Source organism: Biomphalaria glabrata, chromosome 17 (genome assembly GCF_947242115.1).
Source record: "Biomphalaria glabrata chromosome 17, xgBioGlab47.1, whole genome shotgun sequence".
Taxonomy (NCBI): domain Eukaryota; kingdom Metazoa; phylum Mollusca; class Gastropoda; family Planorbidae; genus Biomphalaria; species Biomphalaria glabrata.
This window is the reverse complement of record NC_074727.1, coordinates 26,395,089-26,539,267: the sequence shown is the minus strand read 5'-3', so window position 1 is coordinate 26,539,267 and position 144,179 is coordinate 26,395,089. Positions and strand designations below refer to the sequence as shown.

Here is a 144,179-nt window from a genome sequence, read left to right as displayed (position 1 = left end):
AATATATTTCTTAAACAAAGCTTATCTGAGGGGAAGAACTCCCTTATTCGATATCAAACTAATCAATTACTGATAATTCACTAATTAGCAAATTTTTTAATTAATTTATCTTTGTTATGTATAATGAATAATAGAAGTTTTAATTCAAGTTTCAACTTAATCCGAGATCGGGTGTAGAGAAAATTCTACAATTATTGAAGGGGACAAAACTCGACATATTTAAAAATACTGAAGATTTAATTTCCTTTTTTTTTTGCTATCAAACAAAATAATACTGATCCGTTTGAATTGATTAATTTGTTTTTTTTTAGCGACCCCCGAAAGGGGAAAAGACGCTATTAGTTTTGTGTGACCTGTCTGTCCGTCCGTCCCGTTTATATATCAGAAACTAGAAGAGAAAATGAAAATCGGACATCATTATATTTTAGATCATTCAAAGTTCTGATGCAACGGCTACTTTTTTATTTTCCAAAAATGAACAATCTAATTTTTTTAAAATTATTTATGCAAGCATATTTTTCAAAAAAAAAAATACACCACTTTTGAAAGAAAAACTTCAGAGGAGGTAAGTCTTTTAAAAAGGTCATAGACTTTTTCATTAATAAATCAAGCTTCATTCATAGATTCGCGCATTGGTAAAAAAATTTGCATCTAAGGTCACAATGGAAAAAAATTATCAATGGATAAAATAAATTCTTCCATTTATTAACTAAACTCAAAGATTCAAAAGTTGTTTTTAAAAATAATTTTAATACGAACGTCGTTTTTGTTGAAAATAAAAAAAAAACGAACTACTTTTATAGCGCGTAGTTTTGACATATCTTCATATCTATTTTGACAACAATCTAAATTAGACTCAATATAGGCCAGATGTAGATCTAGATTTAGATTTAAACATATAAAACAATTTGAACAAAATTTACATCTATAATTTATTAAGGAAATAGTTTATCTTCTTACAGTTTAGGGGTGCAGATTTATTTATTATGTCATTGGCCTCCTTCAGTCGTAGAACGACTCAGAGCACACTTCCTCATGTGGCTGTGGAGTCCTATTTTGGAGAGAAACTCCCGTCCACAGATAGCGCAGGTTAAGGTGGCTTTTGCTTCGGTGGTAGAGGAGCTGGCCATTTTTCGGATTGTGCGTTTTTCTTCCTGATCTGAGACCCATGTACTTTCACTGTTCATAGCTTTCTTGGGCACTGTCTCTCTCCATCTGTTGCGGTCTAGAGCTATGTCTTCACAATTATCAGTATTGATGTTCACTGATTTGAGGTCACGTTTTATTACATCTATGTAACGGAGGTGGGGGCGACCAGTTTTTTTTCTTGTGCCAGTCGCGAGTTGACCATAGAGGATTACTTTCGGGATGCGCTTGTCCTCCATCCAGCAAACATGTCCAAGACAGTGCAAACGGCGTTGTCTGAGGGCTGTAAAGATGCTGGGAATACCTGATCGCGCAAGGATCTCAGTATTGCACACTTTTTCTTTCCATGTGACATTCAAGATCCTACGGAGACATCTCAAATGGAATGAGTTCAGTTTTCTCTCTTGCTTTGCGTAGGTAGTCCATGATTCACTGCCATACAGCAGTGTACTCATAACGCATGCCTTGCAGACTTCCATTTTGGTCACCGTAGTTAGCTTATGGTTTTCCCAAACTCTTGGTCTGAGTCTAGCAAATGTCGAGGCAGCCTTCCCTATGCGTTTTTTCATCTCCTCTTCTAGAGACAGGTCATCTGTAATTGTGGATCCCAGATAGCAGAATTCGTTTACGGCGTCCAGCTTGTTATCGTCTATGAGGATGGAGGGTGGTGCTGTAGCAGGTGGTCCCATAACATTAGTTTTCTTCGTGCTAATAGTCAAGCCATATTCTTTACAGGCCTGAGAGAAGCGGGACATAAGTAACTGAAGTTCCTCTTGCGTGTGTGCCACTACCGCTGCGTCATCCGCGAATAGCATATAGGCCTATCTTACGAGGGTGGCTCTGATTTTAGTTTTGGCCCTCAGTCTGGCAATATTTAGGAGTTTGCCATCAAATCTGCAATGGAGATAGATGCCTTCAGTGGATTTGTCAAACGCGTTGTGGATTAGCAGTGAAAATAATATTCTAAAGAGGGTTGGGGCCAGGACACATCCTTGTTTAATACCGCTGTTTATACTGAAACTTTCAGAGCTGGCACCGTTGAATTGCACTGTACCCATCATATTTTGGTGGAAAGATATGATTACATTTAGTAGCTTGGGTGAACGCAATATACAAAGGCATCCTTTGTTCTTTGCACTTTTCCTGGAGTTGGAGGATGGAGAAAATCATGTCAATCGTGGATCTCACTGAGCGAAAGCCGCATTGTGATTCTGGATAGACCCGATCAGCGAGTTTTTGTAGCATGGGAAGTATCACTCGAGCAAAGACTTTGACTACAATACTTAGGAGGGAGATTCCCCCGTAATTGTTGCAGTCGCTTCTGTCACCTTTGTTCTTACACAGTGTAATGATTTTAGCATCCCGCAGGTCTTGTGGCACAGCACCTTCTTGCCAACATTTGCAAAGCAGTTCGTGTAGAGGTTGGATTAGAGTAGTTTTGCATTGTTTTAGAAGATCTGGGGGGATACCATCGCATCCGGGTGCTTTGCGGGCAGCAATGTTGTCTATGGCTTTGTTGAGCTCTGAAAGGGTGGATAGGAGGATAGGACAAAATCTGAAAAGCAGGCACAAAGCCAATGTACCAGTCAACATGAAGAAAAAAAAGAGGAGCTCCACTCTTAAACTGGGCACATGGAATGTGCGTACTCTACAAACTGGACTTAATGAAAACTTACCATACATAGAAGATGTCAGAAAATCTGCAATAATAAACGATGAACTGTCCAGGCTCAAAGTAGACATTGCCGCCCTTCAGGAAACTCGTTTAGCTGACTCTGGTTCAATCAAAGAAAAAAACTACTCCTTCTTCTGGCAAGGCAAAGCCGAAAGTGAAGTAAGGGAACATGGCGTTGGTTTTGCAGTTAAGAACACACTACGGAACACAGTAGAGCTGAAGTGCAATGGTTCAGAAAGACTACTATCACTACGCCTGTACACATCTATTGGACATGTGACTTTGATATGTGCCTACGCTCCTACTCTGAGCTCCACACCAGAGGCCAAAGATATGTTTTATGACAACCTTTCGTCTGCTCTTAGCGAGATCCCAAATACGGAACAATATTATCATCCTCGGTGACTTCAATGTACGCGTTGGATCTCACAACTCTGCATGGGACAGCTGTATTGGGCGTTTTGGTATCGGAAAAGTAAATGAAAATGGACCAAGGCTCCTCGAGGTTTGCTCACTACACTCCCTCTGCGTCACTAATACCTATTTCAAGACTAAACCACAGCACAGAGTATCTTTGCGGCACCTTCGCTCCAAACACTGGCACCAACTAGACCTAATCATGGTAAGACAAAAGTGCTTAAAATTTGTCAAGCTTACCAGGTCCTATCACAGTGCAGACTGCGACACAGATCACTCCTTGGTATGTTGTAAGATCAATCTTCTCCCCCAAAAAAATCCACAATACCAAGCAGATTGGAAGACCCCAATCTGATGTAAGCAAGATGTGTCACCCTGATCTCCACTTACAGTTTGCGAAATCTTTTGAACGCGAGTATAAAAATATCTCTGAAAATACAGCAACAGAAAAATGGGAACACCTCAAGTTCACCATACAAAAGACTTCCCTGGAAATCTTTGGAAGAAAAATTACAAAACAAAATGATTGGTTCGACTCTAAAGCAGTTATCTTAGCACCTGTCATCAGAGCAAAGAGAGATGCACTCGCTACTTACAAGGCAAAACCTACCAACGCAACCTGCTAAACCTGAAGAAGCTAGAGCCAATGCACAGAGGACAGCAAGGATCTGTGCCAATGAATACTGGGTAGAGCTCAGTGAGAATATTCAGCTCGCAGCCCAAGTGGGCAACATAAGAGGGATGTACGAAGGAATCAAAAAGGCTCTCGGACCCTCCCAAAACAGGTCAGCACCTCCGAAATCAACCACTGGGGAAATTATCACAGACAAATGCACGGATGGGTTGAACATTACTCTGAGCTCTACGCCACAACAAGCTCAGTCTCTGACTCAGCCCTTAATTAAGGCCATAATACAATTACCCACAATGAACGAGCTAGACGAAATACCCATTTCTTATGTAAACAGTAGTGAATGTGATGCAAACAGCATAGTGCATTATTATCCAGTAGTAGGCCTACTTGATCTTAATCTAATCCTGATCATAATATTGGCCTAAGTCTAGGTCTAGTAATTTTAAGAATTAAAGTCATACGAATTCTATTCTAGATCCTGATTATATATCTAGATTCTAGGTCTAGTCTTGATTCTAGATATAGCCTGGATTCTAGGTCTAGACCTAACTCTTGGAATAGAATACTGATTCAAATGTTCGAGATCTAGACCTAGTCTAGATTCTAGGTCTAGACCTAGTTTAGATTCTAAGGTTTAGGCCTAGATATGTCTTCTACTAGTGGGTAATAGTGCACTATGCTGTTCGCATGGGAAACCGGTTATTTGTGCGGGCAATTTTTTAAAATTTCCTAGCCCGTCTACTCCAATAATTCTAACATTTGACGTATCTGGGAGAAGAAGTGTCACTAAGGGGATACGAAGGGTGCGGTCGCACAGGGTGAAACCATTTTGGGGATAACAATCGATCAAAACAAGACTATGGCTTAAATATTCTTGATCCATTGGTGACAATTCTCGTAGATAGATTGAAACATTTGGTAATTCTTGCTATTGAGCGTGATCTATGTACGAAACAGAATTATTATGATATACTGTATGACTTCATTACACACGAGGCTCGTAAAGTAGTTCTGTAGTAAAGAATGAATAAATGCAAAGACGAATTTATTTTGTTTTTCTGAAAGCATTTTCTGATAGTGAAAGAAGAAACTGGCTCTAAATCAGCACCAATAACAGTCAACTCTTGCTGTACTACCTCAAGACACGGTCTTAGATCCACGACTTTTTCTAATTGACATAAATAATTTACAAATTGCATTAGTCAGATTATATGCAGAACAATTAAAACAACACAAGATAGAGAACATTTTACAATGATAATTAGATGAATTACAGAAATGGAAATTTCACATAGAATTAATTTTCATGATATTTGTTTTGAAATAATTATAAGAAAAATGCAAAGAGCAGCACCTAAACCTATACACAGCCTTTAAGGATCACACCAAGGCTTTAGACACAGTCAATCGCGATAGCTTATGGAGATTTTTGACCAGGCCCGGATGCCCACCTAGGGCATTCTCAAGCAACTTCATGTTGAACAAAATTGCCAGATAAGACAAATGTTAATGTTAATGTTGAACCCAAACCCACCCACCCCTGACTACGCCAATGGTCTCTACGCTGAGGTCACATTAATCACACAGTGGGGGCTCCTTTCTCTTTAGCACAAAGGAGTGCGGGATGTAGGTGTGGTCAATTTTAAGTCTGGACATGGTCGTGCTTCCACGCAGTGTCAGTCCCTTAAATGTGGACCGCCGCCTGACATCCGCAACAACCAGTCTTTGCTTGTAGTGGGTCTCAGCCTTCAACCGATCCTGCCACTCTCGGTAGAGGTTATACTCTGTCTCAGGTATGAACAGGAACTTGGGTTCCTGACATCGCTTGATTTAGGGCTCTCTTTGCTTCTCTGTCTGCCGTTTCGTTTCCTCATGGCAGGAGTTCCAGATGAAGTTACATACCTATGGTCAGCTGTTATTTTGTCTAAAAGCTTTAGGCTTTTATGTACCAATGGAATATCAGTCTTCATCCGCCCCAAAGCTTGCAATGCCGGCCCTAAAGATCCATCGGTGAGTCTACTGTAGATAGCTTTGTTCCGAAAAGAGCAGGAACATGCGACCTTTCCATCCATCTTGGATCCGTCAGTGTAAATATCCGTAGCTCTCCTGCAGTTCCCTAAAGTGGACTCGTAGTACGCTTGGGCCTGTATTTTCGTTTTTAAGATTAAGAAGGGATAAATTTAATTTGTGTTTTTCCATCAACTAAGGAGGGTTCTGTAGGATTTATATTTTAGAAATTTGGTCAATGGGTGGGGTTAAATTTTGGATGGGTTCTCTATAGGAAGGCCCAACGGCAGTAGAACGTTAGACCTTCGATTGTATAATTCTACATCGGAAGAGTTAAATATGGAGTCGAAAGCAGGGGTTGGATTTTAGCTTGACTATGTACTGCATTCAGGGCCGATCCTACAGATTGCCGGGCCTATGAAAACGGATTGCGCGGGGCCTAGTCTGGATAGGGATAAGGATACTAAGTGAAATTTAAGTGTTTTTTTTTTTTTGTTTGAAAATAAATACGTCTTTGCATTTTGTTTCATACTTTACTCAAATTAAATTACGAACCATCTACAATAAGCCGATAAACATTCAGATCTGCCTTTTAGATTTACTATCGACTAGCTAAATATCGATTTTGATTTTCTTAAGAGATCGGGATATATTTAGATCTATATGTACATGCCAGTGACTATAACAGTAAATAAAGTATTTCTTGTTTTGGTTAAAATTCGGCTTATTATTTTTATTAAATGAAAGCTGACATTGCCGTTTTTTTAATCGCGATTTGCGTTTTCCATCTTGATTGGCACCCCAAAATGACAATTTTGTCTATTTTTTTAGGACATTTTTATGAGATTTCAGGATATTTTAATAATTTCAGGAGATTTTCAGGAGCTCCTGGAAAATCAGGAGGCAGCGGAAACCCTGTTAAGTTAAAATGGTTTAATTTAATAATTTACAGCTAGTGTTAGCGCGGTGCCAATAAAAGTGCGGGGCCCACTGCGGCCGCATAGTCTGCAGTGCCTTTAGGCCGGCCCTGACTGCATTGCAAGCTTTTTCATTCTGATGTATATGCTGAGTTATCGCCACGTGGAGACTTGGGATTGGTGTAAGACAGCAGCAGAGTGCAGCATTTCGTATGGGCTCCAGTTATCTTAGTTACGATTTCCTAGCTGCTCCATGATGTATTCATAGTCTAACTTGGATCGAATCAAGTCACCCATACCCGAAGCATTACCAGACGTAGGGATGGTGACGGATGGGTCACGAGGACAAAGGCTGCACAGCCAAGAGTTACAAACTGTGTTTGTTATTGATAATTATTGTATAATTATAGTTATAGTTAATTTATAGTTTAATTCTACAATGGCTTGTACGAGATGAGATTGTTGTCAACAGGTCCACGTGATTGTATGTAAGGGTAGATGAGATGTGTGAATTTTTAATTAGTTGTGTACTGGGCTCTAGGTGAGCAAGAAGTGTACGAGAAACTGAGAGAGAGAGAGAGAGAGAGAGAGAGAGAGAGAGATGGTAACTGTAGACTATAGTTAGCTGAGAGTTGTTTAGTGGGAAAGCCTTTTCCTATGGTAGATAGTCCATGGCAGATAGTCCATGGTAGATAGTCCATGGTAGATAGTCCATGGCAGATGTATTTTCTGTGAGTTGTGTAAATAGTTTAATTAACCTATTTATTACTGTATATAAATAAGTGACGAGCCTCTTTGGAGAGCGTCTCATTACTTGATTAGTAAGGTTAAGATGTTCTGTCGTCAAAAGATTGAACTGGAGCTTGAAGTCGCTTCCCAGTGACAACGACAACAACACCACAACCAGCCTGGGCAACCATCATATCTATGCGGTTTGTGGCAACTTGGGGTTCATCCGGCATGAACTGGTGGCTGCATCCGACGTGACAATTGTGCGTTGTGTCAGGATGAACTTGTGTCTGCTTCCGACATGAACTGCGGACTCGTCCTTGTTGAGATTGGAACTAGTTTGAAATGAACTGGTTGTTGCGACCGGTGTGATGATTGTGGAGTGCATGAGATTCAACCTTCGCGCCATCACTGGAGTCTACATTCGTCATGAACTTTGTGCTGTCCGATCTGTTCTATTGTGACGTCTGGCGGCACCCATCAACTGTGGGCTCTTCCTTCATAACCTAGCCACTGTGGTCTAAGCTTTTGTTGACCAGGTGAGGCAGTCACTGGTCGCATCGTCTGCTGTTTGCTGTTGCCCTTCCTAACATGTCCACGTCAATCAGGTTTGGTTACAGCTGTAGACTGGGAAAGTAGCATATTAGGTTACAGCTGTAGACTGAGAAAGTAGCATATTAGGTTACAGCTGTAGACTGAGAAAGTAGCATATTGGGTTACAGCTGTAGACTGGGAAAGTTGCCGGCATTGCTGTTAACTTAATAACAAACTGGTTACAAACTAATAGCCTATTATTGATAAAGAGATATATTACACATTACGGCATGTCATCTCTACCGGATATGTACAATATGTCAGACGAGCGATTTTAGATAATCTTTTAGCATTGATATATCGTGTTTGTACTTCGATGTCTCAGCACGGCTTTCAACAGAGCTATTGGCATTTTCATTTATACGGAACTAGAATAAGGAAATAGATCTACATAAAATAAACCTCTGATTTAACACTCTTAAGATCTATATCTACTAGATCTAGATATATAATATAAATTTAGATGTAATTTAGATTAGATTTATGCACACAAAAAAAAAGAAATCCTAAATCGATAGACTGAATGCAAAATTAAATTTAAAAATAGTAGAATAGTTTCAGTATATTATAGCATTGCAATATTAATCTAGACATTTGGAAATCAAAAGTCTAGAAATTGAAATTCTATATCTTGATCTAGTCTATATCAGTCTAAACTAGACCTTGAAATTCTAGATTTAGACTCTACAGTGATTTTAATTAGAATATAAATCCAGATCTAGTTTAAAAAATCTAGATATACTGTAAAAAAATCTAGATCTAGTTTAAAAAATCTAGATCTAGTTTAAAAAATCTAGATTAGATCTAAATCTAGCTATCATTTGCCTGTCCAATCACAGCGTGATTTTAACTGCGCGTGCAAGGTTTGTGCGACACATGAATAGAAATTTTAAAATGTCTGTTAACAGGGCATCACAGCTATAGCAAACGAATGTATGAAAAATGCTTTAGAAAAACAAATTTGAATGTTAATTTGATTAAAATATGAAATGAATGGACTATAATTAGTATGTTCATGTGTTAAAGTATAAAACTATCTTTGCGAAGAGAAGTTATATCATCTTAGAGTTGAATTTAGACCTAGGAATAGAAAGATGTATTGTCTAATGAAAGAATGTACGTCAGGAATTCTAAATTCGCAAATATAAGGAACGAATTTATCAAAAAAATGCTTTTGAAACACAAATTTATACGTTAATTTATTAAATAATGAAATAAATGGACTCTATTTTGTATTTTCATGTGTCAAGTAAAAAACTATCTGCGCAAAGTGTAGTTCTTAAAATCTAGATCCTTTCGATCTTTTCTCATGTCAACATGGTAAACATGGCCTAGATTTATAAGATACTATGCTTTCATAGAGTTGGTAAACGTTTTTTTTTTTGTTGAGGGTCTTAAGTTTATTTTAGGGCTACACAGTAGTATTAGTTAGTACACAAGGAAATTTCTGGCAAGTTTTATCAAGATTGGTCAAACGGTTTTGATTTCTATGCGAGACATGCATACATACATATATGCATATATACATACATACATACATACATACATACATACATACATACATACATACATAAATACATACATAAATACATACATACGCCTAACTTTCTACTTTATAGTAAATATAGTCACCCAATGAAACATTCTCAGACCCAAGGATCACAGTAAACGGACTGTCCCTTAACGTGGTAGACCACTCACATATCTAGATAGTATAGTGTCAAATGACGCCTCACTTTCAAGGGGCTAGTAGTGCTTTTGGACGCCTTCAGGCGAGAGTCTGGAAGAACAAATCGCTCCGCCTGCCTACAAAAATCAATGTCTACCAGGTGGTGGTTCTCTCAAACCTTCTATATGGCTCTGAGACATGGACACTATATAAAAACAACTAAGACTTCTTGAGCGCTTTCACCAAAGATGCTTGCGCTCCATCATGGACATACGGTGGCAGGACCGCACTACAAACTGCGATGTCCTTGCGAACGCCGGTATGGACAGTATAGAGGGACCTCTTATGGTCCGACAGCTACGCTGGGCAGGGCACGTATCCCGTATGGGAGACGAACGTATGCCAAAGGCATTCTTTTTTGGTGAGCTAAAAGGTGGTCGACGAACAGAGGCTCCCCACAGAAACGCTTCAAAGACCAGCTTAGGCGTCAACTTTCCTTGGCTGACATAGAAGAGAGCACCTGGCTTCATGCGGCGTCGGAACGAGACAGCTGGAGGTCACTCAAGAAGGCCGCGGGATACACATTTGAGACCAAAAGAAAATCTGCTGTCGAGGACAAACGCAGACGACGAAAAGAAAATCTAAATCGACCACATGCGGACAATGGTTTTGCTTGCCCTGGATGTGGCAAAATATACAGGTCATAGCTGGGGCTGCGCAGCCACGGGAAATACTGTATTCCTCACTAATCTTCGGACTCGACAAAGTGCATTCTTAGCCTTTATAAACAAACAGAAATGTTTTCTTTTAATTTTAGCAGCTAGTTGACCAGAAAAAAATATCTTTAACTAATATTTATAATTGTTTTAAATATTTTTTGTACATTTTATAAATATATTTGACGCAGTGATATTGAAAATACACACATAATTGTTCTTCTTGAACATATTGCAACATTGTCTCCCTTACATTTACGTAGGGCCTAATTGTTTTAGAATGGGTGTATTTTTATTAAAAAATCGGTTGCATAATTAATTTTATAAACTAAACGGTTTGCTTTTAGAAAACCAAAAGTAGCCGTCGCACCTAAACTTTTCAAGCCGCATCGCATGGGGAAATAATATTTTTCATTTTTCTTCTAGTTTTCGAGATCTGAGTGTGACAGACGGACATTTTGCACAAACCTAATAGCAGCTTTTCCCCTTACTGGTCCGCTAAAAAAAAAACAAGGCTATAAAAGACAGTTTGTGTGGAAACACAAACTCAAAATGGGCCCCGAAAGTGGTCCGCTCAAGCTGGTAAAAAAGGCAGGTTTTCAGAAAGTATCAGAAACTATAAACTATCAACAACTACAACCCTACCTCCGTTGATACAAAAAGAAGAGACAAGCTCGTGTCGAAAGTGTTGCAGATACTATTGCACTGTTAGTTCGACTAACGATTTGATACTTGATTCCACAGGATAGTAATGTTATTATTTTTACATTGTTAATATTCATATGTATTCAATAAACTGATAGGAAGATTGGCCTCCCTGGGAGCGCTTTCCTGCACACAACTCCCCGTTCAGAAGTTGCTTGGGAAGGCGATTGTCTGGTGTGCGGACTACATGTCCCGCCCTTCGAAGTTGGGAACTTTTTACTGTCGCATTGATACTGTTGGACAGCTTTAAGATTTCTGTGTCTGGTATGTGGTCGGACCAACGGACCTTATGGACACTCCTCAGACAGCGTAGGTGGAAGGAGTTTAGCTTTTTGGTGTGGTGGGAATATAGGGAATATACAAGCGCTACAAAGACACTCTCAAGAGCTCCTTCAAGGAAAGCGATATCGACATTCACAGCTGTGAAGCACTAGCTCTCGATCGCTCCTCATGGCGTGAAGAGTATCAAGATTTGAAGCAAGAAGAGTGGCCAGGGCGAAAGAGCGCCAAACCAACAAAAAGTTGAGAGAAGAACTGCAACTGATCTAACCCACCCTTGCCACGTATGCGGACGGCTTTTTAAAGCGAGGATTGGACTTAACAGCCATCTTCGAGTCCATAAGAAATGAGAAATGTGCTCATCTTCGACCACGAAAGAGGATATATATATATATATAGTTATGAAGATATAGTTAAATCCTATGTGTCAATTAAGTATCACATTACGAATGCATAGATTAGAAACAGGATTAATACAGCACTGTCAAAAAACGTAAACTCAAACTCTATGGCCGCGTCACAAGGTCCTCAGGACTCGCAAAGACCTTCCTTCAGGGAACAGTACCAGGAAGAAGATGAAGAGGAAGACAGATAAAACGATGGGAAAAGAATGGGCAGGCAAGTCAGTGAATAAAATTCTATTGAAAGCAAAGGGCAGAGGGGAATGGAAAAAGACTGTTGACAGATCTTGTGTGGTGCCCAAACGGTCCAACAGACTAAAGGATTTGTGAAGATGAAGTTAAATGTGATGGTATTGAATGATTATTAAATTGATCGAATTGTTTTTTTTAAAGGCCAGACTCTCATTCAAAGCCTCAAAAAATACAATTTTCCCCTAAAACAACAACTTTCCCCTTGAGTTACTTGTCCGACTCGTAGAGTGTGATAAGAACAACTACTTAGTCAGTTTAGTTTCTAGTATTCGATTCCCCTTTTATGAACATTTTATATTCATTTCTTTTTTTTTTTTTTAAAGTATTTTTCAAAAAATCTAAAACCGTTTGCAAAAATTTGTTAAAAATATGGTATGTATCCTGCGTGTCTTTTACTATTAATAGTGAGTAGTTGTAAAAATGATAAAATGTTGAATTTTTATGAAAAAACTGCTTGCATATTTGATTTTAAAAAAAAGTTTTTCGCTTTAAAAAATAACAAGTTGCCGTTACATCAGAACTTGAAAGGTCTAAAGTATCATGATGTCGCATTTTTAATATATTTTTTAGTTTAAGAAATCTATCAACAAAAACTATTGGAAAAACTATTTCTAATTATTGTTAGTCTATATCTATTACATATTTAATTATACGGCTGATCCAAACTAATGGTACAATAGCATTTGAGATAAGCTTTGTAGGGCTTTATATTTTGATTGTTATTTTTCTCTTGGTATCGATCGATTCCTATCTTCTCTTCTTCCTTTTTCTGCCATAGTATATGACCTCAACTTTCTTTTTCTCTTTCTGCTTTAGTATATTAACTCTTTTTTTTTTTTTCTGTCGCAGTATTTTACCTCAACGTTCTTTCTTCTTCTGTTTTAATCTCTTCAGACGTCATTCCTCTCTTTGTGTTCCCCAGTTTGATTCTGGCCTCTCTCTTCAATCTGTCTCCATGATTTATTTTCATTTCTTTCACTTTGTCTCAATCTTGACTTCATCTCTTAACATTTCCCAATCTCAATATATATGAATACTACGAAACGAAACCGTCTTTCTCTCATTCTCTCTTAAGTTTACACCAGTCTTCTTCTCTTAGTCTAACTAAACACACCAGTCTTCTTCTCTTCTAAGTCTTAACAAGTCTAACTCAACACACCAGTCTTTCTTCTCTAACTCAATACACCAGACTTCTTTTCTAAGTCTTCTTCTCTAACTCAACACACCAGTCTTCTTCTCTAACTCAATACACGAGTCTTCTTCTCTAAGTCTTAACTCAACACACCAGTCTTCTTCTCTAAGTCTAACTCAACACACCAGTCTTCTTCTCTAAGTCTTAACTCAACACACCAATCTTCTTCTCTAAGTCTTAACTCAACACACCGATCTTCTTCTCTAAGTCTTAACTCAACACACCAATCTTCTTCTCTAAGTCTAAACTCAACACACCAGTCTTCTTCTCTAAGTGTTAACTCAACACACTCTTTCTTTTTCTTTTCTCTTAAACTCTCTTTATTTCTTTATTGAGCTATTTTTTCAGTCCATCACACTTGCGCACTGCCTCAACCTCCCCCTCTCGCTAACTTACTGTCAGATAGCGCGTGCTTGTCGTCTGATTTCATTTATTTCCGTTCTTCTTAGCTGTTCATTTCCGGTCAACAATCGAAGAGAAAAACTGGAAACAAAGTCAGAATCATGTCACAGTGACCAACTGGATGGCAATTAGCTGATACAATTAGATATCAAAACTAGCTGTTTGTGACGACCAGCGTCTATTGCGTGTATCACGGTGTATGTATGGCTTGTTTTGTGTCTAGGGGATAATTGTATGAGTGCGCGATGTTATTGGTCACCATAGGTAGCAGACCCACAACAAACAGACATATACAAGTATTTGTAACATTTATAATATTTACACAAATAGAAAAGATAAATGGGGGAGAATATTGGACCATCATTCTTCTGTATGATGTGTCCATTTTTTCTTCAGTTGATGTCGTAGCTGGCTGTGCTCCTTGGTGGGTGGATTGCAGCGGGAGATAGCACTCTAGAAGGTAGAGGGTTGCCGTTCAATTGATACTTACAAATAATGTAGATCAATGAAATCAGATCAAGCGTGTACGAAGGGAGCGTTGAGACTATAGTGAGGAGGGGGGATAACCCAATGGAATGAAAGCTAACTAGTATAAAAACGTAGAGAGTGCCGTTCATGGGGCGCAACTCTTGCATAAACAAAAATGGACAAGGGAAAATAATGCTGAAGTTTAACTAATACCAGATTATTTTCTAAGCGAAGAAAGATAAAGGCGATCAGCCGAGATAAGAGAAATTGATTATATCATATTTTTACGAATCTCACTATCCAGGCTCTCGTTTGCACCATACACCACCAACTTAAAGAACTTGACAACTCAGGGCTCCAAAGTAACGTAACACTTTAAAAGTTGAATAAATAACAGCCAATACTGTACAATTGGCAACACGTACACTGTACAAATATCTCTCCGATAACACCGTTCCGCCGTATCAACTCTTGCACTGGCCTCTCCGTCTCGTTCCGGGCTTGCACTGGGTTCAACAGTTCAGGACTGACTTCACACACTAGGCTCGTTGTGTCGGCTCGTTGTGTCGCAGACCAAGATCAAGACGCCAGTCGTCTCAACTGTACTTGACAGTACTCCGCACTGAACCGTCGTAATGCTCCGTACAGAACCACACCGCTGAACTGTGCTGTAGTCGACCGGACCTAAGTGAACCGGGCTCTGAACCCCTGCCGTGAACCGTCTTGACTGCGACACCTCCGCTCTTATATAGGGTCCCTTCTGGCCTTCTCGAACCGGACAGAACGCCGCTCGACGTTTCTAGGTGGTCAGATGACTACAACTCTCGTGACGCTCCTGAGCTCTGTTCACGACGTCGATCCTTCCCGGACCGCCGTCGATCCTTCCCGAACCGCCGTGTTGACACTCGTCTCGGCTAGCGTCAGCAATAAGTAAACAGCTACCATTAGCGTCCAGGCAGAAAACAATACTTTTTTTCTCTTGAACAAGTGCACCTTTGCGCCACTATATCAACAAAGCCTGAGAACGAGTTTAAATTCAGGTCGTTCACCTTTTTTTACATAAAATATTAAAAAAAAAAACGATCAACCAGATACTCCGTTCTTCCCCCACCCCCTTTTTCGAACTTGTCCAGACAAGTAGCGTATTGAGAACGCTAAAAGCATGAAATTGCGCTAAACAAAAAGAATTGGTAAAAATATTTCTAATCGCACGGATTTATTATTATTAAACTATATCTATTACGGTAAAAATATTTCTAATCGCACGGATTTATTATTATTAAACTATATCTATTACAAATGTAATTACATAGTCGGTAATTGCTAACACATTTAAAAACAAGATTACAAAGAGAGTTTGTGTTACACAAACTCACAGGCGGCCCCCGTCGAAGTCGGATCCCTGTCGGATCTGCATATTCGCAAATAATATTCAAGAGGTGATTTAATTTTGATGTAAAATGTTTTACACGTTTCGGATGTTCCTTCAGAGTTGAAGATAATTACTTCCTAGTCCAAACCTCCCGCAGGACGACGGGGGATGGGAGCGGGCAGGGTTTGAACCCTGGGCCATCCATAAATCTGAACGACAGTCCAGCGCGCAAACCGCACGACCAGGCAGCCATCCGATGGTCAAAAGTAATAATGTTTCAAAGATTCATTTGCCGTAAATTTAAATTTAAATTTAATAAAAAAATAGTAGATTAGTTTTAGTATATTAAAACATTACAATATTGATCAAAACGTTTGGAAATGAAAATCTACACTTTTTTTTTACACTTTAAGTTTAGAAATTGAAATTCTACATCTTAATCTAGTCTATTTTAGTCTAAACTAGATCTAGAAATTCTAGATCTAGACTCTAAAATAATTTTAATTACAATATAAATCCAGATCTAGATATACTGTAATAAAAATCTAGATCTAGTTTAAAAAATCTAGATTAGATCTAAATCAAGATATCATTCCTTTTTTAAACGCGAGTCACATAACGAGGCTTAATAAACATTACTATACCGAGTTCTTTTTTCATTTCATTTGAAGAATTAATTCCATGTAACGTCAGAGGGAAAAAAAAACACTACGTCACACGGCCTAGCTAGACTAAAAATCGCCTTCATCTATAAGAGCCATTTATCGAGTGTTCATAGACTTTGGTGCACCGAGTGCGTTCTTTAAGCATTTCATTTAAAGAATTCATTCCATATGACGTCAAAGGAAAAAAAAACACTACGTCACAAGGCCTAGCTAGACTAAAAATCACCTTTATCAACACGAGCCATTTCTCGAGTGTTCATAGACATTGGTGCACCGAGTGCGTTCTTTTAGCATTTCATTTAAAGAATTCATTCCATGTGACGTCAAAGGAAAAAAAAAACACTACGTCACACGGCTTAGTTAGACTAAAATATGTTTTCATTAATACAAGCAATTTTTTCGAGGGTTAATAGACATTGGTGCACCGAGTGCGTTCTTTTAACATTACATATAAAGAGTCCATTCATATGACGTCAAAGAAAAAAAATTCCATTACCTCACAATAGGCTAGTAGCCTACCGGTACCATAAAAAAAAATATCTTTATTTACACGAGATATTTAACGAGGGTTCATAGACATTGGTGCACTGAGTTCTAATAGATATTATTTAAAAAGGATCAAAGCCGCATTGTTTTTGCGTTTTGTCTGTCAGTCGGTCTGTCCGTTATCTTGATATAAAAAAAACAACTAAAAGTTATTAAAAATTGATTAACCTTTATTTTACGTTTCAAAACATCGCAATAATTTTTAGGTATGAACACAATTGAAAAGTTTATATAATAGATTGTTCCGGATGTTTGTATAAATAGTAAAAGAAAAAGAGAATTTCAGATAAATGTAATACCGTTAATTAAATTTTTTGATAAAAATTAGATGTACTACAGCCACGTGGAGAGATTTTCATACCTTACTTTGGTGTTTGGATTCTGTTTTCCTTAAAAATCGGAACATAATATTAACGATAATTAGATTTTTTAATGTTTTAGGTAGAAAGTTAAATGTACTGTAAGAGAGTAGTGAGTTAAAATATTTTTCATAAAAATCCGTAAAAACATTATTTCGTAAATGAGAAGATTATTTGTTTATTAATTAGAAGAGGGAGTTCAAACAATTATTTGGCGTTAGTAGATTTTTAAATAAATTCGGAAATTTCTGGCGACGATTTGTAAGAAACAAAATCCGGAACTTTCTTTATCGATTACAAAACTTCTATGTTATGTTTTACAAGAAAATTAAATGTCTAAAAAGTAATTTTCAGTAATCAATTCTAGTAAATTACTTTTTTTAAAAACCTTATGCGATTTCAAACAATCATTATGCATAATTCATGTTTTATAAAACAATATCCGGAACATTTTTACACTTAATGAAATATAAGTCAGTATAGAGATTATGATTTAGCATTAATATGCTATTTACATAAAAAACGGAACAACATATTATTGATAATGTGTTTTTGCAACATTTAAGCATGGAAATTGAATGTAATATAAGTTAGAAGAGCAAACAAACATTTGTTGGCGTGGATTAGTTTTGCACAAAAAAATCCGGAACAATCAATTTTAGATACTTAAAACTATTGAGATGGTATGGGAGGAACATTAAAGGGTAAATCAGATTTTCAATAGCTTTTAGAGTTCTAGTTTTTTAAATCTAATCGTGACGGACAGACCGACCAACAGACAAAACGCACAAAAATAAGCTTCTTTTATTCGGATGGGGGCACTAAACAAAAAATAAATAAAATCTGATTTTTAAAAAAAGTTTAAGGAATTGGTTTAGCACCTGATCATGTTGCGACGTTACGCTACTGCACGAAAATCGCTGCATAAAAAGTCCATTTAAAAAAATGTGCGTGATATTTACATACAAAGTGCATTATTAGCCTTTATAAACAAACAGAAATGTTTTCTTTTAATTTTAGCAGCTAGTTGACCAGAAAAAACGTCTTTAACTATTATTTGTATTTGTTGTAAACATTTCCTGTACATTTTAAAAATATATTTGACTTAGTGATACTGAAAATACACAAAAATTGTCCATCTTTGTTAGCATATTGTAACATTGCCTCCCTTACATTTACGTAATTGTTTTAGAATTGGTGTATTTTTATGAAAAAATCGCTTGCATAATTAATTTTATAAATTAAACGGTTTGCTTTTAGAAAACCAAAAGTAGCCGTTGCACCTAAACTTTTCAAGCCGGATTTAATGATGAAATAATATTTTTCATATCTCTTCTAGTTTTCGAGATCTGAGTGTGACAGACGGACAGACGGACAGACGGACAGACGGACATTTTGCACAAACCTAATAGCGGCTTTTTCCCCTTACGGGGGCCGCTAAAAATAATGACCACCATCTCATGAACCCAACTCTAGCGGTGGAGTCCCTAGCAACGCTTCAAAAAGGCGGCAGCACACAGGATGTGGGATGGTTGGGTCTGTTGCAGAGTTGCCCGCTCTATTCTTTTATCTGCTTTCGTGAAATCTATTATCAACCCTCAACTTAATAATTAGTCATACATTTTGTTTTAGTCATAACTTAGTGCACACAAACATTCAGGTAGCTCTTTCCTAGTTTACAGGGAAAGATTACAAAGAGAATTTGTGCTATCACACAAACGTTGAATTCGGTCATGGTCAAGGAATATTCAAGCTTATTTTAACTGTTTAAAGTAATATTATTTCAAAAAAATCATTTGGTGTTATTTTTCACTTAAAAGCAAACAGGTCCATACGTTTTCAATAATAAATAATACATCTTCTGGAATAAGTATTAGAAATAGAGCTCCCTTGAAAGTAGAGCTGAGTTAACTGATCAATTAAAAACAACAAGAAACCTCTCAGGTAGGCTACCTCTCCCAAACAATGCCCCGACTTAAGATATATTGAAGTACAGCGCACTGAGCATGCATAAGAATGAAAGTTGCGATATACAAATGGATTGAAACAAATATTCAATCATAGCTCATAGTAAGCGCACTTACCAATTCGATCTCACAACTCACTTTATAATTGGTAATTTCTATTTTGTATTTTCACAAAACCAAATGTTCCAATTCTCTACATTGTTTTATTCAAGCAAAAGTTTGACATTTTGTCAAAGTATCTAACTAGTAACTACATTACTAGATTATTTAATGTCGTTTTCAGTTTATATTATTAGATCTAGCCCTATTAGATCTAGCCCTATTAGATCTAGCCCTATGTTTGTTCTACATAGTTCGCCCACTTTTATGTTATACGGATATATGCAAACGCGACATGAAGCTCTTCAAAATCACAACTAGCATCTGGGAAAAAGTAGCACTGCATAGATCCACATGGAGAGAGAGAGAGTATAAAGGAAGGGTCACGGATTGCAGATGTCATACACTACAGAAGCAGAAAGAAGGGTGATAATGCAACGGCGCCTGGTGATCACATATGCCCAACCTGAGATCGCAGCTGTGAATCAAGGATTGGCCTCTTTAGTCACACAAGAAGTGGCAAGGGAAAAGATCGTCTCTCGAGACGTAAAATGCCACAGATTTCTAAATCTAATAAAGATTTAGAGATATTTAGATCTAGAAATAAATGTCCATATTTATTTATAAGTAGATCTATATCACCTAGACTAGCTCTTTCTGATGTTTAGATCTAGACTCTGTTTTAGAGCCAGCAATGTTACCAGTGTGGCCCAATAGATCTATCCAAATCTATGTCTAAATTAAATATGATTGGTAACATATAAATTGCTAAGACGTTTCTATTTATATTTACAGGCCTGTCTGCAACTGACCTACGAATTTGCATGAAATTTCCTTCACAGGTTTTATTTACCGCCTGGACGCTTGCTAAGAACCAGTTTTGACAGATTCGCAAGCTGACGACTGCTAATCGCGAAAAACCTCATCAAACCTTTTTATTTGGCCAAAGTCTACATATAAAGCATTTTAAAAATGTGTTAAGTTAGTAAAGTCTTGCTCCCGGTCCAGGAAGGTTGGATAGTTGCTTCCTGGACTGGTGTTTGTTTATTAATATTTATTGTGCATTATTTGAGCTATATTGGATATTAAAATATCATTGTTATATTCTATGAGATCTGGTGTTCGAGTCGATGTGTATTGAAGTATAATTGTTCTAAGTTATAATATTTATGAATTGAAGAATTTAAGAATCAAGTAATATTTGTTCGTATAAGTGAAACCCCTAGTGAGCCAAGTTAAGAAACACAAGAACAAGAGCCACGAGCCTAGATATAATTAGACCTCGGACTTAGTTTTGTATTCCTTACGTCATTTCCACTTGATTTTAGACGCGGTCTCAATAAAAAACAAAACCAGTCCTGAAAGGATAGATATATTAGAGTCTTTTTTCTTTTAGTCGATACAGAGAAATAGAGAGAGCAAGGTATGGTACTATGGAACACTGTAAACAAAAAAAGAAGACATTTAGATCTAGAATAGAATGCGTAGGTCTTACTTGACACGTTTAATCTTAAACTTAATAGACCAATATGGTTAGGATTAGAAGACCTAGTCCAATCTAGTGCCTAGAGGTAAGAGTGTACATCATGGGCGTAGCCGGGGGGGGGGGGGGTTCCTTGGGGTTCAACCCCCCCCCCCGAAATGAAATCCCCCCTGCAGGGGGGGGGGAACGGAATTAAGTGACAGATTTTTGCTTTCATTTTGTTTATTTTAGGTGAGAGTTTAATACTAAATCATCACTTACCACAGCACAGCCAAGGGGGTTTTGAGTTTAAAACCCCCTACCAGGGGCTTTGAGTTTAAAACCCCCTAGAGGGGGTTTTGAGTTTTAAACACCCTACCAGAGGTTTTTGCAGTTAAACCCCCCTCTTATATAAAACAAAACCAAAAAGAAAATGAAAATGCAAACAACAACCCCCAAATTCCAACAGCACATTTAAGGAAGATTTTGATTTTAAAACCCCATCCAAAATTTACGATAAACCCCCTATTCAATATAAAAAAAGCAAATTACACATTCAAAATTCTATGAGCGTAGCCAAAGGGGTTTTGGGTTTAAACCCACCCCCTCTAGTTGGGGTTTGAAGCTAAAAAGTACCTCTTCAATATAAAAAAAGCAAATTACACACTATAAAATCTATGAGCGTAGCCAAAGGGGTTTTGAGTTGATGGCTTTTTCTTTAAAGTTTAAAACCCCTCCAGATGGTTTGAGTTTAAAATTCCCCTACAAAGCGTTTAGAGTTGAAAACCTCTCTCTTCAATATTATTTTAAAGCAAACTACAGTCACCAAATTCTATGATCGTAGCTAAATGGGGTTTTGAATTAAAAAAACAACCAAAAAACTTTAAAGATTTTTTAGTTTAAAACCCCTCAACAGATGATTTGACGAAAAAACTTTCCTTTTCGATATAAAATCTAAAGCGAAATACAGGCATGTAATTCCAAGAGCGTAGTCAAGAAAGGTTACAAATTTCTACCAGTGGCTTGGGCTCCATTAATAGGCCTAAAGTGTGAATAGTCTTCTGCCGAAATTGAAAAACACTAAATGTGGCTCAACAAAATGGCTAAGACAGATTTTAGAAGTCAGTCATAGAGATCGGGTCTAAATCAAAGAAATCATATGCCGAACTGAGAGTCGAATCCTTAGTAAGGTTGTGACAGAGCGTCGCATAAGGTTTTGCGGGACATGTTCTCCGACAAAATGAATTACGCAAAATAAGAGTTGCGGAAACAGCTTGCCGGAAAATGCGCCGAACGGCGCGAGAGGATCTAAGTCAGTAAGAATAGCACATTAGGTTTTTGAAATAAAACTTTTTAATAGCAAGATAATGCACTGTAAATACCTCAGAATATGCATTTTGTTGGCTTTCAATACCAGAAATAGTGCTAGGCGGAGGGGCTTCGCCCCGCGCTGGGGGAGCGCTGCGAGCTCCCCCAGACCCCATTGCTGGCAAGGGCGGGGAGTCTACAATAAACAATAAACTTCCAAAAGGTTCAGAATGTAATAAAGATTAATTATGTACACACACACACATATATAATTTTTTTCCGCGGGGGGGTTTTGGAAAAACAAATCCTGGCTACGCCCATGGTGTACATTATGCTGCTCGCGTCCGATCCGATTCTTAATGTGATACTAACGTAAACTTAATAAATAAAGTTGCACCCCTAAGCTGATAGAAGATAAGCTATTGCCTAATAATTCATAGATATACATTTTGTTCAAATTACCAGACGTAGACGGCGAAAAGAAAATCTAAACCGACCACCGGCGGACAATGGCTATGCATGCGCTAGGTGTAGCCACGGGAAATATGGCATTCTTCATTAATCTTCGGACTCGAACACAATCCTAATTATTATTATTATTATTATTATTATGTTAGAAACGAACGACTAGTCATTCTCTGGCGCTGCCAGGGTCGAGTTTTGCCAAAGAGAAACAAAATTCATCGTTGTCCCTTTAACAGTTTCCACTGAGGAATTTTCTGGTGATGTGGCAGGTCTGCAGCAGTACCGCCCTCTGACAGGCAACGAGGATGTTCCTAGGAATGTTGAAGGCCTTGAAGGTGTCTGTGAGGTCAGTTTTTATTATCCCCTCGGTTGATATAACAATGGGGTATATTGTTATTTTGGACAATTTTCATAGACGCTTAATCTCCAAGCCTAGGTTCCCATATTTTCTTTGTTTTTCTATCTCAGTTTTTCTTAAATTACGAGACAGTGGTACAGCGATGTCGATAATGGTAGCGGTTTCTTTTCTTTTATCAATGAACAGAAGATCCAGGCGATTGAAATCTACCGTTTTGTCGGTCAGAATAGGCCTATCCCAGTACAGCAGATGTTCAGTAGACTCAGAACCTCTTGTGGCGAGTATTTATAATAAGGAGGAGTGTCCTTACCGATCAAATTGTGCATATCAAAGCCAAGTGTTGGTGTATTAACTTTGCAACTTGGTTATGGCGACCTAGGTAGGCTGATTCTGATAGGGCTAATTCTGATAGGGCTGGACATCCTGCCATAATGTGTTCAATCAACTCGCCCACATTTCCACATTTTCGGCATTTGTCGACAACATTGAGTTTCAGGATATGCTTCTCGTAATTTTTTGTCCTGAATACTCTGTCCTGTATTGCTGTAACAAAGCCTTCTGTTTCAGGCTAGAGATGACCTGCTTTGAGCAATGTTAAGGAAGCAGCCTTGTCGATGTTGTCCCCATGTAATGAAGCCGTAAATTTTCCGTGGAGTGTTTTTTCTTCCCATTGGCGAATCTCATGCCCTACGTCGTCCAAACCGACATTGACATCAGCATTGTGTAGGTTCAGAGGGGTTGCTTCGGAATCATATTTGCGTAGAAAGGAAACTAATTGATTGCTGGAGGCGAGCAGTTTTGATCGTATTCTTAAAACTTGCGTCTTACACAATTTGAAGATTTAGTAATTTTCTAGTGAGTCTATCAATGCCATGTAGGTCGGTGTCAGTCCATTTGATCACACCGAACGTGTAAAGGAGCACTGGGATGGCCCAGCTGTTTATTGCAGTGATGAGATTATTGCCAGACAGTTTGGTGTTGAGGATTTTATTAACTCTTTGCTTATATTTTCTAAGAAAGTCCTTTTTTAAAATTTCTTATGGTTTATCTTGGCATTCTGTTTTTTTTTCAAGATATTTATCAAATAGCATTTTTTAATTATTGCAGACCTTCTGTCTACAACATTCTGCTCTGTGAGGTTTAGATTAGGATATAGTTTGTTGAATTCCTGGAAGAATTTTTGCCTATAACCTGGGAGAGGTTTATCATCACAATTGTTTACACGGAGGAACGATTTGATAATGTCTATATTCATTTCTCTCATACCTTTGATCCTTTTGGCTCCTTTTGTTCTACCACCAACAGCGCCTCTCAATTGTGTGGGTGTGACAAGTCAAAATCTCGCTGTCAGAGTCACTCAATTTTATCACAGCATTAATTATTATTATTTATTATTTATTTATTTTATTTTAATTATTTCCCCGTCCCAACCCCAATTTCTCCACCCGCCCCCACCTTTTCCTCTCCAGGCTAGACTTAGTTGACCACATTGGAGATAGCTAGGCCACGTCTTTCATTTATCTTCCCTTGACCGGGGTAAAGATACACACAGTCTCTTTGATCGTACCGGCCGGATGTCTGACGGGCGCAGTTGACACCACCTTGTGTTGATTGCAAGTCACTCTTGCCCACGTCTCTCTTTGATCTAGGAGACCACGCGGACCAACACGCCCATTGACCTTTCCAATGTGCGACTCCCATCTCAAGTCTAATTCACCCACGTGTAAGATAATTGTTAGCCTAGGACATTTCCTGTGTCCACCCACATTTCCCAGGCCTATATATAAGGTAAATTAAATCAACCAGACTCGCTTATTTCTCTATCGCTGTCAATCGAGTCTGGACTACTTCATACATTCTTACTCCTAGAGGAATACCTGGTGGTAAGCCGAACTTAATCACAAGTTCCGTCTTAGTTACTTTGTGCATATTTCTCCCTGGAGACTATTATGTGTATTTTATTATTTCATTTATATTTAATTAGTGCATTGTGTATTTCTCACTGGCGTAAGTAAAGAACATAAACATGTCCTATGTATGTATTTATGAATTGCATTAATCTATTAATGCTACGTTGCTCAATTGATCTTTGATTCAACCATGTATATATTTGTACATCTTATTTTATTTTCTTTATCTCGGCTGACAACCGTGATAATTTTACTAGCGCACTGATACTGCGTTTAGAGAAGATATGTGAATTATCTCCCCTTTACTCATTTTACTCTAACGAGAGTTGCGCCCCTTGAATGGACACCCTCTCCATTCAAGGGCGCTCCATTGTTCTCGGCCGACGGTTGTGTGTAAACAAACCGTCATGGTCGCTGACCATCGCCCATTCCCCCCCCCCTCTTTTCTCTTCCAACTTGTGTTGTTTATTCGAGATTAATATTTACGGCTGGCGTATGCCACTGAGAAGAGTGTGTCGCCCGATCCTTTCTCTGGTTGCATAAGAACTGCCCCAATGCCGGAGCCGCTGGCGTCAGTCCTGAGCACAAAGGTTTAAGAGAGATCCGGTAGTTTCAGCACAGGGGTGGACGTGAGGCACTTCTTAAGCGTTTGAAAGGCTACCTCGCAGTCTTCAATCCAGATTACCTTGTCGGGCTGACTTTTTTTTGTTAGATTCGACAACGGAGCCGCCACGGAGTTGAACTTCGGTATGAATTTCTGATGGTACCTACACATTCACAGGAACGATCTAACCCCCATCTTGTTGATGGGACGAAGGGCCTCAAGCAGCTTCGCCACTTTCTCTTCATCGGGTAGGAGCCGGTTGAGTTGAATGGCCCAGGAACCTAAGCCGATCAAATCCAATGAGACACTTGGTGGGCCTGGCCGTCAGCCCGGTCTCTCTAAGCCTGCTCAAGAGCGACGAGATGATCTTCACGTGTTCTGCCCAGTCTTCCGTGGCTATCAGAATATCATCGATGAAATTCTGGATGCCCGGATTGCTGATCGGGGCCAACAGTTTCCTCATCATTCTGGTGAAGACACTGGAAGAGTTGTTGAGTCCGAATGGGACAGTCTGAAACTCGTAATGGCCTTGGGGGGGGGGGGTGCTGAAGGCTAGCATGGGGCGGCACTCAGGGTCCACCTCAATTTGGTAGTACCCCCGGCTCAGGTCAAACTTACTAAAGTACCGGGCGTTACCCAACTTTGCAAATATGGTTGAGGGGTCTGGGAGGGGCTCGGCTTGGAATTCAGCCACCGCATTTAGTCGCCTGAAATCTATGCACATTCTGTGACCACCATCCTGTTTGCGGACTAGTACCAGTGGTGCGTTATAAGGCGATAAAGATGGCGCGATGATTCCAGCTTTTAATAGCTCCTCCACCTCCTGCCGGACTATTTCAGCCTTGGCATGTGGCAGGGGATAGGCTTTGGCTCTTATCGGTTCGTCGTTGAGGAGCTTCATCGAGAACCGTTCCAGCGTGGTCCACCCAGGTTTGTCCGAGAGGACATCTTGGAATTCGGCCATCAAGGACTCGACCTCCGCCTTACGGCTGTTCTCCATTTGTGGGCAAATGTTTACGTCCCGATATGTCTCTCTAGGAAGGAGAGAATACTCGACCAGCTCCCTAGGCTCTTCCACCTCTTCGGCCACGGAAATCACCATCAAGCTCTGTGCGGAGTTTGGCGAGGGCCTTTCCACGTAGAGCTTGAGGAGATTGACATGGTACATCTTCTCCTTGCGCCTTGTTTGGATTACGTAGTTGGTGGATGAGACCTTCTTAGTCACCTCGAAAGGACCTTGCCAGCAGAGTTGGAGTTTGTTGGCGCTCCTAGGCAACAACAGGAGCACCTTATCTCCGACTTGGAGAGCTTGCTCCCTGGCCCTCTTGTTATAAAACCGTTCCTGCCTTCTACGGGCCTTAAGGAGATTGTCCCGAGCTATAGACCTCATCTCTTGTAATCTCCCTTGAAGATCTTGGACGTATTTGGACACAGTTTTGACTTCCTCTTCGACATGTTCCTTGGTCCATGTTTGCTTTAGGATTTCCAAGGGTCCTCGAGGATGAGACCCAAAAATGATTTGGTAGGGGGAGTACCCTAGGCTGGCCTGGGGCACTTCACGGTACAGCACAGCCGGGAGATAATCGTCCCACTCCTCTGGCTTGCCTTCAGTGAGGCGACGGAGCATGGTTACCAGGGTGTGGTTGAACCGCTCGACCAGCCCGTTCGCCTGCGGATGATAGACCGATGTGCGCAATTGTTTTGAGTTGAAAAGGGCGTAGGCCTTTTTCATCAGTTTCCCGGAGAACTGAGACCTGTTGTCGGTGAGAATTACCTCTGGAAACTCGTGAAGATGGTGAACAAAGCATCTGCCACATGTTTAGCATCGATGCTGGGCAGTGGGGCCGCTTCTGGCCATCGCGAGGCTTGACAGATGACGCAGAGGATGTACGCGTTCCTCCTTTTTGTGCGGGGCAAGGGACCTAGTAGGTCGACCGACACCCGTTTAAAAGGGGTATCAATTAAAGGAGTCTTCCCTAACGGAACCGGAAGCACTCTATGTCGCGGGGAAGTCTTCTGACATTGGGGGCATGAGGACACGTATCGCTTAACGGCCATCTGCATGCCAGGCCAGTAGTAGTGAACCTCGATTCTGCTAAGAGTAGCGTCCTGACCCAGGTGGGCGCTTAGGGATGAGGCGTGGCCCGTACTAATGACCTGCTCTCGGAATCGCACAGGAACCACTAGTTGGTTGGATGCGTCCGGATCGTTGCCTCGTCGGTAGAGGAGCCCTTCTTTGATGAAGAAGGTGCCTCGTTCAGTTGACTGTCCTCGTCTTTCCTGGATTTTGAAACACTTGCGGGGCGAAGGGTCTTGTCGTTGGGCACTTCTCATCTCCCCGGGCGTGGGGTTGATTTCGGCGGGGAAGCCCTCTTGGTCCTTAGCCTGAGCCCTCGTTATCACAGGAGCAGAGACACTCGGGTAGGGGGCGTGCCTAAGTAAACGTGACGACACCCTAGAATGAGGTCATAGGCTGGAGCTTCCATCACAACGGCCTCAATGCGATTCCTAACATATCTTGATTCGACATCAATTTTAGCCTTTCGGAACGCCTTCGGGGGGCTTTCCAGGTCCGCCATCTGGAGATATTCAATTTTGTCAAGGAAGTCGCCAGGGCGCACCAATGAGGCCTTCACTACGGCTTCCACCTGGCAACCTGTGTCGTTGAGACAGGTAACCATCTGTCCATTGACCAGAACTTGTTCAACATTAGCAGGAGGTGACAGCTGATCAGAGCTGTGGGTTATTGCAGCTAAGGTGTTAGGCTAAGAGTTGGGCACCTCCTGCCCACAGATAGAGTTTACTGGTCGCGAGGGTTTAATCAGGGACCTGCAGTCCTTGGTTTCATGGCCGCATAGGCCATGAACGCGACAAGACAATTTGTTTTGTCGGGGCGGGATGGATAGATGGTTGCCCTGGTTGCGTGGCTGGGGTTGGGGAGCTTTCTGGTTTTTGGGCGGAGGTGCGTGTTTGCTGGATCCGAGGGAAGGCTTGTCAGCTTGTTTGTCTGGCGCCGGAGGTTTCACCTTGAGGTCAGAACGGGCGGTTGAGTACCTATCAGCAGCGGATGCTATGTCGTGAGGCGCGGTGGCTTGTTGTTCCCTTACATAGACTTTGACCTCTGGGGGCATGCACTCCAACAGTTGCTCCGAGAGCACCAGGCTCGCTAGGCCGTCGAATGTCTCCGGCAGTTGGCTAAGGGCGTGCCACTTAGTAAGGTATTTGTCCAGCCGGTCGCACAGGTTTACGTAGGTCTCTCTGCGTTCGAGGCGTGCCCCTCTGAACTTTTTGTGGTAGGCCTCGGCGGTCAGCTCGAACTGGACGAGTAGCGCCTGTTAGAGGGCTACGTAGTATTCTCGCTGGCCGGAGAGAAGTTTGGAGTACACTTCGTAGGCTTTGCCTCGGAGGCATTGGGATAGCCGGAAGCACCATTTCTCCTCTGGCAGACCATAAAAGCGTGCTACTTCCTCAAAGCGGACAAGATAAACTTCGATGTTCTTTGTCTTGTCGTCGAAGTGCTCCATTGGCATGTGGGATAGACCGTTCAAGGAACTTTGAATGGATGCTGGGCTAGCCGGGCGAGACTCGGAAGAAGCCTGGCGGGCGGCCTCGTTCTCTTTGTCCGCGGCTATCTTTTCTCTCGCCGTTATTTGTTGCTCCTTTTCTCTTTCTCGCTCGGTGATTTCTTTAGCAAAAGCTATTTCAGCTTCCTTTCTTTCTCTTTCTTTGGCAATAGCTATTTCAGCTTCCTTTCTTTCCTTCTCTCTAGCAATAGCTATTTCCGCTTCCTTTCTTGCTTCCCTTTCCTTCAATGCTGTTTCAGTTTCCCTTCTCTCCCTTTCCATAGCTATTTCATGCTCCCTTGCTAATCTTCTTTCTTCCTTTTCGTCTTCCTTTCTTCTTTCTTCCCTTTTGTCTTCCTTTCTTTTAAGCGCCTCAAGTTGTGCTCTCTCACTTTCTTTCCATTCTGCCTCATCGTCAAATATGGAGGCTGCGGTATCTTTCCATTCAGCTATTTTCTGCTTCATGTCAGAGTCCGCTTTCGAGCGTGTGGCGCTGGCCATAATGATGAGGGGTGGGTGATGAGGGGGATAAAGCAGAATGTAGAGTAAGAGGTGGAGACGAGGAAGGAGCTGCTGAAAGCAATTACTAAGAAGTTATAGGGAAGAGTGCAAAAGGAATGTGGTGTCTGCCTACGTTAATCACAAAGTTCCTGCAATGAAATATTACAAATAAAATGCAATAATAATCATAAATGAAAATTATGACAGAAGTGACACTCTTCACAATGCGAAGTGATGATACTTATAAATATTTTTAGAAGAGAAAATTATATATGGAATTTGGTTATTGCTGCCGGTTCGTGCCTGCTGTAAGAATGGATTAGATAGTCCCGAACAGGGCCCACATTTATGTGACAGGTTGGGGAAAGTGACGTGTGTTTGGCGCGTTTAATGTCTAGGGGATGATTATTTTTGAAACTATCACGCACCAAAGAACCTGTCTTTATAAAGGTAAGTAATTTGGTGGTTTAAGTTGGGCTACAAAGAACCTGTCTTTATAAAGGTAAGTAATTTGGTGGTTTAAGTTGGGCTACAAAGAACCTGTCTTTATAAAGGTAAGTAATTTGATGGTTTAAGTTGGGCTACAAAGAACCTGTCTTTATAAAGGTAAGTAATTTGGTGGTTTAAGTTAGTCTACAAAGTTCCTGTCTTTATAAAGGTAAGTAATTTGGTGGTTTAAGTTGAGCTAAAACGGTCCTGTTTTTTATTAAGGTCATTTGGTGGATGCTGGAGTCGCCACTAAGAGTTCAACTCGTTCAGTGTGTGTGAATGTAGCGCTCTGAGGACTAAGTTGGCAGGAGATTGTTAGTTACTTAACACCTAGATCTAGATGTGCCCTCTACAATAGTTGCCCATGTGTAGCACCATCCCTAGATCTAGATGTGCCCTCTACAATAGTTGCCCATGTGTAGCACCATCCCTGTACAATGAATGTACAAACGTGTCTGTTTGTCACTGTGTGTGTGAGTTGGTCGGTCATTAACTGGAACAGTTTCTCTCCAAGTTAATCTGCTAGTTATGTGCTACTGCTTTTAATTGTTTTGTTATTTTGTCAGCCCCCCCCCCCCTACGCTGACAAGGAATCAAAGAACACCATTTCTGAGTGAGTACCTAAGAGGAAAGAGAAACACGTTTGACTGTTCCAGAGATTTCGTGATAGAGGAGTGAATACAAGAATGACTAGGGCCTAATACACAGTGGCTAAGTAGATAGCGCGTTAGTGGTGGAGTGACCATGTTCTATTCTTTAACTACGTCAGGCTAATGTTTCATGCCCTAGACGCCAGGATCTTTAAAACAGACCAGTTGATGATCTAAACTATACGAACACATAGATCTATCTACTCACTATACAGTTAGATTGCACTTTACCTTTAACAGCTTGAAAATTAGTACAATATACACACACACACACACATTAGTTTGTAGTCTCTGGTAAATGCTGATCAACTTTCAATCACTAATGAGTGACAGAGTTTTAAACAATAAGGTGAAAAAAAAGGAAAAATATAACATAGGTATGCTATGAAGTTTTGCAAAATGTTCAGTACATAGTTGTCATGTAGGTACGTTATCAGGCTACGGCCGGATATTTAATTTTTAAAATCCGGCCTTATCTGGCTCCTGCCGGATAAAAAAAAAACGCTGTCTGGTGAATCCCATATATATATATATATATATATATATATATATATATATATATATATATGTGTGTGTGTGTGTGTATGTGTGTATGTGTGTGTGTATTTTGTATGTGTGTATGTAAGTATGTGTGTGTGCACTTCATATTTTAACCTTATGCAGTTTTATCATAAGCATACATATGACATGACCCATTTGGCGCATAGGAGATGCAATTAAGGATACACTCAATAGGACATTTAAGTACTAATTTATAAATGTAGCAACAATACAATTAAGACTCCATAAAAATATAAGGCTTAGATTTAGAGAAAAAGAAAAGACAAATGTATACATTGATAATACTTTGTTATTGTCATTTTTATAGTAATCAAGTTTGGATTCCATCAATTGATTGATAGGAACTGGAACAAAATGAGATTTTGTTTGATTGAATTTAAGAGTAGGATTCAGTCTTGTACAAAAGAAGTCCCTGTGGGAGGTGAACACTGGACAAGAGACGATTCAAGGATCTAGATAACATTAAAAGGAGTTGATTGCCCGAGCTAATGGAGAAGGAATTGAGTTATATCAAAGTGACGCGTCGATGACAAGAAAATAGTGACATCTTTCCCAGAGCCTACGTTAGAGTGTCTTCACTAAGTGTCCATGTACTGAACAACGTCCCAAAGTGACCAGTTTCTGAAGAGCGCTATTCAACCCCATTTGTACAGACTCTAGTGTCATGCCAAACAGTTGTCTAGCTTGATACGTGTGACACCAAACAGTTCTCTAGTTTGTTTGTTACTTGTGAGTCCAAACAGTTCTCTAGTTTGTTTGTTACTTGTGAGTTCAAACAGTTCTCTACTTTGTTTGTTACTTGTGAGTCCAAATTGTTCTCTAGTTTGTTTGTTACTTTTGAGTCCAAATTGTTCTCTAGTTTGTTTGTTACTTGTGAGTCCAAACAGTTCTCTAGTTTGTTTGTTACTTGTGAGTCCAAACAGTTCTCTAGTTTGTTTGTTACTTGTGAGACCAAATAGTTCTCTAGTTTGTTTGTTACTTGTGCGACCAAATAGTTCTCTAGTTTGTTTGTTACTTGTGAGACCAAACAGAAATAACACTCTAATGATTGAGTGAGAAAGTAAAAGAGAGAACACTCTAATGATTGAGTGAGAAAGTAAAAGAGAGAACACTCTAATGATTGAGTGAGAAAGTAAGAGAGAGAGCACTATAATGATTGAGTGAGAAAGTAAGAGAGAGAACATTATAATGATTGAGTGAAAAAGTAAGAGAGAGAACACTCTAATGATTGAGTGGCAAGTAAGAGAGAACACTTTAATGATTGAATGAGAAAGTAAGAAAGAAAACATTATAATGATTGAGTGAGAAAGTAAGAGAGAGAACACTATAATGATTGAGTGAGAAAATAAGAGAAATAACACTCTAATGATTGAGTGAGAAAGTAAGAGAGAGAACACTATAATGATTGAGTGAGAAAGTACTAGTAACCGACTCTCGCTCCAGTCTCCATGCTATTGGTGGCGGCGGGGGAGGGTCGCCCGTAATAGAAGAGACAATCGGCGCCGCAGATAACATCCGCCGAGCTATTGGAGCTGTCGTTTTCATGCAGTGGGCGCCTTCATATTTCGGCGTAAGGGGCAATGTAACGGCAGACGCCCTCGCAAGGGAGGGTGCTTTGGCAGCCACACACCTCGAAGCACCAAGCACGTACTTACAAGCAACGGCACAAATCCGAGCACTCATTCATAAGAAGTGGTTAAAGTCCTGGGAGGAATCCGACAGAGCACGTGATGTCTGGCAGCACATGCGTCACCCAGATCGCGACGATCCATGGTGGCGACTGAGGAGGTCAGAGCAGTCAATTATTGCGCAGTGCAGAACGGAAAACTGTCCTATTGGGGCATACTTTGCCCTGTTCCGCACGAACTTTGACTCCCAATGTTGTCACTGTGGAGAGAGCGTCGAAACAGTGTCGCACGTCTTGTACGAGTGTCCCCAGCTCCGCGAGCTAAGGGGGGACCTGTCTGAGCAGTCACTCGACTTGTATGTTAGCTACGAGGCACCACGCCGAACGGCTAAGTTTCTTGCCAGAGCACTACGGGAGGACTAGTCCTTCCTGCTCTGATTTTTCAATAGGAGTTCATCTCAGGTAAGAGTAAAAGAGTACAACATCAAAAGAGGTAGATAGAAACAGACAGTGAAACTATTCAGCAAGAAAGAAAGATAACTAGGGAGATACCATAGACTATATATATATACAGGACTGCCAACTAAGCGCACCATGCCTATATTTTTCAATTAAGTAAGTCCCGTACACAGAGGCGTCCTTGGTTGTAGGGGAGTGTTGGTAGAATGACTTCCGGTAAATTAGTTTACTATATAAAGAAACCATCACTAAAGATTTTAATAACCACTTTTGCACCAAATGATGAATGGAAAGTCAATTGTCATCGAAGATTTTTTAGAGGTAAGTGTGCACAAATCAAATTTGTGACTTAGATCTATAACTCTAAAGCTTTATAACTGATTTTCTTCGCCAATATAGACTAATTAGCTAAGCATGTATAGTTCGTGTATCTTCTTGTTTACAACATTGATTAAATCTAGATTCATTTAGGGTATATGCTCTTAGTATAATAGACCAAAATGAAATTTCGTTTATAAGTTTAAAAATAGTCCTAAATTAGGACTATGTGTAATATAAAAGTAATAAGCAGGCCTAAAGTTGTCTTTAAGTTCAAGTGTTATCTATTTATCTCTCTCTCTCTCTCTCTCTCTCTCTCTCTCTCTCTCTCTAGAGGTTATTTTATGTATGTCTCCCTCAGTCTCGAAAGACAATGGATGCGCTCAGATGAATGACTTGGTGTTGGTTTATTCTGTGACATTTCATGCCCTTTTTTCTGTCTTGGTGAGACTTTTGTAAGACTGAACTATTTACCTGTAGCTGTCAAAGCATTTACTAGCCTTTGTAATCTTTATTGTACACGGGCAGAGAGTGCCGCATCGTCGGCGAACATCGATCAGCTCCTTATTCCGGATACGTCGTCCCCTCGATTTGGTCAAGCCAGTTTAAAAAGCCTTCGATCCGATCTACTACGATCTACTATAATCCATCTAACAGGATGGTAAAGGCGCTGTCGAGTACAAACTAAAAGAAGATGACGAAACACATCCTTCTTTTACCCCGCTCTTGATGAGAGTCATAGAGGATGAATTGTCAAACTGTACAGTTTCTATCTTGTGAAGCTGACACTAGTTTAAATAACTTATTTAAACAGCCAATATTCTCTGCTTATGTGTAAGCACATTGTTAAATGAATTTCCTATTTCTATTACTTTCTATTCAAGATACTTAAAAGAAATTTTATTTAGAAATTAATTTTTTAAAATGCTTGTTTCATTTTTTTTCCTAAGGAACATACTTCTTCGAAGAACCTGATTTGATTGTCCCTAACTTTCAAATTGAAGGTGACCTACCACAAGTGAGATTATCTTTTACTTTCCATAATAAGAGTCACAATTGAGATGAGTTCTAAACCCAGATAATAATTTCGTAGTCGCCTTTTTCCAACCTTTACTCAATCTGATATTTTTGTAGTTAAATAAATTTGGGACTACAACTTACATATTATGGTTGAATTTTATCATTTATCGAATAATTTTTTTTCGGCGGCGATCCTCAAAGCCTTAATCTGAATATGTGGGGTATGTTATCTTTTTCAAGGAACAAATTGGTTTTATTTGCAATGTATTAAGGGCATATAAATTCATATTAGAATATTTTTCAACATTATTCAAAAGGTCTTTTTTTAATAGGATGAATAATGAGATTTAGGTCAGGAGAATGCGTTTTTGCAGCGAAGAATGCAGGAAAACGCTTTTGGCGACGGGGCTTCGCCCGAACCCCACTATTGAAAAATAAGCTGTAGATGCTAGGAGAATGCGTTTCTGCAGTGAAAAATGCAAGAAAACGCTTTTGGCGACGGGTCTTCGCCCCCAACCCCACTAGTAAAGCTTACGGCGCTCCCCCAGAACCCCAAGCTTTCAAAAGGAAGGCCTCAACATGACTGTTTTTTTTCTCGCCGAAGTTTGAGAAACACTGTTTTTTATGCTCATACACACACACACACACACATATATATATATATATATATGTATGGCAGTGAATCATGGACCACCTACGCAAAGCAAGAGAGAAAACTGAACTCATTTCATTTGAGATGTCTTCGTAGGATCTTAAATGTCACATGGAAAGAAAAAGTGTGCAATACTGAGATCCTTGCGCGATCAGGTATTCCCACAACGCCGTTTGCGCTGGCTTGGACATGTTCGCCGGATGGAGGACAAACACATCCCGAAAGTCATTCTCTATGGTCAACTTGCGACTGGCACAAGAAAAACTGGTCGCCCCCACCTCCGTTACATATCAGTGAACATCAATACTGACAATTGAGAAGACATAGCTCAAGACCGCAACAGATGGAGAGAGACAGTGACCAAGAAAGCTATGGACAGTGAAAGTACATGGGTCTCAGCTCAGGAAGAAAAACGTACAATCCGAAAAACGGCCAGCTCCTCTACCACGAAGCAAAAGACTTCTTAAAATATGGTTAGGGTTTACTGGGCGTTAGGGTTAGGGTTTGGAAAAAAATCGCCCCCCTCCAAAGTTCTGGATCCGCTAGTGATAGTAATAAACTATAGTCACTATAGAATATTTAACTATATAAATATAGATAATATTTTATAGATCTACATTCTAGATAGAATCTGATGTAAAATAAAATACTAGATTTATATATCATTAAAAAATGATATGTGAGCCAAGCACAGTTCAAGCACTAAGACTAAGCAGAAAGTTGAGAAAGTCAGATCATAATCAAATAAATTATCATTCATGATTCAATGACAATAGGGTTTTTTGGACTAGTCCGTTTCGTTTCTTTGATTAAAAACTATTGGGCCGGAAGTCGCTTTTTTCTCTATATATCTTTGAATTTTTCAGTTCTCTTTTTAAATTAAACTGACATTATTATGCTATAATTTTAAGTGTGCCTGATAGAGAAAAAATTCTGCACAAAAATACGGGTAGTTGGAATATAACCCGATAGAGGCTATAAAAAGAAAAGACCTGAAACTAGCGCGTGAAACTACACATTTACAGTACTTTATTTGATGAGTATTTTACCCAAGATCTGTGTTTTTTTTTTAGGACTAGCTTATTTCATGTACCCGCATTTTCTCCAAGCAGCCTTTGTAAAATATTGGTCCTAAATAATGCTATGTTTATAAACGAAAAATCGCATGGCTGCATTATGATGATTGTACGTGTTAGTTCAATATATTTTATATTTCTATTTAACTATAAATAACAGCATAAATAGACGTAAGTTCAATTTTTTTTTCTGTTAGATAAAGTCATTTGGCAAATTTTTGTTTATATCCTAATTCTAAAAAGGAATAATAATAAAATTATACAGTAAAAATAATCACTAAGTTTTTCTTTTAATAGTTTTGAAAGTCTAACTGAGTTTGTGTTTTTGCAGATGTACACAAGCTACACTATGAGTCAGTCCATCTCTTCTAATTGTTTAGAAATGAGTGTAAAAATGTAAACTTCGACATTTTTAGCCTGAATTTAAGAAGTTACAAACTTCAAACAACTAATATATTGCCTCTTCCATAAAACTTTGTACTTAAATAAATTTATCCAATGCTCGAAATCCTGCTTGTATACTTAGGCCCTATTTAAATCGATCCGGTATCAATGTATTAAGTAACAATAACCCCGCAAAAAAAAATTAAATGAAAGAAGATTGAGATATACATATATTTTTGTGACGGTACGCACCGGTACGGGGTACCGGCACCTTTTTTCAATGTCGGGAAAAATTATTACTTTTCTTGTAATTCAACGTTAATTGTTAATGTATTATTAGTTGTAAGTTAGGCAATCTATCACTGAGTACCGGATCCTCTTTTTTATTTTTACAAAAAAAAAAAGCACTTTATATACTTTCAGCCGACATGCCGTATTATTAAAAACACCTCTATGTGAACTTCTCAATCATCTAGAGTCTTAGACTGTCATTATTTTATACTAGATTTAAGTAGAGTCTAGACCTAGATTTAGTAGGCCTATTATTATTAAAAAAATAATAATAATCAGTCATTATAGACATCATTCGCAATTTTATTATCAGGTCTAGGCATTGAAAACTAAATCTATTAATAAACTATAATAGATCTAAGTCTAAGTACTAACTTATTAAATAAGTCATTATAAGTAGAAGTATTATAATGAATATTGTAAAGATCTAGATTGACTAGATTATAGATAGATCTATAGACAATTCTCTAGTTTAGTAGATTATGTATAGAGTATAGTAAACGTATTACTATTACAGTATTATTAGATCTGTGTCTTATGTCTATATCTAATAATCTAATAATTAAAAAACTTTAGTCTTTATTAATATCTAGACTTTTTTTCTAATAAAAACTGACTATAGGCATAGCATAGGCTAGACTAACCCAAGATAGAATCCCTAACCCTAACCCTAACCCTAGAATTAGATTATAGATCTAAATATACTAATGGAGAGATGATATGAGGTGTTAGCTAATAGCGTTGCACAAGAAACAAACCTGGGTTTTTCTAAACTCTAATACTTGGTATGTAATAGTAAAAACAGCATCTACCTAAATAAATCGTAACTAGCAATCAAAAACCTATATTTATTGTAGTATATATAGGTCTGTGGTTGTATTTTATATAGCCTTCGTAACTTCTTCTATAGAGAAATGACTTTTGTAATTTCTTTTACTGAAAATTGGGCTATTCGCGTCTGACACATATATAATTTTTATGTTCAGCAACAAACCCTATTCACAATTCATGAATATGATTCATCAAAAGATCATCTAGATCTAGATTAATGTCATGTCATAAATCTAGATCTGGATTCTCAGATAAGAAAGAGATTATGTCGTTGATGATGAATCTGGACAGATCTATCTATATGGCAACAGGACTCGAGCAAGAAAATGTACGTTAATAGGCGATATTATGCTACCCACGCCTGATCCGTTTTTTTTTGTGGTCTTACCGTAGACAATAGGCTCATAAACCTACCCTCTAAAGCTGTACCATCGCAAATGATTATTAAGCCGAAAAAAAAAATTAGTTTTCAAGTTCTTTTATCATTGTTGTAATGAAAAATAAGCCATTTTGTTTATGACGTTCTTAATAGGACGTAACTCTCCATCCCAGAAATTAAAAAAAACAATAAACTAAGAGCAAGTATCACTGAACTATTTATTATTTTGATGGATTTTAGTATGATCAAAATTTACATTTAGTGCTAGCTTTAGGGTTAGGATTAGATTTAGGATTAGGTTTAGAATGAGGGTTAAGTTTAGAATAGGTTTAGTGCTAGGTTTAAGATTAGGGTTAGATTTAAAAATAGGTTTAGAATTAGGGTTAGATTTAGAATAGGTTTAGTGCTAGGTTTAAGATTAGGTTTAGAATTAGGGTTAAGTTTAGTGTTTGCCTGAACCCTAACCACTAAACCTAAACCTAGCCCTAACCTTAAACCTAACCCTAAACCTAGCATTAACCCTAACCCTAGCACTAGCCCTAACCCTAAATACTAAACCTAACCCTAGCACTAACCCTAACCCTAAACCTAAATACTAAACCTAACCCTAAACCTAATTCTAAACCTAACCCTAACCTTAATTCTATACCTAAATCTTATTCTAAACCTAGCAGTAAACCTACTATTTTGATCCTACTAAACCTAATCCTAAACTATAATATAGTGCTTAGTTAGGGAAATATTATTTAAACCAATGTTCCCAAACGATATATAGTTCAGTGAACATTTTTTATCCAGAACATCATAACAATATGGCGTCGCCTCTATTACAGCAATAATAAGATACCGTAAAAACTAAATATTTGTTTTTCGGCTTAATATTAATTTGCGATGGTACAGCTTTAGAGGGTAGGTTTATGAGCCTATTTTCTACGGTAAGACCACAGAAAGAACCGGATCAGGCGTGGGCGGCATAATATCGCCTATTACCAAAAGTACTATTGAATCAAGAAGTTAACATTAGTAGATTTATTAGATAAACATTAGACAGACTCTAGATCTAGAAGTCTACGTTCAAAATATTTCTTAGTCATAATTTTGTTAACAGAGCTAAAGACATAGCCAGATTTTTATAACAACAAATTCTAATTTTACCTACTTAAAAATAGCATTTACATACATAGTGTTTTAGCTAGTTTATATGTAAAATTAAAAACCCATTAAGCACTTTTTTCAAAACAAATTATAGTAGTGTGTATGATCGTATTTTTAGATATAGTTTATAGCCATGTCTGGGTCAAAGTTGACATGTTTACTACGTGTACAATTAATTTGTATTGACGTAGGGCCCTATAATTTTAGAATTCTATTGGGCGAAGAAAAATTTGGAACAATCTCAATTTTATTAATGGCTTTTAGAAGAATTGGATGTTATTTGGGATTTTATTTAGTTAAAAAAAAATAACTTCCAGAGCGAAAGTTTTATGTATATTTTTTTAGTTAGTCATAAAAACATAACTGCTTTTAGATTTTAATCGTTGATTCCCCATTAATATAAACAAAATGCATACTATCTTGAAACAAAATACTTAAATTAATAAAACAAAATAGGCATAGATTTAAATAAAAGTTGGAAATATATGAGTGTGTAGGCTCAGTGACTATTATTATTTTACTTAGATTGACACACTCACAGACTGACCTTATATCATCCATTATATACGCTATCTAGGTAATAAATAACACTCTCGAAAATGTATTGACTCTTCCATTAATCGATTTTTTAACCCCTATTTAGAGAAAAAAATGTAAACATGCAAAAATAATATAAATAATCATTGTCAAATATGATGAAAAGAGAAAAAAAAATCCAAGATGGCAGCATCATTCAAACATCGTGTATGTCGCAAAATAAGTTTATACCGGAAGTACCTCGACCCATAGTTTGGAGTTGAACGAAACTTATGCTTAGTTACCTTAGTGTTGGCAGTCCTGTTGAGATACAAACAGACAGCGAAACTATTCAGCAAGAAAAAAGATAATAACTTGGAAAATCGATGTCCAACAGTTTGTGATCCAGCAATCCAAGAAAAATGAGACATTTGGGAATGACTGAGAAGATGACGAGTGGGGACAAAGTGAAACAAGAAGACTGTAACAAGTGTCAATCGATGACTTCCAATGGGACTAGCTCTCTATAATACAGTTAGATAACTTCAAATGGGACTCTAAAATACAGTTAGAATGTGAATGTTAACGACCCACATAGGGCATATTCTATTATTGATTCTAGATTCATTCTTAAAGTAATTTTATTATTAGCAACATTTTATTACTAAGTAAAAGAAACATCCAAATGACAGACCGAGCCTAAAAATATGTAGGACTTTGAAATGACTGTAATAATACTACAAATAAAGATAAGTATAAAAAATATTTTAACAAGGTTACAAAGACAAATTGTATGGAAACACAAACTCAAAATCGGCCCCCGAAGTGGTCCACCTAGAGTCTTCACCAGGATTCGAACACGGGACTTCCAGTTCCAAGTGCTTTACTCCTCAGCCACAGCATCTCCATATATTCATTTATTCACTTATATTTTTTATCCATATGTGAGCAGGTCAGGCAGGCGTGAGTGGATAGAGAGAACCTATTCTTACTGCTGCTCAACATTAAAATTTACCTAACAGTAGGCAGATGTTAGCGCTACTGGGTGGGCTCATCTGTGACACCTCAGTCTACGACCAAGGGGCTAGAGTCACCTAAGTAACCAGACATACTAAACTAAATGGAAACAAGATAACAAACTTTAGTTTAGTATAAATAAACAAAATGAAACTTTATTTACATGGAATCAAATAATAATAAAATATAATATATACACTAACCACTATAAACTACCCTCTGAATCTACACTACAAACACTAACAAACTAACCAAACTAACTAACACAAACTGATCAAACCAACTATCTAACAAAATCACTACAACTACTACACTATACCTAGATCTACACAAACACACTACAATAAACTAGTCTAGATCTACAATATCCTACTACTTCACTCATAACACTAACACTAAAACAAGAATATCTTATCCTTAGGCTTAGGCTCAGTACCTTACTATTCACTAAGAACAGAACTGAGAAATAGACTATAAATATAACTAAGTTTACTAAGGCGATAATAAAGAAACAAAATAACACTAGCTTAAGCTTCCCTAGAATTAGATCTAGAATAGATCTACGGAAACAATAACAAAACTATCAATAGCAGAAACAATGTAATACTAGCTTCCCTAGAATTAGAATAGATCTAACAACAGCAGTTATAAACAGCAGCTATTAGCAGTAATATTCAACAGCAGCAGCTAAAAGCAGCAGTTAAAAGCAGCAGTTAAAAGCAGCTGTTAAAAGCAGTAACAATAGCCTGCAATACATAAATGCAAAACTATATTAGATCTATATTCTATTAGGACTGATGGACGCCGCCATCTTCCGTACAGCATGTTGCCAACTATTATGACAAATAGTCCAAGTAGAAAATAAAATAACTACCTTACACATAGTATAGATCTAGTAAAAAATATAAAATATTTCTACACTTACAGGCCGTCCCAGGTACAGGAATAAAAATATAATTAGACGACAGACCACAAATATCTTCAGCTGTCACACAGACAGATATGGTACTGACCACTGGTCAACTGTACACTGAACTGTTTTAAAACAGCGTGGCATCACTTTTTATACACAAAAAGCGGAAGTACAAATAATAAGTTTGGTACTAGCCTATAAAAATAAAATATATAAAAATATAGCTCTGGGAGCGCAAGCTCACACATACATTCAAAATTAATAACGTACATTGTAATAAAGAGAAACTAAAAAAGATTTATTCTTGTAACAAAATTAGATAACACGAAAAAAAATTCTTGACCTACTTTAAGCTACAATTGTGTACAAATCACAACAAGACTGTCCCCTCCCAAATAAAAATTAATAACTCCATTGTCATTTGTCATACAAACTAGACATAGATCTAGCTAGATCTAGACCTAGTTTTAGATCTAAATTTAGATTCAAGATCTAAGTCTAGGTCTAAAACTAGATCTAGGCATAGATCTAGAAATAGGTCTATCTCTAAGTCTAGATCTAGAGTTAGATCTAGGTCTCTAAGTCTAGATCTAGAGTTAGATCTAGGTCTCTAAGTCTAGATCTAGAGTTAGATCTAAGTCTATATCTAGATCTAAGACTATATCTAGATCTAAGTCTATATCTAAGTCTAGAACTAGATATAGAATCTTGATATAGAATATACTATATCTAGACTAGAACTCGTATTATAATTATATAGATCTGGGCTCTATTTAGTCTTTTTTAAACTGCCACTGTCAAGTGAAGCTCCCCTATAATGAGGAGATGTCAAAACTGCGCTCTATAAAAGTAGTTCGTTATTTTTTAAACTTATAACTAAAACGAAGTTCGTATCATAAATCTTTTTTAAAAATAACATTTGAATCTGTATTCTATTCAATGAGTTAGTTAATAAATGGAAAATATATTTTATAATGATCCATTGTGACCTTAGATGGAAATGTTTTGTACCAATGCGCGAATCTATGAATGAAGCTTGATTTATTAATGAAGAAGTCCATGACCTTTTAACAAAATAGTTACCTCCGCTGAAGTTTTTCATTGAAAAGTGGTGTAATTTTTTTGAAAAATCTGCTTGCATATATAATTTTAAAAATTAGATGGTTCACTTTCTAAAAAGAAAAAAGTAGCCATTGCATCAAAACTTTGAATGATCTAAAATATTATAATGTCCGATTTTCATTTCTCTTCTAGTTTCTGAGATCTAAACGGGACGGACGGACGGACAGACAGGCCACACAAAACTAATAGCGTCTTTTCCCCTTTCGGGGAAACATTTCCGTAAAAAAAAATTCCTTTAGTTTGTGTTCCGTGGTGTAGAGTGCACTCTGCAGTTCACGCAATAATATGAAAAACTAGCTATTGATTGTTGTTTTAAATAATGTCCAACTTATTTGCATAGTAAATAGATTTTTTCTCTTTAAAAAAATATACATTTTTGTGTAAATGTAGTATTTAGTATGACAGAGCTTACATAACTTAGCAATACAATTATAAAAAATATTATTTGATCAAAAATCTAAAACCATTTGCATAAATATGTATAAAAAATGGTTAATAGTTGACTCCATTAATAAAAAAACCTTCAGTGTTTGTTACTATTAATAGTGCATAGTTGTAAAAATGGTGTATTTTTATGAATAAACTGCTTTCATAATTGATTTAAAAATTAGATTTTTCTCTTTCAGAAAAGAAAAAAGTAACCGTTGCATCAGAAGTTTGAATGTGCTAAAATAGTGTTATAACCCTAGTGGCGGACTGAAAGGGTTAATGTATGTGTGACCTACTGACACACGAGACTAAGGCGAATCACGCAGATCAACGGCTATTGAACAAGGGACAGTGCTGCTAATACACGCAAATATTGCCCGTGCTGTGGTCATGGGCAATGTTTACAGAAGGCCTGGATAGAGAATATCGTAACACTGGTGTCTTGAAGTGGGATTTCTTATGGCTTCTGTGAAATTGCTGAATGAACTTGATCTAAAAGAATTGAAATAAGAGCTTCGGTATCGTGGACTGAAATGCTTTAGAAGAAACAAGGAAACTCTGAAAGAACGCCTTCGACAAGACTTGCTGGACGAAGATGAAGACCCCAATTCGTATCTGTTCGAAGTACAACCAGATATCAGAGAGATCATGAGCGCCGTGAATGAACAGATGAACTCGTTCCTGGTACAGCTTGGTACGAAGCTGGAAGAGGTCAACGAGCAGGTCTGTACCATAACTAAACAGATAGGTATCAGTAGCTCGCCGAACAACTCTGATGAAACGTTTGGTGCCATATTGAACAAGACAGAGGAACAGATGGCTACCATGTCAAGAGGTATTAACAATCCGTTACTCAACGGAGACGCTGTTGATGGTAGCGCTGTCTATGGCTGTGATAGCGAGCCGTGCATGCTTGGCTCCTACGACAAGAATCCTGACAATTGTTGTGACAGCGCTGAGCACAGATCTGATCATGTCAACGTGATTCCTGCCTGTACCCAGGCGTTCAACAAGAAATGTGCTGACAGGGCTGCCTGGCAGGGAGAGTACGAGCACCGGAATACTTGTCAACAAAGTCTTGACAAACCGACGTTTGTCCTGATACCAGTATCAGCAAGAGAAGCGCTGATGGTGGTGCAGCAGATGGATTTGTGCACACAAGACGTTACCCACGTGCCCCACAGACATGTCTTCCAGACACGCTTGAAGATTTTGCCGTGTCTGACAACCGGGCCTCCTGGGGGCCTACGGTGCATCGAGAAAGTCTGCTGGAGCAACGTGTAAGAGCAACGATCTGGATTACCCCTACCATGACATTTAGTGCTCCGCTACTAGCCACGAAGCTGCGATCGGCGGCGACTAACAGAAAGGCCAGACAACGTGCACGACGCCCTCTCAACCAAAGAACGACCAACTGGTGCAGGAGAAAAAGACATACACAGGCAGCAATGCAGATGACACCATCGAGATGGCAATACAGGTCCACTGCCGCTCCAACAGATAGACCCCCACCTGCGTCGATAAACCTCCAACGCCCATGTCGTGAGATAGATTTTGTCCGGGACGGACAAACCTGAGAAGGTGGGAGTGTTATAACCATAGTGGCGGACTGAAAGGGTTAATGTGTGTGTGACCTACTGACACACGAGACTAAGGCGAATCACACAGGTCAACGGCTGTTGAACAAGGGACAGTGCTGCTAATACAAGCAAATATGGCCCGTGCTGTGGTCATGTGACGAGAGCCTACACGGACCAGAGACAGTGTGTGTTAAAAAGGACAGTAGATTCCAGGACAGCAAGCAGTAAGGACTTTTGTGCTATAAAGTGAGTCCTTGAAAATGTAGCTGTACGAGCTAGAGAGTCTTGTAGTGATTAGTTAGGCAGTTCGGTTGTGTAGCAAAGCATTTGAAGTTTCTGTAGCCAATTATGTTTATTGGCTGTTGTTGATGTATTTGTCATTAAACCGCCACATTCTTTATTGAAGCTCTTGTTGTCAAGTTGATGTTTTAGATGTGTTGTGTTATTGGGCAATGTTTACAGAAGGCCTGGATAGAGAAGATCGTAACAATATCATGATGTCCGATTTTCATTTTCTTTTCTAGTTTCTGAGATCTAAACAGGACGGACGGACAGACAGACTTTTCCCCTTTCGGGGGCCGCTAAAAAAGACATTTAATTTTAAAACGATCATTTGATTTTAATAACTAATGAATATTATATTTTAAAATAAAAATTATACATTTTACCCCCCCCCCCTTTTTTTTTTTTTTGCCTTTCATCCCTTTCAAACCCCACAAGAACAAAATTCTGGTAAAGCGAATATATAAATCTACTAGAGTTTCTAAATAAAATTCTAACTATAAGCCTAGACTTAGAGCAAAATGTTTCTGAAGTCTATTAATTGACTAGCATTACCCACCGGCTACGTCCGTTGATTTGTTCCCACGCTAGGCGGAACATCCCATCTTTGTTTTTTTGGCCACATCTGAACGTTTTCACTAACAGACTTTTGACCCCTAAATAATTGTATCTGTTCCAATGAAATGAGACAGCCCGCTCTCTTTCTCTTTCCTTCTCTCTCTCTCTCTCTAGAACTTCCATTTTGTTTTGTTTTTACAAAGCTTCTATCAACTGTGTCTGTGTATCTAGGCAAAAGTTGGTACACGTTATTTCTCCGACACCCAAAGATGAATGAAGCTGAAATTTTGCACGATTATTTCTTTGACCTGACAACACAAGAATCTATAAAACAATTAACCAATTAGTTAATTAAATATTGGTAATAGTTCCTATCCATTCTCAAGCAGTGTCATATGAGACTTTATTCACTTATCTTCTTTGGCGTAATGCTGGGTCAAATGTGGCAGCGTTTGCACGAAGGCATATACGTCAGGTTTTGCTCAGACGGCAGATCATAGCGTCCAGAATATAGCGTATTGAGAACGCTAAAAGCATGACGTATTGTTAAACAAAAACAATTGGTAAAAAATATTTCTAATCGCACAGATTTTTAGCGGCCCCCGAAAGGGGAAAAGACGCTATTAGTTTTGTGCGAAATGTCTGTACGACTGTCCGTCCCGTTTAGATCTCGTAAACTAGAAAAGATATTGAAAATCCGACATCACAATATTTTAGACCATTCAACGGCTACTTTTTTTTTTCTGAAAGCGAAAAATCTAATTTTTAAAATGAGTTATGCAAGCAGTTTTTTAAAGAGAAAAAGCTAATTAGTATGCATTGTAAGTTAGACCTAAATTAACACGAATAGTAATCTTGTAAACGTCATTTTCGTGCACTTATTTTTAATTGCGGCAATGTGTTTTTTTTTTTGAGCATTCGAATAAGAGATTGATTTGAGGATTTATTCTGTGGATTACTTGTGTTTCTGTGTTTTTTTTTGTGATTCTGCGGATTTTTGTGTGTTACTGTTTAGAGTGGACGGCGCGAGGGTTGTGTAGTAAAGTACTGTGTAGTTTGTAGTGTAGTTATCGTCTCTTTTCTGTCTCTGTACTTGTGATAAACCCTTGTAAAAATGTCAGTTAAGACATTTTTTATTGAAAAAAAGGACCTGGATGGTGGACTTGTCCACGCCCCAGGTACCTTGCTTCTAAAGCTGTCAGGCCAAGGGGCTGTTAAGGCCACTATGGCGAGCCTAATAGAGTGCCTGAAACTAACACCGGACGAAGTGAGTTCTCTCTATCGCTTCGAGAACCCCTTTGTCTGGTTCCTGGTCCCAACATCCGCCCGAGTGAGAACCCGTATACTAGGGAAATCATTCGGGAATGATAAGGACTTCAAGGTAGATGTCTGTACCTTAGAAGACGAAAAAATCAGGGTTACCCTTCACTGGGTAGCACCAACCATAAACAAATCAAAGATAGGAGAAATCTTTGGAGCCTTTGCAGAAGAAGGCTCCAAGATAGAGCCAATCAAGCTAGGCAACTCAGATAAGTGGGCGGCTTGGATCAAACTCCGCAAACAGACTGAACTCCCCCATTATATTCAGTTACGATATGAGGACGATCCGAGGACCTACAAGGTCCTCGTGACCATCCCGGGACGTAGACAACAGTGCTGGCATTGCGGACAGGATCAGCACTGGTCAAACCAGTGTCCAAATAGGGCGAACCCCAGACGGGACCAAAACCCCACAGAAGGTGCAAAGGAGGTAGGAGGGAAAATCTCCTATGCCATGGCCCTTAAAGGGGAGGGAGAGAAAAAGCAATCCGAGATTGATCAACAGCTAAAAAAAGATGGCTTCACAATGGTTGAAAGCAGCAAAGGAGGGGGAAAAAAACAAATAGAAGCTATGGGAGCTACTCCAAGTGGTCTCCCCCCACCTAACAGCCCTGAAAACAAATCTAAGCAAAGTAAAAAAATTAAAACATCCGGAGTGGCAAGTTCAGCACCCACCACCCCAACCAAAATAACAAGAAAGAGGGCCCTCTCTCTCTCTTCCTCATCCGAGGATCTAAACGAGGATCCCCGGGTAGAGGAGGAGAAAAGAGAGGAAGAACAGTTCAAGCTCGAGCTGAACTTTCCAGACTCCCCGTCAGTGCTAGTCATTGATGAGGGCGATGACCCTAACACACATTCAAACACATAAACAACATAGCAACTCTTAAAGATAAAACGCATACACATACAATAGAATAACAAACACGCAAACCAATCTCACACACTCATGGCAGACATCAAAATTTTGACACTCAACATCAGAGGGCTTAACAATAAACACACCTACATAGCACACCTCACAAGGAAATACAAGCCAGATTTTATCTTTCTGCAAGAGACCAACACACAGTTAGAGTACAAGGCCAAAAAAGCAGTCTCTCTTATGGGCCTCCGGGAGGGTTATTTTAGTTTAGGTAGAAAGCCACGAGGGACAGCCATTTTACAAACATCCAATAGGTTTTCAACCACACACTCATATCAAGACAATAGCGGGAGGATAGTAATAATTAGGACAAGCTCACAAAAACACACATACACGTTAGTCAACATTTATGCACCCGCTCAAAAAAAAAGAGTAAAAAACGAGTTTTTTGGAATGCTAAGTGACATTCTACACACTCAGTACGCAGGAGAAAATTTGATAGTAGGGGGTGATTTAAATTACATTGATTCTCAATTAGACAAGCAAAACACAAACACAGAGGGCCCTGCTCCTCATGTAACAATTAAAACGCATGACTATTTGGGGGGAGTCATCAAGGCTTTCCGGTTAGTAGATGCCTATAGAGAAGTAGAGGTCACGGGCCGGGTCACCACGTTCAGGGACAAGGCACACCAAATAGAAACACGGATAGATAGAGTGTATGTGCCAAGGGCGTGCGAAACAAAAAGTGTAACACATCTCGTAGAGACGTTACAATATACAGACCACAAAGGAGTCTTAGTGGAACTGCTGAACCCAAAACTAAAAAAGAAAAAACAAAAAACACCGATCTGGAAACTTAACAACGACCTCCTAAATGACCCGCTCTATTTAAAGACAATCGCAAACCTCCTCAAAAATATAATACATGACTCAAACACACCCCATTTCAAAGTCACACAAATATGGACGCTAATTAAAAGCTCCATTAAGCAGCAAAGCCAAATACTGGCCACACTAGTTAACTCAAAAAGGAAAAAAGAAGAGGAAAGACTTAAAAATTTACTAACACACGAAGAAGACGAAGCAGCCAAAACACATATACTAACACAACTAGAAGAACTATTTAACTATCAATACAAAGGAGCGGAATTGAGGTGCAAAAGTAAAAAAATAACCGAAGGGCCTAACAAACTTTTTTTATCAGCAGAACAAAACATTCAAATTGACAGAACTATTGACAACATTGTTGATAGTAAAGGAGAAACTATACAAGACCTGGACAAAATAACAGACACATTTACGAAACACTTTACTAATTTCTATGACAAGGAACAGACGGACGACAACGCACAAAAAGTATTTTTACAGAACTGCAAAGAAATACCAATTACAGAACAGATAGAGACAGACGCTCCCTTTACGCTAGACGAACTGAGGGCTGCTTTAGATACAACACAAAACAACAAATCCCCTGGCCCAGACGGTCTGACGTTTGAATTTTACAAAGCCTTTTTTCCCCAAATAGGACCCCTACTATTAAATCTATACAGCGACATGTTAGTGACAGAACAGTTACCTAGAGATTTCAACTTAGCATACATCACACTTCTACCAAAAAAACAAGAAAACAACACCTCACCTAGCGACTTTCGACCGATCTCACTTCTAAACACCGACTACAAACTCCTGACGAAAATGATTTTTTTAAGACTAAAACCCCTCATACCACACTTAATAGGACAGGACCAATACTGTAGCAACCCAGACAAAAACATCGACGAACTTAACCATTTTTTAAGAGACATTATTTATTACTGTAATGACAAAGACTTGAAAGCAGCCCTCTTTTCTATTGACCAGGAAAAAGCCTTTGACAGAATAGACCATGATTACCTTTTCAAAATACTAGACAAGACGAAGACAGATGGAAGAATGAAGAAATACATAAAGCTAGTTTACACTGATGCCACAAGCAAACTCATAATAAACCAAACCCTTAGTGGCAGTATCCCTATTAGAAGATCTGTTAGACAAGGGTGTCCCCTTTCTCCCTTTTTATACACCCTTTGCCTAGAACCCCTTTTAGAAACCATCAGGCTAGATAGTGGAATCACGGGGATAAAAATCCCAGGCCCCACGCCCGTAGTTAAAGTTAAAGCATACGCTGATGACACCACCCTTTTTCCCTCCTCAGAAAAAGACATAGCCGCAATCATAGATAAGTTTATTCAATTTGGGAGGGCAAGCGGGTCAAAAATCAACATAAATAAATCTTGTATTATGGGATTGGGCAGGTGGGAAATCCCCTTAAACATCCCCTTTAACCTTAAAATAGAGAAGGCAATTAAAATATGCGGCATCACGTGGACAAGCAACCCAACATATTACCACACACAGCAGTGGGAAAATATTTTAAACAAAACCAAAAACACACTTAAAAGATTTCATTATACAGCAACTACTATATTTGGTAGAGCAATACTAGTAAACAACCTGGTCATCCCGAAGATAGTTTATTTAGCAAACATCACAGAACCTCCACCAACTTTTATACCAAGCATAAACACAATCATTAGGAATTTTATATTTAAAAGCACTATCAGGAACATTAAACACACAACACTTATACAAAACAAAGAGGATGGGGGGATAAACTTACAGGACATCAGAACCAAAATACAAGCACTTAGATTAAAATACATAGGACAAGTAGCCAAGAACCCAAACAATTTTCCATTAACAATATACTACTACGGCTTAAGGTTAAATAAAATAATTCCAATAAAAAATGACACCCCACATCACTTTGGTACAAACACACATCCATTTTACAGATCCATATCAAGAATACTCCCTGGCAATGAACATCTAATACACAGTAAATTAAAAGACACATATACAACACTTAAGAAACAGTTACAAGAAAGATTATTCAATAGGATCAAATGGAGTAGAGAGTTAGGTGTAATAGATTTCAGAGACACTTTTATAAACCTACACAGCAAATACATTACACCCAAAGCCAGAGAAATAACATACAGACTAATCTTCGGGATGACCCCTGTAGGAAGTAAGAAAAGAAATGTACACACATGTGTTTTCTGTCACACAGATAATGGTAACAATGAAAGCCATATGTTTTTAAAATGTAAAATATTTGATAATGTTAGATGCACTATGAAAGTCCTACTAGAGGCAAACTGTAACACCAATGTTAATCTTAACCTAGCTATTGTTTTAAATAAATTGCCTAAAATCAAAAGTAAGATGATTCATAAATTTAATCTAATAATAGTGAGTGAATACAGAAGTCTTGTGTGGCACAGTAGAATTAAAGTTGTTAATAACAATGTATCTTTAAATCCTTATAATCTAGAGCTAATATTTAGAAAAATAATTGAACATAGAATTGATAACTATACTGGTTAGATAGAAATTGTAATTATTGTATAATTTATTGTCCTTGACTAAATTGTCAGACCTCAGAGATAAAAATCTAAATACTGTAATCAATCTGTAAAGTTACTCTATTGGTATTATGTCAGTTAGTTTAAGTGGTTATGCGAGTGTGTGAGAGTGTGTATGTACCTGGGTTAAAGAGAGTTTGGGCTGAGAGATGCGGGATATGAATCAAATTGAACTTTATTTATCTACGGAAAACCACTAAAGATCTGTCTTTTAAAGGGAAGTCAACACTTTTGAAGAATTATTTCTCCCTCGTGGCTACGTCCTCTTTGATCACATGATCGGAGAGCATGTCACAAGTCAACATCAACTGTGTACTACACTCACAGAACACGGCAAGCCCGTGGAAACGTAACAAGAACACTATGACAATGTCTATATCTTAGCGGCAGCCTCATCCTAGACATACCGGGAAACAAAGGAACAAGAAAACAAGACGCAACTGAATGGAGCCTGCGAAGAGACTAGAAACAAAAATAACCAAACCAATAATCCTAAAGAATATAGACAAGGGCAGACAATTGAAAGTCAAGAATCTTTTATGAATAATGTAATAGTTTAAGACAAATTAACTATTTTTTTTATTTATTTATCAATTTTTTTATTTTTTTTTTAAACCCCTCGTAATGAGAGAAAAAAGAATCCTTAATCGACACCCCTATCCTGAAATAATTTACACATGACCCTAACAGAACCCTGAACAATTGTGATACAGCAGCACCTTTGCTTGGTTAACTATCCCAGAACGATTCTAACAGACCCAAGGGCCACCTTGATGATGCTAGAGTAGCCCTCTTACATCTCAAGGAGACCTTTAAAAATTGTCGTGAGAGGGATTAACCTGTTCCCTGATCAGTCTTTTTAAATACATAAGGCATACAGGGCAGCTGTATAAAACCCTATATTAGCTTGCCTTGCCTAATTACTTGCTACTACCTGGGAACATAGCATTGCTACAAAGTCAATTTCCGGAAAGATTGTTAATGTTGCTGTGCAGCTTTGTTAATAAACTCATTTATGTAGAAGATTGTTACTGTTAAAGCAAAAATACTGAGGCCACTTATCAAGGAAGTCCTTTTTCTCTGTATTACTTTATAGAAAAGATGTTGTTCTGTTGTGTAAAATTAAATATTATTATATGTCTAAAATACTATTTGACGAGACAGAATGGAGGCTTAGGATGAAATCAGTCACTTTTTCCTCTTCGTACTACCACCAAGATCAATACATTATGTCCCCTTTAACCATAAAGTGACAATGACAATGCCAAGTGCTTAAAAGGAAACATAAACTAATTGGATACAATCACACTACAGATTTCCCTTTGTTTCGTTTAATTTTTTTGGAAAATGTCTACAAGATAAGATAACTTAAATTCAGTTTGACTACAATTGACAGCGTTGTCAAACTAGTGGATATTAAATGAATTGTAATTTCTTGACCACTCATGTTTTATTTTTAATTTTTTGAAAATGACTACAAATTAGTAAATATTAAATGAATTGTAATTTCTTGAAAAAAAAAAAAAAAAAAAAAAAAAAAAAAAAAAAAAAAGAATAAGAGATTGAGCCTTTTCAATACAATTATATCAATTATAAGACTTCAGTTAGGCCAGGAGAGGCGCCGTAGCTGAGCGGTAAAGCGCTTGGCTTCCGAACCGGAGGCCCCGGGTTCGAATCCTGTTGAAGACTTGGATTTTCAACTTCGGAATCCTTAGGCGCCTCTGAGTCCACCCAGCTCCAATGGGTACCTGATATTAGTTGGGGAAAAGTAAAGGCGGTTGGTCGTTGTGCTGGCTACATGACAACCTCGTTAACCGTAGGCCACAAAAACACGAACTTTACATCATCTGCCCTATAGACCACAATGTCTGAAAGGGGAACTAGTTTGGCCAGGTTCACATCTAACTTTGCATTCACTTGCACCTATCCTTTGATCTGCTGTACCGTTGGGGCACTACACAAGATCTGTCAACCTTCTTTCTCCATTCGTATCTCTCATTTGTCTTTGATATAATTTCATTTGGATGTTCTTTCTGAAAATATTGAAGCCTGCCTGGGTGGACCACTTCGGGGGCCGATTTTGAGTTTGTGTTTCCACACAAACTGTCTTTGTAATCTTGTTCATTGTTATTTTAGATCTATTGCAAATTTAATTACATCTCTGATCCAAACTAATTTATACACTTAATATAAGCTTTGTTTTTTTTTTTAAAGTTGTTGTTTTTGCTAGTTTTCTTGATAAATAGTTGTAATAATAATAATAATAATAATAACTATTAACCTCACTTTTAAAAAGTAAAATGTATAAATTTTACTCTGCCTATAGGCTACTAGCAGAGGAACAACAAGGTTGCATTGAGGAGTCGATTTGTTGTAAATTACAGCTAACTATAGATGGTATTATATTGCACCAAGCTAATAGAAGAAAGAGAAATTTACACATGTGTTTCATCGACTACAAAAAAGCTTTCGATTCAGTTCCGCATGATTGGCTATTAAAAACCCTGGATATTCATAGAATCAACCCAAGAATAAAACAACTATTGAAAGTCTGTATGAATAATTGGAAGATAAATCTGCACCTTAATCGTGATAAACTAGGTTCTGTGCACATAAGAAGAGGTAAATACCAGGGTGACTCACTATCTCCACTGTGGTTCTGCCTAGCGATTAATCCTCTATCTACATTACTCCAAGACTCTACAAACGGTTTTAGGGTTGACACTAAATTTACAAAATGTGTGTCCCACTTATTATACATGGATGATCTAAAGCTATATGCAGAAACCGAGCAAAAATTACACACCTTAATCAAAACGGTAAAATGCTTTAGTGACGATATCTGTATGTCTTTTGGCCTGGATAAGTGTGGAATTATAAGCATTAAAAAGGGCAAGGCAACGAACACCAACATTGCATTTGAAGGCATCAAGGAATTGAACTCTGCCTCTCTTTATAAATATCTTGGAATAAACAAGAATGCCAAGATAAAACATAAGAAATTAAAAGAGGACTTTCTTAGAAAATATAAGTAAAGAGTTAATAAAATCCTCAACACCAAACTGTCTGGCAATAATCTCATCACTGCAATAAACAGCTGGGCCATCCCAGAGCTCCTTTACACGTTCGGTGTGATCAAATGGACTGACACCGACCTACATGACATTGACAGACTCACTAGAAAATTACTAACCAAATTTCGATGCCTACACCCCAAGTCCTCCACCATAAGGTTATACCTGCCCAGGAAGGATGGGGGTCGTGGATTGCAGAACATCTTCAAATTGTGTAAGATGCAAGTTTTAAGAATACGATCAAAACTGCTCGCCTCCAGCAACCAATTAGTTTCCTTTCTACGCAAATATGACTGCGAAGCAACCCCTCTGAACCTACACAATACTGATGTCAATGTCGGTTTGGACGACGTAGGGCATGAGATTCGCCAATGGGAAGAAAAAACACTCCACGGAAAATTTCCGGCTTCATTACATGGGGACAACATCGACAAGGCTGCTTCCTTAACATTGCTCAAAGCAGGTCATCTCTACCCTGAAACAGAAGGCTTTGTTACAGCAATACAGGACAGAGTATTCAGGACAAAAAATTACGAGAAGCATATTCTGAAACTCAATGTTGTCGACAAATGCCGAAAATGTGGAAATGTGGGCGAGTCGATTGAACACATTTTGGCAGGATGTCCAGCCCTATCAGAATCAGCCTACCTAGGTCGCCATAACCAAGTTGCAAAGTTAATACACCAACACTTGGCTTTGACGTACAATTTGATCGGTAAGGACACTCCTCCTTATTATAAATACTCGCCACAAGAGGTTCTGAGTCTACTGAACATCTGCTGTACTGGGATAAGCTATTCTGACCGACAAAACGGTTGATTTCAATCGCCCGGACCTGCTGTTCATCGATAAAAAAGAAAAAACCGTTACCATTATCGATATCGCCGTACCACTGTCTCATAATTTAAGAAAAACTGAGATAGAAAAAACAAAGAAAATATGGGAACCTAGGCTTGGAGATTAAGCGTCTATGGAAATTGTCCAAAATAACAATATACCCCATTGTTATATCAACCGAGGGGATAATAACAACTGACCTCACAGATACCTTCAAGGCCCTTAATATTCCTAGGAACATCCTCGTTGCCTGTCAGAGGGCGGTACTGCTGCAGACCTGCCACATCACCAGAAAATTCCTCAGTGGAAACTGTTAAAGGGACTACGATGAATTTTGTTTCTCTTTAGCGAGACTCGACCCTGGCAGCGCCAGAGAATGACTACTCGTTCATTTCTAACACAATAATAATAAAATAATAATAATTAGAGATCGAGCAAAAGTTACACACCTTAATTAAAACGGTAAAACGCTTTAGTGACGGTATCGGCATGTCTTTCGGCTTGGATATGTGTGATATCATAAGCATAAAAAAAAGGCAGCCAACAATAACATTATATTTGAAAGCATCGAAGAACTGAACTCTGCCTCCTTTATAAATATCTTGGAATAAACCAGAATGCCATGACAAACCCCAAAAAATTAAAAGAGCACTTTCTTGGTAAATATAAGCAAAGAGTAAATAAAATTTTCAACACTAAAAGTTGCAAAGTTAATACACCAGCACTTGGTTTTGACACATAATTTGATCGGTAAGGATACTTCTTTTTACAAATACAAGAGGTTCTTGAGTCTACTGATCATCTGCTGTACTGGGATAGGCCTATTGTGATCCACATAAGAAACGGAAGATTTTAATCGCCCTGATCTGCTGCTCATTGATAAAAAAAAAAAAGCCGCTACCATTATTTACATCGCCGTACCACTATCTCATAATTTAAGAAAAACTGAGTTGGAAAAACAACGAAAATATGGTAACCTAGGCTTGGAGATTAAGCGTCTATGGAAATTGTCCAAAATAACAATATACCCCAGCGCCAGAGAATGACTACTCGTTCATTTCTAACATAATAATAATAATAATAATAATAATAAATCTTTTTTGTATTTAGGGAAGTTTGTGGTTGTTGTTATTTTGTACATCATAGTTTTTGATGTTCGGCCGAGAATATTGTCACCTGCCTTTATGCATCGCTTGCCAAACAGATGGTCCACGTCCCCAAAACATACTAGTTTGAATCTATAATAGTCTGAAAAGAAAACATTCAAAGTTTTCCTAACATTTCTATTGTAAAGAGCAACTCTCGCTCTAATGTGAACACACTTTCAGGCTGTGTTCCCTCACCTCAATGGTTCAATGAAGAAAAAAAAACAAATTCTCAAACATGTGTTCAAACCAGTAACTTACTTGATGGGAAGAGTTTGTTCTCACTTCAGGTCACTTTAATATGTGATGGTCACGTTGGTCAAGCGAAACAACGTACAGTCTAGATCTAGACTTCTTGATGTGTCTAGATCTGCCAATGAAATCACGTCGGTCGCCAATTTGATCCTAAAGAAGTGAGATTCTTTAGGGAGAGCGGGCGAGGAGAGGTGTTGCGTTTGAGTCAACCAATCACATCAGCTTTCCGAGGACTCTATTTTATGTAATAGCCGAGACCGTTCTCACTACAACTTGTATTCGGTCATCAACCCCCCCCCCCCTCCCTCCTCTTCTGTTCATTGTTAACTGGAGCAGTAGCAATTAATAATTGAAGATCCAATTAGAAGGAATAGTCCGACTTGGAAACAATGAGCAAGAAACTGGGATACAATGGATGTTATAAAATGTCAACTTGTATTCAATTGTATCGAGTCTTATACACAATTTCTTTTAAAGAACTGAAAAAACATACAGATAGAATATAGCCAACATTAAAACAAACAATGTAGATGTAAAATAAAATCCAGATGCGCAAATGTTACGGTCACCAAACACTGCACAATCAAATGCAGTCGATAAATGTTTCAATTGTTTTCATTTGAGTTTCATCCTTATTAGAATTATCTTATATAATACAGACGTTACTTCAAAAAAGAAGATGATTACGTCCTACGCGTAATGTATTTAGTCATGCATATTAACCAATGATCTAAATTCTGCTAAGTCACTGGTTTTCCTGGCTAGCTCAGGCAACCCATTCCATGCTAGGGAAGAAGGAGAATTTGTACACATTTGTTGTACCTTGTAAACAAATAGATAGCAATTATAAATCTAATAGTTCAAGTATTATTTTCTCAGCAAATGACTAACTATTCCCAGTTTAGATAATAAGACTTGTCTTCGAGTCCGAAGATTAATGAGGAATGCAGTATTTTCCATGGCTACGCAGTGTCTACATATTTTGCCACATTCAACCCAGACTTAACTATTGTCCGCCTGTGGTCAAATTGGATTCTCTCTTTTCGCCGTCTACGTCTGTCATCGGCAGTGGGTTTTCTTTTGGCCTAAAATTTGTATTCCGCGGCCTTTGTAGGTAATCGCCAGCTCGTTCTCACTGGTCTTTAAAGCGTTACCGTGGGCTCCTCTGTTACGCCGACCACCTTTCGTCTCACAAAAAAGAAAAAGACGTTCGTCCACAATGCGGGATAGGTGCAATCTGCTCAGTGCAACTGTCGGACCATGGAAGTCTCTCTTTCCATACCGGCTTTTGCAAAGACATCGCAGTTTGCAGTGCGGTCTTCTTATTCGATAGCATCGACTTCGATAATCAAGTATTAGCAGGGTAATATTTTATTTTGCTGGTAACCTTTTAGGGGTGCATCGGATAGCACTTTTTTATATTTGGCCGGGGCCAGATATGGCCGGATAATAAAATATGGTTATAGGCCGGAGCCGGAGCCGGATACCTACAGGTCTAGTAAATAGCTTGTGTTGCTGAACATTTTGCAAAACTGTTAAGTAACATATATATATTCCTATTTCATTTTTTTCTTTTTATTTACCTAAGTGTTTTAAACTTTGTTACTGATTGATGAATTAAAGCTTAACAGCATCTATTAACAGATTTATCACAAACGTATCTGTGAATCATGAGTGTGTGTGTGTGTACATGTACGAGGCCACCGACTGTAAAGGGTTGTGTGGGCTGGTCAATATAAACTACTAGTCGACCCACGGCGTGGCATAAGCCGCTATTTTGCAGGGCCTGCATTAGGCCACTGCAATCTATGGGACCGTAGTGGGTCCCGCACTTTCATAGGATCCGAGCTAATTCTAGGTGTAAATTATTAAAATAAACCATTTTATAACTTATAACAGATTTCCAGCGGCCGCCTGATTTATCAGGAGCTCCTGGAAATCTCCTGAAATTGCAAAATATATGAAAATCTTATTAAAATTATTCGAATCTTTTAAAACTCATACAAATCTCCTGAAATATATAGACAAAAATTGTCATTTTGGGGTGTCATTCAATATGGAAAACGCCAATCCTACGCGCGATAAAAAAAAACGTCATTATGCAATACTTGTAATTATGTAACCTGGTGAAAGAAGCTTCTCGCGCCTCAAACTAATGAAGAATTACTTGAGGTCAACAATTGTCGCTGATAGATTGAAACATTTGGTAATTCTTGCTATTGAGCGTGATCTATGTAGGAAATATAATTTTTATGATAAACTGTATGTTTTCGCTACACGCAAGGCTCGTAAAGTAATTCTGTACGTAGTAAAGAATGAATAAAATGCAAAGACGAATTTATTTTGAAATACAAACTCTTAATTTTCACTTATTATTCGTATCCCTACCCAAACTTGGCCCCGCGAAATCCGTTTCGCATAGGGCCCAACAAAGGTTTAGTCCGGTCCCGCTATTTAATGACAGGTGAATACAGAGTAGATTACTTGTTCTCTCCCCTCTCCCCTCTTTTTTGTCGCCGCTAAAGTGACGTGGGGTAGAAATTATAAAAGAGTGATCTTTCCATGACTTCTTGGTCACAATGGTTAAGTCCGGCCCTACTATTTAGTGACGGGTGAATACTACTTGTTCTCCCCCCCCCTTTCCTTTTTTCGTGGGGTAACTATAAACCGACTTGCAGAAATAAAAGAGTGATCTTTCCTTTACTTCTTGGTTTCCAAACTGTTACGCCATGAAGAGAATTATATATATATATATATATATATATATATATATATAGATGGAAAGGTATATTTAACAAGTAAATTATGTAAATCTCTCAAAAGTAAAGTACAATCTGGCTTGTATAGTGGGTGGATGTTTGTGTTCATGAATTTCAGGCAATCAAACTGGTCATCAGGCTTGTATTTTATATTCCAAGGACAGCTTCTTGTTCTGGCATCAATGGTTTATCACTGATAGTAGCTGATAGTTAATAGTTGGAATCTGAAGTGTTGGAGGTCTATATTTAGTGGTTTAGATTAATTCAATTGCGAGAACTATTCACAACACAGATCCATCCCGAACTGGAGTGTACTGTCACTCGTCACGGTTGACCGCTCGTCTTGCGCTGGTCTGACCACAGCATTAGATGTTTCGTACTCCTACCTTTTTTTTTTATCCAAAAATTGTTTTGGATAAAACCTTCTTTATAATTCTAGCGTTATGTTTAAAAGTCTAATTGGCTAAAGTCCGCCATTGTTTTACCCAATAACTTACAGATTTTCCGTCACTTGATGTTTCGTACTAAAGCCATAATGAATAGGCTAACTGCAATATTAAATGTCAGAACGTAACCATTTCTTCCAAGCCAATAATAGGCTAATAGCATTACTCAAAAGATGCTATGTAAATCCACATGACTTGAGCTGCGGTTTTTCTAGACTGTAGGACTTAAAGAGACTCTCTATTCTAATCGCCATGTTGTTCTGGCTAGTATCTTGTGCAACTTTACTGATATTTCATTAACTATTCTACATTAGCAACAGAGCATTAGTTAGCAATATAAACTTGATTCAGACTTTCTACTACTGTAAATGATGCATTTATTAACACTTGGGATGTCTGTCTTGTCTTCTTATCCGTCGCTACTTATGTATCTCTAATCTCTAATCAACCTTCTTCTAAGCTATCGCCAAATTGTTCTTCCTTTGTACGTCTATTATGCTACGTCATTCGTCTGTCTTACTACGTCACAACTTTTACCGTCGCTAAAAACAATACATAATATACGTTGTCAACAATAACTAACATACTCTCTAACTAAACTAGTACACAGCAAATGTACAATGACATTGAGAAGTAATCATCATCATCCTCAAAGTCCATTAGAAACCCTGCTGTCTTGCGTAGTGCATAAATGTCGCCATACAGGTCGAGAATTTTGGGTTTCCCAGACCTGTCGAGACGGAGATCAGCAAGTCTGGGGCAGTCAAACAGAATATGAGGCACGGTTTCCTCTTCTTCCCCGCAGCGGGGACACCGTGATTCAAAATGTGGCCATAGCCGCGAGAAATATGAGCCAACAGGACAGTGGCCCGTCCTGCACTGTGCTATAATAGCTTGCTCAGGCCTGGACAGCCTCCATCACGGGGAAGTGCGGTCAGGGCGCCTCATGCGCTCCCAGACTCCACAGGCTTTTTGGGACTTGTCCCAGGAATCAAACCACTTTTCCATTTGTGTTTTTTGTATTATAGCCAGGGCTTGATGAAAGCTTACAGCCTGTTCAGTGGGTGGAATTTGCCCTCCCTGGTGGGCCAAAGAGTCTGCAATAGTGTTGCCAGTCACACCTATGTGACTCGGTACCCACTGCATTATTACAGGGGTGCCATAGCGTTGTTTGATGTTGTGTGAAGCCATGATGACAGTGTCGATATTGGGAGGCCATGGTCCGGGGCTTTGCAAAGCCTGTAGTACAGATTTTGAGTCAGTGACCACAACAACCTGTGTTGCCCTCAAATGTCCCTCGCCGAGTTGAGAGTCAATGACTTTTAAGGCTTCACAGACTGCTATGATCTCCGCATTAAAACTGCAAACACTACCACATGGTCCAAAGAATTTGACTGTGTAAGAGCCAAGAAAGTCGATGTAGGCTCCATAGCTTGCTCTTCCAGAATCTATTGATGCCGACCCATCAGTGTATGCAAAAATAGCACTGGGCTTGAAGGTATTAATGGTCTCCAGAGCTAGGATTTGAAGGTCGTTAGATGAACGACTTTGCTTAGTGGCATTAGGGTCTACTAATTTCAAACGTATGTCTGGGGTCGTTGGGCGACACCAAGGGGAAAGGGGATGAAAACGTTGAATGTTTTGTCGGTTGGTGGAGAGGCTAGCTTTATCAGAAAGTCTAGTGGCATGATGCATACAAGACTGCATCTGGATACGTCTTCTGCATCTCCAACCATCCACTAGTTTTCTAGCTGGGAGGTATTCATCCAGCCTTTTATACCGCTCATAGCAGGTCAGTACTGACCTTTCCCTCCTAAGGTTTAGTGGACCTATATTAGCCATTATTTCAGCCGCATTTACTGGGCTTGTCCTAAAAGTTCAACAGACAAATCTTAATGCTTGGGACTGTATTTTATCAAGTTGTTCAAGAGCAGTCCTTGAGCCATAAATTTGCACAGCTAGGTTGTAGTCTTTCTGTGATCGGACTGCTCCTAAATACAGGGATCGGAGCATGTCTGCTCGAGCTCCCCACTTCGTGGATGCCAGCTTCCGCACAATGCAAAGTTTCCCTGAGGCCTTTCTTACAACATCCTGGATGTGCTCACACATTTTTAGTTTCCGATCTAAAGTTACACCAAGGTACTTGGGTAGCTTTTCCATGCTGAGAGCCAGTCCTTTAAGGTAGCCCGAGAATGCCAGTCCCGAGCGTGAACAGAGAATAGACCGTCTTGGAGGTGTTTATTTCTAGCCTCCATTTTTTGTATGTATGAGCAGAGCGTATGGAGATCTTCTTGTAACACTTTTTGTATAGAGGTTGCGCTCCTTCCGGATTTCCAAAGTACAATATCATCAGCATATATCAGCTTTTTGGCATTTTAGCTGAGCCGGTGGTCATTTATGAAGGCCGTGAAAAGGGCGCATGACAGGACGAAGCCCTGAGGGAGGCCGTGCTCGAGGGTCATTTCCCCTGAGACTTCTCCGTACATCCTTGTTCTTATTGTACGCTCTTGTAGGAAGTCTCTAATCCAGTAATATATCCGTCCCCGCACCCCCACGGCTCTTATCTTATGAAGCAAACCAGGCCGACATACTTTATCATATGCCTGTTTAAAGTCAATAAAAACTGCGTATGTGCTTTCGGTCCTTTGGAATCCATCTGCTACGCTCTGCACAAAGATGTTGACTTGGTTTATAGCGGACATTCCAGCCCTGAAACCAGCCTGTTCTGGAGCTATAAGACGGGCACTTTCAAGGTACCAAACCAGATGCTCATTTACCATTTTTTTCAGCCATCTTTCCCACACAAGATGTGAGTGAGATGGGCCTGTAGCCCTCAGCAGTTGAAGCATCTTTTCCCTTTTTTTTTGGTATAGGAATAATGGTGGCACGTTTCCCAGGTTCTATTTACAAATGCCAAGAGCACGGCCCTTCCTTTCCCCCCTACATTCTTAAGCATTTTGGGGGTGATACCATCCGGCCCGGGAGCCTTTTTAAGCTGGTATTTCCTTATGGCAGCATTAAGCTCGCCTATCGAGAAGGGGGAGTACATCGTTCCCTCAGCACTTTCGGTCTGTGGTTCCTTTCGGTCTTTTTTTCCCATCAGCTTTGCGAGCTTTATCAATGGCTTTGGACATTGGGGACTTCTTGGCAGCCTTGTTGATCTTAGCAAAATATTTGTTCTACATGATGGCTATTTTCTTCTTTGATGAGTGAAGATAATGGGGTTGCTGTTTTCGTACGCCCAGCATTTTCGAGATTTCTCAGAAGACTCCAGGTCTTAGAGCTATCCCTTAGGTTTAACCTTGCACAGGTGTTGGTCCAACGTTCTCGTTTTTCCCTGTTAACAGACGTTTTGACTAGTAGGCTGAGTCTGTTGTATTTCTGCCTGAGTGTTGGATTGTTTGAGTTCTTTTGGACCTTTTTGTATGCCCTTCTCCGAGCCATAACAAGTTTGTTGATTTCAGCCGTCCAAAAGTTTTTGAATTTTCCCAATTTTTTACAAGGGTAAGTTCGAGGAATAAACTTTTTAGCCATGCCCAAGATAGCTGTTGTTATTTGACGGTAGACAAGGTCGACAGAGCTAGACTCTACATGGATTTTTTCAAGGGCATTGTCGACAGCTGTCTCGTATCCTTTCCAATTAGCCTTACTATAGCACCACTTTCGTGGTTCTTTAGTAATCTTGGTGTTGATTTTAGAAAGAGTGGCAGTCAGTAATATTGGAAGGTGGTCACTACCAATATCGACTAGTACTTGATAAGCTATGACATATTCCAAGTTAGCAGAGACTAAAGAAAGATCTGGTCGTGATAGTGAACCATTGCTAGCATGTAGAAGAGTAGGAGGAGAGTGTTTATTTTGCAAAAGAAAAAGGTTAGTAGAATTGCATAGGTCATGAACTTTTTTACCAGACTGATCAGTGTCATCATAGCCACAGGAAGATGAATGGGCATTTAGATCTCCAGCTATGATAGTGTCTACAGTTATTGTCTCTCTGACATCTAAAGCCAGTTCTTGTTTTGGTGGATTATAAACATTGATGCACTTGAAGCGTCTATTATTTTTCCAAATTTCTAATACCAAAGTGTCTGTCCTCCCCTGACTCAAGTCTGTGGACACTTTCTTGGCGACCAGAGCATTAGCTACCAATGTAACCAGGCCTCGGCAATCCCCACAGGAGCAGCGGAAAACAGAGTACCCGTGTATTGAGACACTTCTTTTTTCACCTATCAGACATTCTTGTAGTAAGGCAACATCCACACACTCTTTGTGGAGCAGGTTAGTTATTTCAAGTGTCTTTGGAATAAGTCCTCGGACGTTACATTGAAGGACTTTGAAAGTTTTAGTATCAGATTTGGAAATTTGGGGATCATGTTGCTTTATCTTTCCACCTAAATTAGCGTGGGGGATACTTACTTTCCGAGTATGAGGTGTTGGTGTTGGGTTAATTTTTTCTGAGACTTTTGGTTTTTTAATTGTTGTGTTTGTTTGGGGGAAAAAGGATGTTATCAGGGTTTGTGTGTTGGGAAGAACGGTAGCTCTTTTTTCACAACGTGGCCCGTTCTCCCTATGTACCAACGTTGCGAGGCGATTAGTAGCACATGTTTCGATGCCAGACCTAATGCCCTTTACCTGGCCAGCGGAGCCTGTTATGGTCTGCTTAGACCCGCTTTTCTTTGTAATTTTACTCGACATTGGTATGGGTTCCTCCAGGGGGAGGAGATTTGGGTTGCCCCTTAAAGCGAGCAGTGAAAACAGTCCAGACATGAACATTGGACTATGAATCGATCGAAAGATCAGTTAATTCAACCACTCGCTCGTATGGGCAGGGTTTAATCCACGAAAGTGGAGTGAGGCACCAGTTTAAGGTCCTCAAATTTTGATGGCTAGACCCTCCACTAGTCTCCAGGGCGGCGGTTGGTCAGTTCAGCATTAGCTAAAGCCCCGACAGACACAAATCCCTACACCAGACGAGCGTGCAGGGGTTATGTCGATCAGAGCTTAGCATTGCCCAAACCTCACCAGCAGAGCGTGAGAGCCTGCTAGGAAAGTTGGGGCTCCCGCAACGTTAGCTCTTTTCGGAACACCCTGAGAGCAAAGGGTGGACTTACTCCAGTTACCAGTTACCAGGGGACACCAAGAGGAGTAATAGAACACATAAACTAGTACACAGCAATGTACAATGACATTTAGAAGTAATAGAACACATAAAGTAGTACACAGCAATGTACAATGACATTTAGAAGTAATAGAACACATAAAGTAGTACACAGCAATGTACAATGACATTTAGAAGTAATAGAACACATAAACTAGTACACAGCAATGTACAATGACATTTAGAAGTAATAGAACACATAAACTAGTACACAGCAATGTACAATGACATTTAGAAGTAATAGAACACATAAACTAGTACACAGCAATGTACAATGACATTTAGAAGTAATAGAACACATAAACTAGTACACAGCAATGTACAATGACATTTAGAAGTAATAGAACACATAAACTAGTACACAGCCATGTACAATGACAATGAGAAGTAATAGAACACATAAGCAGGGTTAGGGTTAGGCGTTGTGGTTTGCAAAGTTTATGTGCAACGTCAACGTTTTGTTTTCTAAAAGCAAACCGTTTAGTTTATAAAATTAATTATGCAAGCGATTTTTTAAATAAAAATACACCGATTCTAAAACAAAACATAAATATAAGGGAGATTATTTTACAATATGTTAACAAAGAAGATAATTTTTTGTGTATTTTCAGTATCACTTAGTCAAATATATTTATAAAATGTACAAGAAATGTTCAAAACAAATAACAAGATTACAAAGAGAGATTGTGTTGTCACACAAACCCAGAGGCGGCTCCCGTCGCAGTCGGATCCCTGTCGGATCCGCCTATTCGCAAGGAATAGTCAAGACGTGATTTAATTTTGATGGTCAAAAGTAATAATGTTTCAAACATTCATTTGCCGTTGTAAAAAAATGTTTTTTTTTATAATGTTTTACATGTTTCGGATGTTCTTCTAAGTTGAAAATAATTAACTTCTCGTTGGACGACGGAGTATAGCAGCGATCAGTGCATGAACCCTGCCTGGTCGTGATGTTTGTGCGCTAGACTGTCGTTCGGATTTATCGATGGTTCCTCGTTCAAACCCTGCCCGTTCCCATCCCCAGTCGTCCTGCGGGAGGTTTGGACTAGGAAGTAAACTATCTTCAACTCTGAAAGAACATCTGAAACATGTAAAACAAACAAACAAACAACCCGGGACAGTCGAAATAATCAGTTCAAAACGCTAACCGCACGACCAGGCATTGCTCATAACTTAATAACTGGTTACAAACTAATAGCCTGACGATTTTAGATAATCTTTCAGCATTTATCTGTAGGGATGTAGATCTACATAAACTAAACTTCTGATTTAGCACTCTCAATATATATATATATATATATATATTGTTATAAACCTGGTGATGACACAGATGGGGGTAGTGCTGTGTGTGTTCTTAGCCTACCCTAATCGCCCCAGTCCAGCGCAGGACGAGCGGTCAATAGTGACCAGTGACAGTACACGAGAGTTCGGCAACGACCTGTGTTGAAAGATTACGCACGCAAGTCACGGCGATTGTGATCATTCTGAGTGGTCAAGAAAGTTCCATCCGATTTTAGAAGGCCAGTAGAGACATTATATAAGAGCAAGTGTGTTTGAGTCAAGACACTTCACGACACTTCACGTTATCCCGCAATGTGACCAGTACTAGGCGAAGTTAGAAACAGCATGGTGTGTGAAGTCAGTTGGAGCAAGACTAGGTTTTTGGACAGTTAGTGTAATAGTGTTGCCAACTGTACAGTGTTTTAAATTGCTACTGTTACTTTGGAGCCCTGAGTTGTGAGGTTCTTTAAGTTCGTTGTGTCGTGTGGTGCAGTGAGAAGAGAGCCTGGGGAAATAATATTTTTCATTTCTCTTTTACTTTTGAGATCTGAGTGCGACTGACAGACAGACAGACATTTTGCACAAACCTAATAGCGGGGGCCGCTAAAAATATGAATGGCTCATTGTTAAATAGTACCAGGTTGCCTCGCCTCGCTCGGTTGAATTGATTTGGGAAAAGTTATTTATATATATATAAAGAGATAGGGAGAGAGAGATAGAGAAATAGAGAGAATCTCAGATAAATCAAATAACGTTAATCAAATGTTTGGTATGATGTAGTATAAAGTTGTATCTACCATAGCCTTATGAAGAGATTTTCATACCATACTTTGCTGTTAGGAAGTTGTTTTCCTTAAAATCCGGAACATAATTGTGACAGGACCCTAAGGAGAGACCTGCGAGAGAGACTACTCGACAGGCCAGAAATCGAATTCCAGGCATTAAGAGACATGGCCATTAGGACGAGGATGTCGCACCGCAAGTTAATCTCACATGCAGTGAGATAAAGATTGAAGGCCAGCTAGCTACGTGCTACGCTTTCCAAACAAGTGGAGGAGCTGGCAGCCCAGATTGTACGTCTACAATTTCAGGGCCAGAGAACTCTAGCTGTCCCCACTGCAACCACCATCAACCAGGTCAAGTTAGTGACATTCCGGTCCGACAGATTACCTCACAACAGCGCGTGAACACAAACCGCTCCCATGGCAAGAAAAGGCAAGCGACGAAGAACAGAAAATGTTACACTTGTGGCAAACCTGGCCATCTTGCAAGACACTTGCAGGCTGAAGAACAGGTTCCAAGGCCAACAAGGGAACCGAGATAATCATCACCACAGACGCAACTGCTCTAACTGTGGAAGCTGGGACCACTTCAACCGAGCTTGCCCTAATATTACTGCATCAGTGCGCAACATTCAGGCTGCCTCAGTTGAACAACTATAGGCAGTAAAACTGCAACCTGCCCCCAAACCAACAGAATTGTCGGTTGAGGTGTCACAGAATCCTAGGCGAACCAACACTGCACCTGATTCGTTGGTTCGCAGAAGCCAACCCGCAGTGTCAGAAATGATGTCGATTCATACAGAAGTTCCCTCACCTGACACTTCTAGTAATCCTGCAGAAGGAGGTAGGGAAACAAATCCTTTTCTACAGTTACATCCAGTTTAACCTGAATCCACTTTTATTCCCCAAGAGGATACAGAAAACCGGAGGAAAAGGAATGATCTTCTGAACGTTGGATGTCGAGTTCTAGTGGAACGTCAAGTCAGAGGCCAGGGAAGAATGTTCATGCAATACGAGCCCTCGTGTTATATAATTACTGCCGTGCCAAAATACGCTAGAGGCTGGTACATGGTCGAGGCAGAAGATGGCAGTACGTGCAGATATGTACGAGAGGAGGAAATGAAGTTCGTTTCCTCGCCTTACTAGCATAATTCTTGCATTTGTATTTGTAAATTTTTTGTTATTTAATATGTTGATTGCATTTCTATTTATCAAGAGGTATTAGTTTGTAGTAACTCTATGAGTGCATGTTATCTACATGTGCTTTTAATTTAAAAGTTTTTTTAAAGCTTAATAGTTGCTGTAATCATTTGAGGATGTACAGAATCAAGAGTACTTTTTTTTTTTTTTGTTTTTAGCTGATGAAGTGTATTCTTTTTTTCCTTTTGTCCTTGGAAAGCAATGTAATTTAAGTCATGTCATGGAGCTGTAATATCTTTGTGTCAAATAGATTTTAGTGTGTATTTTCTCCGATGGTAGAATATGTCAGCAGTATGTATGTAATGCATTTTAAGTAATTTGTTATTATCTTGTTTTGCGGGGACGCAAAAATTTTAAGGCGGGATGAGTGTGAGCTTGCGCTCCCTGAGCTATTTTTATATGTATTTTTGTTGTATAGGTTAGATCTATTTTTATATATTTTATTTTTATAGGTTAGTGTCAGATTTTATAATTGTACTTCCGCATATTTTTATATAGGTTATTGCGGGATAGTATAAAAGTGATGTACATGCTGTTTTAAAACAGTTGAGTGTACAGTTGACCAGTTATCGGTACAGTATCTGTCTGGGTGACAGCTGAAGATCTTTGTGGTCTGTCGTCTAATTATTTTATTATTCTGTACCTGGGACGGCCTGTAAGTTTATAACTATTTTATATTTTCTTTTACTAGATCTATGTCACAATATGTGTAAACATGCTAGATATATTTTAATTTAGTTTTATTTTCTAGTTGGCAGTTTATGTTTTGAGCATGTTGATTTAAAGATGGCGGCGTCTATCAGTCCTGCTTTGAGTGTTCTAGATCTAATAGAATATATGATTTTGTATTTATAGTTTTGCATTTATGTATTGCAGGCTATTATTACTGCTGAAATACATGCTGCTGAATATAACTGCTGTGTTGTTGCTGCTTTAAGCTGCTATTACTCTGCTGTAACCTTTGCTGCAACCTCTGCTGCATTTATTACTGCTATTGTTATTGCTTCTGTAGATCTAGGGAATCTAGTGTTATTTTGATTTTGTTTTTCTAGTGTTGCCTTAGTCGGCTTAGACGCCTTAGTGGCTTAGTCTGTTCTTAGTTAAGTAATACTAATAGTAAGGTACTAACTAAGGTGTTCTTGTTTTAGTGTTAGTGTTATGGGTTGGTTGTAGTAGTAGAATATTGTAGATCTAGACTAGTTTATTGTAGTGTGTTTGTGTAGAACTAGGTCTAGTGTAGTAGTTGTAGTGATTTAGTTAGATAGTTGGTTTTATCAGTTTGTGTTAGATAGTTGGTTTAGTTAGTTTGTTGGTGTTTGTAGTGGCGTAGATTTAGAGGGTTTTAGTTAGTTGCTGGGTTCAGTTGTAGTGGTTAGTGTGTGTATATATTATATTTTATTACTGATTTATTTTTATGTAAATAAAGGTTCATTTTGTCTTATTTAATTTCAAGTAAAGTTTCGTAGGTGCTTTCATTTAGTATAGGTTAGTATGTCTGGTTACTTAGGTGACTCTAGCCCCTTGGTCGTAGACTGAGGTGTCACAGATTGAGCCCACCAAGTAGCGCTAACATCTGCCTACTGTATAAAATTTAATATTGAGCAGAGAAAAGGTCTTCCAGCGCCTTCTAAACTGCTCACATAATATTAAGATAAATTAGATTTTGTAACGTTTACGCAAGAAAATTAATTGTAGTATAAGATAGAAGTGCGATTTAAAATAAATTGAGTTAAAATGTTTTTCATAAAAATCCGGAACAACAAATTTTTGTAAATGAGAAGAAGATTATTTGTTTTATTTGTTAGAAGAGGGATTTCAAACAGTTATTTAGCGTTAGTGGATTTTTCTAATAAAATTCGGAATAATTTTGGCGACGATTTATAAGATTATTAATGTTATGTAGGTCGATTTCTTTTTCAAAATTAAATTCGGAACATTCTTTACCGATTAAAAAACTTTTTCTATGTTTCAGCAAGAAATTAAATGTAAAATAAATCTAACAAACCTAATATCAGCTTTCCCCTTATGGAGCCACTAAAAGTGATTTTCAATAATCGTTTCTAGTAAATAACTTTCTTATTTTAAAATCCTATTGTCGATACTTTTGAAAAAAAAGTCATTTGACATACATTTGTTTTAAGTTGAAAATACGGAACGATTTGATATCGATAATTAAACTATAGTAACGTATTGTCAAAGAATATAAATGTAATGTAAGTCAATGATGCGATTTCAAAAATTATTTCACATAATTTATTTTTTATATAACAATATCAGGAACAACATTATAGTTAATGAAACATAAGCCGTATGGAGATTTTCATTTAGCATTTATATGCTATTTACATTTAAAAAAACCGGAACAACATATGATTGATCAAGTGTTTTGCAACCTTTAAGCATGAAAATTAAATATAATATAAATTAGAAGAGCAAACAGACATTCGTTGACATTGATTTGTTTTCACAAAACCATCCGGAACTATTTATTTTAGATAGTTAAAACTATAGAGATGTTTCTAAAGGAACATTAAAGGTTAAATCAGATTTTCAATTGCTTTTAGTGTTCTTGTTGTTTTTTTTAAATCTAAACGTGACGGACAGACCGACCAACAGACAAAATGCACAAATATAAGAGGCCTATATCCTGAAGGGGCACTAAACAAAAAATAAATAAAATCTGCTTATTTAGAAATTTTTAAGGAATTGGTTTAGCACCAGGACATGTTGCGACGTTACGCTACTGCGCGAAAGTCGCTGCATAAAAAGTCCATTTAAAAAAAAATGTGCGTGATATTTACATATAAAGTGCATTATTGGCCTTTATAAACAAACATAAATGTTTTCTTTTAATTTTAGCAGCTAGTTGACCAGAAAAAACACCTTTAACTATTATTTATATTTGTTGTAAACATTTCTTGTACATTTTATAAATATATTTGACTTAGTGATACTGAAAATACATAGAATATCTCTTTGTTAGCATATTGTAACATTGCCTCCCTTACATTTAACTGATTGTTTTAGAATTGGTGTATTTTTATGAAAAAAATCGCCTGCATAATTAATTTTATAAATTAAACGGTTTGCTTTAAGAAAACCAAAATATAGCCGTTGCACCTAACTTTTCAAGCCGCATCGCATGGTTAAATAATATTTTTCATATCTCTTCTAGTTTTCGAGATCTGAGTGTGACAGACGGACAGACGGACATTTTGCACCAACTTAATAGCGCTTTTCCCCTTACGGGAGCCGCTAAAAATATAAGTTGTGTTTTTTCTGGTCAACTTGCTGCTAAAATTATAAGAAAACATTTATATTTCTTTATAAAGGCTAAGAATGCACTTTGCATATAAATGTTACGAATATTTCTTTAAATGGACTTTTATGCAGCGACTTTCGTGCAAAACAAATTGTTAGATTATTACATCTGATCAATTGTAAATAATCAGATTTTTTTTGTTAGTGTCCCATCAGGATAAAAGCCGCTTACTTTTTTGCGTTTTGTCTGTTGGTCGGTCTGTCCGTCACGTTTAGATTTAAAAAAACAACGACACTAAAAGATATCGAAAATGTTCCTTCCAAAACATCGCAATAGTTTTAAGCAAGGCTTTTTGATTTGTGACGGTACACACCCTTACGGCGTACCAGCACCTTTTTCAATGTGGGGAAAAATGATTACTTTTCTTGTATTTTAACGTTTATTATTAATGTATTAGTAGTTAAAAGTAAGGCAATCTATCACTAAGTACCGGCACCTAATCACTGAGTACCGGCACCTATTTTTTTTTCAAAAAAAGCACTGGTTTTAAGAATAAGAATATCGCTGTTTGTAGTGCGGTCTTGCCACCGTATAACCATGATGGTGTGCAAATATCTTTGGTGAAGGCTTTCAAGAAGTCTTCGTTGCTTTCTATATAGTACTCATGTTTCAGATCCACAAAGATGGGTTGAGAGAACCACTGACACTTATTTTTGTAGGCCGGCGAAGCGATTTATTTCGCCACACTCTCGCTTGGAGGCGTTCAAAAGCACGACTATCCCTGATCACAAATCTGTCGTGCTCACGTCAAATTTTCTTTTGTGTTTAATATTTTTGTTTTAGCGTATAGGAGGTGGTTTGCATTAGGTACGTTTTGTTGTCTAGAATATTGTGTATGTGTATGTTTACGTCAACCTTAGATTCCGCAATGGAGGGAGCTTCTTTTGTTAACTGGTTAGCTGTTTTATTATTGTAACGGTACGTAAGTACATAGTTTTACTAAGAAGGCTGATTTTTCGGTAAAGCCTTTAAAACACAATAACTAATCATACATCAACAAATTTAATTTCATTATTTTTCTTCCATAGTTTCATAATGAATCAATGTACAATAAGATGGTGGGCAAATGTTAAATTAGGCCAATTGATTCATTCAAACTTGTTCTTGTTTGCGAAGAAATGTTTTAGTGTACTGCTGTCATACAGAAAATTTTTATACATAAAACATTCTAACCAAAATTAATTTTTCGATAATGAAACATTTTTTAAACCTATATAACGGTCGACCTCGAGTTTTCCCGATGTGGCCAATGAGTTGAGAATTTTTTTCACACTAATATACACATACCTTGAAATTTAAAGAAAATCGTTAGAGCCGTTTTCGAAATAAAATTTACATATATATATATATATATATATATATATATATATATATATATATATATATATATATATATATATATATATATATATATATATATTTAGATATAGATATATTTAGATATAGATATAGATAGAGATATAGATAGATATAGATAGATATATACAGTGGCGTCACTAGGGGTGTGTGGGAAGTGCGGTCCGCACCGGGTGACACCCGTTAGGGGGGGTGTAATCTCTGATTACATTATAATGTAGGTGTATAGGTAGGCCGCATTCTTTCGTACACGGCATTGAGACTGTGAGTCTAGTGTGAGTAGTAGAATAGTCCTACTCCTAGATATAGATCTAGAATCTAGATATAGATCTAAACTTTAAACTATTAGTTATGTTAATACTATTAGTATTAATTAATAGTATTATTACTATTAATTAGTATTATTTATTATAAAATTATAGATCTAGAGCAGGCATGTCAAAAATTCCGTTGCAAAACTGCATGTGAGCAGGTCAGGTAGTGGCGCTACTGAGTGAGGTTCTTTTTGTTTACTGCTGCTCAACATTTATTCATTTATAACAGTAGGCAGGTGGTAGCTCTACTGGGTGGGCCCAATCTGTGCACCTCGGTCTGCGACCAAGGGGCTAGAGTCGCCTAAGCAACCAGACAGCACAATCAAACTAAACTAAACTAAAAGGAAACAAACTAAAAATAAAACAACCAACTAAATTTATAAAACAACTTAGTTATATACTTTATTTACATGAAACCAAAACAACAGTAATAAAACTAAATATACACACTACTAAACGATTGATCAACCCTACTTAACTGAACCTAACAAATAAAGCAGCCATTTGGCAGGACTACAGCCGTAGGCTACTACACAGAAATAATGGCAGCTGTACAGCAGCAATAAAACAACAGCTATAAGGCAACAGCTATAGGGCAACAGTAATAACTGCGGCAGACAGTTAGGCAAACAGGCAGTTAGGCAGCAGAAATAATGGCAGTAATAACTGTGGCAAACAGTTAGGCAGCAGAAATAATGGCAGTTAGGCAGACAGGCAGGAATTATAGCAGGCGGTCCCAGCTGAAATTATACAACACACAATTAGCTTTATACAGGCACCACTGACCACTGGTCAAGACAAAAGAGACCTCAACGTGGTTCCGGAGCTAGCTATAACTGGTCAGCGCGAACATATCGGAGAGCATGACGTCACGCTAATTACCTAAAACTAAACTGGACTACTGATTTCCCTAATTTTTACCTAGCCGTACGCTATAATAAAATCTAGCAAATTACTAAAGACACGGACTACACAACATTATATACCAAATTAAATAGCATTAAAAAGAAAATCTTAAAATTTAATTTTACAAAAATACAAAAAGGAAGATAAAAAGTTATTTCTATTCTAAACTCATATGGGGGCTCTATACCGTTTACAGACCTGCACCTAAACTGAAATTAAAAAATAACAACCAATCCAACACTAATGTCAAAGACAAAAATAAGCAGAACTAAAAAATAGGAAAGAACATCCACAGCTCTAAGGCTAGTTAACTATTTTAAAAACTACTTTTCCTCTACGAGTAAAACACAAATAACAGAAAAAGACTAAAACTAGCAGAAAGTTATAAATAGCGGAAACTACAAAATACTCAGCACTGAACTATATAAACTAAAAAGACACTAAATTACAAACATCATAGCCCTGGCCTATATAAATTACAAATTAAAATAAAGATTAAATCAGATCTAGGAGCGCCAGCTCACATGCATACTAGTTTTATGTAAATTAGAAACAATACAATAGAATACAATAATTAATGGCATATCTGTCCCTTAGTTAGCTAAATTTGTAGTGCAGTTTGTAATTAAAAATTACCATGATTGCGCATTTTTGTTTTCTTGTCCTGATGCTTGACATCTTCCTGGGATACAAGTTTATTAATATCGGGTGGAAGTTTGTTTGCCACTGACACTAACATCACTGACGACAAATTTTGATCAGATAATCTGGAACGGTGAGGTAATTTGTGGCTTTAATTATAGAAAAGAACTGCTCACAGAGATCAATGCTTGCAAATATAGCTAGAATTCTGGCTGCAAATTTCTGCAATTCAAAGTACCGTATAGGTAAATAACTAAATTTTGGCGCACCCACTTCTTTATACTTCGCTTTCAACAAAGAATTTCTCTACAATTCTATCAGCTCTAGTTGCCAGCAGCATTTTCAGAAGCAAATGGAAGTGGGTTAAAAAAAACAACGAAAATTCTTGCTCGTATGAAACGAAGTCATGAAAACGGCCAGTGGAAGCATCTACAAACGATTCCAGGTGTAAGACATATTTACCAAATGTTGTAGCCGTATTTAATCTGTTTAGTTCCTGACACGTTGAGTAGTGAACAAGATTTTCTCTTCATATTGCTTTATTCATAGTCGTAATTTTGCTTGAAAGCACTTCATATGATCACTCGCAGAGGTGACAATTTAGTCTTTACTTTGAAGTTTCAAATTCAAGTCTTACAGGTGACCAGTGAGATCAATTGCAAATGCCAAAGCCTGAACACATTCGTCGGTATGGAAATGTTCAACAGGTTCACCTTTCATGTTCAGAAACAATACAATTTCTTCACGCAGTACAACAGATCTCTTCAATTCTTTATGACAGAAGAGCCAGAAAATTCGTGTCCAATGTCATTCAGAAACATTGAAAATTGGCGATGATTAAAGCTATGGGCACGAATAAAATTGATAGCGACTGAAACCAGTCTTATAACATGTTGGAACTGTAATGGCTTTGTGCGTTATGTTTCTTAATGAATGATGCACTGAAAATGAGCAAATTTAAAATTAGCATTAGTCTCACTTATTTTTGCAAGTAGCTTTGCATCAAAACCATTTCATAATGGTTAGTGCGCCATCCGTAGTTAGACTAGCTAGCTTTACCAAAGGTAAATTTTACTGCAATATCACCTGTTATTTCTCAAAACCATCCTCGCTTGTTGTGGTATTATGTATAGAACAGAGCTCAAGTAGCTCCTCATGTATCTCAAAATTCCTGTCACAGGTCCTTATAAATATAGCCAACTGTGCTACACACGTTACATCATTGACTCATCGAGAGCCAATGAAAATAATTCAAAATCTATTTTGTTCTTTAATTGTTCATGCGAGCTGATTTTCATGTCATTTATTCTATCTGCCACAGTGTTCCTAGTTAACGTTATTTCTTTGAATACTTTCACCTTTTCTGGACAAATTACTTCGGCAGCTTTAACGATACACTCCTTCATAAAATCCCTTTCACTAAACGATTGGCTATGGCTTGCAATTAAGTTTGAAAAATGTAGCTGGCTTTCACTGCTGATTCAATATCGTTGTTCAGTTTAACAAATGCTATTTTTCAATTTAAGTAGCTTGTCATCTTTTATTTTCCAGCGTAATAGTTTAACATTATTTTGATAATTTTTGAGGTGGCCAAGTGGGCCGCAGGCAAGGTGGTCGCGGACCGCATGCGGCCCCCAAACGCCGTGGTTGATATGCCTGATTTAGAGTAATCTAGACTAGATCTAGATTCTACTAAATACTAGGGTAATTCTGAATGATTTCACGGGTCAGCCATCTTTGTTATTGTTTAGACTTATATCTATGGTGTTCCCTTTGCTTTTGTTTTCTTTTTATTATTATTATTATTTTATTTTTACAATAATTACTCGCTTAAGAGTATAGGAATAATTTCAAAGTATTTTTTCAAGCATAGAGTTCACATAAAGTGTTACCTGGTGTTTTTATTTGGCTAATGCTAAAATTCAATTGCTTCATATTAACTATTAATTTTATACCCCAAGACATTAAAAAAATAAGTCTCACATGTTCTTTATATAGTAACTCCTATTCATACAATACCCAAAATACGCTTTCATACAGATTTATATAAATTAGCTTGTTTAAAAACATTGTAAACGTATATTGTAAGGAAAAGAATAAAGTTTTTCTGTTGACTATTATTGTTAAAGATTTGTTGATCACTCTGCTTAATCATTCATATGCAGGTCATTATTTTAAACACATTTCTGATAATAAATGGCAGTACAAGTTAGTGAATGGTACATGTCATATAACAATTTTTAGTTACATTCTCAAAAGAAGTGATGGGCTGTGATTAGTGTGAATTGAGAGCTGATCATGTATTGAATTTTTCTGTTGGATCCTTAGTGTAGGCTACTCTTTACTTCAAGTAAATGTTAATGAACAATTAATATTTAATGAATTAATAATTAAAAAACCACACAAAATTTAAAATAAATATTAATAAGGAAATATCAACATCTACTTTTGTGTAATAATTTTGTTTTATTATTTTTCATCACATCAGAATTTTCAACTTTGCATTCTTAAAGTCAACTATAATTTATTTATAAAAATGTGCGAACACAAAACCATAGTTATAAACTAAGTTAGCTTAAATCTCAGCTAAGCTGTGATCTTTAAACATTAGAATACTGGTATTGACTACACACAATTTAGTATTTCATCAAATTGGAGTTTCAATCTTGAGGTCAAGAAATATGACATGTACTTAAGCCAATGTGACAACATAAAACTATATTTAATGAAATAAAAGGAAAGTAAAGTATATTTCAAACAAACATTTGTACATGAAATAGGACTTTGAAAATGACTTTCCTTCAGATTAGAAATCCACCTTTATGTTCTTTAATTTTATTTTCTTGTATTTTATACTAATGTGACAACACATAATAATAGTGAATGAGATAAAAGTAAATTAAATATCATAATAGCTATTGAAGCCACAGTTGTTGTTTTTTTCATCTTGTTTAGTGGTGTACAATTTAAGTGGCTATTAATTTCATTGATCATTCCTTCTTAGCTGAAAAGCCAGTGTTGTCTCTTTGAAAACTAAGCTTATTTTCTTGGCAACTGGAAGACACTGGAAGTCCAGAGATTTGTATTTTCCTTTAAACACCTCTATACTTTCCGAACTGGCCGTCCTGACTGTAGGCAAAATCTTTTTGCTTAGCATGTCATATGTACTTGACACCACTTTTTAACATAATTTGTAAAACTTCTGAAAATGCACGAACACTCATCACAAATGACATAAGTTCCTTGTGAGGTTGATGGCTTATAAGCATCTCATTTCTTTGCCTTATTTTAAATGGCCCTACTCTCTGTTCCATTGAGTGCTTACATTCAGTCCAATACCATAACGTTATATGTCATTGCCTAGAAAATCAAAGCGAGGATCCTTATAACTTGTGTACAAGTCAGAAGTCAAATGGATTCAAATTAGTGACTGAATAGTCGATCTATTTATATACGTGAATGGATAATGATACTTTAGAGTAGACTTGTTGAACTAAGTCGGAAGGTTACACCTTTAGTTTTACTGTGATCTCAATCTAGACATTTTAGAACTATATGCCTGGATCTCACTTTGTAAAGTGTTAAACAGGGTTTATTTTTTGTTTGCAAGACACTCAAAACAAGTACTGAACTAATGATCAAATATCTAGGCTAGGATTTTACTAGAATTCTTTTAGATCTAGATTTACATATTGATCAGAAGAGTAGGCGGCTGTAGACCTATAGATCTAGACCATGACGGAGACCCATGCTAGATTTATATTTACTGCATATGGTCTATATATCTCGATTTAAATAGAATTAAACTAGATTTCTACATAAAAGTTTAGATAAGTAGCTTTCTGGATCTAGAACAGTGGTCTTCAAAGGGGCGGTAGGGAGTGTTGGGCACAATAGGGGGCGGTAAGGGGGTGCTGGGCATGCAAGTGGAAAGAAGAAACTAAAGGTGCACCGAAACAAAACAAATAAAAGAAATATTAAAGCTGGCAAACTAAATAGAGACATTATCGTTAGCTTGCTTGTAATTTAAGAACAGAAACAACTTTAGAAATTGAGTTCGGGAATCCCATTTTCTATTTAATTCTTATTCGGTTGCTGTAATCGGAAGTTTTCTCTTGTCCTTGTATCTTGCGCGCGTAAATGTTTACGATTTGATAAACAAACTAGGAAATACGCCTTTTAGATTATAGTTTATTTTATCTATATAAGTTAATGTATCGATAGGTAAATGTTAATTTAAAACAACAACAACGCTAAAGCTAACATTAAATAGAATAATCCTTTATTAAACAAAAACATTAACAAAGTGTTGTTACGAAAATTCGTTGGTATTTAAAGGAGTATTTTCCTGAGTTTTAGTGAATTGCCACTAGAAAAAAAGTATTCCAATGTTCTACTTTGAATGACGACATTTTCAGATGCGGTTATGAAACCAAATCAGCTTGAAGAACATATATCAATATCCAAAAATAATAGGGTTTGTTGCTGAACATAAAAATTATATATGTGTCAGACGCGAATAGCCCAATTTTCAGTAAAAGAAATTACAAAAGTAATTTCTCTATAGAAGAAGTTACGAAGGCTATATAAAATACAACCACAGACCTATATATACTACAATAAATATAGGTTTTTGATTGCTAGTTACGATTTATTTAGGTAGGTGCTGTTTTACTATTACATACCAAGTATTAGAGTTTAGAAAAACCCAGGTTTGTTTCTTGTGTTACGCTATTAGCTAACACCTCATATCATCTCTCCATTAGTATATTTAAATCTATAATCTAATTCTAGTCTAGATCTATATATAAAAATCGGATAGATCTAGTAATAGTATAGATTCTATCTTGAGACTAGATTGCCGAGTCTAGCCTATGCTATGTCTATAGTCAGTTTTTATTAGAAAAAAGTCTAGATATTACTAAAGACTAAAGTTTATTAATTATTAGATATAGACATAGGACATAGATCTAATAGTACTGTAATACATTTACTATACTTTATACTTAATCTACTAAACTAGAGATCTATCTATAGATCTATCTATAATCTAGTCAATCTAGATCTTTACAATATTCTTTATAATACTTCTACTTATAATGACTTATTTAATAAGTTAGTACTTAGACTTAGATCTATTATAGTTTATTAATAGATTTACTTTTCAATGCATAGACCTAATAATAAAATTGCGAAAGATGTCTATAATGACTGATTATTATTATTATTATTTTATAATAATAGGCCTACTAAATCTAGGTCTAGACTCTACTTAAATCTAGTCTAAAATAATGACTGTCTAAGACTCTAGATGATTGAGAAGTTCACACAGAGGTGTTTTTTTAATAATAAGGCATGTCGGCTGAAAGTATATAAAGTGCTTTTTTTTTTTTTTTTAAAATAAAAAAAGAGGATCCGGTACTCAGTGATAGATTGCCTAACTTTCAACTAATAATAAATTAACAATTAACGTTGAATTACAAGAAAAGTAATCATTTTTTTTACGACATTGAAAAAAGGTGCTGGTACCCCGTACAAAAAAAATATATATATATCTCAATCTTCTTTCATTTAATTTTTTTTGCGGGGTTATTGCTACTTAATACATTGATACCGTATCGATTTAAATAGGGCCTAAGTATACAAGCTGGATTTCGAGCATTGGATAAATTTATTTTTTTAGTACAAAGTTTTATGGAAGAGGCAATATATTAGTTGTTTGAAGTTTGTAACTTCTTAAATTCAGGCTAAAAATATCGAAGCCTACATTTTTACACTCATTTCTAAACAATTAGAAGAGATGGACTGACTCATAATGTAGCTTGTGTACATCTGCAAAAACACAAACTCTCTTTATAATCTTATCAGTTAGATTTTCAAAACTATTAAAAGAAAAACCTAGTGATTATTTTTACTGTATAATTCTATTATTATTCCTTTTTAGAATTAGGATGTAAACAAAAATTTGCCATATGACTTTATCTAACGGAAAAAAAATTAAACTTACGTCTATTTATGCGGTTATTTATAGTTACCTAGTAATATAAAATATATTGAACTAACACGTACATTCATCATAAACATAGCATTATTTAGGACCAATATTTTACAAAGGCTGCTTGGAGAAATCAGGTATACCCATTAGGAGAAAAACGACCCCTTTACTCAAGAAAAATTTAAGAAACTAGAACAGACACAAAATAAACAGTGACATTCATAACAAAATAATATTCAAAATTGATTAGAGTAACACCTTTTTAAGTAATCATTTAAAGTTTAAAATAACTACAATTTTTTTCAACAATTATTTTCTGTATGAAATTGTGTATCGGAAAATTGCGGGTACATGAAATAAGCTAGTCCTAAAAAAACAACACAGATCTTGGGTAAAATACTCATCAAATAAAGTACTGTAAATGTATAGTTTCACGCGCTAGTTTCAGGTCTTTTCTTTTTATAGCCTCTATCGGGTTATATCCCAACTACCCGTATTTTTGTGCAGAATTTTTTTTCTCTATCAGGTACACTTAAAATTATAGCATAATAATGGCAGTTTAATTTAAAAAAAGAACTGAAAAATACAAAGATATATAGGGAAAAAAGCGACTTCCGGCCCAATACTTTTTAATCAAAGAAACGAAACGGACTAGTCCAACAAACCCTATTTAAGAATATTCATGAACAATTATGAAAAATTTACTATTAAAAAAATATTAAAAACAAAAAAAAAACAAGGTTACAAAGACAATTTGTGTGGAAACACAAACTCAAAATCTGCCCCCGGAGTGGTCCACCCAGGCAGGCTTCAATATTTTCAGAAAGAACATCCGAATGAAATTATATTAAAGACCAATGAGAGGTAAGAATGGAGAAAGAAGGTTGACAGATCTTGTTTAGTGCCCCAAAGGTCCAGCAGATCAAAGGATAGGTGCAAGAATGTAAAGTTAGATGTGAACCTGGCCTAACTGGTTCCTCCTTCAGACCTTGTGGTCTATAGGGAAGATGATGTAAAGTTCATCTGTTTTTGTGGTCTATGGTTAATGAGGATGTCATGTGGCCAGCACAACGACCATCCGCCTTTACTTTTCCCCAACTAATGTCAGGTACCCATTAGAGCTGGGTGGACTCAGAGGCGCCCAGGGATTCCGAAGTTGAAAATCCCAGTCTTCACCAGGATTCTAACCCGGGACCCCCGGTTTTGAAGCCAGCTACCGTGCCTCTCCTGGCCTAACTGAAGTCTTATAATTGATGTAATTGTTTTGAAAAGGCTCAATCTCTTATTCGAATCCTAAAAATAATATATATATATATATATATATATATATATATATATATATATATATATATATATATATATATATATATATATATATATACATCTACTTCTCTCATTATTAAATATGTTAAAGAAAATGTAATTTACAAGATTACTATTTGTTTTAAATTAGATCTAACTTATAATGCATACTAAATAGATTTTTCTCTTTAAAAAACTGCTTGCATTAGTGGTTTTAAAAATTAGTTTTTTTGTTTTCTCCCTTGTCCATGGCCCCGCTGACCTGAGTGATTCACGTGTGTGTCACCTGAGCCAATAGTTAACCCTTTTGCGCCGCCAAAGGGTCATAACAATATAATACAGACATGAGTTCCATATAATATAGACATGACTTCCAAATAATACAGACAGGAGTTCCAAATAATACAGACATGAGTTCCATATAATACAGATGTGAGCTGGCGATCCTAGATTTAATTTTTATCTATTTTTATCTGTATTTTAAGTTTTGTAAACTATCTAGGCTAGTGCTGAGTGCGTGCATGGTTCCCGCCAGCTCTTTTACTTTAGAAGTTAGTTTGTACGAGTCATGACCTGGCTCTATAAATAGAACAGGTGCGGTCAGTTCTTTCTTTTTTCCGGTGTTGACCGTTGGTCAGTGTGACCATGTAGAGGAAATAATTATTTAATTGTTGTGCTTATATTCAGCTGGGGCCGCCTGTAAGTTGTGAAATTGTTTTATTTTTACTTGATTAGGATTGATTGTTGATAGATTGTTGTTAGATTGTTGTAGATTGTTTAGATGTAAACGGATTAGTGCCGTGCATCTCAGGCTAATTACTTAGTTAGCCATTGTCCATGATGGAACCGGAAGGTCCATTAAGCTGGATAGCGTCACCCCTTCCCCCCCCCTTAGCTATCCCTAATAATCCCCTTATGTTTTTTCTATACTATGTCTATTTGTAAATATTTTATTATCTTATGTTTCTTATGTATTTTTATTAATACTTTATTGTTAGGATAGCCGCTCTATTAAGTTGGCAATTAGTCCTACTTTTAAATGTAAAAGATGGCTGCGCCCTAAGCATCGCTGTCATTGCGGCTTTTGTAGAGCCAAATCTAGCTTATATTTATGGTAGTCTAGCCTGACCTGTGTTGGTTGTGGCTTAGAAACTCATGTATTGCTTTTATTAGCTACATGTAGGTAATTGAAATTACCTCATGCTTGTATTGGGAGTATGCGCTAGACTAGGTCTAGACCAGTCTAATTCAAGTAGTTCATTATTATTTTATTTTTCTTATCTGAATATTGTTTATATTTGTAATTGCAGGCTATAATTCCTGCTGTCCTTACATCTACTGTATGCTGCTGTTACGTGTACTACTGCCATTAGTCTGCCATCGCCTCCTTGTACCTTTTTTGTTATATGTAGACTAGTTTATTGTAGTGTGTTCAGTTAGTGTAGAATTGTGTAGATATAGGTCTAGGGTAGTAATTGTAGTGATTTAGTTAGTAGTTGGTTTGGTTAGTTTGTTAGTGTTGGTAGTGGTATAGTCAGGTGGATTAGTTGTTTATTTCTAAGTTTATTTTTTTGTATTCATCTATATTTTTATTGCTTTGTAAGTTTGTTGTAAATAAAGTTTATTTATATTTTGTTTTATAAATTTAGTTTAGTTTGTTCTTTTAGTTAGCTAGATTAGAGTAGTTTAGTTTAATTGTGCTGTCTGGTTGCTTAGGCGACTCTAGCCCCTTGGTCGCAGACCGAGGTGCACAGATTGGGCCCACCCAGTAGAGCTACCACCTGCCTACTGTTATAAATGAATTTAATGTTGAGCAGCAGAAGAGAATAGGCCACCACACTCGCGCCTGCCTGACCTGCTCACACAGACATTAGTTCCATAAAATACACACATGAGTTCCATACACTACAGACATTAGTTCCATATAATACAAACATGACTTCCATATAATACAGACATGAGTTCCATATAATACAGACATGACTTACATACACTACAGACATTAGTTTCATATAATACAGACATGACGTCCAGATAATACAGACATGAGTTCCATATAATACAGACATGACTTCCATACACTACAGACATTAGTTCCATATAATACAAACATGACTTCCATATAATACAGACATGAGTTCCATATAATACAGACATGACTTCCATACACTACAGACATTAGTTCCATATAATACAGACATGACTTCCATACACTACAGACATTAGTTCCATATAATACAGACATGACTTCCATATAATACTGACATGACTTCCATATAATACAGACATGACTTTCATATAATACAGACATGACTTCCATACACTACAGACATTACTTCCATATAATACAGACATGAGTTCCATATAATACAGACATGACTTCCATATACTACAGACATGAGTTCCATATACTACAGACATGCCTTCCATATAATACAGACATGCCTTCCATATACTACAGACATGAGTTCCATATAATACAGACATGAGTTCCATATACTACAGACATGCCTTCCATATACTACAGACATGCCTTTCATATACTACAGACATGACTTCCATATAATACAGACATGAGTTCTATATACTACAGACATGACTTCCATATACTACAATCAACTGACTACAAATGTTACACCTCAGCGTACTGCCGTACTAAACTCTAGTGTCTCTCTATCTCATGCTGGACTCGTACGTTTCACTCAAGAACTCTACCAGGACCGACTTCATGGCCGACAGTACCAGTCTCCTCGCTGTCCTGTCTGTCTTACACGCTCCTTCACCTTCAACATTCCTCCACAGAGCACAAAACACAACTAGCAGACCTGACCTAACTTTTATCTCTACAGACATTACCGACTCTTCTAAAATAACAGTACTTGAAGATATAGGTAGTGATCACAGACCTAAACTCCTCAATATTGGAACGCCAGGTAGATACCAATCCAGCAAAACAACTAGATGGAACTATATGTGAGCTTGCGCTCCCAGAGCTATTTTTATATGTATTTTAGTTGTATAGGTTAGATCTATTTTTATATATTTTATTTTACAGGTTAATGTCAGATTTTATAATTGTACTGCCGCATATTTTTATATAGGTTAGTGCGGGATAGTATAAAAAGTGATGTACTACATGCTGTCTTGTTGAGTTGAGTGTACAGTTGACCAGTGGTCAGTATAGTATGTCTGTGTGACAGCTGAAGATCTTTGTGGTCTGTCGTGTAATTATTTTATTATTCTGTACCTGGGGCGGCCTGTAAGTTTATAACTATTTTATATTTTCTTTTACTAGATCGGCTAGATCTATGTCACACTGTGTGTAAATATGCTAGATATATCTTACTTTAGTTTTTTGGAATATTTTTCAAAAGAGTTGACAGTTGTTCCCAACATGCTGTATTGAAAATGGCGGCGACCAGCTTAGCCTGATATGAATATGTTGTTCATGTTCTAGATCTAATAGAATATATGATTTTGTATTTATAGTTTTGCATTTATGTATTACTGCTGAAATACATGCTGCTGTTTTAACTGCTATTACTCTGCTGTGCTATAACTGCTATAATTGCTGTAGATCTAGTGTTATTTTGTTTCTGTAGTGTTGCCTTAGTCTTAGTCGGCTTATTGGCTTAGTGTGAGTAAGGTACTAAAGTGTTCTTGTGTTAGTGTAATCAGTTATGGGTTGGTTGTAGTGGTAGAATATTGTAGATCTAAGTCTAGTTTATTGTAGGGTGTTAGTGTAGATCTAGGTCTAGTTTAGTAGTTGTAGTGATTTAGTTAGGTAGTTGGTTTGATCTGTTTGTGTTATATAGTTGGTTTGGTTAGTTTGTTGGTGTTTGTAGTGGCGTAGATTTAGAGGGTTTTAGTTAGTTGTTGGGTTCAGTTGTAGTGGTTAGTGTGTATATATATTATATTTTATTATTGATTTCTTTTTTTTTTGTATATGTAAATAAAGTTTCGTTTTGTTTATGTATCCTAAACTAAAGTTTCGTTATCTTGCTTTCATTTAGTATAGTCTAGTTGTCTGGTTGCTTAGGCGACTCTAGCCCCTTGGTCGTAGACTGAGGTGTCACAGATGAAACCCACCTAGTAGCGCTAACATCTGCCTACTGTAAATAAATAAATGTTGAGCAGATAAAAAAGGTCTTCACTCAGCGCTTCTTGACCTGCTCACATATAAAAAATGTTCCATACAAACCTGAGCTAACTTGTTTAACATACATGTTTATCTTTCTGAGTGTTAGGTAAACAATTACACTTCAATAGTTCCATACATGTCACAAGAGAGCATTAAGTATTACATTGACCTCTTGAATCTAATGCGCATCTTCTTTTAGTGTTTCCCTTGGTGTACCATAAGAGATGGTGAGTTTTGTTTCTAGGAACGCGCTTTTGTTGATGTCATTTTGCTTCCTTGCTTTGCTTCTGTTGTGTGCTGAGGCCGGATCTCTTGTGGGAGTTTCTCTTCTGTTTTCTTCCCCAGTATTGGGTAAGTCAGTTATTTACTTTATTAGTCTTCGTGGTGTAGCTCGAAATTTGTTGTTCCTTTGATCGTGTGGACGGCGATCTCAAGAAATATGTATTTTCTTAATAGGGACGCAGGCTTGGGACTATGTTGGAGTCAAGCTTGATTGGTTGGATGGTTGGGTTGTGCCTCCATGGTTTTAGGTTGTGAGCTTCGAGTTGTGACACTGATATTAAGGTGTGCTATGTTATTTTGAATATAACTTATACTAACCTTGTAAATGCACTATTGATATTTATTCTTTTTTTTTTCTCATTATATCATTAATTCATTAAACCTTTGTTTGTCCTATGACACCTGGTTATCCAATAGTATACATTGCTACTTGTTGTAGTTGTTATTGATACTCATTGAACAAATTACTTGTTATAATGTTAGGGGTGCCAAGGCAGACGAGCCACGGCTAAATTACAACCCCGGCAGAAAGTTAATAACCAACATTCAGGTGGGGAACCGGCATACTCTAGACCCGATAAGACCACCTGACATTGATCACCTTAAAATAAGTCCACCAAGTGTTTGACACTATTTTTTCTAAACTGCTCAATCTGAAATCGGCAAAACTTTTCGATGGGACATTTGATGATGACACCCAAACATTATGCATATCTCGACTAATGGAATTACTCTTTCTCTCTGTGCTTAGACAATGATTATGGATGCACTTTCCCCAACCCTGCATTCATTTCCTTTACAATTTTGTTTACACAAGAGTTACACCCTTCAAAGGGACCCGCTCTTAATTTGTAGCTTTTAACTATTTTTTTCAATGATCGACAGCCATTTGTAAACAATGACGTCGTGGTTGCTGGTCTCTATCTATTGCTATGTTTTATCTCAAATGCTTTAGGTCTAATTCCCTTTGTTAAATATCAAACGCATTTATTGCCTCTCAGCAAAATGCAGGATAAAACAGTATGTGCCATTATATATAATTAACGGCGATGCCCAAAGAGAACACAATGCCCTTTTGCTTGGTAAAAGTATTTGACCACCCGTTGTTTTTTTTTCAGCCTGTCGCGGCTACACACACTGACAACATCTGGTTCCTGTTTTCTCCAGGATTGACTGTTATTCTATATGAGTTCATATAGAACTAGAAGGAAATGAGAAGGCTGACACACTCGCCAAGAGTGGGAGAACTAACACACTAATAAACTCTGCACTCTATCCAGAAGAATTGAAGAAATTAATCGTAAATAAAATAAATGAGAAATGGACGAGCTCTCATCCAAATCACAAGAAAGATGACGCTTACTATAAGCTATCCCGACAAGACCAACGTCTAATCTTTCGACTCAGGACCGGACACAACAGAATGTGACAACACATGTACCGGAAGCTCAAAATTGGAACCAGTGAAATCTGCCCATGTGGAGTATCACCAGAGAATGCAGACCACGTCCTCCAAAACTGCTCTCTCTACCAAAAGGCCCGTATAAGACATTGGCCCCAAATCACCCCAATAGAAAGGAAACTATATGGAGAGCTCCCTTATTTGGAAACCACTGCGCAGTTCATCTCATGTATTGGTCTACTCATCTGAACACTCCAACATAACAATGAACGAAGAAGAAGAAAGAGTGTTATTCATCTCAACAGTTGGACTGTTCCTGGAGGAAGATCTACATCTTTAAGGACCAGTTGGACACTTAGTCCCAAGTTCTACATCTGGAATCAATTATTAGCATCCATAGCTGTTTTCCTCAAGAGCATCAGACTTTATAAGCCGTAATTGCTAAAACTAAATATTTCAATAATCATAGATCTACAACCTAGATTATAAAAATATAAGTATACAACGGCATACATTATTACATGAATTTATTGAGAGTGTCAGACTATCAACACTAGCCTGTAGCCTTATATTAAAACCTTTAAACAACTTGTTTGTGTAGCGCTGAATCTTGTGGCTCGTTGGCTGAGATACGTTCACGTACACAGTGATACAATGAATGTCTGTCTCTTTACCACGCTCATAGGCAAGGGGTTAAAATGAACTTCACAAACTCTGAAAGAGATAAACGAAAATATCCATTAGACCATGCTTTGTAGGAATGTTCTGGTAAAAGACTTAACACAAGCAAATAGAACAAAAAAAAACTTTAAAAAAACAAAGCTGATCTAAGGGAATGTTCCGTATTACTGCAACATTTATCTGAACATTTATCTGAACATTTATCTGAACATTTATCTGACAATTACTTTCTGCTATATAAAACTAAATTAATTAATTAGTACTAAATGATTAATTGATTGGTTATTTTTTCGATTGATTCATGTATTGTCATCAACTATGAATAATAATGCAAAATTTAGACTTGATCCAAGAATGGGAAGTGGGCGAAAACACGTGACAAAACGTAATAAGTGGATTATATCCATATACACACCCACATCTCTCATTAAGTAACATTTATTTTCCTTATTTCGATATCAAACAAAATAATACATCATCAATAATTAATTAGCGAACTGGTTGACTTTTTTTTATTGATTGTCAGGTTCATTGAATAAATTTGCAAAGTTTTAACTTGATACGAGAATGGGAAATGGGAGAAAAGACATGTTCAAACTTTTGACCAGACAGACAGACAGAGTGAGTTTTGTACATTTTGTTTTCATATTCATTCCTCCTTCATAACTGTGATGGTGATCTTGTGTAGAGTCCACAGCATGGAAAGAGAAAAGTCCTCGACATCTAAATCAGACTGATGCGCTCTCTGGTCATGGCCACAATTTTATATACTTGCGAGTCTTGGACGCTAACTGAAGAGCTAGAGAGGAGAAACCTAGCAATGGAACTAAGATGCTACAGAAGGACCCTAGGTATGACATTTAAAGACTGCATCACAAACGAAGAGATTAGAGACAGGATTACTACAGTGATTTTACCCCACGATGACCTGCCAACTATTGTAAAAAAATATAAAAAAATAAAAATCTATGGCCATATTATATGTTCTTCGGGGCTCGCAAAGAACTTCCTTCAGGGAACAATACCAGGAAAAAGAAGAAGAAGCAGAAAGAGAAAGCGATGGGAAGACAACATAAAAGAATGGATTGGCCTGCCATTGAAAGAGGTTCAATCCAAGGTAAACGACAGAGAGGAATGAAGAAAGACGGTCGACCATTAAATGTGTTGTGTCCCCAATAGACTAAGGCAGTGATGCCTAAAGTACGGCCCGCGGGCCAGAACCGGCCCGCGAAGTGGCTCCATCTGGCCCGCCGAAACGTCGGCATAAAAAAGTAGAAAATCCTCCCCCCCCCTTTTCAAAAAAGTTGAAAATGGATCTTTACCATCGTTAGGGCCCTCACTTTTTCTCTGGTGGATTGGTACTTGACCTTTAACGAGTGTGCGTTTATGAGGTTATGAAATTGAACTCTTAATGTAGAATCTACCAGGAAAAGTTAATGGATCTTTGTTGTGGAACATGATAACAAGCAAACATATTTGTTTTGATAAAAAAAACTGTCTGTTTCAAAAACAACAACAACGCATACAGCGGCATTATAAAACAAATATGAAGGCCTTCATGGTTTAAGCCGCGTATAAAAGATTGGTTAAACCAAGTCTAGAAATTGGAGGGTCGATGGGAATATTTTCCAAAAAAAGAGACAAAAAAATAAGTTGGTGGTAAAGGTAGCTACAATGTTGCTCACATTTTAAGTAGAGAGATGACGCCCTTTTCAGACGCGTAAAAAAATTATATGACTTTAAATATCCCATTAATTAATGTAAGTACTAGGTCCAATAGTTTCAAATAGTTTCAGGTGAATTTTGATTTCATTCTTTGTACTTTTTTGTTGACGTGGCCCTCGAAACGCGTGTCGAAAAAATGGCCCGCAGGTCGAATTAGGTTGAGCATCACTGGACTAAGGGATAGATGAAGGTGATATTTTGAAACATTATAACGATTTAACCAAGGTCGTCATTGTGTTGCCAAAGTTAGGTAACTTTTTTTCCTCAAATATATACATACACTGCCAAACTTCTTAGAAAATCGTGCGAATTCCAAGAGTCTAGCCAGGACGAGAATGCACGCTAACTGTAGAAATAGTAAAACTTAGAATGAAAAGAGTTATTTAAAAAAAAGATTGTTATAAATAACTTAAACATTTTGTATTATGAATGTCTTTATGATATTGCTGTAGCCTACGTTGACCTTACGTTGAGTTCCTTGAAGAAAGGTTGTGACTACGTAGGGCTAGCGTGTAGATGTGTAATTGGAATTGGATGTTTGCCTCATGATGCTTGTAAAACAAACACACACACACACACACAAACGTTGATTCGACTCTATATATTAACCTCTTTCAGTCGTACAACAAGCGAAATGAAAGCCTGGGCATTGTCTATGGTCGGAACGATGTCGCCCACACAGCAGTTCCCCCTTCCCCCCCCCCCCCCCCAGGGCTGCTGATGAGACAAAGGAACGGGAATATCCGATACAGTTTGGGGTCAGTAGCGCTGCAGAAATTGTCTAGTAGATTTGTGCGTCGCACTTGGAACTCTAAGACCAGCTAAAGCAAACAAGAAATCCCTTCTACCGGCTTCAAGTGGGCGGCGAGTTCCTCCTTTCCGCCACCCTGTCTGATGGGGAGTGAGACTCGGGGTTAAACTTGAGTTTGATTTTGCGTTCACTTCCATTGGACATGGGCACTCCGGACTCGCGGACTAGAGACGCGGCAGAAGGCCGAACCACTGGGACCCCCCATCATGTTCTTTTAATCTACCAGGCTAACCGTGCGGAACACGCCATTTATGTAACGGCCCCTTGAGGGAAGGCGCCTGGACGTTGACAGATCGCTGCGGGAGCTCTTTTACATCCCCGCACAGTGCAATGAAGATACTCTTGTACTCTCTAAGGCACTCCCGCTGGAGCCTTGTTTTGATATCCATTTGACCTAGTCGTCCCCTCTCACGACCGTTTCCACCCGGGCGCCACGATGAGGCAGGGCAGAAAGCCCGTGGCAGGCTCTGCCAGGATGTAGCACAGTGTGCAGCAATCTGCCTAAGGGTCACCAGCTCCTGATTTTTCCTCAGGGTTGTCTCCCGAAGCCTTTCTCGCGTTCGGTAATAACCGAAGGGTAGCGGGGGTTTTGATTCAGAGATTTCCTTCTCCTAGATGGGTAGTCAACAAGGCTGGTTTAGGCGCCAGTTGCTCGCCTTTGTCCCTTCTCCTGTTAGAAATAACAGTTCCGCCGGGCTCAGTATCTGAACTACACGTAAAGGCCAGGAGTTGGACTGATTGTCGGAGGCTATTGCAGGAACAGAAACTTGGCTACATCCTGAAATTTATAATGCAGAAATTTTCAATAGTAATTATGAAATTTTAGAAAAGATAGGGCTGATAATCATGGAGGAGTTCTTTTAGCAATAAAAAACACTCTTATAGCAGAAGAAATTACCTTACCTAACTCAAAAAATATAGAATCAACATTTTGTAAAATTAATACCACCTCGATATCCCTAATGATAGGCAGCATTTACAGACCACCTAATTCTAGTTTAGAATACATGCAGGAACTATGTAATCAGATTACTACACTTAAAGAGACAAAGAAAAATGCAGTTTTTTGGATTATGGGTGATTTCAACCTACCTGATATAAATTGGAAAACACTAACCATAGATAAACACCAAAACTTTAAGGACATAAATGAGCTTTTCATAGAAACTGTACACAACCTAAGTTTAGATCAAATCATTAAAAAGCCAACTAGATTAAACAACACATTAGATCTCTTCTTAACCAACAGACCTGGATTAGTAGTTGATTATGATATTATCCCTGGTCTATCAGACCATGAGATCATAAAAATGCACAGTCAGATAAAAGCAGTAGCCAATACAAAACCCAAAAGAAAAATCTTACTCTGGAATAAATGTAACCTAAAACAACTACACCAAGCTGCATTAAACTTTTAACAAACATTCTTATTAAAAAAAGACATTAACCAACCAGTCGATGACCTCTGGAATTTTATTAAAAACCATCTTAAAAGCATTATAGAAAATCATATACCAACTAAATACTCGTTAAACAAAAGAAATAAATGCTGGTTTAATAATAGACTAAAGAAGCTTTGTAAACAGAAGGAAAACCTATATAGAAAATTTAAAGAAACTAATGCAGAAAGAGTTTACAAAAAGTATATAAAAATTAAACACTTAACCCAAAAAGTAAGCAGACAGCTGCAGAGTGAATACATAAACAATGTAATATCTAAAGATAACAACAAAAACCTATGGTCATACATTAAGTCTAAGAAAATGGAAACAACAGGCATAGCGCCATTAAAAGATGAACATAACATAATACATAATGATAATGAAACTAAAGCAAACATCCTAAACAAATAATTAGCATCAGCATTCTCAGCCCCAGGAGACAAAGACATATTACTAAATTTGAACCAAGTAGACAACATAGAAAATATAGTAGTACAAGAAAATGGAATTCAAAAACTATTAGCCAACACCAAACCAAATAAAGCGTCTGGACCTGATGGTATTCCAGCTAGATTACTCAAAGAACTAAGCAATGAGCTAGCCCCAGTGTTCAAAATACTCTTTCAGGCTTCACTTAACCAGGGCAGAGTACCAAAGGACTGGAAAGAAGCTAATGTCACCCCCCTATTTAAAAAAAGAGAAAAATCTGACCCAGGAAACTACAGACCAGTATCACTTACCAGCATCACATGTAAAATCCTAGAACACATAATATGTAGCAACATCATAAACCACTTAGACAAACATAATAACCTCACACCATACCAACATGGCTTTAGGAAATATAGATCATGTGAAACACAACTAATAGGACTAATTGATGATTTTTCAAAAGGTTTAGATAATAGTGAACAAATAGATGCTATCTTACTAGATTTTTCTAAGGCTTTTGACAAAGTTCATCACCATAGTTTGCTTAAAAAATTAAAGTGTTTCGACATTAATGGTCCATTGCATCAGTGGATTAAAGATTTTCTGATAGGGAGAGAACAAACTGTAATAATAAATGGCTCTAAATCAACACCGATAACAGTAAACTCAGGTGTACCTCAAGGAACAGTCTTGGGTCCACTACTATTTTTAATTTACATAAATGATTTACCAAATTGCATTACTTCAGGAACAAAAGTCAGATTATTTGCAGACGATTGCATAATATATAGAACAATAAAAACAACACAAGACACAGATATTTTACAAAGAGAATTAGATGAATTACAAAAATGGGAATCAAATTGGAGCAAGTCTTTCCACCCAGAAAAATGTCAGTTGTTAAGAGTAACAAAAAAACTAAAACTAATTCCACTTATCTTATTCATGGCAAACCAGTAACACAGACTAAAAACGCAAAATACATAGGTGTTATAATAAATAAAAAACTATCATGGAATCCACATATTGATGAAACTACAAAAAAATCAAACAAACCATTAGGATTTATTAAAAGAAATTTTTTATAAATCAAATAAGAACATAAAACTAAAATGTTATTTAACCTTGGTTAGGCCAATAATAAAATATGCATCCTCCGTTTGGGACCCCTCAACTCAAGAAAACATTAAGAAACTGGAACAGACACAAAATAGAGCTGTGAGATTCATAACAAACGAATATTCACATTTGACTAGAGTAACACCTTTAGTAAAATCACTAAATTTAGAAAGCCTTCAGGACAGAAGGCTCAAAAGTAAAGTAGCAATCATACATAAAACACTGAACCATAATCTTCAAATACAAAAACAAAATTTAATAAAATACTCTGAAAGACACAAAGATAAAGGCAAATTCCTCGTCCCATATGCTAGGACAAATTTGTACAAATACTCCTTCTTCCCTAGTGCTATTAGAGCATGGAATGGGTTGCCTGAGCTAGCCAGGAAAACCAGTGACTTGGCAGAATTTAAGTCATTGGTTAATATGCATGACTAAATGCATGACGCGTAGGACGTAATCATCTTCTTTTTTGAAGTAACGTCTGTATTATATAAGATAAGATAAGATTCCAGACTACAGAGTACATTCTAAGTTGCGCAATTTCTAAAAGTTAAAGAATGAATACATTGAAAAAGATGTTCTATTCTAGAAAATATAATACAATACAGGCTGATTGTCACGATGTGTAGGTTGATACATTCAAGTGCCAGATGACTAGGAAGTTTTTCAGGCTGATTGTCACGATTTGTAGGTTGATACGTTCAAGTGCCAGATGACAAAGATGTTTTTCAGGCCTATTGATATGTTGATATGTTTCAGTGCCAGATGACAAAGATGTTTTTCAGGCTGATTGTCACGATTTGTAGGTTGATACGTTCAAGTGCCAGATGACAAATGTTTTTCAGGCCTATTGCCATGATGTCACGTGAGAAACATCTTTGTCATCTGGCACTTAAACGTAGGTATGGCGAGAGTGTATGTTAGTTTGATATTTTGGTATGATAGTTATATCCCCCTGTATATGTATTCCGAGATAGTGAATGTGAACAGTCTTGCACGTGTTGTGAACTGAATGGTTAAGTCTTCGTTGAATGTAAGAGAGAGTGTGTTAAGCGAGCCACAGGAACCAAGTCAAGTCAAAACATACAAATACTGACAGTCACGATGTGTAGGTTGATAAATTTCAGTGCCAGATGACAAAGATGTTTTTCAGGCTGATTGTCACGATGTGTAGGTTGCTACGTTCATGTGCCAGATGACAAAGATGTTTCTTTGGATGATTGTCACGATGTGTAGGTTGATATGTTTCAGTGCCAGATGACAAATATGTTTTTCAGGCTGATTGTCACGTTGTGTTGTTTGATATGTTTACTTGATATTATGATGAGATTGTTTTGATCAGACAATTCATATCTGATGTTCAATATCAATCATATAGTTCTCTCCTTTAAACAAATGACATAACACTCAAAGAATATCGTGATCCTAATACAATAAAAACAAAGCCTTTATTCTGGAACTAACAATCACATTAGTAACAAACACACTTTATAAATGTACCATACAATTTAATGAAACACATTTACTACCGTCGTTGAAGTCCCCAAACTATGTACGTCCTCCCGACTTTTGGAACCAACCCATTTCTCTTTTCTAAACCACACCTTTTAAAAAACGTTATCACTACAAGATGCTTGCGTTCCATTATGGACATTCGGTGGCAGGACGCACTAGAAATAAGGATGTCCTTGCAAACTCCGGTATGGACAGTATAGAAGCATGCTGGGTAGGGCACGTATGGTGACGAATGTATGCCAGTCTTTTTTAGTGATCTGAACGGTGGTCGACGTAACGGACTTGCCTCAAGGAAACGATTTAAAGACCATATTAGGCGCCGATTTGCTTTAACTTACATACAAGAGAGACCTTGCTGCAGGTGGCTTCGGAACGAGACAGCTGGAGATCACTCACAAAGGCCGCGGGATACACATTTGATACCCAAAAAATCCACTGCCGAAGACAGACGTAGAAGGCGAAAAGAAAATCTAAATCGACCACCGGCGGACAAAGGTTATGTCTGCGCTAGATGTGGCAAAATATGTAGGTTGCAGCTGTGGCTGCGTAGTCAGGGGAAAAAACCCATTCGCCATTAATCTTCGGACTCGAAGACAAGCCTAATAATACTTTTATTAGTACGACTGATTCGAAATTGAGGGCTCAAGCCTCCTTAGGCCAATACGTTAACCACTTAGCCAGCTGATGAGCTTATTCATAGCTATCTATTTGTTAGTTTGAAACGATGACCTAATTCTCTACACAATATATAAGATGTATTCATTTTATACCGCCAGATCTGTTCAGAACAATTTCTTTTCCCTTGTTCGATACCAAACAAAATATTTAATGGGCTTTGTTGCTGAACATAAAAATTATATATGTGTCAGACGTGAATAGCCCAATTTTTCAGTAAAAGAAATTACAAAAGTCATTTCTCTATAGAATAAGTTACGAAGGCTATATAAAATACAACTACAGACCTATATATACTACAATAAATATAGGTTTTTGATTTCCAGTTACGATTTATTTAGGTAGGTGCTGTTTTACTATTACATACCAAGTATTAGAGTTTAGAAAAACGCAGGTTCGTTTTTTATGCAACGCTATTAGCTAACACCGCATATCATCTCTCCATTAGTATATTTAGATCTATAATCTAATTCTAGTCTAGATCTCTATATATAAAAATCGAATAGATCTAGTAATAGTATAGATTCTATCTTGAGACTAGATTGCCGAGTCTAGCCTATGCTATGTCTATTGTCAGTTTTTATTAGAAAAAAGTCTAGATATTACTAAAGACTAAAGTTTATTAATTATTAGATATAGACATAGGACATAGATCTAATAGTACTGTAATACATTTACTATACTCTATACTTAATCTACAAGACTAGAGATCTATCCATAGATCTATCTATAGTCTAGTCAATCTAGATCTATACAATATTCATTATAATACTTTTACTTATAATGACTTATTTGATAAGTTAGTACTTAGACTTAGATCTATTATAGTTTATTAATAGATTTACTTTTCAATGCCTAGACCTAATAATAAAAGTGCGAATGATGTCTAATGACTGATTATTTTAATTTTGTTATAGTAATAGGCCTACTAGATCTAGGATTAGACTCTACCTAAATCTAGTCTAAAATAATGACTGTCTAAGACTCTAGATGATTGAGCCTTTCAAATAGAGGTGTTGTTAATAATACGGCATGTCGGCTGAAAGTAAGCTATATACGAAGTATACATATATAAAGTGCTTTTTTTTTTGTATAAACAAATAGGTGCCGATACTGAGTGATAGATTGCCTAACTTTCAACTACTAATAAATTAATAATTAACGTTGAAATACAAAAAAAGTAATAAATTTTCTCGACATTGAAAAAAGGTGCCGGTACCCCGTACCGGTGCGTACCGTCAAAAAAAAATGTACATCTCAATCTTCTTTCATTTAATTTTTTTTTTGCGGGGTTATTGCTACTTAACACATTGATACCGGTGTGACAGGTTAGCGAAAGTGACGTGTGTTTGGCGTGTTTAATGTCTAGGGGATGATTAATTTTGACGTTATCACACACCTACCTATCAGCATATAAATCGGGAGCAGGGTTAAGCGAGACAAGCAATGAAAGAGAGATACAAAGTTAAAAATTGAAGAATATTTATTTACATAAATATTTACATAGAAAAATAAAAAGGGGAGGGTTTGCATCTATCTCTAATCAATACTATATGTAATCATCACTCTTGCACTTAATAAGAGAGTATGTCACTTTGTCTTCTGAACTTAGCTGGTTGTCCTGCTTGGGTCGCAGCTGGCTGTGTCCTGACTTGAGGTTCTGCAGCTGGAGGTGGCGCTCTAGCGGGTAGAGGGACGCCGGTGATACAGTTCTTTTGGAGTCTCAATAAAGTTCTAATATCTGTAGTGGGCGCAGTCGGGCGGGTGGCCGGCTACCGTGGGCACACGTGTACTGCGGGCAGAGCTGATCTGCCGTGGGCAGCGTAGTTAACAGGATAAGTCCAGTGCGTTGCGGAGGGTTTGGCGTTGTTATGACGTCTCGTACAGACTCTGAGTCTATAGGGATGTCGTACCTAATAAGTTGACTGGTGGGCTGTCGAATAGGCAGGCAAGTAGAGCCGATAGCGCCAAGTATTAGAGTTGAGTAGATCCACGTGGGCAGTAGATGATACTCAATAGCAAATAGGCAGGTTATTCAAACAAATAGTTGAGTAGATCTCAGCAGGCAGGAGATGATACTCAATAACAAGTAGGCAGTAGTGCAGTGCTGAATAGCACTAAGTACGAAGGCAATAGGCAATAGTGCAGTGCTGAATAGCACTAAGTACAAAGGCAAACACCTGAGGGAGGCTGCGGATAAATAAAGACAAGTTAGGACATGTCTCTCATGCATCTTATTGATGTCCTCGACCGACTGAGGTGCATTCGTCAGATTGGAAAATTGGTTTTGAGCACAATCAGGAGATGATGACAAATGAGATTCGGAAAACAGATGGCTGATAGGAGCAATATAAAAATGTACATAAACGGGGGAAATAATAATCTTAAATAAACAATACAAGTTGGAAGAGAAAAAGGGGGGGGGGGAGAAATGGATGGTGGTCAGCGACCATGACGCTATTCTTTACACATGGCCGTCGGCCATAAACAAAGGAGCGAGCTTGAATGGGGAGAGCGTCCGTTCAAGGGGCGTAACTCTCGTCAAAGTAGCATGATTAAAGGGGAGATAATTCATATATCTTTTCCAAATGCAGTCTTCGTGCGCTAGAAAAATTATCAAGGCGGTCAGCCGAGATAGAGGAAATACAATAAGATGTACAAATATATACATGTTGCAACAACGATCAATTGAGCAACGTAGCATTAATAGATTAAGGCAATACATAAATAAATAAATATGCCATGTTTCTGTTTTCTACTTACGACAGTGAGAAATACACAATGCACTAATTAAATATAAATGAAATAATAAAATACACATGATAATATCCAGTGAGAAATATTCACAAAGTAATTAAGTGGAACTGTGATTAAGTTCGGATTACCACCAGGTATTCCTCTAAGAGTAGTAATGTATGAAATAGTCCAGACTCGATTGCCAGCGATAGAGAAATGAGAGGATCTGGTTTGACTTAGTCTACCTTATAAAGGTCCGGGAGAGATGGGCGGAAGCAGGAAATGCGACATACCAAAGATTATCTCTCGCTTGGGTGAAGTCCGACAAGAGTCGCACCTTGGAGTGTCACGAGGCGTGTTGACCCGAGTAATCTCTTTGATCAAAGAGAGACGTTGGAGAGGGGGGGGGGAAGAAAGATATCCACCCAAGGTGGTGTCAACTGCGACCGTAAGACATCCGGTGGGAAAGACCAAAGAGGCCGTGTGTATATCTTTCCCCGATCAAGGGGAGATAAGTGAAAGGACGCGGCCTGGCTATCTCCAAGGTGGTAGACTAAGTGTAGCCTGAAGAGGAAAAGGTGGGGCGGGTGAAGAAATTGGGGATAGAACGGGGAAATAATTAAAATAAAATAAATAAATAATAATTAATGCTGTGATAAAATTGAGTGACTCTGACAGCAAGCTTTTGACTTGTAACAACCGGATCGATTCATATAGGGCCTAAGTATACAAGTAGGATCTCGAGCATTGGATAAATTTATTTTTTTAAATACAAAGTTTTATAGAAGAGGCAATATATTAGTTGTTTGAAGTTTGTAGCTTCTTAAATTCAGGCTAAAAAATATCGAAGCCTACATTTTTACACTCATTGCTAAACAATTAGAAGAGATGGACTTACTTATAGTGTAGCTTGTGTACATTTGGAAAAACACAAACTCTCTTTGTAATCTTATCAGTTAGACTTTCAAAACTATTAAAAATATATAATGAAATTGCTAATGATGTTTAATGACTGATTATTTTTATTTGTTTATAGTAATAGGCTTACTAGATCTAGGTCTAGACTCTACTTAAATATAGTCTAAAATAATGACTGTCTAAGACTCTAAATGATTGAGACTTTCACAAATAGGTGTTGTTAATAATACAGCATGTCAGCTGAAAGTAAGCTATATACAAAGTATACATATATAAAGTGCTTTTTTTTTTTTTTAAAACGATAGCATAATAATGTCAGTTTAATTTTAAAAGAGAACTGAAAAATACAAAGATATTTAGGGAAAAAAGCGACTTCCGGCCCAATACTTTTTAATCAAAGAAACGAAACGGACTAGTCCAACATAGCCCATTACCAATAATTAATTAACTAATTAAACTGACATTATTATGCTATAATTTTAAGTGTACCTGATAGAGAAAAAAATTCTGCACAAAAATACGGTTAGTTGGGGTATAACGGCTATAAAAAGAAAAGACCTGAAACTAGCGCGTGAAACTATACATTTACAGTACTTTATTTGATGAGTATTTTACCCAAGATCTGTGTTGTTTTTTTAGGACTAGCTTATTTCATGCACCCGGCATTTTCCGATACACAATTTCATACACAAAATAATTGTTTAAAAAAATTGTAGTGATTTTAAACTTTAAATGATTACTTAAAAAGGTGTTACTCTAATCAATGTTGAATATTATTTTGTTATGAATGTCACTGTTTATTTTGTGTCTGTTCTAGTTTCTTAAATTTTTCTTGAGTAAAGGGGTCGTTTTTCTCCTAATGGGTATACCTGATTTTTCCAAGCAGCCTTTGTAAAATATTGGTCCTAAATTATGCTATGTTTATAAACGAAAAATCGCATGGCTGCATTATAATGAATGTACGTGTTAGTTCAATATATTTTATATTACTAGGTAACTATAAATAACCACATAAATAGACGTAAGTTTATTTTTTTTTTCTGTTAGATAAAGTCATATGGCAAATTTTTGTTTATATCCTAATTCTAAAAAGGAATATTAGTAGAATTATACAGTAATGAGTGTCAAAATGTAGGCTTCGATATTTTTAGCCTGAATTTAAGAAGTTACAAACTTCAAACAACTAATATATTGCCTCTTCCATTAAACTTTGTACTTAAAAAATAAATTTATCCAATGCTCGAAATCCTGTTGTATACTTAGGCCCTATTTAAATCGATCCGGTATCAATGTATTAAGTAGCAATAACCCCGCAAAAAAAAAATAAATGAAAGAAGATTGAGATATACATATATTTTTTTGTGACGGTAAATTGTTAATTTATTATTAGTTGAAAGTTAGGCAATCTATCACTGAGTACCGGAGCCTCTTTTTTACTTTTACAAAAAAAAAAAAAGCACTTTATATACTTTCAGATTTAGTAGGCCTATTATTATAAAAAAATAAAATAATAATCAGTCATTATAGACATCATTCGCAATTTTATTATTAGGTCTAGGCATTGAAAAGTAAATCTATTAATAAACTATAATAGATCTAAGTCTAAGTACTAACTTATCAAATAAGTCATTATAAGTAGAAGTATTATAATGAATATTGTATAGATCTAGATTGACTAGACTATAGATAGATCTATAGATAGATCTCTAGTTTAGTAGTTTGAAGTATAGAGTATAGTAAACGTATCACAGTATTATTAGATCTATGTCTTATGTCTATATCTAATAAATAAAAAACTTTAGTCTTTATTAATATCTAGACTTTTTTCTAATAAAAACTGACCATAGACATAGCATAGGCTAGACTCGGCAATCTAGTCTCAAGATAGAATCTATACTATTACTAGATCTATTCGATTTTTATATATAGATCTAGACTAGAATTACATTATAGATCTAAATATACTAATGGAGAGATGATAATAGGTGTTAGCTAATAGCGTTGCACAAGAAACAAACCTGGGTTTTTCTAAACTATAATACTTGGTATGTAATAGTAAAAACAGCACCTACCTAAATAAATCGTAACATTTCGGGGGGGGGGGGTTTGAACCCCAAGAACACCCCCCCCGGCTACGCCCATGCTTCAGAGTCACTAGAGTATTATTACAGAGAACTTCTCTCTGTCTTTACGTTTAACTAAATGTTCACGCAGGACTTTCGTAGATGCTTTCAATGTATGCAGGAAGACAGGATTGTAATCATTGACCTACTTCATTGTTTCGATATCTACACAGGAACATTTCCATATCAACAACTGTTACTATAATAGGTCAACACAAACTTATTCATCCAGAGGCGCGGTGGCTAAGCGATAAAGCTTCCGAATCGGAGGTACCGGGTTTGAGACTGGTATGCGATGAAATTAAAAGCTTGTGTTATATTTTTTTTGTAGCATGACGAACACAAGGGTAAAGGCAATTGAAATAAGCGCTCTTCGTCTTTTGACTGGATGAATAATTTTAAAAAGTAAAGAAAAGTTCCCCTTTCAGACCTTGCGATCTATAGGGAAGATGATGTAAAGGTCAACTGTTTCTGTCTCCCACGGTTAACGAGGGTGTCATGTGGCCAGCACAAAGACCAGCCGCCTTTACTTTTTCCCAAACTAATGTCAGGTACCCATTAAAGTTGGGTGAACTCAGAGGCGCCCAAAGATCCCGAAATTATAACAGTTGTTCACTCGTCACTAAATAGCGGATTATGCTACGCCGCGGGTCGGCTAGTAATAATAATAATAATCTTTATTATCCATATAAACATTTGTCTTACGATTTGTGCATTACACCAAACTAAACATGATAATTATAGAAAACGAAACTTATACATTCACACCAGACTCACTCATAATTTACATGTGAAATGTTGATATCATATCGTTAACTTTTATTGAGTGATTTGATCGCCAGGGGAACTTTTTGTGTCTTTGCTATCGGTGTCTTGTATCTCTTTTGTGATGGTAAAATCACAAAATCCTGACTCAAAGGGTGATTTTTAATTTTAGAATCTATTCAGCTTTCTTTTGAATTAAATCAAGAATGCGGGCTAGAGAAAACAGAAGCAATGAGACAAAGCCGTTAGCAAAGCCAAGAAGGCGGGCCTGAGAAGACAGTAGCAATGAGACAGACCCGTTAGCAAAGCCAAGAAGGTGGGCCAGAGAAGACAGGAGCAATGAGACAGACCCGTTAGCAAAGCCAAGAAGGTGGGCCAGAGAAGACAGGAGCAATGAGACAGACCCGTTAGCAAAGCCAAGAAGGCGGGCCAGAGAAGACAGGAGCAATGAGACAGAGCCGTTAGCAAAGCCAAGAAGGCGGGCCAGAGAAGACAGGAGCAATGAGACAGAGCCGTTAGCAAAGCCAAGAAGGTGGACCAGAGAAGCGCAAGGGGACAAACAAAGCAGGCAGCAATGAGAGACCTGTTAGCAAACCAAGTGGGTTAGAGAGTCGATGTGCGTGGTGTCCCGCATGGTTGGGTAAAGTAGAGAATTATATATATACAGATTAAGGATTTGTATTTATTCTCTTCTCTTATCTTATGTAATACAGACGTTACATCAAAAAGAAGATAATTACGTCCTACGTGTCATACATTTAGTGATGCATATTAACTAATGACATAAATTCTGCCAAATCACTGATTTTCCTGGCTAACTCAGGCAACTCATTCCATGCTGTAATAGCATTAGGTAAGAAGGAGCTTTTTGTACAAATTGGTCCTAGCATATATATTGAATGTGGCATGTGCCTTTATCTTTGTGTCTTCCTGAGTATTTTATTAGGTTTTGTATTTGGATTATGGTTCAGTGTTTAATGTATAATTGCTACTTTACTTTTGAGTCTTCTATCCTGAAGGCTTTCTAAATTTAGTGATTTTACTAAAGATGTTACTCTAGTCAAATGTGAATATTCGTTTGTTATGAATCTCACTGCTCTATTTTGTGTCTGTTCCAGTTTCTTAATATTTTCTTGAGTTGAGGGATCCCAAACAGAGGATGCATATTTCTATTATTGGCCTAACCAAAGTTAAATAACATTTTAGTTTTATGTTCTTATTTGAATTATAGAAATTTCTTCTAATAAACCCTAATGCTTTAATTTTTGGTATAGTTTCATCAATATGGGGATTCAATGACAGTTTTTCATTTATTATAACACCTAAGTATTTTGCGTTTTTAGTCTTACTTGTTTGCCATGAATAAGATAAGTGGAATTAATTTGTTTTAGTTTTTTGTTTCTCTTAATAACTGACATTTTTCTGGGTGGAAAGACATGCTCCAATTTGATTCCCATTTCTGTAATTCATCTAATTCTCTTTGTAAAATATCTGTGTCTTGTGTTGTTTTTATTGTTCTATATTTTATGCAATCGTCTGCAAATAATCTGACTTTTGTTCCTGAACTAATGAAATTTGGTAAATCGTTTGTGTAAATTAAAAATAGTAGTGGACCTAAGACTGTTCCTTGAGGTACACCTGAATTTACTTTATTGGTATTGATTTAGAGCCATTTATTATTACAGTTTGTTCTCTCCCTATCAGAAAATCCTTAATCTACTCATGCAATGGACCATCAATGCCAAATCTATTTGCTCACTATTATCTAAACCTTTTGAAAAATCATCAATTAGTCCTATTAGTTGTGTTTCACATGATCTATATTTCCTGAAGCCATGTGGGTATTGAATAAGGACATTATGTTTGTCTAAGTGGTTTATCATGTTGCTACATATTGTGTGTTCTAGGATTTTACATGTGATGCTGGTTAGTGATACTGGTCTGTAGTTTCCTGGGTCAGGGTTTTCTCCTTTTTTAAAAACGGGGGGGGGGGATGAATCTACTAAACTATTTGTAATCTTTAATGTGTTATATCTACAACGCTATCTACTTCAAACTTATATTGATCTCAAAACTAGAGAGTTATTCAGGCTTTAGTCGAAGTGTAGCTTCTTATTCACCTTCGTAATCAATTTTACCATCTTTGTTTGTATCAGCAACTTGGATCATAGCATTAATCTCTGCCTCTGACAGGACCTCTCCAAGGGAAGTTAATACCTGGCTCAGTTCCTTGGCATCTATGAACTTGTCATTATTCTTATCTAGAAGGCTTCAAGAGAAAATGTAAAATGAAATAAAAAGTTGTTGCAATCTTGACATTTTCATTGAAGCAATATAAGAAAACATCAAGAATGTTCTAACGTTTACCAACAAAACAGATAAAGAAAACTTAGAAGTAGAATTGAGACAGACTCGCTGGGTTGTATGATAAACTGCTAGGTAAGAACGAATTTATTTTTTTTTTCTGAGACACTTTGAGCGATGTCTAAGGAACTGGACAAACAGGAAACAAAGGTTTTTCTTCTTAAAGTCATTGTACACAATGAGTTTGAAATGTGCACTTCCGATGTAACAAAGTGTTCCTCTCGTGATGTCATTTTCGTTTACAACTCTTGTCATTGAAAGATGAAAAGATAGTTCCCAATTGAACAATTCGTAAGCACGTTTTTGTGTTTATTCAGTTTCATGTTCAGAACCGACTGTTCACTCCACCTGAAGTGCAATAAGAGCTAAACCAATTAGTGTCTATGGTAAACATGCTAAAACAATGTCTTGGGCTTGTTTGTTTTTAGTTTGAGACAGTAATCACTACTGTTCGACAAAATACGCTGACGCTGCTTCATTTTATAATCATACATGCATCATTATGTTCTCTAACATAGACTTTTGACTTGACTTGGAAAGACCCGTTTTCTAATGCCCCTCCCCGACACACACACTCACGCATACTTTTCCCACTAATGTAAACACTTTAACTTTCCACCAACTCCCCCCGTTCCCGCTGTCATCCTGCCCACAACAAGTTCTACGTACAATCTCTTGTCATCTTGTCAATTTAATATTGAAATATTCAATATATTGTTAGACACCTTATTTATAGTTTAGTTATTTAGCGACGCACCAAAAGAAGACGCATATTGAACGGGACTAGTGACGTTTGGGATATATTGGGTTAGAGACCGGAAAATCAGTTAGCGATATAATCCTCTAGGGTAACGACGTGTTTAGTGACAGAGACTTTTACTGTGGCCTTTTCTTAGAATAAATACATGTTGCATTGTTCTTCAGCGTTGACTACATCTCTTTACTAGTTAAAACTGATGTGTTTGTTTTGTCTGGATTGTTGATCGACTACACGGAATACACCCGAACAATAACACCCAAACGCTTGCAGAGTAATTGGTTGAAATTCAACAGTCATCCATAGTTGACCTCAAGACAGCCTGAACAAGCAACATCACAGTGGCGACCACGAACCTCAAAGCCGAACCTCGAACCGGACCTCGAAGCTGAAAGTTTACTCAGGTGAGGGTCGTGCACTCGAAGATATAAAGTTTCATCGGAGTACGGCTGAACACAGCATCATCGCAGTGTGACTTTGTTTCAAGCCAAGTCGTCAGTTTTACATACAGTCGTCGCCTGCTTGATCGTACGTTCAACGAGCCGTTAACTCAGGGTGACCTTCGTCAGGACAGTGATCATCGCAACGTCTGGTCTACTCAACGAGTATATTATCAACGCCTGATCTTCGTATGCTGAATCGACCTACAGCCAGAGGAACCGTTCATTCATAACGGGTGAGAGTTTGTCAGTGAACCTGTTGGACATATTTTTTCTTCGCTTGAGAAAACAGTCGTAGGAGCCACATAGTCGTATCAAGTTTTACCTCGTCAGTTTTGAGAAGGACAGTTTGCCCGCTGTCAGAAGTATTGTGAGTACTACAAGTTTGGTAGATAAATAAATCGCTCTGTCGTCTTACCCTTTGAGAGATTCTTGTGGAGCAGTTTGCTCATTGAACCGGTTGCTTGCCACTTTTATAACGGTCACTGCGTTTAACCTTTGGAAGGTTAGTGAAGTCGTATTTGTCGTTGCTGGACATTGATATAGTTATTTGCCAGTAGTCGTCTACGCAAATCAAGTCATCGCCAGGAGAACCGTTAACCTATTAGTCAGTAACTGTGTACACAAAGTCGTTGGAACTACACATACGGTCATCAACAGTCGTCGAAGAAACTGAAACATTTTGCTGTGGCATATCAAGACATCTGGGGCATTACGTGGGATACTCGACACGGATTGTATCCACTGGTAGCACCGGAGAACAGAGTCAGAACTGGAAGAGAAGCAGTGGAATTTGTTGTAGATCTATCATATTCGAGAATCCGAACAAAGGGGATCTTTCTTATCAAAAGCTAAGTGCCATTTTTCTTATTAGTATATGTTTAGATTGCCCTTAGAAATAGATTTTGTCTAAATTTGGTACGTTAGCCTGACTAAAATCAGGTGGTGCGCCTTAAAACCCGTCGGGGTAAAAGACGTAATTTAGATGAAAAGCTATATAAACTATATTATACGTTTAAGATAGTGATTGTTTTGTTTGTGTAAACGTCATATCCGTTGTTGCTTGGTTACTTCGTGACGTTATTAATGTGTGCCATATTGTCATATCCCAACCCATAGCGATAGTCTCATTTAATTATTTCATTTGTGTATATTATTTTATATTATTTATTTTTATTAATTTGATTAGATCTGTATTTTTTTCACTTGATGATAGAAAGTACAGGTAGGATTCTTTTATTGTGAATCAGACTAAAATACATTTTAGTTTGAGCGGTTAAAATCAAATATGATTTTGCCATGAGAATAATGCCGAAACTGGCATAGTAGTCAAACATTGTCGTCTGGCTAATATTAGATCCACAAATTTTTGTACATTTCGTTGGTACATCTACTGATCTAGACTCTAATTTTGAATATTAATTGGAAAGATGAATGAAGGTAGTAAATTCTAGATGTATATATCTTGTTAAAGATATATTTGACATTGTATGAACATATTTATTTCATATGCTTAAATAGAACCATAATTTCTGGATTGGATCTAGACTATTTTATCTACTCTAGACTGTCTACTGTCTTAGAGTCTACTCTAGACACTTTAGTTTAGTCACATCAAATTTTAAAATTGATCATAGTTATTCATACTAATAGTCATAGTGCTCTTGATAACTGTAGATCTAAATCTAATACTATTATATATACTATAATATACGAAATTTAAATTTGTGTGATACTACTATTACTAGATTTAATATACAGATCTGAATATAACTCAGACTAGATTTACACATTTACTGAATCTATAGAGACATAACACTTAAAACTGGTATAAAAAGTGTGTAAAAACTTAAATATAAAATAAGTTTAAAGTATAGCCATAACCAATATAGGCTAAGTAAAAATATATATAAAAAATAAAATACAATGGCTACATCATCATATGTGGACCTTAAGGTTAAGGAAACAGCTATGCAGGATGGAAAGGCCATGGAGTTAAAAGGAAAGGACTTAGCAGCTTATGTACAGCAAGTTGTGAGGGAAGAAATGGAACGGAAAGATAAAATAAGAAAAGAAAAAGAAGAGATAGAAAGACAAGAAGAACGTCAAAGACAAGAGATAGAGAGACAGAAAGAAGAAAAAAGACAAGAGATAGAGAGACAGAAAGAAGAAAAAAGACAAGAGATAGAGAGACAAGATAGGATCAGAAAGGAAGAATATGAGAAGCAAAAAGAGGACCAAGAAAGGCAGAGAGAGCATGAAGCTAAAATGGAGAAGATGAGATTGGATGCAGCACAAGCCAGAGCTCAAACTGAACAGACAACTCAAGGAAATAACACAAATAACTCAAATAATTCTACCACACAAAGGGACAACCCTAATTCACAAACATGGCTAAAGAGAAAGATACAAAGTTTTGATGAACAGAAGGATGACATTGGTGATTTTCTGAAAAGATATGAGGCAAAAATGTCTACATTTAATATGCCAGAAGAAGAATGGTCTGAAATACTGATAGACTTCTTTCATGGTCAAGCTCTAACAATATGCCAAAATCATGACCATCATATTGATGATAGCTATCAAGTCTTGAAAAGAGAGTTGTTGAATGCCTATGGTCATAATGCTACAACTTTCAGAAAGAAATACTTTGACAATATACCATCATTAGATATAGAACCTCTAACTACCATTAATATGGAGAAAGATTTTTTTAATAAATGGGTAAAACTAGAAAAAGTGGGAAATTCTTATGAGGGATTAAAAAATTTCATTCTGTTAGATAACTTTATTAACAAGTGTGATCCCCAACTTCAATCATTTATTAAAGAGAGAAATCCTAAATGTTTAGATGAAGTTACAGAAATAATGAGAATTTATAAAAATGCTTATCCAACTAATCCATTCTCTACTAAAGATAAGAATAAGGTAGACTTAATAGGATACACAAGTGAGAAAAAAGTCAGAAGAAATGATAGATATTCTAGAGAAACAAGATAGGTTTGAAAATAGAAATAGAGATAGAAATGCAAGATCAAAATCTAGGGATAATCATTATGAAGAAATAACTTGTTTCAATTGCCATAAGAAAGGTCACATAGCTTCTCATTGCAAAAAATCAACATACTATAAATCTAATGATAGGAACTCATATAGAGATAGAAATCAAAACAGAAGCAGTAGTAAACATAGGGATAGGAATCAAACAAGCAGAGTTTACTATACTAATGAAAATCAGGATAGAGATTATAGTGATGAGGATATCTTATCTTATCTTATATAATACAGACGTTACTTCAAAAAAGAAGATGATTACGTCCTACGCGTCATGCATTTAGTCATGCATATTAACCAATGACTTAAATTCTGCCAAGTCACTGGTTTTCCTGGCTAGCTCAGGCAACCCATTCCATGCTCTAATAGCACTAGGGAAGAAGGAGTATTTGTACAAATTTGTCCTAGCATATGGGACGAGGAATGTGCCTTTATCTTTGTGTCTTTCAGAGTATTTTATTAAATTTTGTTTTTGTATTTGAAGATTATGGTTCAGTGTTTTATGTATTATTGCTACTTTACTTTTGAGCCTTCTGTCCTGAAGGCTTTCTAAATTTAGTGATTTTACTAAAGGTGTTACTCTAGTCAAATGTGAATATTCGTTTGTTATGAATCGCACTGCTCTATTTTGTGTCTGTTCTAGTTTCTTAATGTTTTCTTGAGTTGAGGGGTCCCAAACAGAGGATGCATATTCTATTATTGGCCTAACCAAGGTTAAATAACATTTTAGTTTTATGTTCTTATTTGATTTATAGAAATTTCTTTTAATAAATCCTAATGCTTTGTTTGATTTTTTTTGTAGTTTCATCAATATGTGGATTCCATGACAGTTTTTCATTTATTATAACACCTAGGTATTTTGCGTTTTTAGTCTGTGTTACTGGTTTGCCATGAATAAGATAAGTGGAATTAATTTGTTTTAGTTTTTTTGTTACTCTTAACAACTGACATTTTTCTGGGTGGAAAGACATGCTCCAATTTGATTCCCATTTCTGTAATTCATCTAATTCTCTTTGTAAAATATCTGTGTCTTGTGTTGTTTTTATTGTTCTATATATTATGCAATCGTCTGCAAATAATCTGACTTTTGTTCCTGAAGTAATGCAATTTGGTAAATCATTTATGTAAATTAAAAATAGTAGTGGACCCAAGACTGTTCCTTGAGGTACACCTGAGTTTACTGTTATCGGTGTTGATTTAGAGCCATTTATTATTACAGTTTGTTCTCTCCCTATCAGAAAGTCTTTAATCCACTGATGCAGTGGACCATTAATGCCGAAATATTTTAATTTTTTAAGCAAACTATGGTGGTGAACTTTGTCAAAAGCCTTAGAAAAATCTAGTAAGATAGCATCTATTTGTTCATTATTATCTAAACCTTTTGAAAAATCATCAATTAGTCCTATTAGTTGTGTTTCACATGATCTATATTTCCTAAAGCCATGTTGGTATGGTGTGAGGACATTATGTTTGTCTAAGTGATTTATGATGTTGCTACATATTATGTGTTCTAGGATTTTACAAGTGATGCTGGTAAGTGATACTGGTCTGTAGTTTCCTGGGTCAGATTTTTCTCCTTTTTTAAATAGGGGGGTGACATTAGCTTCTTTCCAGTCCTTTGGTACTCAGCCCTGGTTAAGTGAAGCCTGAAAGAGTATTTTGAACACTGGGGCTAGCTCATTACTTAGTTCTTTGAGTAATCTAGCTGGAATACCATCAGGTCCAGAAGCTTTATTTGGTTTGGTGTTGGCTAATAGTTTTTGAATTCCATTTTCTTGTACTACTATATCTTCTATGTTGTCTACTTGGTTTAAATTCAGTAATATGTCTTTGTCTCCTGGGGCTGAGAATGCTGATGCAAAGTATTTGTTTAGGATGTTTGCTTTAGTTTCATTATCATTATGTATTATGTTATGTTCATCTTTTAATGGCGCTACGCCTGTTGTTTCCATTTTCTTAGATTTAATGTATGACCATAGGTTTTTGTTGTTATCTTTAGATATTACATTGTTTATGTATTCACTCTGCAGCTGTCTGCTTACTTTTTGGGTTAAGTGTTTAATTTTTATATACTTTTTGTAAACTCTTTCTGCATTAGTTTCTTTAAATTTTCTATATAGGTTTTCCTTCTGTTTACAAAGCTTCTTTAGTCTATTATTAAACCAGCATTTATTTATTTTGTTTGATGTGTGTTTAGTTGGTATATGATTTTCTATAATGCTTTTAAGATGGTTTTTAATGAAATTCCAGAGGTCATCGACTGGTTGGTTAATGTCTTTTTCTAATAAGAATGTTTGTTGAAAGTTTAATGCAGCTTGGTGTAGTTGTGTTAGGTTACATTTATTCCAGAGTAAGATTTTTCTTTTGGGTTTTGTATTGGCTACTGCTTTTATCTGACTGTGTATTTTTATGATCTCATGGTCTGATAGACCAGGGATAATATCATAATCAACTACTAATCCAGGTCTGTTGGTTAAGAAGAGATCTAATGTGTTGTTTAATCTAGTGATATTGAGCAATTAAATTATGGTAACACTATAGAAGAAATTAACATGGTTGAGGGAAAGAGAAATACTTTTAAACTATTCAAAGGTCTAGTAAATGGAAAATCTATAAATTTTATCGGGGACACAGCATGCACTACAATTGCAATTCATTCAAAATTTGTAGAACCATGGTGTTATTTAGATTACATGAAAAAGGTTAGATTATTAGATGGCAGTATTAAGAAATTTAAGGCTTGTAGAATTTTTATTAAGACACCTTTTTTCACTGGTTACTGTAATGCTGTAGCAATGCCTAGTTTGACACAGGATATGTTATTGGGTAACATTAGAGGAATTAGGTCTTGTACCATGAGAGACATTAACAGATGGCAAAACAAATATGAAAATTTATTAAACAGAAATGTGTTAAACAGAAATACTAAACAATACAATAGACCTATGAATAACTCATACAATAGAAAAAACATGAATTGTTATAATTGCCATAAACAAGGACATTTTGCTAGAGAATGTTGGAGTAGGTTCCATACCAATCAGAAGATAGCGAGTTCTAGTTGTAGATTTGGTGGAAGAATCAACCAAAGTAGAAACAAATACAATGATCATAGATCAAATGGGTACAGAACTTATGATAAACAAAATGACAGGACAAGATATGATGTAAAATAAATAAATATTCTGAATATGGAATCGTGATCAGGTTTAAACTTGTCTATTAAAGTTTATAATATGGAACAAAAGAATTTTAAATTAAAGTATTTAAGTTGATTAATGAAATATTTGACTATAATGATAATGAGTAGATTCTATGATGTGACATTCCATAGAATAGTAATAATATGTTTGAAACTTTTAAAGTTATAAAACTAAAGTGAAAGTACCTCTTGTATTTATTGAAATAGGGATATTAATTATTGATTGATAATTATAAATTGGGTATATGCTGTCTAGATTGACATACACTTACATATGGAAGTGATACTTGTAAATACTATGTATATATTACATTGATGTTTGATATTAGATTTTTGTATGGTAATATTGATTAACATGGCACAATTTATATGTTATGGAAAAGGGAGATAAGTAAATTTGATGTTAAGCATTTAAAAGTAAGTATGGATATTTTTTGTGTGAATCATTTCATATATCATTGACGAAAGTTAGTTCGATGGAAAAGGGTGAGTATAAAAGAAAAATGGACAAAAGCGTATAAAAGGGTGGTAAGGAAAAGCTTATTGAATGTGGAAATAAAGTCTATAATTGTTTTTGAAATATTGTATTTTGTCAGATTACTGCCAGTGGAGAACATTTGTGAGAAGTGTATGACGTGCCCATGAGATGCCACATTTCCATGATGAACTGTTACTGTTTACTAATGAAGATGATTCTGGAATTTTGGAAGTAACGGTGTAATGTTATGAACATTGACATGAACATGATGAACTGTCAAGCCAAGATGAAGATGTCAAGATTTTATGTTTGTTGTCTTCCCCTTAAATTGCAAATGCCCTTGTAAGACTTGACAGTAGTGGAAAAATATTGACATATTTTTTTTTCAAGGGGGGGAGGAATCTGTTAGACACCTTATTTATAGTTTAGTTATTTAGCAACGCACCATAGAAGACGCATATTGAACGGGACTAGTGACGTTTGGGATATATTGGGTTAGAGACCGGAAAATCAGTTAACGATATAATCCTCTAGGGTAACGACGTGTTTAGTGACAGAGACTTTTACTGTGGCCTTTTCTTAGAATAAATACATGTTGCATTGTTCTTCAGCGTTGACTACATCTCTTTACTAGTTAAAACCGATGTGTTTGTTTTGTCTGGATTGTTGATCGACTACACGGAATACACCCGAACAATAACACCCAAACGCTTGCAGAGTAATTGGTTGAAATTCAACAGTCATCCATAGTTGACCTCAAGACAGCCTGAACAAGCAACATCACAATATACAATATGTTGCCTTTGGACCCCTACCTTTTGTTTGCATCCTTTAATCCTAAGAAAAGCAATCTTATCTTATCCTATACATTACAGACCCATTATTTCAGAAGAGAATTACGTCCACTCACATCCCTGTGTCAATCTAGTCATGCATTTTAATCAGTGAATTAAAACTCTGCCAAGTTGTTGATTTTCCTGGCTGATTCAAGCAACCTATTCCATACTGGCACTAGGGAAGAAGCAAGTGTTCACGTTTGTCTAGCATAAGAAATGTGTCTTGGTCAAATGTTGCGGATGTTCCTTCAGAGTTGAAGATAATTTACTGCCTAGTCCAAACCTACCTCAAGACGACGAGGATGGAAACGGGCAGGGTTTGAACCCGGGACCATCGATAAGTCCGAACGACATTCCAGCGCGCAAACCGCACGACTAGGCAGCCATCCGTGGATGAAATAAGTAATTTTTATTTGTTTTAGCTTTTTTTGTTAATCTTAAAAATTAGCATTTTTTTGGTTGGAAAGACATGCTCCAATTTGATTCCAGTTTCTAGTATTCTTCTAATTCTCTGTTATACATGTTATGCTGCCACCTACAAATACCTTTGTATATAATTAGACACTTTTTGACAAGGCGGAAAATTAGGCACCGGATAATTAGGCACTCTTTAATTAGCGACCTTTAATTTGAAAATGATTATAAAATGTTAACGTATATTTTATCCTTAGGCTATGGGCTATCGATGACGTTATAATAAATAGCAACTATAACGATTCTAACTAAAGAAAAGCTGACAAAATGGGGAAAAAATGACAATCATGAGAATGTATGGAAAAAATGACTCCTGAGTCATTATATAATATAGACATTACAGGATTCAGGGGAGGGGAGGTAGAAATGATTCTCCGCTCATTGTTTTCCCCCATCTCCAACCCCTAAGGTTGACTGGTGAGTTTTTTTAATTGATGATTATGCAATTTGTCTAAATATTTAGTTACTAATGTAAATACTTAGGATTAAAAAGTATTATAAAATATTTGTATTATGTCGGGGGAGTGTTGGTGATAAATATAATCGCAATCGCACTCTGCTTGTGAGAAAGGGAGGGGTCGTACTCTTAAAATGGGATGGGCGGGTTGGGGAGGGGTGCACACACTCTCACTTAAATGAGAGGATTTCTCGCAGGTAGATGTAAACTTGGTCGTAAAAGTTACGTAGTGAATCTGAAGGCTACACACTGGACTAAAGGGAATGGAAACACAAAGGTGTTAAAATGGAAGTCTGGGGATTATATTTTAGAGGCCTTCCAAAAACTTTGGTAGACCCATTTCTGTTAAAACCATCATAATAATAATAACAGTAATAAAAATAATAATATATATAAGGGAAATAAAAATAGTTAAATTTCATTGTGCAGTGTTAAAAGTTAGGGAAACGAGTTTTTGTTGTTGTTTTTTTTTTCATTCTGAAGAAAAAAAAATGTATATGGTACTGAACATAAAAGGAATGGGGGAATCATACCTTCTCAAAAATTGTAGTAAATAGGCGCTATATTAAATTTGATTTATGATAGAGAAGGCGGGGTTAAATTGGAACATCAACAATCTTATATAAGCAGAAAAAGTATTAATAAGAGATCAATATCCCTAAAATGATATTTAAATTTTTAACTCATATGTCTTTTCCATAAACTTTTTTTAAAATTTTCAAAACATTATGTTTTATCGTAATTTCTAGCCGTTTTGCGATTTCCATTCGCAATTTATATAAATATTATATTACATAAATTTACATATATATTCAATAAAAGTTATTTACCACATTTGAAGGACCTAACACACCTATACACTCACACAATAGATCTTCCTAGAGGGGTTACCCATTAACAATATAAAAGAAGGAGTGTTGATAATAGATATTAATGCTATTATCAAATATGTATAAGTAACGCGCGCAAATCCCACCTGCTCATTTCCATTCCCACTATAAGAAGACAATTTTCTCCAGACTTCCATTTTAGCAGTTATGTACAATGCTGTACCCTGCCCAGTTCTCCAGTGTGTAGCCTTGAGACTCATTACGTCATTTTTACGACCTAGTTCAACATCTATGACAAATCCTCTCCCATTAGTGGGAGTGCGTAGAGGGGGAAGGGCTAAGGGGGTGAACCAATGAGAGGAGAATCAACTCTACCTCCCCTTCCCTGAATCCTGTGGGTCTATATTTTAAAATGACTATTAATCCGAAGTCTTTTTTTCCACACATTCTCACGATTGTCATTTTTTTCCTCGTTTTGTCAGCTTTTCTTTTATATGATGAAAATTCAGTAAGAATCGTTCTTGTTGCTATTGTATTTATAACGTCACCGATAGCCCATAGCCTAAGGAGAACATATACGTTAACATTTTTAAACTACTCTAAAATTAAGGTCGCTAATTAAAGAGTGCCTAATTATCCGGTGCGTAAATTTCCGGGGGGGCTAATTATCCGGGTGCCTAAATTTCCGGGTGCCTAATTATCCGGGTGCCTAAATATCCGTAAATATGCGGTGCCTAAATATCCGGTGCCTAAATTTCCTAAATTCGTTGTTTCCATTGTCTTAGATTTAATGTATGACTACAGATTGTTATTATTATCCTTAAATATTATTTCTTTGTTTCCACCCTGCCGTTGTCTGCTGATTCTTATTGTTTAACTGTTTCATTTTATGAGCATTTTTACTGCTTCATTTTTTTATACACCAACTAGATAAATAAATGTAACTCCAACTAGATCTAATAAATTAAATAAATGCAACACCAACTAGATCTAACAAAATTAATAAATGTAACATTAACTAGATCTAACAAAATTAATAAATGTAACATTAACTAGATCTAACAAAATTAATAAATGCAACACCAACTAGATCTAACAAAATAAATAAATGTAACACCAACTAGATCTAACAAATTAAATAAATGCAACACCAACTAGATCTAACAAAATTAATAAATGCAACACCAACTAGATCTAACAAAATAAATAAATCCAACACTAACTAGATCTCTAACAAATTAAATAAACGTAACACCAACTAGGCCCTACTATTGCTCTGTTCTTGCGAACCCTAATGACAACGCAGCCAGAACTCTCTATAAAGCTTCTTGTTACACTCTGCAAAGGTCAGAGAACTGAAAAATAATTGGTGGGCTTGAGCTGCCCGTAAACATACAGAGACACGCTGACATTGGTGACACACGCTCTTTCTATGAGTCGCTTCGATGTGTCTATGGCCCAACTAACCAGACTATAGCGCCGCAAAGATCCTCTGATGTTTCCGCCCTATTAACTCGCAAGGCGGATCTACTAAATCGCTGGACAGAATTCTCTAGGTATATAGAGACAACGAATACAGATAGAAATTCTTGAATAGATTTGTTTAGAATGCAAGAAATATTACACCATTCAAAGAACAATATGCTTTCATACATAGAGAGATCTCAGCACATGAGTTAATTTACACAACCGATACCTGAAGGCCTGCATCATTTCCTGTTTTCTTTCATCATAACTTGACCGTTTGACTTTCTTTAAATACATTTTAAAATCGTCCTTTTCAAAGATACCATTCCCTAGAGAGTGGGTGATATAACAAAATAGCACACTTTAGAATAGCTGGTGAGGGGTGAAAGTAGTAGTATGAATAATGTTGACTCTTATCAGATGGTAGGGAAATGACTCTTGGTAGAAAAGTAAGAGATATGATACTCGAGGCAACGAAGTCAGAGATATAGACTCTTGATTTACTTTTGGCAGAGAAGTAAGAGATATGATACTCGAGGCAACGAAGTCAGAGATATAGACTCTTGATTTACTTTTGGCAGAGAAGTAAGAGCTATGATACTCGAGGCAGAGAAGTCAGAGATATAGACTCTTTGCTGAGAAGTAAGAGAAATGATTTACTTTTGGCAGAGAAGTCAGAGATATGATACTCGAGGCAGAGAAGTAAGAGATATAGACTCTTAGCAGAGAAATCAGAGATATGATACTGGAGGCAGAGAAGTTAGAGATATAGACTCTTAGCAGAGAAGTCAGAGATATGATTTACATTTGGCAGAGAAGTAAGAGCTATGATACTCGAGGCAGAGAAGTCAGAGATATAGACTCTTTGCAGAGAAGTCAGAGAAATGATTTACTTTTGGCAGAGAAGTAAGAGATATGATACTCGAGGCAGAGAAGTCAGAGATATAGACTCTTTGCAGAGAAGTCAGAGAAATGATTTACTTTTGGCAGAGAAGTCAGAGATATGATACTCGAGGCAGAGAAGTCAGAGATATGATACTCGAGGCAGAGAAGTCAGATATAATACTCCAGGCTGAGAAGTCAGAGATATGATACTCGAGGCAGAGAAGTCAGAGATATGATACTGGAGGCAGAGAAGTTAGAGATATAGACTCTTAGCAGAGAAGTCAGAGATATGATTTACTTTTGGCAGAGAAGTAAGAGATATGATACTCGAGGCAGAGAAGTCAGAGATATAGACTCTTTGCAGAGAAGTCAGAGAAATGATTTACTTTTGGCAGAGAAGTCAGAGATATGATACTCGAGGCAGAGAAGTCAGAGATATGATACTCGAGGCAGAGAAGTCAGATATAATACTCCAGGCTGAGAAGTCAGAGATATGATACTCGAGGCAGAGAAGTCAGAGATATGATACTGGAGGCAGAGAAGTTAGAGATATAGACTTAGCAGAGAAGTCAGAGATATGATTTACTTTTGGCAGAGAAGTAAGAGCTATGATACTCGAGGCAGAGAAGTCAGAGATATAGACTCTTTGCAGAGAAGTCAGAGAAATGATTTACTTTTGGCAGAGAAGTCAGAGAAATGATTTACTTTTGGCAGAGAAGTCAGAGATATGATACTCGAAGCAGAGAAGTCAGAGATATGATACTCGAGACAGAGAAGTCAGATATAATACTCGAGGCTGAGAAGTCAGAGATATGATACTCGAGGCAGAGAAGTCAGAGATATGATACTGGAGGCAGAGAAGTTAGAGATATAGACTTTTAGCAGAGAAGTCAGAGATATGATTTACTTTTGGCAGAGAAGTAAGAGATATGATACTCGAGGCAGAGAAGTCAGAGATATAGACTCTTTGCAGAGAAGTCAGAGATATGATTTACTTTTGGCAGAGAAGTCAGAGATATGATTTACTTTTGGCAGAGAAGTCAGAGCTATAGACACTTAGCAGAGAAGTCAGAGATATGATTTACTTTTGGCAGAGAAGTCAGAGATATGATTTACTTTTGGCAGAGATGTCAGAGATATGATACTCGAGGCAGAGAAGTCAGAGATATGATACTCGAGGCAGAGAAGTAAGAGATATGATTTACTTTTGGCAGAGAAGTCAGAGATATGATACTCGAGGCAGAGAAGTCAGAGATATGATTTACTTTTGGCAGAGAAGTCAGAGATATGATACTCGAGGCAGAGAAGTCAGAGATATGATACTCGAGGCAGAGAAGTCAGAGATATGATACTCGAGGCAGAGAAGTAAGAGATATGATTTACTTTTGGCAGAGAAGTCAGAGATATGATACTCGAGGCAGAGAAGTCAGAGATATGATTTACTTTTGGCAGAGAAGTCAGAGATATGATACTCGAGGCAGAGAAGTCAGAGATATGATTTACTTTTGGCAGAGAAGTCAGAGATATGATACTCGAGGCAGAGAAGGTAGAGGAATGATACGCTCTTTGCAGAGGAGGAAAGGAAATGACTTTTAGCAGAGAAGGTAGAATAAACTTGTACAAATGCGCAGTGGTTATGTAAACAGCCTACCATCTTTATCTAGTTCTTTCAATGCTTGATCCAGCTCTTTCTGGGAAGGATCTAAGTCTAGGGCTCTAAACACACGCCCAAGTTCATCTCTAGATATATGTCCATTTCTGTCCTTGTCAAAGAGTTGAAATACTTCTTCCCACACTAGAAAGTACCAGTCAAAGATTTTCAGTTATTTCTTGACCTACTACAAATATAAATTAGTTTTTGACATGTTACAAATAGTAAGATTCGTATACAGAAACCAGCAGTATACGCCCAATGATTTGTTTATTATTGCCGCAACACTCCATTCTTTTCTTTTTTTTTCATTTGAATCAACGGTCCAGATTGTAAAGATTTCTCTAACATACTTTTTAGTCCGTGAATTAGTGTATATGGCACAATGAAATTTCACGGCCCGCTCTCTCTTTCCATCTCTCTCTCTCTCTCTCTCTCTTTCGTTCTTTCGCTCTTTGGAATCCCTTTTTGTTTAATTTTACATGCGCATCGTAATTTCTCCGACATAGAACTTTGATTTCATTTGGAAAGACCCACTGTCACAAACCGCTGTGAGCCCACAGCCGTTTGTGTGTGTGTGTAGCAGAACAACCGCAGTCCACTACCATGGCCTTAGTTATTGTGGAAAGTTTTAAGTTTGTTTACTGTTATTTATATTTGAGATCTAATGCAATTATTTATGTTTTTAATATATTTTAATTAGTTGAATTAGATTTATTTTATTATTGGAAGGGGAAATAAGTTTTTTTTTTTGTGCTTTAATGTTTATTTTGTTGTCACGTGACAGGGGACCTAGGATATAACGAGGGCGGGGTGACCTGGGACCATTTGGGGAAAGGGGCAGTTGGCGCGGCCTACGTCATCACTGGTCAGATACCGATGATGCATGTAGACGTAACCACTGAGGTTATGCGTCACTGATGATGCAAGGGGACGTAACCACTGTGTTGCGGTGTAGACCACGTGGGAGGGTTTTTGCGCTGGAAACGAACGCACAGTGGGCGTGTGTTTTGTAGAGCGGACGGTCGTATTTCCCGCTTCTGCTTGTCTTCCTAAAATTGTACGAGAAACTTATAGTAAAATCTAACGTTCATAGTCATTAGAGATCATAGTTTAGTCACCAGTTGTTGATGTACCTGTATGTAAACGTTTTATTTGGAAGATTCTATACTAAGACTAAGACTGCTTTATTGATCCTTACGGAAATTTGTTGTGATTACTGGATGTAAATAAAGTTATACGCCTACGTTTTTCAAACTATATTCCGGTGTTTAGTTTTATATGTTAATTATATAGACAAACACCAAATCGCGACAGTGCTAAAGCCACCAAAGTTCCAGCGTCAACAGTCGGGCCTCCAGAATCACCCTAGACCACGACCAGTTCAAGCAGGCGCCAGCACACAGCTAGCGTCTTGTGACACCCACTTCATAACGCGCTTTGACACTTATAATTCTATGTCTAGCTCTAATATCTATATCTAGATATAGTTCTAGAAATTCTAGAATCTAGAGACTAGAATCTAGATCTAGTCTAAGTCTAGATCTTAAATTTACTAGACTGATATGATCAGGATTAGCATTGATAATATTTTATATTATGCTAGTCACGTCCGATCAACTTCTTAATGTGATACAATCATGCTACCGAATAAATTAATAAATAAATCTGCGCAGTAAGAACTAAGCTATTGCCTTAATCTTTAATATAATAGCAAAATACCACTCACTGGCTGATTCATTGATAACGAGATCTATTAAACTATCAAACGTATCCGTATCAAATTTCGTACATGGGCTCAATTTACCTCCTAGGTGCTCACTAAGAACACTTTTTGACAGTGCAACCTGAGGACCACTATTCCACAAGCTTTGTATCAAACCTTTGTCTGTTTTTGTATTATTTTGCTTATGTAATTTATATAGGCTAGTGTTAGAAAATGTAATTTAGTATCTTTTCATTTTGTATAGGCCAGTGCAGAATAGTATGTAATTTCCACTATTTGTTATCTTCTGCAACTTTTAGTTTTTCTGGGTTTTTTGTTTGTTTCACCAATAAATAAAATGTTGTTTTCTTTTAAATTGTTAACTAATGTTATAGTGTGAGATATCTTTTCCTATTTTTGTCCATGATTAGTTTTATTGATATTCGTCCTTATCCACATGTCCCAGTATAAGTGATTTATTAATTTCAGTTTGGATGTAGATTTGTAACCCGTAGTTTGTCCTTTTTGGAGTATTTACATTACAACTTTTATCTTCTTTTCTGAATTTTTGGTTTTATTGTAGTGTACAGCTAGGTGCAGCTAGGCACGAATTAGGTTAGGGTTAGGGAATGAGCGTGACGTCATACTCTCTGATATGTTCGCGCTGACCAGTTATAACTGGTTCAGTATTCACGTTGGGCCCCTTTTTGTCTTTGACCAGTGGTCAGTGTGGTCAGTGTGGTGCCTGTCTAATAGTGATTGTTATCAATTCAGCTGGGACTGCTTGCTATAAATCCTGCTGCTTAAAAACTGCTAAAGCTGCCTGTCTCTGTTGTGTAGTAATTGCCTACTGCTTAATTGGCTGTTTATGAGTTGTAAGTCTAGATGTAGTTCGGTTTGGAGTAATTTAGCTCTGATAATAGTTTTTAGGCGGGGCTTATGTTGTGGTTAGGGGTTATAGCCTGTATTCTTTTATTGAGTTTTGTTAACTTTTGTGCTTTTTTTTAGATAAATAATAAAGTATATGTTAGCTGTATACATTTCGTTGGCTGCTTTAATTTTATTAGATTAGATTAGTTTAGTTGTGCTGTCTGGTTGCTTAGGTGACTGTAGCCCCTTGGTCACAGACTGACGTACACAGATTGGACCCAGCGAGTAGCGCTGCCATCTGCCTTTTGTCTGTGATACAAATTCTTGTTAGCAGAAAGACCCAGACCTGAACTGGATGTAGATCCCGACTGCTAACATAAGTATCACGAATTACGTATTCTCAAGGAATTATTTTGGACCTCTATCTAGAAACACATGACTCTTCTGTTCTCCTGAGTTTTTATATTTTAATTGTTTTTTTTTCCCTTACTTATGCCTTACGTCTTTTAGACCAAGACCAATCCTAATAACATTCCTAAAATAGACCTAGAGTCTTTTGTTTCCTCCAGAGAGAAAAAGCAAGGAATATGGTTCTTTTTAATACTGACCATACAAAATTAATCCCAATGGCATTAAAAAGATAAATCTATATCTATTGTCATTTCGCTACATTTAGAAGTGGCACAATTTTGAAAAGGGGATAAAAACGATTACAATAATTGAATAACTCAACAAACCAAATGGATATTTCTTTTTTTTTTATTTAGTGAACAAAATAACAAAATAAATGTAGAAAGGGGAACTGGGAATGTGGCATTCAATTTGGAAAATAGAAAAAAAATAAAATTAACCCCCCCCCCAAAAAAGAAAAGGTGGGAAGTCAGGATCGAAGTTTAATATAGACTGAATTGAGAAGCCGAAGAAAAGTCTACCTTTTTGTTTTTAACCGGGGGGGGGGGGGATAAGTGAAAATGCTACTAAATTAATAGGCCCAGAATATGAGTGCGTGTGTGTCGGGGGGCACATTACGAGGCGGGTCTCTCCCAATCATTTCTAAAGTCTACGTCAAAGAAATTACGATACCCAGGTTAAAAAAAAACAAAACCAAATTGGGCTTCCTGAGAGAGAGAGAGAGAGATACACAGAAGAAAGAAAGAAATCTCATTGTAACAGATACACTAATGGGCCCCATTTACCAATCGTAAACAAACAACATTTAGCCACGTGATTCTCTATCTCTTGTATACAAATTACGATCTAATTTTAATACACAATGGCTGTCACGTGACAGTTTTTTTTCTTCGTATTTATCAATATTATCACCTGACTAAATGTTGTTTGTTTACGATTGGTGAATGAGGTCCATTCACGGGCTAAAAAGGTATTGTTATAACCTTGCCTTGCACACCGCCATCCAAGATAGTACAGAAGGTGCGCACTATTAGTGACTGGACTAGTAGGGATGTTGACATTAGAGAAGAGAAAGAACGATTTTCCGTCTAGAGTCTAGAGACGATAATGAAGATGCTGTGCTCAAGGCAGATATCCTATGTGTTTGTCATGTCTCCATGTAAATAAACATCTATGTCTCGTTGAGTTGTCTCCCTTCAGTTATTACAGTATGCTAGGTTGATCGTTAGAATGTGGCCCGTTAATAAAAATGTAAAAAAAAAATAATAGAAGGTGTGATCCTGCAGCCTGGGAACAAATCAACGGACGTAGCTCGTGTGTACTGCTATATATTTATAGATGTAAATTTTGTTCAAATTATTAATACATTTCATGTAAATCTAGATATAGGTTCTATTTAGTCTGATTAAGATTGTCAAGTCTATAATGTCAATGCTGTGCGTTATAAAAAGTCCTTTTTTTAAATTTACAACTAAAGCGAAGTTCGTATCAAAAATATTTTTTAAACAACAGTTGAACCAGTATTTCATTCAATGAATTATTTAATAACTGGAAAATATATTTTATAATGAGCCATTGATACTTTTTTCATTGTGACCTTAAATGCAATTTTTTTTTGTACCAACGCGAGAATCTGTGAATGAAGCATGAATTGTTCTTGGAGAATTCAGTGACCTTTTAAAAAGCACATACCTCTACCGAAGTTTGTCATTTAAAAGTGGTTTAATGAACATTCTGCTTGCGTAGTTGATTTTAAAAATGAAATGGTTCATTGTAGGAGAAGAAACAAGGAGCTGTTGCATCAGAACCTTCTCAAATATCATCATGTCCCAGTTTTATTTTATTTTCTAGCTTCTGAGATCTAAACGGGATGGACGGATGGACAAAGTGCACAAAATTAATAGCGTTTAATCCACTTTCGGGGGCTGCTAAAAAAAAAGTTAAAGTAGTGCTTAAAAACGGAAGAAAGTTTAATCTTGTACTTTTTGATATGTCGCGGCTTCAACAAACATATTGGGTGTAACGAGCGAATAAAAAAAAAATCTATTTTTGGTAAATTTAACCGCTACGGTTTCGATCTTGAAAGGTATTCAGTTGTTATAGACACACAAAAAGTAGTAACGGGTTCAATTTTCTAATTGTTTTTTTTTGTCCAGTACATCAATGAATCAGGGCCTTTAGAACTATATAGAAATAGTCTAGTATTATTTCTTGTATTTCTCTAGTAGACAAACGTAGCACTAACCTTCTTCTTCTTCTTGTTCTTTCGAGATCTGACTCTGGGTTTAAAACAAAATATCCCTAGTTTACATTTTTTATAAACTACATATTTAAAATAAGAAAACAAAGAATTTTTTTTTTTTAAATAGATCTTTTTTTTTTTTGAGAACTGTGACAGGTTGGGGAAAGTGATGTGTGTTTGGCGCGTTTAATGTCTAGGGGATGATTATTTTTGAAATTATCACACACCAACCCGTCAGCATATAAATCGGGAGCAGGCACGCAACGAGACAAGCAATGAAAGAAAGATACAAAATTAAAAATGAAGAATATTTATTTACATAAATATTTACATATGAGAATAAAAAGGGGGAGGGTTTGCATCTATCTCTAGTGAATACTATGTTTAATCATCACTCTTGCACTTAATAAGAGAGTATGTCACTTTGTCTTCTGAACTTAGCTGGTTGTCCTGTTGATGTCGCAGCTGGCTGTGTCCTGGCTTGAGGTTCTGCAGCTGGGGGTGGCGCTCTAGCGGGTAGAGGGACGCCGGTGATATAGTTCTTGTGGAGTCTCAATCCAAAGTTCTGATATCTGTAGTGGGCACAGTAGGGCGGGTGGTCGGCTACCGTGGGCACAAGGTTACTGCGGGCAGAGCTGATCTGCCGTGGGCAGCGTAGTTAACAGGATATGTCCAGTGAATTGCAGAGGGTTTTGCGTAGCTATGACGTCTCGCACAGATCTGAGTCTATAGGGACGTCGCACCTAATAGGTTGACAAGTGGGCTGTCGAATAGGCGGGCAAGGCCGATAGCGCCAAGTAGTAGAATTGAGTAGATCCACGTAGGCAGGAGATGATACTCAATAGCAAGTAGGCAGTTGACTAGGCAGACAATGCCAAATAAATAGGCAGGTGAGTGATCCGATAGATAGGCAAGTGCAGTGCTGAATAGCACTAAGCACAAAGGCAATAGGGGATTCTCGATAGCAAATAGGCAGACACCTGAGGGAGGCTGCGGATAAATAAAGACAAGTTAGGGCATGTCTCTCATGCATCTTATCGATGCCCTCGACTGAGGTGCATTCGTCAGATTGGTAAAATTGCTTTAGATCACAATGGGGAAATGATGACAAATGGGATAGGTTAAAATAGATGGCTGATAGTAGCAATATAAAATGTACATAAAAGGGGAAATAATAATATAACAAGATTACAAAGAGAGTTTGTGTTACACAAACTCAGAGGCGGCCCCCGTCGAAGTCGGATCCCTGTCGGATCTGCATATTCGCAAATAATATTCAAGAAGTGATTTAATTTTGATGTAAAATGTTTTACATGTTTCGGATGTTCCTTCAGAGTTGAAGATAATTACTTCCTAGTCCAAACCTCCCGCAGGACTACGGGGGATGGACCATCCATAAATCTGAATGACAGTCTAGCGCGAAAACCGCACGACCAGGCAGCCATCCGATGGTCAAAAGTAATAATGTTTCAAAGATTCATTTGCCGTAAATTTAAATTTAAATTAAATAAAAAAATAGTAGATTAGTTTTAGTATATTAAAACATTACAATATTGATCAAAACGTTTGGAAATGAAAATCTACACTTTTTTTTTACACTTTAAGTTTAGAAATTGAAATTCTACATCTTAATCTAGTCTATTTTAGTCTAAACTAGATCTACAAATTCTAGATATAGACTCTAAAATAATTCTAATTAGAATATAAATCCAGATATAGATATACTGTAATAAAAATCTAGATCTAGTTTAAAAAATCTAGATTAGATCTAAATCAAGATATCATTCCTTTTTTAAACGCGAGTCACATAACGAGGCTTAATAAACATTACTATACCGAGTTCTTTTTTCATTTGAAGAATTAATTCCATATAACGTCAGAGGAAAAAAAAAACACTACGTCACACGGCCTAGCTAGACTAAAAATCGCCTTCATCGATACGAGCCATTTATCCGAGTGTTCATTGACTTTGGTGCACCGAGTGCGTTTTTTTAGCATTTCATTTAAAGAATTCATTCCATATGACGTCAAAGGAAAAAAAAACACTACGTCACACGGCCTAGCTAGAATAAAAATCGCCTTCATCATTACGAGCCATTTATCGAGTGTTCATAGACATTGGTGCTCCGAGTGCGTTCTTTTAGCATTTCTTTTAAAGAATTCATTCCATATGACGTCAAAGGAAAAAAAAACACTACGTCACACGGCTTAGTTAGACTAAAATATGTTTTTATTAATACAAGCAATTTTTCGAGGGTTAATAGACATTGGTGCACCGAGTGCGTTCTTTTAACATTACATTTAAAGAGTCCATTCATATGACGTCAAAGAAAAAAATTCCATTACCACACAATAGGCTAGTACCGGTACCATAAAAAAAAAATGTCTTTATTTACACGAGATATTTAACGAGGGTTCATAGACATTGGTGCACTGAGTTCTAATAGAATTTATTTAAAAAGGATCAAAGCCGCATTGTTTTTACGTTTTGTCTGTCAGTCGGTCTGTCCGTCATCTTGATATAAAAAAAAACAACAACTAAAAGTTATAAAAAATTGATTAACCTTTATTCTACGTTTCAAAACATCGCAATAATTTTTAGGTATGAACACAATTGAAAAGTTTATATAATAGATTGTTCCGGATGTTTGTATAAATAGTAAAAGAAAAAGAGAATTTCAGATAAATGAAATACCGTTAATTAAATTTTTTGGATGGTCTCGTATAAAAATTAGATGTACTACAGCCACGTGGAGAGATTTTCATACCTTACTTTGGTGTTTGGATTCTGTTTTCCTTAAAAATCGGAACATAATATTAACGATAATTAGATTTTTTAATGTTTTAGGTAGACAGTTAAATGTACTGTAAGAGAGTGGTGAGTTAAAATATTTTTCATAAAAATCCGTAAAAACATTATTTCGTAAATGAGAAGATTATTTGTTTATTAATTAGAAGAGGGAGTTCAAACAATTATTTGGCGTTAGTAGATTTTTAAATAAATTCGGAAATTTCTGGCGACGATTTATAAGAAACAAAATCCGGAACTTTCTTTATCGATTACAAAACTTCTATGTTATGTTTTAGCAAAAAATTTAAATGTCTAAAAAGTAATTTTCAGTAATCAATTCTAGTAAATTACTTTTTTTTAAAGCCCTGAACAACCTATTGTCGATATTTTTTAAATTTGTTTAAAGATGAAAATACGGAACAATTTTATATTGATAACCAAATTATAGTGACGCATTGTCAAATAATATAAGTATAATATTAGTAAATTATGCGATTTCAAACAATCATTAGGCATAATTCATGTTTTATAAAACAATATCCGGAACATTTTTACACTTAATGAAATATAAGTCAGTATAGAGATTTTGATTTAGCATTAATATGCTATTTACATAAAAAACGGAACAACATATTATTGATAATGTGTTTTGCAACGTTTAAGCATGGAAATTGAATGTAATATAAATTAGAAGAGCAAACAAACATTTGTTGGGGTTTATTAGTTTTGCACAAAAAAATCCGGAACAATCAATTTTTAGATAATTAAAACTATTGAGATGTTACGGGAGGAACAATGAAGTGTAAATCAGATTTTCAATAGCTTTTAGAGTTCTAGTTTTTTTTAATCTAATCGTGACGGACAGACCGACCAACAGACAAAACGCACAAAAATAATCTTCTTTTATTCGGATGGGGGCACTAAAGAAAAAAAAATAAAATCTGATTTTTTTAAAAAGTTTAAGGAATTGGTTTAGCACCTGGTCATGTAGCGACGTTACGCTACTGCACGAAAATCGCTGCATAAAAAGTCCATTAAAAAAAATGTGCGTGATATTTACATACAAAATGCATTATTAGCCTTTATAAACAAACAGAAATGTTTTCTTTTAATTTTAGCAGCTAGTTGACCAGAAAAAACATCGTTAACTATTATTTATATTTGTTGTAAACATTTCCTGTACATTTTAAAAATATATTTGACTTAGTGATACTGAAAATACACAAAAATTGTCCATCTTTGTTAGCATATTGTAACATTGCCCCCCTTACATTTACGTAATTGTTTTAGAATTGGTGTATTTTTATGAAAAAATCGCTTGCATAATTAATTTTATAAATTAAACGGTTTGCTTTTAGAAAACCAAAAGTAGCCGTTGCACCTAAACTTTTCAAGCCGCATTTAATGATGAAATAATATTTTTCATATCTCTTCTAGTTTTCGAGATCTGGGTGTGACAGACGGACAGACGGACAGACGGACATTTTGCACAAACCTAATAGCGGCTTTTTCCCCTTACGGGGGCCGCTAAAAATGTACATATGAGGGGAAATAATAATCTCAAATAATCAACACAAGTTGGAAGAGAGAAAAGGGGGTGGGGGGAAATGGGCGGTGGTCAGCGACCATGACGGTTTGTTTACATACGACCGTCGGCCGAGAACAATGGAGCGCGCTTGAATGGAGATAGTGTCAGTTCAAGGGGCGCAACTCTCATTAGAGTAAAATTAGTAAAGGGGAGATAATTCACTACAGGGGATATCTCTATTCTAGACGCAGTATTAGAGCGCTAGTAACATTATCAAGGCGGACAGCCGAGATAAAGGAAATAAAATAAGATGTGCAAATATATACATGGTTGCATCAACGATCAATTGGGTAACGTAGCATTAATAGATTAATGCAATACATAAAAATATACATACGCCATGTTTATGTTTTCTACTTACGACAGTGAGAAATACACAATGCACTAATTAAATATAAATGAAATAATTAAATACTCATGATAATCTCCAGTGAGAAATATGCACATAGAAATTAAGATGGAACTTGTGATTAAGTTCGGCTTACCACCAGGTATTCTTCTAGGAGTGTGAATAAATGATATAGTCCAGACTCGATTGCTCAGATAAAATGAGAAATGAGAGAGTCTGGCTTGATTTAATATCCCTTTTATATATGCCTGGAAAATGTGGGCGGAAACAGGAAATGTCCTAGGCTAAGAATTATCTTACACGTGGGTGAATTAGACTTGAGATGGGAGTCGGATCTTGGATCGTCGAGAGGCGTTTTGACTCGAGTAATCTCCTAGATCAAAGAGAGACGTGGGAGAAAAAGGGGGGGGGAGAGTGACTTGCATTCCACACAATGTGGTGTCAACTGCGCCCGTCAGACATCCGGCCGGTACGATCAAAGAGACTGTGTGTATCTTTGCCCCGGTCAAGGGAAGATAAATCGAAAGACGTGGCCTAGCTATCTCCAATGTGGTCAACTAAGTCTAGCCTGGAGAGGAAAAGGTGGTGCGGGTGAAGAATTTGGGGTTAGGATGGGGAATTTACTAAAATAAAATAAATAAATAATGAATAATAATAATTAATGCTGTGATAAATTTGAGTGACCCTGACAGCGAGCTTTTGACTTGTCACAAGAACGTAACTCTAGATCTAGAGCGTGCAAATAAACAATCAATCAAATTGAATATATGTCTACATCTCTTCTTCTAGAACTAGAACTAAGAATGAAAAAAATTGTCAGAGTAAAGGATTATTAAATGTCTTTTATTTTTTAGAAGGTAGGCGCGAAACTTTCTGTCCTTCCGGTTTTTTATGTTTATTTCTACGCTGTCTGGAAATTTAGGCACCCTACATTTAGACACCCGGAAATTTGGGCATCCGAAAATTTAGGCACCTGTAAAATTGACACATGACAATACGGAAAATTAAGCAACGGAAAATTAGTCTCTCTTTCTGGAATTTCCGAATGTGAGGCATTTCGAAAATAATTTTTTTTTAATTTAACGAATATCAAAAATACCAACTCTAATGATTTGAACTCTAATGATTTGAACTGCATTTTCATGATACAAAAGAAAAGCTGCCAAAACGAAATAAACGGCTTTCATGAGACTATCACTAGATTCAGGGGAGTTCAGTTCACCTTCACCCCCAATCCCAGAGTTTGACGGGAGTTTTTGTTATTTGTTACAAATCTAAATACTTTAGATTAATCGTTAATATTAGCAGTGTCACTCCCGCTCTGATGTAAAATCAGAAAGTTCTAAATCCTTAGTAAATGTAAATTCAAGTTTGAGGGTAGGGTAATAAATGTTACCAATGAGCAGTCCCATCTCAAACTATAAAGCAAAAGATTATGATGATAGATGTGATGATCACTAGATAGTTGGATTGAGGACTTGTATATAATCGCCCTCTTCCCTTCAACCTTAACCATTAAGATGTGCTCGTTGTAAGGGAAAAAGGGGGGGGGGGTCGTATCTTTGAAAAGAGAAAGGGTGAGGTGTTCAAAATGTTGGTGCGGATAATCAAGACGTTGACCCAATTTCTTTTGAGCTAGCTGCCCATATAAGGAAACCTATTTTCTTGTTTGATAAAGAATTGTCAAGATAATCCTCATTAAGATCTTTACAGATTTTCCTCTGCTATTAGCAGAAAAAGTATTTATAAGAGACCAATTTTCCAAAAATCAATATAGACATTTATAACTCTATTTTTTTTCCATTAACTCTTTTTTTACAATCTCTAATTAGGTCAGAACTTTGTAGAGCCAGTCAGGAACAAGTCTGGACGCTGATCTCGAAAATGGCTCTAACGATTTTCCTAGAAATTTAAATGTTGATGTTTATCGCTAAGAAAAGAATTACTAGCTCATTGGCTACATGGGGAAAACTCTAGTTTGACCGTAATAATTTTTCAAGTAAAAAAAATTTAATAATGTAAATTTGGCTTTGAGCTAGACTTAGATCTAGAGCCAACATGGGTTTCCAAAAGACTATCGCGTTCTTGAAAGGACTATCGTGTTCTGGAATTTCCGAATGTGAGGCATTAATAAATTAACGTTCATGAAAATTTTGCGCATCGTCTTCCAAGTCTAGAATTGAAGGCCAATGATTGGAATAATACATACAAAAACATGCCGTAGTGTACCGATAACTTATATTTATATTTTAAATTTAATATATTGTTGTAACTCTCTAAGGCAGGCACTCAACGAAAGACAGGTTGACAAGAGTAAACGATGTATTTATTTATGATAAATGCAAAGAAGCATCGACAAATGGTACGGGTAATAGTAAGTAGTTAGACTTGGACTTCTGCTATAAAGTCACAGGGAGTAATATGTCTAAGTTCTAAGAGTCCTACTTTATACCAGAACACAGAACAGACCACCGACACATTTCCCAGTGTCGCTTCAGGTCTCCCAAACAGTTTCCTAGTATCACACAGGACAGCACTCAGCACCAGACTGTTCAGACTCCCATGACTTCTAGCCGGCTTCCCAACAGTCCTTCTTGTTTACGTTCACTAGTGCGCTGGTGCGCACCTCAAGCACTGGTGCAAGGCTGGGTTACAACAATATATTACATTTAGATTTTAGATCTAGAAGTAGATCTAGATCTAGATTAGCTCTTTTGAGTTTTAAATCAGAGGTCTAGATATAATTTGAGATCAACATGATCATAGAATAAAAGTAACAAAAAATGATTGCACAAGTTTGCATTGGCCGAATGGGTAGCATCTTTCATTCAGGCAGCTAACGGGGTCAAATATCACGGGCTCGATATCCGGCTTGAGTATTTAAAAAATATTTCATTATATTATAAGCTGTAAAGTGGAAGGTATTGTCTGTTTTACAAATGCATCTCGGATGCTTTTTTTTAATTTGTAGACCATGACATATTATGTCAGCTTTTCTAGCTTAAAATTTAGGCTAGCCGTTTTGACATTTCCAACCATATATATTGAAAAACCAATTACGGTAAATTCCACCCAGATATCCCTTTCTTTCTCCCCCCTTCATTTTCCTAACTGGTCCTAATTAGGGATAGGTTCAAAGCATACTAGCAAAGCTTACAGCTTGAAATAGCGTTAAACAAAAACATTTGGTAAAAATACTATTAATAGCACAGATTTATTGTTGTTGGTCTAGATCATGGTCTACATCTATTACAAAGTTAATTACTTGACTGATCCAAACTAAATGATACATTTACACTTTGAATTGGCTTTGTTTTGTTTTTTAAATATTCTTTTAGGCTATTTCTTGTTCTAGAACTTTTTTTCAGTTTAGGCTAATTGATTTATTTGCACAGATCTCTGCATTGCGAGATGCATCCTCATCGCTTTTGATAACGCGCTGCCTAAAGTTATAGGACTGGTAATACAGACTTCTTCTTAGCTAATTCCCTTTTTTTCCTCACGAATATTGCGTGAAATGAAATGCCTGGGATTAGTTAGGGTGCTTCCCCCCTCTTCACGCAGCTGATGAACTGCAAGTGCTGATACAGTTTGGGGTCATCGGTGTCGCAGACTCTCCCAGGGTGTAGCACTGAGTGCTGCATACTGCCTAAGGATCGCCGACTCCTGATTTTTCCTCAGGTTTGACTCCTGATGCCTTACCCATAATTGGGTATAGCTGCAAGGCAGCAGAGGATTGAATTCAGAATTTTCCTTTTCCTAGGTGGGAAGCCTTGCATGGCTAACGAGTCCCTCTTGTCCGAAGCTAACTGGTTTAGGCGCCAGTTACTCGCACTCGTCCCTTCTGTTAGTGAAAACAGTTCTGCCGAACTCAACATGTGAGCCACAAGTGAAGGGCAAGAATTGGACTGGTTGTCAGAGGCTGTTTGAAGCATTTTATACAGGGCAGGTCTTATAGATTGCGAGGCCCGATGCGAAACGGATTGCGCGGGACGTAGTCTGGGTAGGGATAAGGATAAGTGAACATGAACATTTTTTGTAAGAAAATAAATTCGTCTTTGCATTTTATTTGTACTATACTAAGTGCAAAATCACGATCAAATCAAATTTACGAGCCATCTACAATAGAAAGTAGATTTCCAACATAAAGCCGACAAACATTCAGATCTGCCATTCAGATTTACTATCGACTAGTAAAATATCGCTTTTGATTTTTTTAAAGAGATCGAGACATATTTAGATCTTTATTTAAATGCCATTGACTATTACAGTAAATTAAGTATTAGAACTTACTGTTTTAGTTACTATCTGCCTTATTATTTTTATTAAATGAAAGCTGACAATGCTTTTTTTTTAATCGTGAGTAGGATTGGTGTTTTCCATATTGAACGACACACCGAAATTACAATTTTATCTATTTTTCAGAACATGTTTTGAGTTTGCAGGATATTTTAATAATTTCAAGAGATGTTCATGACTTTTTTCGTATACTTTGCAATTTCATGAGATTTCCAGGAGCTCCTGGAAAATTAGGAGACCACGGAAACCCTGTTATAAGTTAAAAGTGTTAAATTTAATAATTTACAACTAAAGTTAGCGCGGGGCCTATGAAAGTGCGGGCCCAACTGCGGTCGCATAGGTTGTAGTGCCCTAACGCCGGCCCTGATTTTATAGATAGTGGAGTGCTGATACCCACTACCACTTGTGGCAATGACAACCTCGCGGAACCACCAATATTAAACACTCAAATCTTTATACAATTAAATAACAAGTAGGAGGCCGAACAGAAACACACGTCTCTGTTTTTTAAAAGTCAGTCCTTCCTTTACAACGTGGATGTCGATGTTTAAGATTATTTTATAAGATTACTTTATAAGATTTTTTTATAAGATTATTTTATAAGATTACTTTAAAAGATTACTTAGCTCTTTATATCAAGTGAAAGATAAAACATAATAGAACATTTTTTGTACCTCCCCCTAACCCTCCCCCCCCCCTCCTCAATAGTATAGAGACTAATTGACACATAAGACGGTGCGAAAAATGTTCCTGAATGTCTATTTGTTTATTTAACTATTTAGTAAATATGATCACAAAATGCTACCTATGTGTGTTCAAAAAATGTTTTTAATTTTAAGATTATTATATTCTGAAAAATTATAACTGTCAAACCAGAGTGACCAATTAGCTAGTTATTTTTTTCCAAAAGATATACATAAACTGTCTATTGTTTTTGATAAATCTTTTGAACCATTTTCGAGAACCGTGTCCTTGTTCCAACTTTTTGATTCCTGAACCCATGAGGAATTTGCAAGGAATTAAAAAAAGATGTATGTATAGATTACTTTGTTAATTACCTAATTTATTTGTTAATTAATAAAGTCTTACCATGTTCCAGTGTAAGTGTCTTAGTCTACTAACTCATTGATAGCTAGTGCTGGCATCAACAAGCTTCAGAAAACTAGAGATATACAATAGTCATTAGAAAAACATCAAATCAAAAGACCATTTACTGCACATAGAAAGCAGAGGATTACTTCCTAGTCTCATCACTGTATACACTGTAGCCTCTCTGCTAATGAATGGTTTCTTTAAAAAAAATTGCAAAAATGGTTTTCATGCACACAATGTATATTTCTTGTAATACGGTCAATGACTCCTGCACTACGAAATCATCATTTTGTACAGAGACGGGTAATCACAAAACGGAGGTCGTTTAGCCATTAACTTTTACGGTTGTCCGAAATCACTGGCGGATCCAGGGGGGGGGCGGTAGGGGCGATCGCCCCCCCCCCACTCGGCCGCCCCCCCCCCCCGAAGGGGGGGGGGCGGACGAATTTTAGTATAGAAGTCACACAATTTGTATACGAATCTATTACTTATGTTAATAATATATACTAATTATTTATATTTCAAACTATTTTTAGATTATTTCGCCCCCCCCCCTCTAGTATGTTGGCCGATTTGGTGGGGTCGGGAGGGGGCGATAGCATCAATCCGCCCCCCCCCAACCATAAACTTTTGAGTGGGGGGGGGCGGTCCAATTTATTTGTAGAAATCACAGGTTGCTAAAAGAATCAGTTAAATATCTATATGATTAAAACTTGTTATTTATATTTTAACCGATCTTTATATTATGTCGTTCCCCTGTTGTCCGATTGGTGTGGAGGGGGGGGGGCGAAACCTCTACTGCTCTTCCCACCTAAACCCTTTGAGTGGGGGGGGCGGTCCTACTTTTATGGAGAAATCATAGTTTGTGAACAAGATTAGTTGAATTGATATATAAATTTGATATTACATCGCTCCCCTTCTGGTATCTTGGCCGATTCGGTGGGGTAAGGGGGGGGCGATTGCATGTACTGCCCTCCCCGCTCTAGCCCTCTGAGTGGGGAGTGGTCCTATTTGTATGGAGGAATCATAGTTTGTGAACAAAAATAGTTGAATATCTATATAATTGATATGTGAAACCATTTGTATATTATGTCGCACCACACTCTAATCTCAAATTTTATGATTAGTAAACATAAAAGGAAAAAGGTGGGAGGGGCGATACATGCCATCTTCTTTCCCTCATCGGACAAAGCAATAATTTATTTTTTTGTATTATAGTTAAGAAATTACAAAATGTAAAAAAAATCAGCCACTAATATAATTTATATATGCTATAAATTAAATTCTTATATCGAGTCGCCCCACCCTTATTCTTTAATGCCAAATGCAATCATTAGCAGAAATTATAAAAAGGAGCGAGGATAAATCGTTTTCATTTTACCGCCCCTCCCATTTCCAGACAGAGTTTATGTAATTTCACATGAATTTATCATAATTATTTTAAGAAAGACTTTGCTTTGGAAAAGTTAGAATTCAAACAAAAATTTTCAGTATGAGTCACGATTGAGATGAGTACCATTTTTTTCCAACCTTTACTCAATCTAATATTTTTCTAGTTAAATTTGGGACTGTAACTCACAATTTATGCTTGAATTTTATTGAATATTATTTATCGAATTTTTTTTTTCGGAGGCGATCCTCAAAGCCTTAATCTAAATATGTGGGGTATCTGATCTTTTCAAGGAACAAATCGGTTTTATTTGCAATGTATTAAGGGCGTATAAATTCAAATTAGAATATTTTTCAAGTACAATATTATTCAAAAAGTCCTTTTTTAATAGGATGAATAATGAGCTTTAGGTAAGGAGAATGCGTTTCATCAGTGAAGAATGCAAGAAAATGCTTTTAGCGTCGGGGCTACGCCCCGAACTCCACTGATGGATAAAGAGCTGTAGATGTCAGGAGAATGCGTTTCTGCAGTGAAGAATGCATGAAAACGGTTTTAGCGTCGGGGCTTCGCCCCGAATCTCACTGATGAATAGTGAGCTGTAGATGTCAGGAGCAGGCGTTTCTGCAGTGAAGAATGCAAGAAAACGCTTTTGGCGTCGGGGCTACGCCCCGAATTCCACTGATGGATAAAGAGCTGTAGATGTCAGGAGAATGCGTTTCTGCAGTGAAGATTGCATGAAAACGGTTTTAGCGTCGGGGCTTCGCCTCGAATCTCACTGATGAATAGTGAGCTGTAGATGTCAGGAGCAGGCGTTTCTGCAGTGAAGAATGCAAGAAAATGCTTTTAGCGTCGGGGCTACGCCCCGAATTCCACTGATGGATAAAGAGCTGTAGATGTCAGGAGAATGCGTTTCTGCAGTGAAGAATGCAAGAAAACGCTTTTGGCGTCGGGGCTACGCCCCAAACTCCACTGATGGATAAAGAGCTGTAGATGTCAGGAGAATGCGTTTCTGCAGTGAAGATTGCATGAAAACGGTTTTAGCGTCGGGGCTTCGCCTCGAATCTCACTGATGAATAGTGAGCTGTAGATGTCAGGAGCAGGCGTTTCTACAGTGACAAATGCAAGTAAACGCTTTTTGGCGTCTGGGCTTCGCCCCGAACTCCACTGATGGATAAAGAGCTTTAGATGTCAGGAAAATGCGTTTCTGCAGTGAAGAATGCAAGAAAATACTGAGAAATACTGCTTATTTATTCTTATATATATATATATATATATATATATATATATATATATATGCTTTACGCACGTTTATGCATAGGGTTAGGGTTTACTGGGCGTTAGGGTTAGGGTTTGGAAAAAAATCGCCCCTCCCACTCCAAAGTTCTGGATCCGCTAGTGTCCGAAATGCACCGCAGATTGCTTGGTTTTGGACAGTATCTAAGCTTGCTAGAGACAGCGAAGTATAAACCTGAGCCAATGTAGAGAGCAAGCAGTACGTTTGCTGTTGATTCCCACTTGATCGTGGCCATCCGCTTGACTATGTTTAGGCTTTCTAATGCTCTCTTCATAATCGGGCATACCTGGTTCAGGGTCATTTCTTAGTACTCGTGCATCCGAGTTCAATAATATCCCATCGATCGTTTGGGTAATCGGTTCCTGTTAAATATCGTTGCCCAAGGTGAAAAATATGTGTAGGGTTTTAGAGCAGTTCATGTCCATGTTGCACATGTCTGTGTATCACGTGGTAAGTTCACGTTGGTGTGTCAGGCCCTCCCAGTTTGCAAGATCAGCAGTCACTGGAAATGAGCAGAGATTGACACTTCCTGCCAGATCGTTGATGTACACGTACATAAGAGCCCTGCGATAACCCCCCCCCCTGTGTGTGTGTGTGTTCAAGCGTTCTTATACTGGACGTCCGTACATTGTCTGAGCGCCAACCTTTTATACGTTAGGAAGTTTTGTAAGCGAGCAGTACATTCAGAGTGAACGTTATCGCACTGGTTCATTCATTTGAGTAATAACATCGTTGTGGCCTACGTCTGTTTGAAGTCAAGAAAGAAGATGAGTGTCGATTCGCACAAAGATCCAACCCCATGGCCTCTTTCAAAAGCCTATTTCTTACCTATGCAGTAGATTTGTTGTACTCTCTTTGTTCCATTATTTGCCAGTAGGATCGTTCTTTTTGCTTCCATTGATTCGTGGAATGGCTCTGCAAGCTGCCGTCAAAAGGGTCTACACAAAGATTAAATACGTGATATATAATTGCTAAACATCACCCCCCCAAGAGCGAATTCGACACACTCCGGAAGGATCGCCAGTCTGACTTCACGTACATCCACTTTAGCTTAGGACAGACAGCACTTTCTGAGTTCGATAGTGACCGCGGCGAATCATAGCAGCAAACGTTCTAGAGCACATCTACCCGACTTTTTACAACTAGATAAGTGAACACTAGATACAACTTGGTGTCCAGCTTGACGAAATGTTGTGGAGGTTCAACGCTTTGTAGTAGAACCAGACTTTTTTACCCAGAGACCCATTTCTTTCTTCAACCCCCCCCCCCCCCCCCACTTTTTCCCAACGTCCAGAAAATCACATTGAGAAAGTTAAAATCATTAAATAGTGCGAAACAAAAACAAATGGTAAAAGTATTTGTTTTTATTACTATGGCTCCCTACTTTACGAGTATTCGTCCTCGAAACCATTTGGAACGGTGGAGGTTTATCGATTCTATTTATAAAACGCCTTCTCTCGTTCAGTTGCCTTCTTTAAATTTATAACAACTTGTGTAGGCGACTCAATGAGAGGAGGTAGGATTCGAGTAAAATGACATCTTTGAAACAATTAGACCAAATTAAAAAGCAAGAACTTCGGTACCGAAGTCTGAAGACACAATGGATGCTGGACTCAAAACCGAATAATTGTATATGAATCATTGTAATAAAGTCAAGGATATGAGAAATCAGAGGATAAACAATATGATAAACACTATGTGTGAGAAGATAAACACAATGTGTGAGAAGATAAACACAATGTGTGTGAAGATAAACATTATGTGAGAGAAGATAAACACTAAGTGTGAGAAGATAAACACTATGTGTGCGAAGATAAACACTATGTATGAGAAGATAAAAACTATGTGTGAGAAGATAAACATTAAGTGAGAGAAGATAAACACAATGTGTGTGAAGATAAACACTATGTGTGTGAATATAAACATTATGTGAGAGAATATAAACACTACGTGTGAGAAGATAACCACTATGTGTGCGAAGATAAACACTATGTATGAGAAGATAAAAACTATGTGTGACAAGATAAACATTATGTGAGAGAAGATAAACACTAAGTGTGAGAAGATAAACACTATGTGTGCGAAGATAAACACTATGTATGAGAAGATAAAAACTATGTGTGAGAAGATAAACATTAAGTGAGAGAAGATAAACACAATGTGTGTGAAGATAAACACTATGTGTGTGAATATAAACATTATGTGAGAGAATATAAACACTACGTGTGAGAAGATAACCACTATGTGTGCGAAGATAAACACTATGTATGAGAAGATAAAAACTATGTGTGACAAGATAAACATTATGTGAGAGAAGATAAACACAATGTGTGTGAAGATAAACACTATGTGTGAGAAGATAAACACTATATGTGAGAAGATAAACATTATGTGAGAGAAGATAAACACAATGTGTGTGAAGATAAAACAGAGGGTCGACGGTGATGAAAAGGAATCACAACTCAAGTCAGAGCTGAACAAGGAACAAAATACTAATACGAGATATTTGGTATCCAAAATGATAAAGCCACCGGTGTTTGATTAGTCCAACCAAGGTGGACAATGGCGTTGTCTACATTTAGATTTGCATTGGATTTGTGTGGTCATGTGAAATAATGCTCTCATTCTCAACTTGCAGGACCGAAGACATGTCTTATTATAGAGTCTGTCTACAAAAGATAGTTCGAAACCACAGGCCTGAACGTTAATTCGAATCATAAAACTTTGTCTGTTTATCCTGATGCCTCGCGTTGACAATGGTGAAAAATCACAAAGTATCGAAAGTGAAACAGCCAGTGGTAACTAATGTTAATAAAAACTGCCAGTGCTAAATAACGCTAATAATAAGACGGACGGACATAAATTTCGACCAGGGTATAATATTAATCCCTGATCGCCAACATAACCGTTGACTGCGTTATAGTTAAAGTTATAGGGCACGATCTTATGCAGTATGCCGAAGCAAAACTATTGAAAACTCTATGTCAGCCAAGGAAAGTTGAAGCCTAAGCTGGTCTTTGAAGCGTTTCCGTGATAATATTTTGTTTCATCTTTAATACAAAGTGATTTTTTTTTACATTTTAAAAAATCATATTGATTCAAACAGTATAACTAATAGAAAAAATGCAGTAAGCTCTAAGTTGATACATTTAATATTTACCCGATTTTTGAATTCCTTCAATATTATTTTGAGAGATTAAATTCCATGGTTTAACCAACTGACACGCATAGCCTTATGCCAATAAACAGTATTATCGATCTTCTAGAATTGACTTAATCGATATGGTCGATCGATAAACATTTCAGAGCAAGTTTTAACACATAGAAGGTCCTCTTTGGTTAAAGTAGTTAAGTTATGTATTAAGCTTTGTAGGATCAATCATGGGCGTAGCCTGGGGGGTTTTGGGGTTCACCCCCCCCCCGCGAAATGAAATTCCCCCCCCACCTGCGGGAGTTTAGTGACTGATTTTGTTTATTTTAGGAGACATTTTAATACTAAACCATCACTTGCCCAAGCACATCCAATGGGTTTTTTTAGTTTAAAAACCCCTACCAGGAGGTTTTGCAGTTAATCCCCCCCCTCTTCTATAAAACAAAACCAAAATGCAAATGACATTCCCCAAATTCTAATTTAAATCCCCCTCCGAAATTTACAAAAAAAAAAAAAAAACCTTCTTCAAAATAAAAAAAAGCAAATTACACACTCAAAATTCTATGAGCGTAGACAAAGGGGTTTTGAGTTTAAATCCCCCACCAGCGGGGTTTGAAGCTAAAAAAAATAGCTCTTCAATATTAAAAAAAAAAAGCAAATTACACACTCAAAACGCTATAAGCGTAACCAAAGGGGTTTTGAGTTTAAACCCCCTTCAGCGAGGTTTGAAGCTAAAAAATACCTCTTCAATATTAAAAAAAAATAAAAATTACACACTCTAAAATCTATGAGTGTAACTAAAAGGGTTTTGAGTTTAAATCCCCCTTCAGTGGGGTTTGATGCTAAAAAATACCTTTTAAATAAAAAAAAAACACTAAAATTCTTTGAGCGTAGCCAAGCCAATGGGGGGTTTTGAGTTTAAAAACCCCTCCTTCAGATGGCTTTTGAGTTTAAAATCCCCCCACAGAGAGTTTTGAGGTTGAAAATCTCTCTCTTCAATAGTATTCTAAATCGAACTACTGTCACAAATTCTATGAATAAATAAAAAAAACTCCACAGAGATTTTTTAGTTTAAAACACACAAACAGATGATTTTGATGATATAACGTCCTTTTTCGATATAAAATCTAAAGCAAACTACACTCACCTAATTCCAAGAACGTACTCAAGAGAGGTTACACATTTTTACCAGTGGCTGGGCTCCATTAATAAAGTGCAGTGAAATTGAACAACACTATATGTCGCTCAACAAAGATGGCTGAAACGGATTTTAGGAGTCAGTTATTGAGATCGGGTCTCATTCAAGGAAATCCAATGCCGAACTGGGAGTCGACCCCTTAGTAAGGTTGTGAAAGAACGTCGCATGAGGTTTGCGGGTCATGTTCTCCGACAAAATGAATTACGCATAATAAGAGTTGCGATAACATCCTAGTACAACTTGGCATCACACTTTCATAGAGGTCCTCAGAGCAGACGGGAAGAGGCTTCAGACATTGCCAGTGACAGATTTTTGTGGAATCAGCTTGCCGCCCAATGTGCCGAATGGCGCGGCAGGATCTAAGTCAGTAAGAATAGCACATTAGATTTTTGAAATAAAACTATTAATAGGAGGATAATGCACTGTAGATACCTCAGAATATGCATTTTGTTCGCTTTCAATACCGCTTTCCCCGCGCTTGGGGAGCTCCCAGAGCTCCCCTAGACCCCTTTCTGACAAGGGCGGAAGTCTAAAATTTTTCCACTAACTTCAGGAAAAACCTATTCTAGGGCACAATAAACGTCTTTCGAAAGAATGAAGGATCAGAATGTAATAAGATTAATTATGTACACACACACACACACATACACACATATACATAAATATACTACTAGAAAAAATTCACCCACCCCACCCCGAAAAAAACTCCTGGCTACGCCCATGGTTTATGATTTCCTTTTTTTTTTTAAATATCTCTATTCAAGTCACACCTTCATGGAAAACCCTGGGTGGGTGGGTGGACAGCTGATTTCAAAAACGGCTCTAACAATTTACCTAGAAATTTAACAGTTGATGTATATCGCTGAGAAAAGAATTACTAGCTCGTTGGCTACATGGAAAAAAATCTAGTTTGAACGTTATAATTTTTCAAAGTAAAAAAAAAATTAAATTAGGCTGGAGCCTTGTATCTCTAGCCAACATGGCCTAGTCCGATGTATTACCGTCATTATGTGATAACTGAGAAAATGTTTCAAGTTGCTTCAGTTGGATTACGTTATAAACGTTGGATACGTCAATCTAAATATAGATTGCATCTCGATTCTAGATATAGAAGTGGATCTAGACTAGACTAGACTAAATCAGAACTTTAGGTCTAGTGTTGGACCTAGATGTCCATATAATGAACATACCAATAAATAATCGCATAAGTCTGCCTTCCTCGCTAGCCGAATCAGAATATGCATAAAGTCTAGGAGCAACTTTAAAAAAATATTATTTTACTAGAGTTGAAATTTTATAATGGAGGTACACTGTCTCTACATTTTTTTTATTTTCTTTTTTTTAACAACAGCCAAAGCGCAACAAAAATCGTTATGTGTTTACCAAAATAAATAGGCTACTATTCCATGCGCTAATAGCACTTGGGAAGAAGGATCATTTACACAAATTTGTCCTAGCATATGGGAAAAGGACAGTGTCTTTATTTTTGTGTCTTTCTGAGTATTTTATGATATTTTGTTTTTGTATTTGAAGATTATGGTTCAGTGTTTTATGTATGATTGCTACTTTACTTTTGAGTCTTCTCTCCTAAAATATAGAGATTTTTCTAAAGGTCTAATGTCAAATGTCTAGTCAAATGTGAATATTCGTTTGTTATGAAGTTATGAATCTCACTGCACTATTTTGTGTCTGTTCCAGTTACTTAATGTTTTCTTGTTTGGAGGGGTCCCAAACAGTAGGAAAAAAAGTAGGCCTCAAAATCAACCACCAAAAAACAAAAGTACTTAAAGTAAACAACAAACAAATGGGAGACATAGAGCTAGATTCTCAGACCATAGACCAAGTAGATAATTTTACATACCTTGGGAGTGTAGTCAGTGTAGCAGGTGGAACAGACAGACAGACAGATGAAGGTCGACCGTTACATTAGTTTGAAAATGTTTTATTTTGGAAAAAATTAATTTATATGTAAATTTTAATTCGAAAACGGCTCTAACGATTCTCTTTAAAATTTAAT

At 37.0% G+C, this 144,179-nt stretch overlaps 1 protein-coding gene and 1 long non-coding RNA gene across 3 annotated transcripts; one reads left to right on the top strand and one right to left on the bottom strand.

Moving 5' to 3' along the window:
• Positions 1-86,433: 86,433 nt before the first annotated feature.
• On the top strand, positions 86,434-88,323 carry LOC129923682 (uncharacterized). Its single transcript, XR_008775685.1, has 3 exons — positions 86,434-86,609; positions 86,715-86,822; positions 87,659-88,323. It is a non-coding gene; the product is annotated as an uncharacterized LOC129923682 (long non-coding RNA).
• Positions 88,324-88,452: 129 nt separating this feature from the next.
• On the bottom strand, positions 88,453-141,119 carry LOC106069749 (uncharacterized). Of its 2 annotated transcripts, XM_056015905.1 has the most exons (8): positions 140,974-141,081; positions 138,642-138,751; positions 135,127-135,199; positions 125,014-125,047; positions 119,783-119,926; positions 117,476-117,575; positions 105,008-105,156; positions 88,453-88,656 (listed from the first exon to the last, which is right to left on the bottom strand). In XM_056015905.1, exons 3-8 carry the CDS (start codon positions 135,127-135,129, stop codon positions 88,622-88,624), a joined length of 465 nt encoding a protein of 154 aa, XP_055871880.1. In that variant the 5' UTR covers positions 135,130-135,199; positions 138,642-138,751; positions 140,974-141,081; the 3' UTR covers positions 88,453-88,621. The 2 variants fall into 2 exon arrangements, with proteins under 2 accessions (XP_055871880.1, XP_055871879.1); XM_056015904.1 differs by lacking the exon at positions 138,642-138,751 and having other exon boundaries at positions 140,974-141,119.
• Positions 141,120-144,179: the final 3,060 nt, after the last annotated feature.

Bases quoted from the DNA above. Each gene is read 5' to 3' on its own strand.
- LOC106069749 (XM_056015904.1), bottom strand. The intron at 105,157-117,475 runs GTATCGGTTGTG...TTTCTCTTGAAG, and splicing joins GAAATGATGCAGGCCTTCAG to CCTTCTAGATAAGAATAATG. The intron at 88,657-105,007 runs GTGAATAAGAAG...TATCTCTTTCAG, and splicing joins TGGTAAAATTGATTACGAAG to AGTTTGTGAAGTTCATTTTA.